At 60.4% G+C, this 112,088-nt stretch overlaps 22 protein-coding genes across 22 annotated transcripts in view; all 22 read left to right on the plus strand.

Moving 5' to 3' along the window:
* Positions 1-3,713: 3,713 nt before the first annotated feature.
* LSCM1_06578 (uncharacterized protein) lies at positions 3,714-4,394 on the plus strand (the record flags this gene model as incomplete). Its single annotated transcript, XM_067323994.1, has 1 exon — positions 3,714-4,394. The coding sequence occupies one exon, from the start codon at positions 3,714-3,716 to the stop codon at positions 4,392-4,394; it is 681 nt and encodes a 226-aa protein (XP_067180535.1).
* A 1,771-nt stretch (positions 4,395-6,165) lies between these two features.
* On the plus strand, positions 6,166-7,347 carry LSCM1_06579 (uncharacterized protein; the record flags this gene model as incomplete). The annotated part of the gene is made up of 1 exon (XM_067323995.1): positions 6,166-7,347. One exon carries the CDS (start codon positions 6,166-6,168, stop codon positions 7,345-7,347), a length of 1,182 nt encoding a protein of 393 aa, XP_067180536.1.
* A 1,095-nt stretch (positions 7,348-8,442) lies between these two features.
* LSCM1_06580 (uncharacterized protein) lies at positions 8,443-10,113 on the plus strand (the record flags this gene model as incomplete). The annotated part of the gene is made up of 1 exon (XM_067323996.1): positions 8,443-10,113. The coding sequence occupies one exon, from the start codon at positions 8,443-8,445 to the stop codon at positions 10,111-10,113; it is 1,671 nt and encodes a 556-aa protein (XP_067180537.1).
* Positions 10,114-13,108: 2,995 nt separating this feature from the next.
* LSCM1_06581 (uncharacterized protein) lies at positions 13,109-15,007 on the plus strand (the record flags this gene model as incomplete). The annotated part of the gene is made up of 1 exon (XM_067323997.1): positions 13,109-15,007. One exon carries the CDS (start codon positions 13,109-13,111, stop codon positions 15,005-15,007), a length of 1,899 nt encoding a protein of 632 aa, XP_067180538.1.
* Positions 15,008-17,208: 2,201 nt separating this feature from the next.
* On the plus strand, positions 17,209-21,429 carry LSCM1_06582 (uncharacterized protein; the record flags this gene model as incomplete). The annotated part of the gene is made up of 1 exon (XM_067323998.1): positions 17,209-21,429. One exon carries the CDS (start codon positions 17,209-17,211, stop codon positions 21,427-21,429), a length of 4,221 nt encoding a protein of 1,406 aa, XP_067180539.1.
* An 897-nt stretch (positions 21,430-22,326) lies between these two features.
* On the plus strand, positions 22,327-23,649 carry LSCM1_06583 (uncharacterized protein; the record flags this gene model as incomplete). The annotated part of the gene is made up of 1 exon (XM_067323999.1): positions 22,327-23,649. One exon carries the CDS (start codon positions 22,327-22,329, stop codon positions 23,647-23,649), a length of 1,323 nt encoding a protein of 440 aa, XP_067180540.1.
* Positions 23,650-25,664: 2,015 nt separating this feature from the next.
* On the plus strand, positions 25,665-26,279 carry LSCM1_06584 (uncharacterized protein; the record flags this gene model as incomplete). Its single annotated transcript, XM_067324000.1, has 1 exon — positions 25,665-26,279. The coding sequence occupies one exon, from the start codon at positions 25,665-25,667 to the stop codon at positions 26,277-26,279; it is 615 nt and encodes a 204-aa protein (XP_067180541.1).
* Positions 26,280-32,411: 6,132 nt separating this feature from the next.
* On the plus strand, positions 32,412-33,185 carry LSCM1_06586 (uncharacterized protein; the record flags this gene model as incomplete). Its single annotated transcript, XM_067324001.1, has 1 exon — positions 32,412-33,185. One exon carries the CDS (start codon positions 32,412-32,414, stop codon positions 33,183-33,185), a length of 774 nt encoding a protein of 257 aa, XP_067180542.1.
* Positions 33,186-34,494: 1,309 nt separating this feature from the next.
* LSCM1_06587 (uncharacterized protein) lies at positions 34,495-34,938 on the plus strand (the record flags this gene model as incomplete). The annotated part of the gene is made up of 1 exon (XM_067324002.1): positions 34,495-34,938. One exon carries the CDS (start codon positions 34,495-34,497, stop codon positions 34,936-34,938), a length of 444 nt encoding a protein of 147 aa, XP_067180543.1.
* A 687-nt stretch (positions 34,939-35,625) lies between these two features.
* Positions 35,626-38,544, plus strand: LSCM1_06588 (uncharacterized protein; the record flags this gene model as incomplete). Its single annotated transcript, XM_067324003.1, has 1 exon — positions 35,626-38,544. One exon carries the CDS (start codon positions 35,626-35,628, stop codon positions 38,542-38,544), a length of 2,919 nt encoding a protein of 972 aa, XP_067180544.1.
* Positions 38,545-40,405: 1,861 nt separating this feature from the next.
* LSCM1_06589 (uncharacterized protein) lies at positions 40,406-41,788 on the plus strand (the record flags this gene model as incomplete). The annotated part of the gene is made up of 1 exon (XM_067324004.1): positions 40,406-41,788. The coding sequence occupies one exon, from the start codon at positions 40,406-40,408 to the stop codon at positions 41,786-41,788; it is 1,383 nt and encodes a 460-aa protein (XP_067180545.1).
* Positions 41,789-48,377: 6,589 nt separating this feature from the next.
* Positions 48,378-52,613, plus strand: LSCM1_06590 (uncharacterized protein; the record flags this gene model as incomplete). The annotated part of the gene is made up of 1 exon (XM_067324005.1): positions 48,378-52,613. The coding sequence occupies one exon, from the start codon at positions 48,378-48,380 to the stop codon at positions 52,611-52,613; it is 4,236 nt and encodes a 1,411-aa protein (XP_067180546.1).
* Positions 52,614-55,216: 2,603 nt separating this feature from the next.
* On the plus strand, positions 55,217-56,656 carry LSCM1_06591 (uncharacterized protein; the record flags this gene model as incomplete). The annotated part of the gene is made up of 1 exon (XM_067324006.1): positions 55,217-56,656. The coding sequence occupies one exon, from the start codon at positions 55,217-55,219 to the stop codon at positions 56,654-56,656; it is 1,440 nt and encodes a 479-aa protein (XP_067180547.1).
* Positions 56,657-60,260: 3,604 nt separating this feature from the next.
* On the plus strand, positions 60,261-65,696 carry LSCM1_06592 (uncharacterized protein; the record flags this gene model as incomplete). Its single annotated transcript, XM_067324007.1, has 1 exon — positions 60,261-65,696. One exon carries the CDS (start codon positions 60,261-60,263, stop codon positions 65,694-65,696), a length of 5,436 nt encoding a protein of 1,811 aa, XP_067180548.1.
* A 1,636-nt stretch (positions 65,697-67,332) lies between these two features.
* On the plus strand, positions 67,333-71,793 carry LSCM1_06593 (uncharacterized protein; the record flags this gene model as incomplete). Its single annotated transcript, XM_067324008.1, has 1 exon — positions 67,333-71,793. The coding sequence occupies one exon, from the start codon at positions 67,333-67,335 to the stop codon at positions 71,791-71,793; it is 4,461 nt and encodes a 1,486-aa protein (XP_067180549.1).
* Positions 71,794-79,653: 7,860 nt separating this feature from the next.
* On the plus strand, positions 79,654-80,634 carry LSCM1_06594 (uncharacterized protein; the record flags this gene model as incomplete). Its single annotated transcript, XM_067324009.1, has 1 exon — positions 79,654-80,634. The coding sequence occupies one exon, from the start codon at positions 79,654-79,656 to the stop codon at positions 80,632-80,634; it is 981 nt and encodes a 326-aa protein (XP_067180550.1).
* A 3,806-nt stretch (positions 80,635-84,440) lies between these two features.
* LSCM1_06596 (uncharacterized protein) lies at positions 84,441-87,497 on the plus strand (the record flags this gene model as incomplete). The annotated part of the gene is made up of 1 exon (XM_067324010.1): positions 84,441-87,497. One exon carries the CDS (start codon positions 84,441-84,443, stop codon positions 87,495-87,497), a length of 3,057 nt encoding a protein of 1,018 aa, XP_067180551.1.
* Positions 87,498-89,031: 1,534 nt separating this feature from the next.
* On the plus strand, positions 89,032-89,604 carry LSCM1_06597 (uncharacterized protein; the record flags this gene model as incomplete). Its single annotated transcript, XM_067324011.1, has 1 exon — positions 89,032-89,604. The coding sequence occupies one exon, from the start codon at positions 89,032-89,034 to the stop codon at positions 89,602-89,604; it is 573 nt and encodes a 190-aa protein (XP_067180552.1).
* Positions 89,605-91,560: 1,956 nt separating this feature from the next.
* Positions 91,561-96,132, plus strand: LSCM1_06598 (uncharacterized protein; the record flags this gene model as incomplete). The annotated part of the gene is made up of 1 exon (XM_067324012.1): positions 91,561-96,132. One exon carries the CDS (start codon positions 91,561-91,563, stop codon positions 96,130-96,132), a length of 4,572 nt encoding a protein of 1,523 aa, XP_067180553.1.
* Positions 96,133-96,951: 819 nt separating this feature from the next.
* LSCM1_06599 (uncharacterized protein) lies at positions 96,952-98,724 on the plus strand (the record flags this gene model as incomplete). Its single annotated transcript, XM_067324013.1, has 1 exon — positions 96,952-98,724. The coding sequence occupies one exon, from the start codon at positions 96,952-96,954 to the stop codon at positions 98,722-98,724; it is 1,773 nt and encodes a 590-aa protein (XP_067180554.1).
* Positions 98,725-102,007: 3,283 nt separating this feature from the next.
* Positions 102,008-103,351, plus strand: LSCM1_06600 (uncharacterized protein; the record flags this gene model as incomplete). Its single annotated transcript, XM_067324014.1, has 1 exon — positions 102,008-103,351. One exon carries the CDS (start codon positions 102,008-102,010, stop codon positions 103,349-103,351), a length of 1,344 nt encoding a protein of 447 aa, XP_067180555.1.
* An 8,129-nt stretch (positions 103,352-111,480) lies between these two features.
* The window catches only part of LSCM1_06602 (uncharacterized protein), a gene marked incomplete at both ends in the record, with an annotated part of 1,554 nt that continues 946 nt past the window's right edge, over positions 111,481-112,088 (plus strand). Inside the window, one exon of the mRNA XM_067324015.1 lies at positions 111,481-112,088. This exon is cut by the window's right edge and continues 946 nt beyond it. Coding sequence (XP_067180556.1) covers positions 111,481-112,088 — 608 coding nt within the window.

The raw sequence follows: 112,088 nt of genomic DNA on the forward strand, positions 1-112,088 counted from the left end.
GGCAGGGCAGCAACGATCGGAAAACAGAAAGGAACGACGCTATCGCTGACTGCACCGCCGAAAGATGATACGGAGCGTCGTCCGTCTCTGTGTTTCTGCGTGCGCTCATCTGTGCGTCTCTCTTTTTTGAATACCCCTCTTCCCCTCTTCTTCCACCACCCGCAGTGGATGTTTTTTTTCTAAATCTTCACACAACAGCACTTCATCCCTTAAGCTCCACTTTTTTTTTCAAACTCTATCCCTTCTGATTTTTGTCGCCTTTTTTTGTTTTCCTCTCTCCTCCTCCCCCTCTCGTGCATGCAAGTTTACCAGTAAGTGTGTGTGTGTGTGCGTGTAAGTGTCTAAATGTGATTCTATTGCCATGCAAACACATCATCATCGGCTTCAGCGTCGTCACCCCTTTTTTCTCTTCTCGTCACCCGTGCTATTACGCCACACCGCTGCTGCTGCTGCTCTCACCTTTGCCTCCCCCTCCCCCCACTTGAGTGTCTCCTTTCTCGATTTCGTTTGCGTTGCTTCACTGCGATGCTCAGTGCTCTGCTCAACGGGAGGATTTCCCTTTTGATGTCCTCTCATCGCTTCTCCTCTGCGCACTGCTCACCTTTCCTCTCACCTCTCACCTCTTCGACCCCCCTTTTTTCTTTGCCTCAAATACTTTACGAATCGCTTCAGTGTCGTCTCTATGCGCCTGACACTGTGCTTCCCTCTCCTTACACACATATATCCACCTCATACATACACACACGCACGTCCTTCTCAATAACTGTTTAAGTACGCTCTTATTTATTGCACTTCCAGCGTGCGCAGGACGTGTCTGTATGGGCGACGTGACATGTCTTCGCTGATTCGATGAGTGGGAACGTGGAGGGGGGAAGGTGAAAGAAGGGGCGACAGACAGACAGGGGGAGAGGACACTTTCTTCTTTTTTTCTTTTCTTTTGGCAACGGATGTACTCTGTGGCTCTGATTTCGTCCTCTCTCAACGCATCAAAATAAAATGCCGATGGGCTTTTTTTTCGTTGGATTCTCCCCCTCTCTCTCCCTCTTTTTTTTTGTATTCACCCGTGTAGGGAGGAGGAGGAGAGGAGGAGGGGTGGCGACGGCGGCGGAGGCTGCCGTTGTGTTCCGCATCTTCGTGCTCGTATACGGGGTGCTTGCCCCACCCCCCACCCCCACCCCTTCGTGGAAAGGAGCTCTTCGTTTCCCTTCTCGCTATACGATTACCCTTTTTTAAAAAAGTTGTGGTCCACTTTGCTGGCAGCCCCCCTCCCCCGACAAACTCATGCCGCTCAGGAGAGACGGAGGTGTGTGTGTGTGCGAGAGAGGGTGCAGTGGAGAGGGGGGCGGAGGCATATCAACAGCGCCTACTGCTGGTCGTGTTTTCTCATGAAGAAGAGAAGGAGTCCGGGTGACATGGAGGCCAAGTAGGATTCATTAGCGCGTGCGGAGCTCCTTGGGTGTTACCCATGCGCATCCGCAAGCCCGCGCGACGTTTTTGACTGGGCATGCGGCACGTATGCGCTCTATCGTACCGGAGATCTGCTTTAAGAACACCAAAGCTCACTCCTGCACTTTACTGCTCCCCGCCACCACGTACCCCCAACATGTCACGCCCGTCCTCTCCTCGCCACTGTGTGCATCCCCAGTATTTTTTTTTCTCGCTTACGGTAACGACTTTTGGCCGCTCATCTGCATATTCTTCCTCGCTCCCTTCCCTTTTAATGTTTTTTTTTCTTGTTTCTCAGCTGGTATTGTTGTACTACGTCATGTCCCCCTCCCGCACACCTCTTTTTTATGCCACGAGCGTTGGTCGGGGCCGTATGCGTGCAAACACGCGGACAGTATGCGCCTACACGTTAGGAGGAGGAGGAGGAGGGGCACATGCCTTTCTGCGTATGCGCATGCAGCTGCCCGAACCGGCGCTGATGCCATCAAGACGCCGAGCGGGAGCCGGTGGACTCTTTTCGGCGCACTGTTCGTCTTGTTTTGTCTCTTGTAATGGCGGTGCTTGGTGCTGTGCTGTGCTGATCGCGGACATCGGCGCCGCCGCAGCAGTGGTGCGGACGAGGGGGAAAGGGGATTTCGGTCGCTGAGCAGCTTGGTCGCGGCGCTCGTGTAGTGAAGCAGAAATAGGGGTGATGGAGCTCTCGCCTCCCGCCCCTTCCCCAGAACGTCCTAGACAAGACGCCAAGTGCCCAGAGAGGCTCAACCAACCATCGCGCTATCACTGATTCTGGACCACCGCCGCTTCCCCCTTCGCTCTCCTCTTAGTAGGCGCACACCAGAGGCTCAGAGAGAGGGTGACGGAGGGCACCGCATCACTGGCGTCTCGCTGCGCTACGGTGCGTCTTTCGGTGTAGGTATAAATATATAAATATATATATATATATATATGCCTGCGTATGTGTGAATGAGGAGGGGGCCTTCCCATGTGGCGACCTACGCGAACGGACAAAAAGAAGTGGTCAGAATAATCCACACACAGTTGGCGTCCCTCCCCCTTGCCAACGACTTTGATGAAGCGTGCGTGCTAACCGGCTTGGCCTTTGTAGTTAGTCGAGCGGCCAGAGATGGCGGTGCGCGGGGTCCTGCAACTTTAGCGAGAGCGAGCGCACGCCTCGGGCGCCGCGACGCTTGACTCTTCCCCTGAAGCCGAGACTCGACGCCCTCTCTACCCCATCGAATGAACACTTCTTTTTGTTGTTGTCGTTGCTCGACCACCCCAATTTCCCTCTCTCCCCTCCCTCTCCCCCCTCCCCCCTCTCCCAAAACCACCGATCAAAATGGTACGCCCACGTCTTACATATACATATATATATATATATATATATATCCTTTGCTGACATCGATGGGCTCGCTGCTACGTCTGTTTGCCTCCACCTGAGCTGATTACGCAGTCTCAGCCTGACCCCTCCAAACATTCACACGCGCAACTTCGTGGGCGGAGGCGTTCGCGGCGTTGCACGCACGTGTTCGGCTGGCGCTGCACAAGAGCGAAACCAATCGAGAGTGCCTATCGGCGGCATTGCCTCCCCACTTCCCCCCTCCTCTCTTCGAGGAGCCCGCTCCTTTCAGGAAACGTAACCGCCGTTCTTGGTGGTGGCCTTTCTCAGCGGAGAAGACAAGAGCAACAAGAGCTGCGGCTAGAGGCCCATTCAGGCGTGCGTGTGCCTTCTTGTTCTGAGCAGAGCTGACTCGCCTCTCACGCGTCTTGTCGTTTGTTTTTTCCTTCCTCCCCCCTCCCTCTCTCCCTGTCCCGTTTCCTGTGCGGTCTGCGTCGCTTCTTAAACAGCAGCCTCACGGCTATTCTCTCTCTCTGTCTGTCTGTCTTCTTACACAAGACATCTGAGAGGTGAGCGCCTGCCCCCTTTTTGCGGGTACTGGCGGACACGCTTTCAAAACATTTTTCGCCTCGGACCCCCTTTTTCCGGTGTATTCCTCCACCCTGCCATCTACTCCCCCCCCCCCCAACCCAACCAAATTCTTTCTTCTGCCGCCGTCTCCCTCCACCTCCCTTTCTCTCTCTGCCTCCGTGTGTGCCCGCGCCCCTTCTCACGTGCACGACCGACAAGTCGTCCAAATAAGAGGCACGCGTTCTCCCCTGTACCTTCCCCCCTTTCAGCGCTTCGATCGCAGCGGTTTTCTTTTTCTTCTGAGCTTTCGTATTCTTCGTTTCGTTTTCGTCCATCTTCCCTTCCCTCTCTTCCTCGCACCATGTCGAACGCCCAGAGCGACTCCGAGGTGACGTACTTCACGGCCATCGCCAACCGCGACGTCGAGGCGGTGAAGGCGCTGATTGCGCAGAACCGCAACGTGAACGAGGTGTCTCAAGACCCGGCGCTGTACCACCGCACACCCCTGCACATATGCGTGTGGGACAACTTCGTGGAGGGGGCGAAGCTGCTACTGGATGCTGGTGCGGATGTGAACGCTCTTGACGACTTGCACGACTCCCCGTACTTACTTTCCGGCGCTGAGGGGCGGCAGGAGATAATGGAGCAAATCTACAAAAACGCGGAGCGAACAGTGCGGTACGGGAGTCAGACAGGCCGCCGCATGAAGACTAGCGTGCCTGACCTTTCCATCGTGAACCGCTTTGGTGGCTCGGCCCTCATCCCTGCCTGCGAACGCGGCCACGTGGAGATGGTGCGCCTGCTTGTGCAGAAGGGCGTGGATGTGAACCACTACAACTTCTACAACTGGACTGGCCTACTGGAGGTTATCGAGCTCGGCGGCGATGATCGCGAGCACGTCGAGATTGTGAAGATCCTCATCGATAATGGAGTGGATGTGAACCAGGCGGACGGCAACGGCAAAACACCGCTCTATCTCGCGCGCAAGCGCAATCTTAAGCGAATCGCGGCTCTATTGGAGGCTGCCGGCGCTCATGAGTGAGGCGTGGGAGGGCACGGCAAGGATGCCTTCAGACGAATAGGATAGGGCACCAAAATTATCAGCTGCAGGATGCACACATGCCCCAACATATGAGCTCGTAGAGAAACAAACTGAAGCGCACACGGGCATTATGGCCGCAGAGCGTCTTGATGCGGGGCAGTGTCAGCTTCTTTCCATCGTTTGTGGCCGTTGTGTCCGTGCTGCCGCCTTTGTATGGAAGATGAGGCACTATCGGCCCCTCGTCACTGCTGTGCACGCCTGCGGGCATGGCTGTGTATCTTTTAGCTGTTCCTTCGCCTCTTCGTCTCTGCTCCGTCTACTGCGCCACTTACGTCTCTTCCGCTTCCCCCTTTTTTCTGATTGTTCGCAACGCTCTCCGCTGACGGTGTGTGCAGGGGGGGATGACGTACCCCTGCGTGCGCGTGGTCTGAGGGGCCGAGTATCTCGCCTGCCTCCTGCCAGTGCGGCGCCGCCTCTGGTGGGTGAGGGGCTGAGGCACCGACGGCGCCGAGGAGGTCGGAGCGGCGCACCAGTGCTGATGGCGGCGGTGGGGCCCTGGGTGGCGCCGCGCCGGTGCGGCCTGCGACGCCGAGCGCGCCTGCGCTGCCCGCGTGGTGTGTGGGATGCCAGCGCGACTCTGCCGCCACGGACGCGGCCCTCGCTCTGCCTACTGGTGTGTGAGCACCCTGAGCGATGGCGAGGGGTGAGCGCGCCTGGCGGCGCTCGACTCTGTGGGTGACCTGCGGAGAGGGGGCGGTGGTGGGCGGAGCTGAGGGCAGAGGCCGTCCTTCCGACGAGCGTGTCTGCGGTGCTGCTGTGGTGTGGCCTGCGTGTGTGTGAGGGCCGCCGCCTTTGCTTGCGGCAGCGCATGGATGTGCGTGGGTGCGCTGCCATTGACTGATTCGACGTTCTTTTGGATCATGCTGAACTGCGGCTTGCTGCGCTGTGCGTTCCCTTTCTTGCGGACGACCATTCTCTCTCCCCTTTTTCACTTCAGTGTTAGTGCGCGTGCAACTGGACGACGGCTCGCTTCGGCCCTTCGGTGTGCGCATCCCCCTCTTTCCTCCCTTTCTCGCTCCCTTTGCCTCCCTCCTGGCCCCTTCGTCGTCGTCTTCTGTGGTACGGAGGCGGCAGCGTGATGAACGGAAGGGGCGCTAGGAAAGCAAGCCAGAAGACCGTGCCGAGAGCGAGTGCAGGATGCGGGAGAGGGATGGGGTGGGGTGGGGGGTGGCACGCTGGCGCTCTCTCGTGGCGGCAAAGGACCTCTGCAAGGCAGGATAGTGAAAGATGTATGCGCATGCGTGTGGCTGCGGGACAAGAGTGAAGAGGCGGGATGCTGCGCCACCCTCCCTCCCCCGCTCGCTTCTGCGTCCTCAGCGTCAAGGCCGGGGTGTTCGGTGCCTAATGAGCTCGCGCATGCATTCCAACGCGCTTTCGCAGCGTCTACTTCCACGCACGCACGCCACAGGCGGCTATACGATGGGTTGGGTGCTGCCTGCACACTGGAGGCGATCACCATAGCGGCGAAAACAGAGGCGCTGCTTAGTAGGCATCTGCGCATGTTTCCTTCCTCATCTGTCCCCGACGCCTCTTCTTCGTGTTTGCCCTCCCCTCTTTACTTTCTCTCCCTCTCCCCATTCACCAATCGCCAGAATTTTATCTAAACCGCTTCTCACTGCGTGTTTCCTGCGAAGGGGGCCGCGGCGAGCACCACACCTGCACGACCTCGCAAGCGAGCGAAAAAGACGAGAGAGAGCCGCTCGGTGGCGTCATGGATCCGACGCTGACGGAGCTGCTGAACTCCAGTCTGGAGTGGATCTTCGTCGGCGGCAAGGGTGGCGTCGGCAAAACAACGACGTCATGCGCATTGGCGACCCTATTCGCCACGACACCGATCCGTGATGCAGCCGCCACAGGAGACACACGACCGCGACGGGTACTCTTAATCTCCACAGATCCCGCGCACAACCTCAGTGACGCCTTCAACCAGCGTTTTGGCCCCCAGCCGACGCCGGTGAAGGGGCTGGAAGACTCCTTGGCGGCCATGGAGGTGGATCCGAAGAACTTCACCCACGGAGCGCTTATGAACTCGCTGATGGGGCCGAAGAGTGGCGACAGCGCTTCGTCCTTGTCCAAGGAAGCCGAGGCGGACACTGCCGAGAACACCGCCAGCTTCGCCCGCATCGGGGCAATTCTCAAGGAGGCGGCGCGCACCATGCCCGGCATCGATGAAATCTCTGTGTTTGCAGAGATTCTGCAATACGTTCGCACGCTGTCGTACGATCTGCTCATCTTCGACACCGCGCCGACGGGTCACACGCTGCGCCTGCTGGCACTGCCGCAGACGCTAAACAGCACCTTCGACAGGCTGATGAGTCTGGAGGGCTTGGCGCCAATAATAGAGGCGGCCTCGCACCTTTTCAGCTCCAACATCGACGCTGCCGGTGGTGCCTCTGGCGACTCCGCGGGCTGCGGCGGACAGGCGACAGCGGCCTCGTCGCGGAGCAGCAGCTGCATCACCGCAGACGAAGTCCGCACCAAGGCCCTTCACTGGCGGCAGGTGATGGAGGAGGTACAGACCCGCTTCAATGACCCGAACCGAACTGGCTTCGTGTGCGTTTGCATTGCCGAGTTTCTGAGCGTTTACGAAACGGAGAGGCTTGTGCAAGAGCTGATGAAGTACAACATCGGCTGCGACAGTATCGTGGTGAACCAGCTCGTCCTGAAGCCATCCTCAGAGCCGCCGTGCCGCATGTGCGCTGCTCGCCAGAAGATTCAGGCGAAGTACCTGGAGCAGATTGATCTTCTCTACGACGACTTCCATGTCGTGAAGATGCCGCTTCTCAGTGACGAGGTGCGCGGCGTGTCAGCGCTAAAGACATTCGCGCGCTTCTTGAAAGAACCGTACGATCCGGACGTACATGGCTACATTGATGTGCAGGGGCCATGCTAATTGTCGATGGCGCATCGAGACCGGCTCCAGAGGAGGAGGCCTGGGAGTGGCGCCGGAGCGAGGGTGCTGTGGCAGTGCACTGGTGACAAGACCTTGTGCGCGCGCGAGCGCTCGCATCGGGGGTGGGGTGGGGAAGAGGAGAGAGAGAGAAAGCGCTTGTGTGAGGCGGGTGCTCGCACCCTTCCGACCGCACTCACGCTAAACTTCGCTCTTCCCCTCCCCTGACCTGTCTGCTCTTTTTCATCAAGGTGGGCACAACGGAGCTCTGTCGGGGAAGAGTGGGACGACGTTGGACGGTGCGAAAGAGAGAGAGGGTGGCAGACAGAGCGCCTCATTCGTCCCTCACACTCTTCTGACTGAAAGCCCTCTCCTCCCCTCCCTCTGCCGCCGCATTTTTTGAGCACGCCGATGGCGCAGCGAAAGAAAAAAGGAAAGGACTTCGCACTTACACACACACATACAAACCTACACACTTACACAGTGATGCTCAAGTTTGCGTGCGTGTCTATGTGTTGCTTCTGCGTGATACATAAATAGCGATACATAAGTGCGGGTACCGGTGGTACCCGCTGGCCCTCCCCGTAGCGCGTGGCTGCGGTGACCTCCCCCTCCCCTCTCTTCCCTCTTTTACTATTCGGATGCGTCTGTGCTGTTTCTGTTGTTGGCGGATAGAATGCGGCACACTGCCAACACCTCCCCCCCCACTGCCTCTCGCGCGCTTAAGTCATCAATTGTAGCGGTGGGCCGAGCCCACTGCTTGCTTGGCGGCTGCTACGACATCCCTTACGTGCGCACATGGCTCTCTCTTTCTTCCTCACTCGTCTGCTGCCGGTCCGCTCTTTCGTTGTGTCATGTCACCATCGCTTCTCCCTCCACTTCCTCTCGTAACGCACAACCATTGCGTAGACCAGCCTCCCCCTTTTTTTTCCACACCTGTGTGTGGGTGCACACACGCACATGCAAGGAAGGCACGTTCGCATCTCCTCGGTCGCTCAGATTTCCCCTTGTCCCCGTCCGACCTCGCGGAGACGCACATACACGCGTACAGGCACATCTGCTGTTTCTTTTCCAACTGCTTCGTGCTCCTGAGGCGGCATGCACGGGTGCCACGAATCCGCTGCACGACTGACGCCGCGCATGGGCAGCCGCCCATTTGAGGGCACCTCGCTGGTCTCCTCCACTTCCCCTCCCGCGAGCACGACGCCAGGGACTAGCTGTAAGCGCGCTGCAAGCCTCCGTGGAGTACCGCTGCAGCAGCGACGAGAAGAGCAGCTGCGCCATGCGCTAGCGCACACAAGCCCGTCCCATGCGGAGGTCGCCGCTGTCGCCAGCGCTGCTTACGTGCGAGCGTTGATGGAGCTCATTGAGGCGCATGAGGCAGGCGTACGGCAGGTGACGGCGAGCATCGACGATCTGCGTCTTCAGCGGGAGGCTCGCTATACGGAATTCAAGCAGGAGGTGCAGCAGCGTGAGGTGGAGCTGCAAAACCTCCGTAACGAGCGCTCCGACCTCACGCTGCAGGTGCAGGAGGAGCGTGAGCGGTCGACGCGGCTGCTGCACGAAAACACCGTACTCTACGCGCACCAGGCCGAGCAGCGAGAGCAACTCGGGAGGCTCGTGGAGCTGTGCCGCGCCCGCGGCCAGCGACTGCGCGCGCTTAGCAAACAAAATTACAAGGCCGCTGGGGGCAACCTGCACCGGCCTCGACCGATGGACGTGGGCGCCGGTGTGCCAGGAGGGGCCTCGTGCGAGGGCGCGAGAGCCGCAGACGCTGAGGAAGAGGATAGCACCCAAGAGCTCAGCAGGGCGGGGCCCTACTTCAAAGGCAGTGGGGTCTCCGCAAATGCAGCTGCCAGTTCGACTTGGCCTGCGCTCGAATCTCCACCGGCATCTATGAGCATACACAAGGCTGTGGGCACTGCCAACTCGGCCGGGCGGTCAGCATCGACGCCGTCGCCGGCTGCGCTGGGCGGTCTCGCCGACGATGCCGAGGTGGCGGCGCTTTTGAACGTGCCGTATAAAGTGCAGGTGCCCAGCGCCCCGCTCGGCTCATCGCTGCATACCATAACGGCAAGCACAGGAACCACCGCGCAGCTGCTCGCCCTCAACGAGGAGGTGAACATGCTTCGCCAGCAACTGGAGGAGCAGCGCATCACGTACGAGCAGGAGCGTGGCGCGAGGTCACGGGAGAACGACGAGCTTCACCGCAAGCATCTCGAGCAAGAGGCCAAATGCCGCGCCACGATCGAGCAGCTCGAGCTACTGCACGAGGAGAGCCTGCGCGACTTGGTGCAGTATCGCCACAGCTCCGAAAAGCAGCTCCGGGATGCCCGCGGGGAAGTAGATTGGCTGCGTGCAGCACTTCAGGAGGCGCTCGATCTCGCAGAGAAGGAGCGTCGACGGCAGCACAACGACGTGTACGCAACGGAGCAGCGCATGTCGCACCAGTACTACCCAAAGCTGCAGTCGTTGCACGCAGAGTTGGAGGAGTGCCGCCGCGGCGCCTTCGCCCAGGCGCACGAGAGTGCCAAAGCTATCGCGCAGAAAGACGAGCTCATCGAGGAGCTTCAGCGGAAACTCAAAGCCGAGGCGAAGCAGCGGAAGCGCATTGAGGAGCGGTACAGGCTAGAGATGAAGGGCGTACACAGCGAGCTGGACCTCATGCGGCAGTCGCTGCGACAGATGGAGCGGCGGGTGTACTACCGTGACGTGCGCGATCAAGCCTCTGAGGAGGCACAGCACGAGCTTGAGGGGCACTATGACTAGAGACGCCCATGGAGCGGCCTCTGAATCGCGAGCGGTTTCTCACCTCGCTGCTGTTCTTCCGTTCCGCAACGGTAAACGTATAGGCGGGGAAGGGGGCCCGTTGATGCGATGCTGCATTCGTCGTCCTTCTCCATATCGTCCCCTGCCTCTCTTTTTTTGTGTTTGCTGTGCCCGTTGCCCTTTTTGGTACGCGCGCGTAGACTTTAGATGCCATGCCGAGGAGAGAGGGGGGAAAGAGCCCCTCCCCCCTCTCTCCCCCTCCTCGGATGTGAAGAGGAAGAGAAAGGGGGTGGGGAGGTGAGAGAGGGGAGGGGGCAACAGATAGTGTGACCACAATGTACGTACGGGGGCACCCCTCCCCCCCTTCCCTCCCCGCTGCCATGCCCTACTGCCATCGGAGTGTTCCTCCCCTTCTACCGCTGATCCTCCATTTCCTCTTCTCATCTCCGCGTGCATCCTTTTGCGATGCGTCGGCGCTCCTTCGCCGTTGCCTTCCCTCCACTTTCTTCTTGGGTGACGAGGGCTGGGGCGGTGGTGATGGTGGTGGGAGTGTGGGCACGATGCGGCAAGACCACGACAAAGCCCCCGTATACAGCCCAGGTACCACGGGCAGTGCCGCGAAAGAGGATGGGCTGCCGCTGCTGATGACGGTGATCGCCTCTCACTTCATCGCCGCATGTTTCTTCTGTATACGTGACGCTCATAAAACACCCTCCTCATCGCTTTCCCCCTCCCCCCTCCCTCTCTCTCTTGGTGCACCCCACGATGGATGCCACCCCCCTCTTTTCTTCCTTTCGGGCACACATACACACACGTACACACACACACATACACATGACACCGTTCCTCTTCAGCAGGTGAACGAGAGGAGAAGCGAACAGCAGGAGGGAAAACACAAAAACAAAAGAGCGATTCTGAGAGTACGAGACGGCCCCCTCTTCAACCCCCGACAACACACACACACACACAAAAAGAAACGTCTGCCTCCCGCGCAGACACTTCCCCCTCCCCCTCCCCCTCTCTCTCTGTCTCCCTCTGCCTGAGTGCCTGTGGCTTCTTTTTTCACAGAGCTTCGGCTGTTTTTTCTTCTTCCTCTCTCGTCCGCTACTCTGCCGGCTATTCCGTTCTCGCCTGTTTTGGGTGCGGGGCCTTGTGCTCTTTTCAGAGCCGCTCGTAACCCCTCTCCTCTCCCCTCCTCTTCCCCCCTTTTTCGTCCTTTGTCCCTCTTTGGTGTTATATAAATATATATACATATATATTTATATATCATTATCCATCTGTACACCGCTGAGCGTCCCCTCCCCTCCCCTCCCAGCCTCTCTCCCTCTCTCACCGCTCTCTTCGCATCGTTGCGTATATATATCTATTCGCGCTGGGCTTGGGGAAAGGGGAAGGGAGGGAGGGGAGAGAGCGCTACGCGACGGTGCGAGGCAGAGGGAGCGGGGGCCGAAGGCTACTGGGAAAGGGTACGCACACAGAGACACATACACATATATACACGCCTACGCATACGCACACAGGGAGGATACCGCGCACGGAAGCGAAAAAAAGCGAAGGGTGCTTTCACTTTTTTGTGTGGTTCCTTTCCTCCTTTTTTCTCCGCTGCTCTGCGAGAAGGTGCGCGCGGTGTCACGCAGGCGCAGACGCACACACACGCATTGCTGCTCACTTAACCGAACCCAGAGATACGCACACGCGCACGAGAGGGAGACAGCCTCGTAACCGCGCGGAAAAGGGGGGGAGTGGGCGTAGGAGGGGGGAGGCATCACATGGTGTTGGCAAGCAGAGCTTTACGCGCTGCTCGTGCCCTCGCTCTCTCCACTCGCCTGCTCTCCGCTCCCTCTTTTCTCCGTCGACGGAGCTGACAATCGAGCGCCCGCCGCTGGCCTGCCGGCAGCCTATCCGCTCGCACACTCGAAAACTTCTTTTTTTTCCTGTGCTCGCCCGTTAGACCTTGTATTTTTCTGTAAAATTCGCTACCGCTTTTCCTGCCGCTTCGCTCACCTCCTATTGCCTGCCCCGTCCCTCGCACACTCTTTACCGATCCCTCCCTCTTCCATCTGCCCGTCCGGTCGGGCTTCGTGATTCAGGGCGCGCATTACGGAGTCCTTCGTCATCTTGGGACTTCGCCCGACCACAAATTATCTCTTTCTCTCTCACACATACACACTTACACAGACAATTTTTTTCTTGTCTTTTCCTCTCGTGTCGCAGCCTTGCTGGCTGTATGGTGTGCTTCCCGGTTGGTTCGTGTTGGCCATCTTAGCAACGCTGTCTACGGGCCTCTTGGTTTTACTGCGACCTCATTTCCCTTTTCTCTCAAAGAGGCGAGAAGGCTGCGTTGCGTCTCACCATCCTGTGAAATACACCTCGATCGCTTTTTTTAAATATTAGAGCTGCCGCCGCGCTCCCCTCCTCTTCCTTCTCTCTTGTCTCGCCGACCACCGCCCTTGACCGCACACAACGCAGCCGCGCTCGAGGGGAGGGCGAATCACATCCCCCCTGCCACAAAGCCAGGGATTAAAAAAAAATCTCGCTCGACCGCCTCTTGAAGGCTGCTATCGAATCGGGCTCTCTCTCTCTTTCTGGAGAGGGCCGTCCACGCTCGTGGAGCTTTACAGAAGTTGTTCCCCCCTTTTTTCCCCACGTTCAGTTACTTTGACCCCTTCGAGGAGGCGCCGCTGCAGCTTTTGTTGGTGGTTCAGCAGAGCCCACCAGACGCACCGACTCTGCGTACTTCTGTGTACCTGTCTGTGTCTGTGTCTGTGTGTGTGTGTCTGTGTGTGTGTGTCTGTGTGTCTGTGTGATTTAGATACGCGCTCGCCTCGCCTCCCCGACCCTCCCCCTCCCCCCAAATCCGTCGGTGCAGCAGAAAAGAAGGGCCAAGAGAAGGCGCGACGAGGCGCCTCCCATCTACAGCGATTCCGGCGCAGAGGGAGAGGGAGAGAGAGGAAGGGTGCGGGTGGGTAGGCGCTCTTTCCTTCACATCGACGCCATGCCGCCGAAGCGATGCCCGAACCGCCTCCTGGTGCTTTGCGCCTCCATTAATGACGTCACTGCGTGGCCTTTTTGGAAGTTCTTGCAGATGAAGAAGATTCGTGGCGTGACGGACATGGCGCTGCTGGCCTTCAACAGCGACGGTGGCAGCTTCGAGGCCCGCATCGACGGCGACAGGTACCAGCTGAAGAACTACGCCAAGGTCCGCGGCTATCAGCATGAGATGTTCGAGGGCTTTGTGCACCGCTGGCACGATCCTGGCCGAAGCTACTTCGTGTATGGCGGGCATGGGATGGGCGACTACGTGGAGCTTGAACAGAATCGTGTCTCGCTGCAAGTGCACGAGCTCGCCGGCATCTTTGGCAGGCGTGTTTTTGAAGCGGTTCTCTTTGACGCCTGCTTCATGGCCAACCTCGACTGCGCTTATCATCTGCGCCACAACACGCGGTACATCGGCGCCTGCGAGGGGTACATGTGGGAGCCCGACACAGCCCTTGATTACCACGTCTTCAACACCCACAACGCGAGCGCCATGAGCCGCTTCAAAGACCCGCTGCACATTCTTCGTGTTATCCAGGCGGATTACTGCAGCAAGGCCGCGCGCGGTGACTTCACCATTATGGACACCACGCACGTCGCGGAGCTCCGGCAATTCGTGCAGGATCATGTCATGCAGCGTGTGTATGACCGAGCGACTTTCTACAGCTTGCCACAGCGGGAGCGACTGCAACATATTGCCGAGGCGGCGATGCAGTCGTCCGTCTCAGAGTTTGGTAACCCCGGCGGTGATAGCGACACGATGAGCGATTTAGGCGGTGGCGTAGGTCGACCGCGCACTCCCCCGTCGACACCGGAGGTGCTCGCGCTTTCGGCTGCTGGCCGGCCTACACGGCGGCAGCGACTGCTGCAGGCGATCCAGTTCGAGCACTCACTGTACCCATCCGAGGTGGAGGATAAGCAGCTACTCGACCTCAAGTCGTATCTCACTGATATGCTGCGGGAGGAGCAGCTGAAGAAGGCATGGGAGGCAGCTGCGCTGGGGCCGCAGCGCCGCATTGCGGCCGGTCGCCGTCGTGTGCGGAGTGATGCGCTGCAGCAGGGGGGCTCCTTGGGGAGCCCCTCCTCTACCTCCGCCTCGTCCTCCTTCGCAGTCTGGAAGGCGCCGCCGTCGCGGGCTTTGTTCGTTGATCGACACGGACGGCTGCCCGGTGCCGTCTCAACGGGTTATGCGCCGCCCGCCACTGGTATCCCAGCCGCAAAAAGCGATACGCAGGAGGCGACGGTGTCGCCACCGTCTCTCCCCGTCTCCTACAAGGGTAGCGCGCTGGAGGGGCTAGACCTTTTTCACCAAGTCATCGTGAGCAGCACTCCGCCCAAGGCGGCTTATGTCTACGCATCCCAGCTCGGTGGACTCTCCTTCACGGTGCACGAGTACAGCGCCATGTCGCGGCCAGCGGAGCCGTGGGTAGTTGGCTCCAAGAAGCTTCTGAAGCGTCGGGCGCGGCAGTTTCTCAAGAGCGGCGAGCTGTCAGAGGTGCTGATGGAGACCCCCAAGGCAAGCGTTAGCCTCTTGACGCCGGCCAGCAAGGGAACCGCAACGGCGGCGGCGCTGACCGCTTCTGCCGGAACGGCTCCCACCGCAACTTCCGCCGCCGCCACATCGCCGTCGTCTGGCAGACGGCGGCCGCTCTCCACGGATCGGCGTTCGAGTCTCTCGCTGAGCAGTCATCGCGCCGATAGCACAAGTGCCCTCTCTCTCAGCTCGTCTGTAGCGCTCTCCACTCCCTTGCCCGACCTGCATCACAGCAGCGCGACAGCAATCGTGCACGACTCGCCTCCGCAGGTCACCTCCTATACCCCATCACCCAACTCAGAGGAGCGCACGAGTGCCTGCTGATGGGTTCGAGCGAGAGCGCATGATCACCAGGAGCGCCACCGGCAAAGGATACCCCTGACGACGGCGACCACCCTTCAGGGCGTGGTTTCTGAGGGAAGGCGCTCCGAGCACTCGCTGCAGGGAAGCCACGGAGCTGATCTCTCTCTGGCAGATGCCGAACTGCTGGTGGTGGGTGCCACAGTGTCAGGCTATCACGACGCATCGGGGGAGGGCGAGGGCAACGCAGCTTTGCTGATGCCACCGGTCAGGTCCTGGGCGACGTAGCTCCTGAGCGACCAGCGGCCATGCGCATCTCTGTACCACTCCTATGCCCGGCAAGGCGCCAGCGTGACTCGGCGGCATATCACCAGGCCCTCGCTGCCTACTGCTGTGTGGAGGACCTGCGGAGCCCGGGTGGATGGGGAGGAGGGAGGGGGGTAGGCGGGACAGAGTTTTAAGGCAGAGGCGGCGGTGCTTTCAATGACGGTAACGACAGCACTACCGTAAAGCGTGCTGACGGTTCCTTGGCGCCAACGCGATGTGGCCTCCCACAGGTGAGGGTAGTGTGTGATGCGTGTATGTGTGTGTATCTGTGTGTGTAATGTCTCTTCCCAAGACCTCGCGCGTCTGCCGCGCATCATCGCTTGTGGGACCTCTTTTTTTTCTTGTTGTCTGTAAAGTCGTTTTCTTGTCCTCTTCACTGTACCGCAGAGCCATCATTGCAGGGCACGCACGCGCAGTTGGTGCCTGTGTACTTGTACGATCCCTTCTCTCCGTCTCTGCATTTCTCCTTCGTCACCCAGATCGGGTCGAATCAGCTCCTCCTCCCACTCCCCCTCTACCTCATTCTTCTGAGACGATGTAACGATGGGAGCTGGCCAGCGGACTTGTGGCTTGACCGCAGCGTGGCGGTTCGCGCCGAGCGGCCACGAAGCGTGCGATTGGAAGCTTCCGTTTTTCCCCCTCACACCCACTTCCGTCCCACACGGTGTAACCGCATGAAGGATGGAGGCTTTACAATTTCGTTTTGTGTCCTCCCCACGCACTATCGTCATCTCGGGCTTCCGATCGCTGCGTTGCGCGCACGCTCGCTTCCGCGCACAGGTGGCGCATGCGCGCGTCTTCGCCGCAGCCAGTAGAGATGGGGTTGACGGGGATACAGCGGCGGCGCGCTACCGCGCCACCGGTGACCGCTGTCGTATCCGCCGCTGCTGCCGCCGCCGCGGACACCATAGGATGGGATGAGGCACAGCAGGAACGGAGTGACTCCGCCAAAGGTGGCGTGCAAGGGAGAGTTTTACAGAGAAAACAATAGCAGCAACAGCCGTCCGTGCGCTGAAGGAATGCGGAGGCACACGGATACACAAAGCGAGAGACACATACACACACACACGCTTAACAAGCCTTTGCGGCAAGGAGGCGGGTGCGACTGATGTGCCGCTGCTCCTGAACGCGTCGATGTGCGTGCAAGTGTGTATGTACCGGATGAACAGTTGTGTACTCGCTCACATATCACCAAGGGGCGTGCGCTCGCTCACCTTGCTCGGCTCACTGTCACTGTGGCGTGTGCCTGTCATCTTTTACTCTGTGCTCTGCGTCCCTTCTTGTGTTATCGCTGCTCTCGTCTTTTTCTCCTCTGTCGCCATGATGGTGAATGCTGTCGGCATCTTCGGCGACGCACGTGCGCGTCTGCGACTGACCGCCATGTGTCTGGGCGTGTTTACCGACCGCGACGTCTGCATCATTCGACCACCATCGGGGGGGGGTGGCGCTACTGCCCTTCAGCACCGCACACTCGACAAGAGGCAAGCGAAAAGTAAAGCGAAGCTACAACAGGCGTTACTCAGCCCAACAGAAGCAGAGGAGAGTGAGCGTTGCCTATGACTTGAGGGGGGAGAGAGGACGTAGAAGAGGACTGCGCACCGCGCCATAGCACCTTCGCTCTTCCTCGTTCAAGGTAGCGCAGATACGCACGCCAGCGGACATCAAACACTGCGCCACTGCTGTCTCCGTCGCTCTCTGTCTGAGCGTTTAAAGGCACATTTTGGCTTTGCATCAGGCCCACCGCTGCTGCTGCTGCTCTCTTCTTTCCAAAGGGAATACCCTCGACCCTGCCACACACAAACACACACACACACACAACTTCTGTACACGTTCCACCATCATCGTTGCGTCCACGAACGCCCCCTGACCTCTCCAAGGGTCTCCTCCTCGGCTTGGATATGCGCAGCGGTGCAAAAGTCAATGTTGCGGTCGCCGCGATGCGGCTGGAGCCGCTCCTGTTTGCAGGCTACGAGCGTCTCGACAGCGCCGGTGGCTTTGTGCGTCTCAGCACCCCGCAGGGTGGATGGGTCCATTTGCAGCCGTCGCATCCCTCCTTCCAACTCGCGCCGCCGCAGCCTACCGATTTACCCCCACCCCCTCCTCGCGAGCCCCTCGGCGGTGAGCTCAGTCAGAGCACTTCAGCACCTACGGCCGATCCGGCCGAGGCTAAGCGGGCCCTGGCGGATGCTGCCGCGCCGCACACGTCGACAGCCGCTTCTGCGATGCTGCCGCCGCCCCCCGATGGGTTCGAGGTAGAATTCCTGTCATCGTCGTCCGCGGAGTCTTCGGTGGCGCCGTCTCATGCGACCTCACGAGGGGCGTCCCCGCCGCCGGAGGCTACTGCCCCCGAAGACGGAGGCGTGGGCGACGCGCCAGCGAACACTTCCAGCGCTGGAGACGGCCAGCCCTCTGTGCTGAACAAAAGCGCAGATGCGCTAGAACGCGGGACTTCAGAGAAAAAACCGACACTACACATGCTTGTGCACGGCGCGGAATTGGTGGCCTCTGCGGCATCGCTGGTAGAGCTCGACGAGGCGCTGGCGCAGTGCGCCCTGGTCCTATTCGGCGGCAAGCTCCCTTACTCTACACTGCCGCTGCCGGGGCAGGCGGAGGCGCATCCGCAGTGGCCGGAGGCGGCCAACTACCACCGAGCAGTCTTGCTGGGGTTCGACGATGCTGGACTCGTGTACTTGGACGCGCAGGCATTCGCACAGCGCTTGTCACCTCCGCAAGAGTGGCGGTTGTGCCCCCTCCCGCTGCTGGTGTGCGGGGTGGCGGAACTGGCCCACTATTATCGCGTCGCAGAGTCTGCGGACACGGCAAGCGAGCGCAGCACGGCCACCGATACCTCGGACTCTGTACCGCGCTACCCGGTGCTGCCGAGGCCCGCAAGAACTGCTACTGCTGGGGGCAGCGAAGGGCTTGAGAACACACGGCCGAGCCAAAATGGCTGTGCTCGCTCATGCTTAGCCCCGCCTCTTCAGCCGACCCCGGTGCTTGGCGAGGCGTTCCCGTTAACCACATCGACCACAGCGCCGCCTGCCCCGCCTGCAGCGTCGCTCGCGTACTTGAGTCCGCCACTGCGCTGGAGCCTGCCGGCATGCGGTCGCACGCCGATGCTAGACCTGCGGCAGTTGTTCCAAGTGCAGCCGGACTGCGTGTATGGGCTAGCGCGGCCGCCCGAAGAGGTAATCTTTCTCGGCGTCGCCTTTGGGGTACCGTGGATTCGGCCGGTCACATTAGCCTCTACCGCTGCCTCCGGTACGACCCCATCGCCGGTGGCGACGCATTGCGGTGCAACACTTCATGCGGTCGCCCCCTCCGCGTCATCGTCAGCATCGCAGCCGCCGGCGGGGTATCGTTGGAAGGACGTGCGCGCGTGGGCGGAGCCGCTCGTCGGGTGCCACGATGCATTCGACATCCGAGGCCGCCACGGTCTCACGGGCCCGACTGCTGCTGCGGCGGAGGTGCCCTCCACCGCCGTTGTTGCTGCCAAAGGATCTGCATCGCGCTCTGTGCCGCCAAAAGAGGCAGTGCGGGAGCCATCGCCGCCCAGCGAGGCGACGGGTACGAAGGGCCAGAGGGCTGCCGCACTGACACCCTCGCCGAAGAAGCGCATTGCAGCTGCGCCACTATTTGTCAAAGAGGGCCACAGCGTCTTCGTGCCTGGCCGCTTCGGCGTGATGCTCGAGTGTAGCACGAACCCGGCACTGATGGCGGCACATTTCGGGGTCTTGCACGGCGACCGGGTTGTGGCGCGCGCCCTGTCGCCTCATGGCGCCGCTGCTCAGCTCTCTGGCACACCGAATCGAGACGCGACAATGGCCCTGTCACTACCGCCTGGACCCATGATGGTCATGGGGCTGCACGGCCGTAACGTGCTCGTGCTACTGGGAGATGGCGAAGGGCAGGTGGCCGTGCAGATCCACATTACACATGGCATCTCGGAGGTAGCGGAAACGTTTCGTAAAGTGTCGGGGACGCCGCTGCCGCCGCCTGCACTGCCGCTACAGCCGCTCAGCACGCCGGCGTCACCACCAGACTCGACAACGGTCTCTGGGGCCGCTGCAACCTCTCACAGGGTGGCCGAAGGCGGAAATTTCCTGGAGCGGCAGCCGCTGCCAGATACCGAGGAGGGGGAGGGCCATGCCGATACCATGCTTAGTGCATCGACGTGCGTTTCTGCAGAGTTGGCTGACGCCGCTGTCACCCCTGCAGCAGCGTCAACGCCCTCTCAAGCGCAGTCAGGCATGAGTGCGGCGGCGGGCACGCAGGGGGGGGAGGTAGTGAGTGAAGATGCTGGAGTCGCTGCACCGATGGCTGATGGGGATCGGTGTGAAGTACCATTGCCGGCGAAGACGGCAGCGTTAGCTGACCTGACGCAGGCCGCTTCAGCTGCTGCTCCTTTCTCTTCAACTGGCTTTGTAAGGGCTTTGGAAGTGACCCCCAAGTTCGTCAATTCTACACCGCACACAGGACGATGGTCGTCGACGACGCCGTCCTCGGCATCTGCCACTTCCTCCGACTCTGAGACTCCGGGGCGATTTCGGCAGCAGCAGCGAACTCAGTGCAAGCAGACGGCAGAGGAGAGTGGAAACCATTCAGGCCTTTCCATGGCGAAAGTCCGCGCATCGACCACTCCCATGCAAGACGCGGTGGCGGAGGCGGCTGCGGCGTTGCCGGCTTCAGCGGCACAGCTGCTGCAGTCTGCGGATGAAGTGACGATCGTGCCTGCCGCCACACCCACGGAGGACGATGCGCCGTCGCTACTGGAGATGCGGGCGATCGGCCATGCCACAGTTTCCCCAAGTCGCGAGGTGCTCGTGGAAGCGGAGGTTGTTGAATTCGCTGCCAAAGCCGCGAGCACCAACCCACCGAGAGCGAGACAGATGGGCTTTCATGCCCACGACGTGGCCCCTCTCGGCGCTCGGTCGCACGAGTTTCCGCTGCTGCAGCTGCCTGAGAGGCATCTCAGCGCGCTTGAAGATCTAACGGGGCAGCACCCTCCGCCCGGCAGCAGTTTATCCGCTCCGCCTCTCTCTACCATCCGCACGCCTAGTGTGCGCCGGACCCCGTCATCATCGATGCCGCCATCATCGCATTGGCAGCACGCAGGCGAGGCGCCGGAGGCGACGCAGGGCGTGGAGGCGCGTGCTCGTGATGTTGCTGGTGACAGTTTCCGTCTTGGGGCAGGTAGGGCGGGCGAATACCAAGAGCAGGCACAGCATGTGAGAGGCGTACCTGCCGACGGTGGTGGCGCATTAGGTGCCGCCCTCGACACTCCGTCTCTGTCGGTACCACCGCAACAGCAGCTGTGGGCCAACCAAGCACCTCCTTCTTCCCACGCTGTCATGGAATCTAGTGAGGACGGGGCAGCGCCGACAGCAAGCGAACACCTGCCCCAGTCGCCAGAAGCGACGACGCCGCGCTCGTATCACGCCGAAGAAGTCCCTGCGTGCTGTGCGGCGCCGCCTGCTCCATCGACGGCAACCCCCGCAATAACCTTCGCACCTTCCTACTCGCCGCTGCCAGCGAGATTTGCAGAGTATGGGGCACCAGCTCGAGTCGGGACTGAAGAGGGGGTGTCCTCCTCCACCTTAGCCTCCGCACCGTGCGCGGCGGCTGTTGGGCTGCAGCACTGCTCCACAGCGACAGCATCTAAAACGGCGAACACCGTCGTCTCGACGCCGTTCACCAACTTCCTGAAGGCGTACGCGATCCGCGTGCTCGATACGCATGGTGAAGTGGGCGGCAGCGAGAGCGGGCAGCTGCGCAACGGCACAGCGACGAGCATGCGCGGGTATGCGGCGAAGACGGGGGAGCCTTTACAGGGAGGAGAGGAACTCGCTTGGGTCCTCGGCTTTTACCGTGAAAAGCCGCTGGCACGCATCATGGAAGCGACAGCGGCTCAGCGGCGCTGCTGTGCCGCATGGAAGGCGGCCGTCACATTCAACACGGCCTCTGCCGCATCACCGTCCGCGAACGACATGCTGGTGCGCAAGCTGAAGGCATCTGCGTCTACGACCGTCTTTGAGGAGCTGCGCGTCGAGGAGCTTGTGTCGCTGCTGTCTATTCTGCAGAATCCGCCCTCGGTGAGAGAGGGGCGCACACCGGGATGACGGGGTGCGTATGCATGACGACAGCGTACCCCCTCCCCCCCTTCCCCTCTGCCCCCTCTCTCTGAGCACCCTTTCTTCCACTGAACGGGAGGTATTGTGCCTGCTCGCCGCTGCACAGACGCTGCCCGAGATGCGGTGCATCCGCGCTGCCGGCGCTTTCCCTTTTCTTTTCCCCCTTCTCTGCCCCCCTCTCCCCTTTTCCGTTGCTGTGGACCCTTTCCGGGGGCTTCTCGTGCCGGACACATGCGTGGCGCGGACTTGTCCAGCAAGCAGGGGATGAGCGCACACGTGAGAACTGTGCGAGCGCACGAGCAGCCGTTCAACGCACAGGTCAACGAGAAATAAATAAGGGCGCGCCAGCCGACTGCATGCGCCCGCATTGGCTATGCCGCGCTCCCTCTCTTAATGGCTGCGTACGTGATCCTCTTCACAGAGCGGGAAAAAAGGGAAGTGCGCGTTGTGTGGCGTGTGTGTGTGGGTGTGGGTGGGGGAGGAGGAGGCGGTGCGACAGAGAGTGATACGGCGCACTCGATGCCATATGCCCCTTTTCCTCCCCTCTATGTCTTCAATGTTTTCCCTCCCATGCTCGGCGCAACGCTGCAGCAGGGCCACCGGGCCCTGCTGCGTGCCGCCGCCTCTTACTTCCTCTCTTTTCGACAGGCCTATGGATGCGATATTATTCGCGCCAGTGAACGATGCTCTCTGTACGCATTAGCTACAGAACTGTGCTCTACTTCACCTCAAACCTCTTCTGCTTTCACCTTGCAGGCTCAACACTTATACTCCGCATACGCGACTGCTGCCCCTAACTTCTGTGCAACACCGCCACGCAGCTTCACCGGCATCACCATAGCGCCATTAGCTGCCGTTGCGAGAGGAGAGCTGCACCGGCGCACGATGAACACGCCTGTCGACGATGCGGTCAGTGTGGCACGCTCGTTACCCCCGCACGGGCCAGCCAACATGATGTCCATCTACATGACACGCTACGACTACGACTACAACCGCGACCCGGGCATGAAAGGCAGTGGGAGCGGCTTCGCGCGGGGCGTAAGTGGTGACGTGCGAAACCGGCCCGTCTTCGCCTACGGCGTCGACGCAGGCGGCCGTGATGACCGCACGATCTATCAAGTAGACTACACAGTCAAGGACCGCTCGGCCAAGAATATGGCTCGGCTGGCCGCCACAGTGACAGGCGCAGCTGCCACTGCAGCTACTGTAAAGAATGGCTACGCAGGGAAAGGCACGGCCTACCAGCGCGACTGGTACCTTCCGGGGATCTCCGCTCACATTGTCTTCGCGGACGGCAGACATCCGCACACAGTGTACCAGGATGACTATCAGGCGCCGCGGCCCGGTGCCGGTGGCCCCAGGAACGCCGCAGTGTGCTACGCAGGAGCCGCCGCCACGGCCTACAATGCAGATCTGCTGAAGCCCAATGGGGTGATCGAGGACGACGGCGCCGACCTTGCGCCGAAGATTACGTCAAAGGAATCGCTGTGGCCACGGAGGCACAAAAGCCCCAACGCGACGTGGACGCCGATCTTCGAGAACACCGCTGACCACCGCCGCACGTGGAACGATTGCGTGCCTGGTGATGGTGTGGTGGGCACATACAGTTGCACCTCGTGGGATTACGGCGACACAAGCAAGGCTCACCCCTCGCAGTTGCCGCTGAGCCTCGCACGCAGCATCGAAGCCCACGGCCTGGACGTCAACGCGAACCCCAACAAGGCGGCGCTGCTGCGCCGGCTCGCCGGGCCGAACGCCGCCTTGAGGTCCCTGCGCGGCTCAGCGAGTGGTACTCCACTAGACACAGGCGACCGCACGAACCCGCAGTTCTTGTCGAGGAGGGAGCAGAAGCGTTGTGCGGTTAGCTGGCGCCTTGAAAAGGAGCACTGCGTCACGATGTCCATTTACAAGAGCGACTTCATTGATCAGGGGCTGCTGTCAGAGCTACCGGGCAACCCAGGAGGACCGGCGGACGTGCGCGACACCCACAGCAGCCCCTTGGCTACTGCGGGGGAGATGATCGCCGGCCAGCTGACGAACACGACACGCGAGTTGGGGTTGCTGCGCAACGCGCACGGCACCCTCAAGGCCGGCGAGGCGCATCCCTCTTCGCGGGTACGCACCGGCGTACTCTCGGCGATGCGCGCGATGGAGAAGGCGGCCTCGATCGACAAGGCCGACCCGCACCGCCACAAGCTTCGGACGTAGTTGCAGTCGCGCTTACTTGAGTCATCTTACCCTTCTTGTTCCGCACCGCTGCCACCGACCTCGTGCCCTGCCGTGGCGCTGCGTACGTGAGCGTACATGTGTGTACGCGCGCGAGTAGGCAATACGACTTCAGCGACTGCTGTCCATGTAAAGTCGTTGGCCGTCTTGTCACGGTGGCGTGCGCATGGGCATGTGTGTGCCTGCGACGTCCCGGCCGCTTCACCGCTGTCTCTATTCTTGTTGCGAGCCCCCGCCTCATCCCTCGCGCCCTCTCTGTTCATGGGTCTCCGCCGTCTCCTCCTGGTCGTTTTCGCCCCTTTGTTGGTGTACGTTGGCCCTTCTCTCTCACCCGCTTTCATGTACACTAACATGCGAGAGAAGGCTCACACACGTACCCGTTCACGAGAAAAGAGGTCATGGGCACACCACGCGGAGGAGAGCACGCTCAGCCCGATACGGGGGTGGGGCCGTCACGCGCATCCCCTGCGGCAGCGCACGAGCTCCTCCCTTTTTTTTTTAATGTCGCTTCCCTCTTGTACAGTTTTGCTTTAGATGTCTCTGCGTTGTATACGCTCTTCACTGGCCTTCTTCCTCATTTCCTTTCCCTCAATGGAGCCCACCTTTCGCCTCTCTTGACATCACTGCTGTGCGCGCCTCAAGGTGCCTAAGCATGTGCGCGGTGACAGCCTCTGTCGTTCCGCGACGTGCGGCACCACAATGCCGCTTGGAGCTCTTGTCTTCTTCCTTCACCCGCCCCCCTTTGCCGGAAGCCGCAGGACAATCAGCGGGAAGGTGCGGCCCTCCCTTCTGTACCCCCCTGGATCGCCTTCTTTTTTTTCTCTCTTGAAGTGTTCAAGCAGTTCGGGCACGGCGCATGCGAGGGCGCGGTGGAGAGGAGAAGGGAGGCAGAGTTGGAGGGGGCAGCGTGCGCTGGCCGATCAGCAAAGGCTGCGTGCACGTGCTGAAGAGCGAGGAAATGTGAGGAAGGGAGGGAGACGTACACGCGCAGGCTCACCACATATGCGCTCGCCACACGCCCTCCGATTTCTTTTTAGTGGGAGCGTTAGCTGCTGCCTGTGTCCATCGCTGCGAGCAGCGCCCCAATACATATATATATACTTCGCTTCATCCGCTGTTCTTGGTACTACCGAGGGAAAGCAGCGACATCCTATGCGCGAAAAAAAAGGTGGTCAAATTTCGGGGGACGCCAAGAAGCCGGCGTGCTCACGGTACGGTGCAGCCAATAGAGCTTGCGAATAGCGCTGCAGGAGGATACTTAACCCAAGGCTTCGTTTTTCCTGTCTTCGCGCTGGTGGAAGGGAGCGCTCGTGCCTTCCGTGTTGTGCGCATGAATGCTGACGCCTCGTCAGATTTCGCTCCCTCTTGTTGCACGCCGCGCTTTTACTGATTCGCTGATGTGGAGCGCGCGAATAGCTTTCCTGCGTGAACTTCACCCTCATCTCTTCCCCTCTTTCTGCCGCAGCGCCACCTGTCGCCATCTCTCGCTTCCGTTCATGAGGCCATCTGCGCCGCAGACTTTCGTCTCTGCATCCGTTCCCTTCGTCGCGTTTTGCTCTCTCTCTCTCCGTGGCCCCTTCCCCTTACTGTTCTCACCCCCCGCGTGCGGTCTTCTTTCTTTCGTTTTTCTTTTTTTCTCTCCCTTCTTCGGGCACGGCCGTGTAAAGCGGCGCCTACCATTCCCCCCCGGCTTAGGCCGGTCTGCTCCCTCCCTCTCCCTCTCCCGATTTTATTGATCGGCGCACGGCTCCTGTTTTTTTTTTTTGGCGCCCTTTTCTCCCACTCGAAGACGACCGTGTCCTCTCCCTCTACCCCTCGGCTGCCTTTCATCCACGAAGGAGGGAGTGAGGGAAGGGAAGGACGAAGAAAAAAGAAGCAGCAGACACACATTGAGTGAGTCGGGGCGCCGTCGCGGTACGTTGCTTACCCTTTCTCGCACCCGTCTCTTCCGTTTGTGCCTTTCACTCCGCCTTCCCCCTCCCCGGACGTGTGTCGCGATGACCGCCGCTGATCAACTCCGTCACGCGGCTCAGCTGATCGAGCTGGCACGGGGCGAAGAGACCGAGGACGGCAACCCGCTTACGGCGGTACGCCATTACACAACGGCCATGGAGATAATTGCCTCAGAGGCGTCGAGGCACGCAGCGACCATATCGAACAGCGAAGCCCGCCGCTTCTTTCTATTTCAAATCCGATCGAAGCTGGAGATGTACTACGAACGCGCCGAGCTGCTTCTACAAGTCGCCAACGGATCAGGACTGCTCGACAAGCCCAGCCCGAGCAGCGGCGACGCCTCGGCGTTCCAAACGGGCTACCCACCCGCGCTCTTCGCGGCAACAATGGCGAACGAGAGGGACAGCAGCAGCAAGAATGGAGCTGCCATGCTGGGCGCAGGTGGTGACGGTAGTGTGCTTGGCATACCGCTTCAGCCTCAACAGACGAATCCTCCCGCACCCCTCGCTTCAACGCAGTTCGGCTATGCCGACACCAGGGAGCCGCCGATAAGCTGCTATCTGAAAAATGATGACGGCACTGTGGCGCCGCCGTCGGAGACGCCGGAGCTGGACCTCGACGAGCTCTTGAAGAACCTTGGCGCACCACCAGAGCCCTAGAGACTTCGTACGTTGAGGAGGAGGAGGGGGATGATGGGAGAGGCGGGCGTATGTGTGCGTGTGTGTCCTTGTGTGTGCAGGAGGATGTGCGACAATCCTTCTCGAAGCGGTTTTGTTTGGCTGACTTCTCCTCTCTTTTTCATCTTTGGAGCTTTGGGGGGGGTCTTGTGGGCCTGCGAGGAGAGCGCGCGTACACATACAGAGACGGAGAAGTGTTGATGTATGTATGGAAGGATGTGCTTGTGTAGGTGTGTGTGTGCGTGTGTCCCGGAATAGGGAAGCATTCCTCCGCACCTTTGCCTCTTCTCTCACCTTTCGTATGCCTTAGTCGATAGCTCCCTTCGCTTCTCGCGCTCCCACGCTGTCAGGCTCACTATGGGGAGGGCCTCTCTCTCTCTCGGTATCACCAGTGCTCGCATCCGCCCGCGCACTCGCCCCTCCTCTGCTTGCACGCATCTCCGGGTGTTTCTGTCCTTCGAGCGAGTTCACGTATTGCCCCGCCCCAACCCCACTGAATGCTGCGGAGCCGTAAGAGACGTCGCTCTCTGTGTGCTCCTTTTTTTTTACCACCGATGACCGCAGGGCAGCCCTGATCGGCTTGGACGGATCGCGGCTGAGGAGGCGTGCATGACGTTGCCGGCGTGTACACATCAGGGGGTAGGCCCTGAAAGGCGGAATGATCGAGCCCGATAGGTAGCGGGGTGCACATTCGCTGCCACATCCAGCTAGGAAACACCGACGCCGAGGACTCTTCAGCGTACCGCTCATCTCAACGCGTCGTCTGTTGGAGGTAGCGTCATGCTTGCCATGCACGCGGCCAAGGGAGAGCGGCATGTGTGGGTAGCACTCCCGCGTGTCTGCGCAGCGCACTCCCGCTGTGTAGGCTAGATGTGGCGCTCTCTTCTTACGAAGAACGTGCCCGTGCGAGGGACGGCGTCACAGCCGTCTTCCTTACCCCATCCTTCACCGGGGGACTTGCCACTTGCCTTCGTCCCACTGCCTTCCTCGTAGGGGGCCGTGAGCATACGTAGGGACGCGCATAAGGGGGGAAGGGGAAGGGGAGGGAAGGCGCTCGCGGTGCGCTCTGTGCCCCCCCCTCCCCCTCCCCCGCCCTCGCCAGAACTGACGCGGCAAACGAACAGAAAAGAGCCGTGTCTTCCTACTCGCATCCTTCTCATACCCCCCCTCTCCCTCTATCTCCCTCTTCGCACGTCCACAGTTTTTCATCTTCCGCCGCCTGCAACCATGGCCACCATTGGCATGTTCAACGTCGAGGGCGATAACGTCGACCTCTACATCCCGCGCAAGTGCCATGCGACCAACACGCTGATTGAGGCGCACGACCACGCTGCCGTGCAGATCTCGATCGCGAACGTTGGCTCGAACGGCGTGATCAACGGCACGACGACGACACTGTGCATTGCTGGCTACCTGCGCTCGCAGGGCGAGTCAGACCACGCGATCAACCACATCGCGATCGACCGCGGCATCGTGCGCATCAAGACCGGCAAGCCGAAGCGTGTGTCCAAGTCGAAGTCGAAGAAGCCCGCCGCGAAGGGTGCCGCCGCTGGCGCTGCTGCGCAGAAGGGCCAGAAGGCTCAGAAGGGCGCCCGGCCACCGGCGCAGAAGGGTGCGCGGCCACCGGCGCAGAGGGGTGCCCGGCCACCGGCGCAGAAGGGTGCCGCGCCGGCTCGCAAGAACCGCGCCTAGGTTACCTGCACAGGAAGAGGTGCACCATAGCTGTGATGCAGACAAATCAGTCGCGCGTAGGCAGCAGTGTGCGCCCTTTCAGTGGTTACCGGTCGCGTGGCGTGGGGCTGCCGCTGGAGGAGAGGCTAAGGAGACGCTCGGGGACGCTGCGCGAAGGAATGGAGACGTGGAGGTGCGGGCATGTGCCGTGAGACCCCATTCCTTACATTTTTTTCCGCGTTCCCTCGAATCGCTTTCTCCCTGCGTCTTCTTTTCCCTCACTCACTCCTCCCTCCCCCCGCATCACCTGCCTGGCGGCGCTGTGCATGAGACGTCGCCTCTGCTCGCGTCTCTCTCTCCACACAGCCTCCTTGTGCTCTTTCGCGCCTCGGCTCGACCTCCTCGTCTGGTGGAGCAGCCGCGAACGCTGCAGAGGATTGGTACGGGTGGGGGACGGCGACAAGGCTGAGGAAGCAGAAAACATTTTCGTCTTATTTTTCTTTGACCACCTTTCTTTCTCTTTCCCTCTTGCTCTCCCTTGCGGCTCACGCAATCACGGGCTCGCTGTCTTCTGCACTCTTTGCATCTCGCTCTTTCTCCCGCTCCTTTGATGCGTCAACGGTGGAGGGATCGTGGGTGACGGGTGGGGTGGTTTCGGAGGGGGGGACGGGGGCAGTAGAGTCGTGGAGGAAGAGCCAGCGAAGCAAGCGGCTTGCGTGTGCATGTGTGTGTCTGAAAACTGGAGGAGCAAAAAGCGGGAGATGGACTCATTTCTTTGACAAGCGCAGCAACACAGCGATCGGACACAGCTCGAAACCGTTAGGCAGGGCGCGCATAGGGAGGGGGTGGGTGGGAAGGCTGCAGGTTTGACACTGACGGCGTAGCCGACACTCGCCGATTCTCCAGCGTGGACGCGAAAGCACGGGAGCTACCAAGGGCTGCAATGTTGTGCAGCGGCGTATTTACGTGCACGTGACGCTGCAGCTCCGGCACTTCCCCCCTCCCCCAACAACGCACGCGCACATGACTCCACACAGGCTCACCTTGCACAAGGGCCAATCGCAGAGGAATCCTGCACCTACTCGACCTCATTTTCTTTGCCGCTTCTTTTTTTTTGCTCAACTCTCTCTGAACACTGACTTGCGACAACAACAAAATATGCACGACGCTCATCGCTGTCATTTCACTAATGATCGCATGTGCGCCCCTCCACAGTGTGCTTACACCACCACCTCTGCTCAGCTCTCCGCCCACCTCTCAGCGTTACTATCCGCCGCCTGCAACCATGGCCACCATTGGCATGTTCAACGTCGAGGGCGATAACGTCGACCTCTACATCCCGCGCAAGTGCCATGCGACCAACACGCTGATTGAGGCGCACGACCACGCTGCCGTGCAGATCTCGATCGCGAACGTTGGCTCGAACGGCGTGATCAACGGCACGACGACGACACTGTGCATTGCTGGCTACCTGCGCTCGCAGGGCGAGTCAGACCACGCGATCAACCACATCGCGATCGACCGCGGCATCGTGCGCATCAAGACCGGCAAGCCGAAGCGTGTGTCCAAGTCGAAGTCGAAGAAGCCCGCCGCGAAGGGTGCCGCCGCTGGCGCTGCTGCGCAGAAGGGCCAGAAGGCTCAGAAGGGCGCCCGGCCACCGGCGCAGAAGGGTGCGCGGCCACCGGCGCAGAGGGGTGCCCGGCCACCGGCGCAGAAGGGTGCCGCGCCGGCTCGCAAGAACCGCGCTTGAGGAGAGGTTGGGTGATGGAACGAAAGGGGTGAGGGGCGAGAGCCGAAGAGCGCAACTGTCGTGCACAGTCGCGAGTCTCTTTGGCCATTTCCTTTCTTCTCTGTCACACACACGCTCCCTTCGTCGTGCGGTTTCGTCTCCGTTCCCCTCCTCTCCTTCCTATGCTGGGGCGCCTTCAGCGTTTTTTTTTCACTGGTCGCGCCGTCTTCAGGGAAGGGTAGGGTGGCTGGGGGAAGAGAGGCGGCCCTTGGAAGCCACCTGGTCACCTGCTGCACTCATGAACCTCTCGATCGACTCGGCCGTCTGCTGTACGCAAGCTCCTCGCTCCGCTGCAGCCTTCTGCACCCCTTCTTCCTCACTGAGTCCTGCTCAGCGCAACAAAGATGCCACTTCAGCTACCGCATACACGCACGTGCACACCGAAGTGTGTTTGAGAAGCTCATCCGTGCTCTTGCTCATTTTTCTTTGCGTGCGCATGCGTGGCGGGGAAGAAGGCGGCTGCTAAGCTGCCTGCGGGCTCAGCAGGAGGAGGGCGTGTACGGGACCCTCCAGGTCACGGCAGTGATGTCTGAGAGGAGACAATGAGGCGCCGCACTGTTAATGGTTCCTCCCGCATCTCTTTGCCTTTATCCGCTGCACCTCTCTCTCCCCCTTTCTCTGCATATATTTTCCCCCCCTTCGCTCTTGCAATGCCGCGCAACGTCTCGTCGGTGCCGTCTGCTGCTTTGGACCTACCGCTGTTTTCGCTCGGCCTGGTTGGAGGGTGAGTCTCAGCAGTGGCGCTCTGACAGCGCCGGCGGCGGGGGCGCACGTAAGAAGAGGGGGTGGGGGGAGAGGTGCGAGTGGCTGGCAATGACAGGATAGTTCTGGCGTTCGTAAGCGTCGACCTCGTCTGGAGCGCTTCTGCATCTTCTCCGGCTCGAAGGGAAGCGACGAAGATGAGCTACGAGGCCGGGGAGGCTTGGGAGGAGGGGGAGTGGCGACAGCGACGGCAATGACCAGTGGAGGAGGGAAAAGAGGGCGTGCATGCTTCCCGGCCTGCTCGCACAGGAGGGCAACGGGGAATATCGGCCGCTGCTACCTCCCCTCCCCTTCCCCTCCCCCTGCGCCTTTTTCTTGCTGGGGATTTCATCCCCAAGGCCTACGCAAAGCTCCCTTACAGCTCATTTTCATTTCAGCTTCTTGGATAAAGTATGGAGCTCGCCTCACAGCGGCAAACCAGCAGCGTCGATTGGCCCTCCTCTCTCTGTGCGATGCCAGTTGTCAACTGCTCATCGCTTTGTGCACCATCGCTTCTGCAAAGGAAAAAAATTTTTTTTTCGCGTCCATACTCGTCATCCGCTCCTACCCCTTAACCCCCCTCCCCTCCCCCTCTTCTCAGGTGCGTATGTACGCTCTTCCCTCCACCTCGCCTCTTCTGATCCACTACCAGGCTACGCAAAGAGCGGCATGGGGGGCTCAGCGCGAAAAAAAGAAGTGGGAGGCTGCTATCCCCCATCAGGGGGATGATAAGTCGCATCCGACAGTACGTCGGGGGAGGCGGAGGGGGTGCAGGTGTCACGTGGAGCTGGTTCGCTCGCTTGGCAGCTGAGGCGGGCGAACGAATAGTAACGAGGCGGCGCAGGCGGCAGAAGGGATGTGTGACGACGCATGACGAGGCCGGAGGAAGAGCGGCTCTGCTAGATAGGGGGGGGGTAAGCACACACATACACATACGCACAAGCACTGGTGCATGCATCTATGCATGCGTGCACCTCGTTTGCGCATGTGGTGCGTTTTCATTTTCTCTTTGCTCCTTTCACGTTCGGTGGTTGAAAAAGGGGCGGAAGTGTGGAGAGGCGGGAGGAGGCGAGGGAGGTGCTGGTGGTGGGGGCGCTGCAGGTGCGACCTACGAAGATGGAAGCATCTCTGCTCCCCCGCCACTCTCTCTCTTTCTCTCTCTGCTGCGGCCGCTGCCGCTCTGCCTTCATTCCCCAATCGACAACGAACGGCTCATTTTAGTGTAATCACAACGGAAGACAGCAACAGCCCCCCTCCCTCCCCCCACACACACTTACACACACTTCCTCTCGTAGGTGGATGTGTGTGTGTGTATGCCTTTGGCGCTACACAGGGGTCAACGATGGATGGCCCTGCGTGGCTTTGGCTCCAAGAGGGGGAGAGGGTATGCCGGCTAGCGGTGCTGAGGAAGAAGAAAAAAGGGAAGCAGGATGCACGTAGAAACTGCTCTTGTAGTCGTCTGGGAGCATCACCGGACTGCCTCTCTGCCCCCTCCCCCCCTCCGCCTCTCACGGAGCTTCTGTTCCGGTAGGCCGCATGCAAACTCCCCTCCGCCCCCTCCTCCCTCGCACTGCTGCTGCATCGTCTCGCTGAGCTGCCCAGTCGAGCTGCTTCCCTGAGGTCCTTCATTGCCTTTCCTAACGATACTTGTGCGCGCCCCTTTCATCTTCACTTGTGACGGTGCCTGCTTTCCTCAGCACCACCGCCCTCCCCTGTTGTCCTACAGGGCCGGCTCGGAGGGGGAGGAAGGGGCGCTCAATTAGCAGGTAAGCCTCGATGGGAAGGAGAGGGAGGGAGGACATCTCTTGCCTCCCCCCTGTTGACACACACATACACACGCACACGCGTGGAACACATTTTTTCTTCGTTTGAAAGACATAAGCAGCCGTGCTTCAGGTGTGAGAGCCGTCGCCATGTCCGGCGCCAATGCGTGGGGGCGCATGTACACTCCGGCGAAGCAGTCACAGTTCACGCTTGACATGTTTGAGGAATGGAAGGCTAAGCAGGTGAATGAAATCTCAGAGCGCGGCGCCGACCGCGATCCGGCGGTGGAGGAGGAACACAACCGCCGCATGCTGCGGCAGAACCTGAACGCCTACGTGTGCTACAGGGAACTGGATCAATATGGAGCATGCCTCGAGGACAAGAAGCTGATCTGCCGTCGTGAAGACGGCAACGGGGCGAGGGGCCGCGGCACCGTGACCTCCAGCATTGGCTCATCCTTTGAGATCAACACGCAGAACAAGGTCAACGAGAAGCTCTGTCGGGCGACGCACAACGCGTACGTCTCGTGTATGAGCTCGCGGGAGAATCAAGAGCAGGTGCTGCACTCAGCAAGTCTTGAGCCGCATTGCTCAGAGCGCCGAGCCACATTGTTCCAGTGCCTACGCGAGAACCAGGCGTTAGAAGCGCAGACGAACACGCCGCAGTGCACGGAGAGCTACCGAAGTCTTCTCCGCTGTGGGCTGAATCATCTGTGGAACCACTACTGGCGCGAGATGACCAAATTCAGCGACATGGACGAGTTCCATCTCTACGAGCTCTCACGCGACGACAACAAGAGGCAGGCTTATCTGCGCGCCCTCACCACGTCAGAGGCGGAGCAGCGGTCACATCTGCAGGAGGAGCGCGATGCGGCCCTCGGCTATTATCTGGACCCGAATGACGCTGAGAACAGTCGCTTGTGAAAGCAACAGGGTGCTCGAGCGACCGAGCGCGGAGTTGGAGCTCGCGCGTGTGAAAAAGCTGCTGTGCGCTTGCCTGAGACATACCGCTTCTTACACATTCTTCTCTCTTTTTTTTTTGCAGTTGTCTCTCACCTTCTTTTGTCTGCCTTTGCATGTCGCCATTCACGCCGCGGCACCTTTTGGCGAAGAGGGCGCCTTCGCTGCGCATGCACGTGCGTGTGTGTGTGTGTAATCGCGCTTTGAGGGGCCCAACCTTACCCAAGCTCGACTATTCCCTGTGCGTGCATCTTTGTCCCCGCGCATGTTGGCTCACGGGGCATTCTTCTATGCCATTGGGTATCAGCACCTGCAAAGAATACCGTTTGTGCCTCCCCCTCCCTGGCCTTTCCCACGCGCACCTGTCTACTAACACACACACACAGCACCCGAGAGGGTTCCCTCTCTCGCTGACTTGTGAGTGTAACGCGCAGACCCATGCGTATTCGCGCACCTATACGAATGCGCACATACGCTGAAGCCAAGACGAAATAGAGAGAGTGGTGATGGCACGCGCGCACCAACGCATGCAACTCCTCGCAACCACCAATTTGTTTGTCATGCCCCTCTCCCCCATCTGCATGTACGCCCTCACCGCCTGACGCAGGCACTCGCCGAGCGCATCTTTCTTTGTTTGCGTTCGCTGTTTAGCGAATAGCGGTGAATTTTGTGACGGTGGTGAGGTGAGGTGAGGGGGGAGACCGATCGCGTAACGCGAAAAGAATTGGAATGTTCCTTAAAAGGCCGCACCAAAGGCTATCCTCCACTCTGTGCGCTCTGCGGGAGCGCACGCAGTCTGCTTCCTCACTCTTCACCGCCGCAAGGCCGGCGCTCTTCTCCCATGTCCATCCCGCTCACGGCCCTCCATGCCGACCACACCCGCACATGGCGCTGCGTCTGGAGACGGAGTGCCTATCGACGACTTCGGCAGCGGAGCGCGCCAACCAGGCGCTGAAAGGAAACAGTCCACTAAGCCTCTGGAGGCACACACCAGATGCTCATGTGCGTTTGAGTGCGAGGCCCCCCTCCCACTCCAGTGGCTGGGGTGGCACCCTCAACGGAATTCGCGCCCCCTCCTGTGTGTGTGTGGGAGGAAGGGTGTGCAGGCCGTGCCTCTCGCACCCCCTCTTCCGATCTCCTTACTTGCCTCCTGCCGCCTTCTCGCTCCCACATTCCGCTGACAAACATCCGCAAAGACATTTCTGAGCTTCACCATCTTTCCCCTCGGTTTTTTTTCTTCTCTCAGTTGCCTTCATTTCCAACCGCTTTGGTCATGCCAGACTCGCCAACGGCGCAAACATTTGTGCTTTGGAACGGTGAGTGGCCGTACGTGAAGCGCGGCGTATCGGAGGTGCGCGCCGTTGTGGCAGGTGCCATTAGCTCTGCCAGCGCTCTTGTGGACGTCCCCGCGTGCTTGGCGCGAGCGCGCAAGTACGCGGCCGCGGCCGACGACTTCGTCTCGGTTCAGTCGGCGAAGGCGAGCTCTACATTAGAGTCACATCAGTGGATAGTGCCGGCGACCGGGATCGCACTGGCGAGCGTCTATGTTGTCGTGCGAAGCGCGCCTTGGGGTGGCGTGAAGATGATGCGCAACGGCCTGATTACGGCATCAGCGCTGACGGCGTTTATGTACCCGCGTGAAATTGTTCATCGCATAGACAGCGCCATGCCGTTACAGGCTCCAGCGTCGTGTAGCGAGCACGAAAATCAGAGGTAGCGCTAGAGCCCGCCGCTAATCTGTAGGGATGCTCAGGTGTGGTTGTGCCTGAAAGGGGCGCCGTGTGTCTGTTTGGGCCGCGAGCACCTTAGCGATTGCATGCAGGCAAAAGAACTGAGCAGTCAAGAGGAAAGTGGGGGCGCGCGGCGTCGACCTGTGCGGACGGCGTCTCGTACGGAACCACCAGACCGTAATGCGTGCCGCAGCTTGAGGCCCGGATAGAATCGAGTGCGAGGCGGGTAGGGTGTGAATGCAGGTGCGCGTGTGGATGTGCCGAGGAGACGCGGAGTTCTTTTTTTTTAGCTTGCCACCGCGCTGCGACGAGGAACACGAGGCTGAAGGCGCTGCCTCCAGCATCTTCCTTGTGTTGGCCGCACCATTGGCCGGCTGCCGAACATGCGCACACAAGCAAGCCACCGTGCGGGCGACATGGGAAAGGCCGCGTCTCGATGCCCCTCCCACCTCAAGCCACCAGCTCCATTCTTTCTCCTCCCCCCTCTTCCTCCGTGCACCTCTCGACGTGGCAAGACTGAGGTTGACAACAAACACGAGGTGCGAGAGGCACAGATTCCATTCACTCTACGCGTGCACACTCGACTTTGGCTGACGCCGAAGATCGTTTGCCTGCTGCACACACACACACACACACGCCCAAAGTGCTGCTTTTTGAAACCCATCCAGCCTCTCATGACCGCCACGGCGTCGTCGTTGGACTCGGCGATGCGCAAAGCCGCTGCGCAGGTGGGGAAGCGGCGCATCTTTCTGAAGTCTTTCTTCGCCGACTTCGACCACCTGCGCAGCGGCCGCATTACAGCCGCGCAGTTTTCTCGCGTCCTCACGAACAACAACGTGCACCTCTCTCCAGACGAGATGCGTGCGCTCGCGCGCCGCTTCGCGCCCGCCGCGCCGGCGGGGACTGCGGCAGCCGCCTCCAGCGCTACTGCGGACGCGCTCGGCAGCGATAACGATGAGGTGCTCTACGAAGACTTCCTCGCTGCTCTCGAGGCGGGAGCCGGCAGTAGCGCTTCGGTTCGCCGCTCCGTTCCAAGCACGACCCTCACACCCGCCGAGGAGAGCCGTCTGCAGCCCTTCAAGAAGATGCTTCAGCACGCCGTAAAGGCACACGGCACCTCTCTAACGGCGCCACTCCGTGACCTGGACCCGCTGCGCACTGGCCGTGTCACTGCGGATCAGTTCCGCCGGTGCCTGCCCTTTGCTTCCTCCCTGACGGCGGAGGCGATGGACCTGTTCGCGAAGCAGTACAGCGACGGCCAAGGGGGCGTGTACTACATGGCTTGGTGCCGCGCCATGGACCCGTCACTCAACGAGCCGGCAGACAATGAGGACGCCCTCGGCGCAGCCGCGCGGAGTCGGCTGTGCGCCACTGACAAGGAGCAGTCGCGTCAGTCGATGGCAGGCGGCGCCGTCTCGTCGCTTGTGTGCCCCGACTCCTTCACAAACCCAAGGCTCTCCGCAGAGGAGCTGATCTTCGTGTTCCGCCAGCAGTGCGCTCTGTACCGGCTCCGGTACGAGGACGCCTTCGCCGACTACGACAAGATGAAGACGGGCAAGGTGACGGTGGCGCAGTTCGAGTCAGTGCTGGGCCGTATGCCTCTTGTCCATTTTGCGCTACGGCGGGAGAACGTCGACACCCTCGCACGTGCTTACATGAGCAGCGGCGACGGCGTGCGTGGGCACAGCACGCCGGGCTTGCCCGTAGTGGAGTACCGCGCGTTCCTCCGCGACATTCACCCGTCGCAGGCGCTCGAGACGACGGCAGATGGCCGCACCGCTCCGACCAATTTTTTTGCCTCTACCCACGCCGCCGACACCTACTTGACGAGCCCGGACGACCAACAGAAAGCTGAGGCGCTTCTCTCGCACCTGCGCGCGCTCGTGCAGTCCAACCGAATTTGCCTCAGCCCCGTTCTCCGAGATTTCGATCGGGTGCGAAAAGGCATCTACGAGCATCGCACCTGCACCCGCACCCGCTTCGCTCGCGGCCTCGCAACACAGAACATCATGCTCCCGCCCGAGCAGCTTCAGCTGCTGATCCGAAAGTACACCGTGCCGAGCCCTGACGGGTCACCGAGCAGCGAGGTGAACTACTACCTGTTCGTTCAGGATGTCGATCCGTCGCAGGCGAGTGGCTGCAGCGGCAGTAACGACGCGTGCGACACCACTGACCTAGGCACGCCCTCTCACACCAGTACTGCGTCCACCACAGCGGTACAGGTCGCGCCTGCAACCTCGATGACAAAGGAGCGGGTTCTGGCACGCGTGGCGCTGCAGGTGGTGGCACGTCGCCTGCATGTGAGCGCGTTCTTCGCTGATGTGGATCCTCTTCACAGTGGCGCCATCTCGATGAGCCGTCTCGGTATTGCGCTGGTGCAGGCAGGCCTTCAGTTGCTGCCGGAAGAGCTGACGGTGCTGCAGAACGCCTTTGAGTCGAAGCGCTTCCGCGACAGAGTGGATACGCAGCGGCTCGTGACTGAAATCGAGGCGGCCGTTGCAGCACTGCGCGCCAGCCGCGCCGCGGAGAAGGTCGGTGGCGAGGCCACGCCCCAGGACGAGGAGCGTTCGGCGCGGGTGGCAGCTCTGGTGAGCCGTCTGCGCCACAACGTCCGCGTGCACAACGCGCTACTGATGCCCTTCTTCGCGGACTTTGATCGTCATCACCGAGGCTTCATCACACCAACTCAGTTCGCGCAGGCCTGCGCGCGACATAGGTTGCCTTTGACCCAACCGGAGGTCGACACGCTGGCGTCGTGGTATAGTGCCAGCGACGCGGTGACGCCTGGGACGGATGGCGTGCGCTACCTCGCCTTTGTGCGAGACATTGGCTGCGAGGAGGAGTCGGTGCAGTACGCGTTGGCGCAGACGGCCAGCATCTCAAGCGGCCCAGTTAGCACGGGCTTGTCGGCGTCCGCCCGCACCGCTATTGAGGCAGCGGCTGACGTGGATGAGGTACTTACCCGCATCTGCGTCTTTCTGCAGGAGCGGCGGCCGCCCCTGAGCGAGTTCTTCCCCGACGGCGATGAGCTTCGCCACCACCACGTAACGCCCTCACGGTTTCGCCACTGCATAACCATGCTGGGGATCACTGACATGACGGAGGCGCAGCTTACAGCGCTGGAGGCCGCCTTTGCATCAGCCAAGTGCCCCGGTGATATCGATTACCTAGCCTTTGTGTATACAGTACGAGCCATGCTGGCGGACGGCGCAGGTGCGGCCGCCGTATCGCTGCGGCGACTGCAGGGACCTGCATTTCCTGTCTTCGACCACACTCCTGTGACGGGCGGCGACGCCGCCACCACGCACACGACTGCTGCGCAGGGCTTTGTGGCCGACACACTGCGGCACATCCGGCGCACCCTAAAGGCACGCCGCACGGCCACCATCGCTGCATTTCGCGAATATGACCGTGCTCGAAAAGGCTACGTTACCGAGGGTCAGTTCTTCGCCTGCTTGCAGGCGCTCGGCGTACCGCTCAAGCCGGACGAGGCGGCAGCACTTTTGCAGCTCTACGCGTCTGGCAATGGCCAGGTGCGCTACATCCCCTTCACACACGAGGTGGACGATGCGTCGCTCATTTCTGTGAGCTAACTCGCTTTCAGGCGACGGAAAGAACACATGTATCATGTACACAACCAAGGCACGTACACACACACACACGCACACCATCCACTAGTAGCGAAAACGTTTCTATTAGCCACCTCCGCTCAGAATGCTTTGAACACGGCGCCATATTGAGATGGAGAGAGAGGGAACGCGCCACCGGTGGGAATGGTAGCAACGCATCGCAGTCTGCTGCAGTCCATTCTAAGCGCATGCGCCGGCAGACCACAGAAACGCGAACAACCCCCGACCAAAGCCACGGAAGCGAAAACAGTGACGGGGAGGAGGAGGCGATACAGTCGTGTGCGGATGCTGGCATGCGCTAGTTTGTTGTGGCTTTGCGTTGCCGAGGGGCCTGTAGTGCGTGCGTGACAGCGCAAGGTCGTCGCGAGCCCTCTTCCTCCCCCTTTTTTTGTTCGTCCGCTCCTCTCTATCGATGTGTGGTGCTCTATGTATTGAAGATGCTGAATTTCGTTTAGCTTTCTTTAGGGTTGCTTCTTCACGATTCCGTTCGATATTGGTTTTCGCTCTTAGTTGCCGCCTCCTCCCCTGCCGAGTTGATGGGCTGGCGAAAGCGAAGGTGGGAGACACCTACCTTTTGGTTACCCTCTCCCTCCTCTGTTTTCTCTTCGATTGGCGTCCTGCGTGTGCACCAGCCACGCCCTCTCGCTCAATACACCGCGCACAAGACCCTGAGGGCGTTTGGCATGGGTATGGACGTAGCTGCTCGTGCGCCTGCGGATGTGAGATGAAGACGAAAACAGAAGGCACAGTGATCGGGGGAACTGATTTTGTGGCGCGTCTTCTCCCCCATCACCGCCCGACAAGATGGCTCGCACTGCGGCATAGTGGTGGTGGGACGGGAGAAAGACCTTCTTCATCTTTCCTCGATCCCCTTCCCTCTCCTTGACGTGTCCCCTGAGACATTGCATTCGTGCAAGGGTGGTTGTGATGCCGCCCCCATCAGCCCATGCTCTCTCACTCGCCGATCTCGAGAAAACGTCCAGACACACCATACACATACACACACGCACATGTATATATGTGTGTGTGTATGTGTATGGTGTGTGCCTCCCTCCCTTCGACAAGCCACTCCTTCACTTTTCTTCTTCTCCGCCTTCGCCTCTGCGCACACACACACACATATGCCAAACGAAAATTGCTCTCTTTTCTACGCTTTAGTTGAGAAGTGACTTTTTTTTTAGCCTTTAGTTGTCCTCTCTCCCGCCTCCCCTCCCCTCTCGTCTCCCTGCGCATACCTGACCTATCGTGTGGTTCGCTGTGTGGATCTGCCTCCCTAAGTCTTAAGCAGACACACACACACACACACAAACGCACGCGCGCTAAAACGGAAAGAATAAACGAAGAAGAAAGCATTAAAACAGCTCCCTTCACGCTCCATCTGCGCCCATCCCTGCCATTTGTTACGACGCCGTTCTCCTCCTCTCTCCTCCCACTGTCTGTGTTTGTGTCTGTCTCCCTCTCACTATCCTAGGGGCTGCTCGTCGGCTGTGGAATCGTGCTCACTGTTCTCTGCCTGTTAGTGTGCTGCGTGCAAGTGCCTGTTCTTCGCTGCCTCGTCTTGCGCGTCTTTAAATCAGTCGTAAACAGCCCCTAAACTCGTACAGGAAACAAAGCGAAGACACACACACACACACAAAATACATAGACAACCCTATCACACACACACACCCACACTTACAAGGGCCCTCAACAAAATTCATCGCCGTCCTGGGTAACGTGCTCGCCCCCTCCCTCCCTCCCTCTCTCCGCCACGCACTCGCGCCCCTCGCATACCTCACCATCATCTGTTCCCTGCGAAGGCGAAAGGAGAGGTACCAACAACAAAATGCCACCAAAAACTGCTGCAATGGTGGTGCGTAACGGCGTGTCAAAGCAGCACCTGAAGAACGGTGATCGCCACCCTCCGGCCAAGGAGGAGGCGCCGGTGAGCACTGGGCCCCAGGTGAAGTCGCAGATCGCGAACTCGGCCCCAGCGCCGGCCGGCAAGTCGTTCCTGGATGCCCTGCGCTCTGGCAAGAAGATGGCGGTCCCGCCTGTGGCTGCGCGTGTGACAGTTCCATCTTCCACCCCCGCCGAGGAGCCTCAGGCTGCTGCTACTGCTGCTGCTGCGCCGGTCGCCGCCGAGACACCCGCTAAGGAGTCTTCGGCGCCTGAGCCGGCCAAGGAGGAGCGCGTTCTCACTCCAGAGCCCACTCCGGTGGAGGAGCCCTCGACGGAAGAGAGTGCACCCGCGCCTGCTGCGCCCGTAGAGGTGGCCACGGAGGTGGCTGCCGTCCCCGCCACTGAGGAGCCGGCGCCGGTCATGCAGGTGGCAGGCACGAACTTCAACTGGGCCGACGACGACATACAGTTTCAGATCCGCCAGCCGCAGTACGCCGCGGAGTACCCGGCGTCTGTGATGGAGAACATGGCTCGCAACGTCACCTTCAAAGTGCCCGCAGACCAGGCCACCATGACGTCCGCCATCGAGTCTCTTGCCCGCGAACGCCAGGCCTTCGAGCAGATGAAGCGCAACCACGAGGATGCCATGAAGAGCCGCGAGGTAGAGCTGAACGCCCAGGAGGCAAGTCTGCAAGCCCGCGAGCGCCAGCTGCACGCCAACACGGAGACGCTAGCCGCCGAGCGCCAGCAGCTCATTCTCCAGCAGTCGCAGTTTCGTGCCCAGCAGGCGCAGGCTCAGGCGCAGGCGCAGGTCCAGAGCCCGCCGCGCCCCTCGCAGACGCAGTCCCCGGCGGCCCCGGCGACCCCGAGCCCCGCGCAGCCGGCGCCGGCACCGCCGCTTCCGCACCAGATGCCGCCTCAGCATCAGCAGCCTCCACACCGTAGTGGCAATATGTACATGGGAAGCGGGTATGGAGCTCAGGAATGGCAGCCTGACCAGCGGGCATGGGGCAACGAGGGCGCAATGGGTGCCCCTGGCTTCGACATGTACCAGAGTGCTTACCCCGGCTCCTACGCCCAGCGCAGCTATCACATGGCTGGCGGGCACCGCGGCCAGATGCGCAGCGGCAACCTGCAGCAGCAACAGCAGTTCGCCAATAGCCGCATGCAACCGATGATGCCACCGCCGCAGCAGTACAGCCGCTCGATGGCTCCGCTCAGTGCGGCCCGCCAGCAGCAGATGGACATGAACTTTGCCGGCCGCTCTCAGCACAGCTACAACCCGGCTCCCAACACCGGCTACCCACAGCGTAGCACTCAGTGGTAGATTCCTGGTTACCGCATGAGACGGAAGGCTCGAAGCGAGCACAATGAGGCCGCCACTGGCATCTTGTGGGCTTGCGCGCAGGTGCCGATAAACTCCCTCCCTCCCCCTCCTGCTCACCACGGCTACACTCCGGCGGAGAGCGTCAACAGCAACGTGTGTGTGTGTGCCCTTTCACTTCTCCTCTCACACGAGCAAGGTGAAGGAAGCGGCCTCGACATTTTCGCGCTCAGGATGCCCGTGGCTGCTGTACTCATGAACAGACGATGCCCGCACATCCGCGCGCGTGCAGGTATGCTGACGCTTCTGCACTCGCTCTTCCGTCGTTCAAGTTGCCTTTCCCCTTCCATCCCTCACTACCAGCGAGGCGGCCACGTGGGAGTGGCAGAGCGGCGAGAATCCGAAAACAAACGAGAGGAGCGAAAGGAAGAGGGGCAACTGAGGCTCGGTCTGCCGAGGTGATGGCGGTCACGTGGGAGCGGCTACGCGCACCACAAGCGCTGAGGCATCGCCCGCCCCCCTCTCCTCTTCTTCCTCTCTTTTCTTCTTGGATTGCTGCTTACCATTGAGGAGGGGGGGGGCGAAGGTGCGTGCGCGTCTGAAATGGGCGCGCGGGGTGCGAGACAGCTTCTGAGGTGGAGGACACACACCTCTTCCTCCACCTCCGTGGGTTTTCGAGTACGAGCAGAACGATAAATCTTTCCCTCTGCCTCCGCCCCCCTCGCCCCGCGCTGAGATGATCGCCGGGATGACGATAGATGCCTGCCGCGGTGATGTCTGGGGAAGGCCCATGTGCTGCGAGAAGTGGCAGCGAGCACACACACATACAACAACAAAACCTAAAAAAGGCGGAACAGCAGCACGAAAGCTGTGTAAAGGTAAATACATTTAGGAGTATATATGTACACACACATATATATTTATTTATATTTATGCGTGTGTGTGTGCTCATGTCGGCGGAACGGTCGGCCCCCTTCGCGCTCCCCCTTTCCACTCCTTCACTCACTCACACTGGAAAGGGGAGGGAGAAAAAAAAAGACGAGAAGAGACACGAAGGGCAAAGGGCGCGCCGACTGGATGTGAACAGACCGAGAGGCGGACAAAGAGAGAGAGAGGAAAAGGCGCGGGAGGGGGGCGGTAAAGGGGACACAGAAGACTCCGCATACAGCGCGTACGCACTTCTTTGTGTGTTTTCTTTTGCTTCCTTTTGTATGCGTTCTTTTTTTTTCTTTCTCCCTTGAAAAAAAAAGGGAAGGGGCTGCGAGAAGCTAATAGCGCGCAAGGGAAGTCTCTGCCTGCCTCTCTCTCTCTCTGCGTTTGTGAAGGGGAATGTGTGGTGCGAGGATGACGCATCGAATTTTCCGCTTCGCCCCCTTTTCTCTTCCTCGTGAAGCATCACCTCCGTGATTAGCACGCGCAGAAGTGGCCAGCGGCGGGCGTCAGCGAGAGGAAAGCAACAAGCAACAAAAGAGAAGATGAATGGAGAAAGCAGTGGAAGGCTAGCGGCGCACCACCTCATTGGTGTAGCTTCGATCCCCGAGTCTTCTTTCTCAGCTTCTCGCCCCCCCCCTCCCAAGCCTTCGCTCTTACCCCCCTCCCTCCGTAACGGCGCGCGATGCGTTCATGAGCGCATGTGCCCGTTTCCTTCTCTTACCCCTTTTGCAGACTGAACCCCCCTTCACGCATACGTTTGGGTAGGTCGATGCAGCCGGACAAGACGAGAGTGGCGGGGTGGGAAAGGCGCGGGGGGTGAGGAGGCGCAGCTGCAAAGGATTTGGGCCGGAGGAGGGGGAGGGGATCATGCGAGGAGCGCAGAAGCAGCGAGGCACAGCAAAGCGGTAGAGGAACCTTAGGAGTGAGCGACGATTCGAGTAGTGCAGCGTGCGCGCCAGGGAAGAGGAGGAGGAGGAGGAGGGGGGGTGCATACACGGCGGATCATAGAAAGAGGGAGGCGAAATAAGCGTTAGACGCCACCGTACTCAGTTTTTTCCTCCCCCCACCCCCACCCTCCCTCTCCCCTCCGTGAATGTCACGTTAATTTTACATTCATTACACCGCACTTCTCTCCCGCTTCCCTCTTTTCTTTTCTTTTTTTGTCGACGAACCATCAACGATGGGATGACATGAGATGTGCCGAACGGAATAGAAGTGGTCGACTCTATCCTTTGCCGAACTTGCTTTCTCTCGGTGAATGCTCGCGCACCCTTCGCGTTCACGTTGTTGTGCAACTGACGTATTCCTTTATTTCTTTCTTTCTTCTTTGTGCTCTTCTCGGTGCCTTTGGGTCTGCGGGACTGCTTGACGAGTTCCTCGGCGCACGCGCGCACGCTGAGGGGAGACGGTTGCTTCTCGGTCAGGGTGGGATAGCCAGAGGGGGTGCTGACGTTGCGCGCATACATGGGGAAGAACCCCCCTCCCCCCACCGACTGAGCAGAGGAGAGGGGATGCAGTCGGAGGAGTTGGGAGAAGTCGAGCACTGCCGGCCTTTCGGTATCTCTTTCGCCCCCCCCCCCCCCAAAACGTTTTTCTTCCTGCATCGCTCGCATTCGTCTCGTGAGGCACCGCCCATGCCGTCCGTCTCACGCTCTCCCCCCTCCCTCACTCCCTCTCCCCCCGTCTCGACGATTCCGCCCATTTCCCTTTGGCGCCCCTTCCCTCTCACGCTGTAAGGCAGGAGAACGAGTCACGCAGTGATACACGCGTACTAGCGCACATACACACTGTTGTTGGAGCATTGTGGCGGCCTCACCTCACCTGACGCCGCCCTTACGTGACCTCGCGTCTTCCGGCTGTCTGGGCACCTTTTCGAAATCTCGCGCCCTTGCTGTTCGCACCACCCCGCCTTTGCTTTCGTTTTGTCTGCTTTCGCTGTGCCACCCCGTCGCCGCCCCTTTTTTATGCATGCCCGATTTCACTCCTTCTCTACCCCATTATCGATCTTTTTCCCAATCCTCCTCTTCGCCCCGTAGGTCTGCCCGTGTGCGTCTTCTGCCGATCTCTTCCATTGCCTCCCTCCCCTCCCCCCTCTCCTCCTCCTCCTCTGTGGCGCTTCACGACTCTGCTGCTGATGATGTGTGTGCGTGTCGGTGTGTGTCTTCGACTCTCTCTCTTTCTCTCTCTCCATGCAGGTATATCCAAACGTGTCCCCCCTTCGCGCGCGCGCACACACAAAGACGAAATTTCCCTCTTTTCTCTTTTTGTTTACCCTTTTTTTTCTCCTTTCCTTCCTCCCTCTCTGTCAGTGATTCCGTGTCGCTGGTGATTCTGCCGGTACTACGCGCTGTGGTGTGCCTTGTTGTCTTTTTTTTTTCATATTTGCTTTGCTCTTGTGGCCGTGAACTCCATACACACACATATGCATATATACATATATTCATATGTGTGTATGTGTGTGCATAAGTGTCTGTTTACCTTTTATGATTGGATTTGCTTCTCTTGTTGAGTGGCCCCTCTTTTGGCGTCTGTGTTGGTTTGCTATGGTGTGTTAGTGCGTCTGTCTGCCTAAACTGTTTCTAAGTAAACGAATGAAATGCGACGACAAAACAGTTCCTCTCCCCCCTCCCCCCACGGTCAGCACCACCTGCGCCAGCGACCTCGACTTAGAAGCAAAAGCAGCGCGGCCCAAGGAAAGCGCTCATGAGCACAGCGGCACTTCCTGGAGTGCAGCCTTAGCTGTTGCTGCATGCGATCGCCTTCCTCTTCGCCTTTCGCACATCTTTTCCCCTGATAGTCCCTGCGCGGTGCGGGCCACGTTTGTGTGTGTGTACGTGTGTGGAAGGGGGAGAGAGAAGAGGGGGGCGATTGGGAGTCGACAAACCGCCAGTGCGACCGACTTCACCGCTTACGCAACGTGTGGGCTGCGCCGCATGAGGGAGGGGGGAGGAGGAGGAGGAAAGGGGCAGCGGGGGCGTGGATTCGGACGCAGGAATGAGGTGCGAGCGGATTCGACGGGGAAGAGAAGGGGGACATCAGTGTGGCGGTGATGGTGAGAAGGCCACATGGGATTGGGCGGGCATCTCGGCATGCAGACACGCTTGCGCAGTAAGTAGGTGAGCGGCTCGCCACTCTCCCCGCAGTTCTCCACCGAGGGCATTTGTCCTCGTTCTTCTCTCTCTATGCCGTCTCCCCTCCACGTTTTCAGAAGCCTGTGCATCCCTGACTCCTCGCCGCCCGTTGCCCTCCCTCTGCCCCCCTCCTCCTCCTAGGGGCACTGCATCCATTTTTTTTTAGGGGGCCCATGGGGGACGCCATCAGCGGTGCTTGTGCGCACACGCAGCTCTCGCGGCGGTGTGCAGACCTCGCCGCAGAGGACGCTCCTGCATCGCTCCTGCGAAGAAGAAAGGGCGGGGCATTGGGAAGCGTTGGCCAGCATGGGACCAATGCTGGGCTACCTGCCTCTCAGTCTCTCGTCATAGCTCGTGCGCACTCAGTCCTCGTCTCTCTCTCTCTCTCTTTCCCTCTCTCGCTTGCTGACCTCGCCTTCACTCTTACCCGCCTACACACATACACACATATTTCGTTGCAATGCACAACACTTCGTAACAACGTGATGGACACAATAGAAGGAAAGGAACGCAAGAAAAAAAACGTATCAAACGACGGACTCGCCGCCATTCGGGTTGGCTTTACGGAGCCGCTATTCCGCTGCTCTGTTCCCTTACCTTTTGCCGTTTCCCCTCCCCCCACTCCCCCCTCCCTCTCTCTCTCGTTCACGAATTTACTCGCCAAACATCAACGAAGAAGAGCGCGTGCACACTTACACAAACGCGCGCGTGTGTCTTTCTGCATCTTTTGGTCGTGCTACTTCTCCCCACCTTTCATTTCCTCTTTATCCCATCTGTTGTAGTGGTTGCTGTCGAGCCTCTCTATTGGTGTGTCTGCCGCCGTTTTCGGGCGCGTGTGGTGTCGACTGTGGTGCCTCCCCTTTTTTGTATGTTGGCGTGTGCAGTGAGTTCATTCGTTTTCTTTTTCTTCTTCACGTAAGTAACGGAAAATCTTTTTTTTCTCCACGCGCTTTCGCACCGTTTTTCTTTTCGTTCCCTTTTAGGTTTGCCGTCTGCCACGAAACAAAAACAGAGACGAGCAGCCAAACCGACGCACACACAAAAGAGAGAGAACGGAAGCGTTTTTTTTTTGTTTTTGCCCTTTCCATATTTCCCTCGTCTCTCCTCCTCCTCCCCCTCTCCTCCACCCCTTTGTGTGCGAGTGAGTGAGTGAGTGTGTGTGTGTGTTCAGGCCCGAGTGGGAGGGGGTACCAGATTCGAATCAACGACCCTCTTCCTCCCTCCCTCTCTCCGTACACCCTCTCCCACCCACCACCACGACCGCTTCCCCCCTTCTCTCTCCTCCCCTTCTCACACCACACGCCACACTCTCCGTCTCCTTTCCCTTTCACTCACTATCAAAACGCGGTTGCATGCGCCACCCGTGTCGCACACCCACTGAGTGTGTCCCTCCTTCTCGCTTTACTTCGCTCCGCTGATTTGGCTCACTTTTTTTTATTATTATTTTCGTTTCCACATTTCGGTCAGCCTTTCCCCTTTTTTGTACTTCGTCTCTGCGCGTGTCCTCTCCGTTTCGGGTGCCGCGATACACTTTCGCTTCCTTTTTTTTCTGTTTGGCCCATCTGCAATTGCTTTTTCGTTGGTCGGAAGGGTGCGACACACATTGGTGTGGATCCGTGCGTGGACCTGTGCGCTTTTATCTGTACCCCCTGTGCTCCGCTCCCTCTCCTCTCACCCGCAACGTTGTTCTCAGGTGGATCACGGCGGCGAACACCAACGGCCAAAGGGACGGACACAAGAGAGGCGGGACATATATATATATATAATCATTCCCAAGCCCCCGACTGCCTGACATCTTCTCTGTTCACGCACACACAGGCCACTCGTTCCAAAGAGGAAAAGGGACACGTCCGCACCAGCACGCGTAAGAGGGCAGAGGCACATATACGCGCTCAGCTACGCACATACCCGGTGCACAATCCACACGCAAAGAGCTGGCACCTCATCCCCTCCTCCCCTCGGTGCGCAGCTCATTGCATCTCGCTCTCCCCTTTTGTGAGTGCTTTCGGTAATAGGGTTTCTGCGTCGTTGCCACGGCACACCTTTCTTTGTGTAGCCGCTTTCCTCGTGTTCGGGTCCCCTTTTTTTGCTGATCGTTTTTCTTCGTCGGAAGAAGGGGGCCGTCGACTCAACCTCATCGCACCTTCGCTTCCGCCTGCTCGATTGATTGCTGTTTTTTTTTCTTCTCGAGGCCAGTATCTTTCCTTCTGTCGACGTCTGCTACTGAGACTCGTGTCGTAACAGAGTAGTAGCGTTCACCCCACTGTGGTGAGCAGAGGGCAGCATAGAACGCAGGATTGAAGTTGAGAACACGGCAGCGACTGCAAGGGTGTGTGTGTGTGGTGGTCGAACGGCCGGTACGAATCAATACCTTCGTGACGGCGTCTTGCGGCGCATGTGTGCGTGTGCCCATCGCTGAGATTGAAATCGATACTCGCTGCCTTTTTTCCCCATTGTACGCTTGCTTTACGCCCGTCTTCTCCACCGTCAGCTCTCCCCTTTGCCCTTTGGCATTGCCCGGAGGAGCCATGCCGAGCAAGCAGCAATCGCAGTGCAAGACGCTCAACGGCACTAGCGGCAGCGCTGGCAAGTCACCGTCTTCATTAGCCAAGGTCTCGGTAACCGCCACGGCTTCGCCTGCGCCTGCACCGTCGACACCATCGCCACCGCTACCCTTCAGCTCGATACCGCGCGCCACCTCGGGGGACCGACTCATTGGCGTTGAAGTCAGCTCGAGCATTCCGGCACTGATGAGCGAGCTCGGTGAGCTGCTACAGCAGACGCCTGGCAGTGGTGGTGGCAGCAGCAACAGCGGCGGCGTAGCGGGAGGGCTGTGGCGCGGCCAGAATGGCGGTCTTCTCTTTGAGCATCTCGAGGCCGCAGAAGCGTCGCCGAGCGAGACCTCCTCAGCGTCGCTTTTTGGCGGCATCGATTCGAACCGTCGCGTTGAGCAGATCTCGCCCGGCGCGCTCGAGCGTCTCTCACAGGTGTTTAACTTGCAGCAGCGCCAGCCCTGCTTTGCGCCTTCGGCCGGCGGCACGGGAGCGGTAGCGGGTGCTGGCACCGCATCGAGGTGCAGCTCCAGCGGCGGTGGCGCGGCTCCTGCGACGGTCGAGGTGCTTGACGACGAGGATGGCGACGCGGACTCCGGGAGCGGCAGCAGCACAGCAGCCGATGAAGTCTTTCGGGCCGTGTACCGCGACGGCGGAGGTGATGGAGACGCGTCCTCTGCAGCCAGTCGGCGACACAATTTGGATGAGATGTTGGAAATGGTGCAGCGCAGCATCGGCAACTACGCTCGTGGTGGCAGCGGCGGGGCGGGGGACAAAGGAACGGGCGGCAGTGGTGACATTAGCTTCGACCCGTCTGCGTACTCAGACCCCCTCACCCAACTGGAGCTGTTCCGAGCCATGATGGTGGCCACGAGCAAGGGCCGAGGCAACAGCGGCGGCTCGGTGGCCGCGGCGCAGGAGGTCAAGGCCGGCGATGCCGAGTCCCGTCTTCGATCTGTCTCTGCTGGTGGCACCGCTGCGCGCGCCGGCGCCAACATGGATAGCGGCCTGCCAAGCCACTTTCGCAACTTCCTCGATGTCCTGAGCCCACAGCTGATCAGCCAGCTGATGCTTCAGCAGCGAGCAGCCAAGGCCGCTGGTGCCGGTGCAGGCAAAGCGGGGGAGGCGTCGGCAGCGGCGGCCGTCGCTGTGGCGCGTGAGGTGGACATGGCAACCAGCGGTGTGGCGAACCTATCAGACTTGCAGCAGCGCGTCGAACAAGTTCGCGGGCTCAGCAGCAGCACCCTCGAGGCGCTGGCAGAAGGCGAGGTGTCAGAAAACACGTCTCGTAGCCTGCGCGATCTTCTGCTTGGTGACCCGGCAGGCGCGGATGCGTCTGGGGCGGCTTCGCCGGAGCTAGAACTCAGCAGTGCCAAAGTGGGATACTGCTTAACCGAGGCCGCCGCCGTGGCCGTGTCGATGCTCTGGAGCTACCTCGGGAATCAGCAAAAAGAGGCGCCGCTGCTTCTCGGCTACACGCGCGAGGAGGCGCAGAGCCAATTCAACCTTCTCCTTTTTCGCCTGCGTCAGGAGCTGTTTTCGCAGCCGGCTGCGAGCTTGGAGGAGGTGAGCCGCTGCTTCGGCGGCTGCGTGCAGGCCGATGTCGAGGACATCTACCGCGCTATCAACGGCGTGGGCGTACTTCTCTTCTTCGCCTGCAAACCGCTTCCGTTGCTCGAGAAGACGTGCGGCGAGCTCCGCATCTCCCTCTCAGACTCGGCCAACACCGACTGCAACATCATGCCGGAGCTGATTGCCGAGAAGCTGGCCGCGTTCTTGTACCCGATGAAGGAGGGAAAGCTTTCGTTTTCGCACCTCAGCTTTATCCCTCGCCTGCAGGTGCACGAGCACGCGCCGGGCAACTACACGTGCACAATCGACAACGCCAGTAATATGGGGCGGATGTTGCGCGAGCGGCTGCTCAGCAACCGTTTCAGCTGCAACAAGATCAAGTGGCGTGCCGCACTCGTGAGCGACAAGGGCGAGCTGCGGTTTCAGGTGTGGCACCGCCACACGACGCCGCTATCGCTTCACATTCTCGTTCGCACGTCAGAGCCGAAAAAGAAGAAGAAGGGTGGCGGTGGCAACGCAGGTGCAAACGGCGCGGCTGGGGAGGAGAAGGATGCAGCTGCGACGGGCGCCACCGACGATGTGCGCGCCAGCTCCGCCCTCTTCGTGGAGCAGCAGGTGACAGCCGCACCGGGTGAGATGGTGGGCTTCACGCAAGACTTCATTGAACTGACCGTTGCGCTTAGCTCGCCAACAACTTTGCAACACGGCTACCGCACGTACAATAAGGCTGACGACCGACTCGTGTTCCAGTTCTCGCTGCAGCTGAGCAGCGTGGACGGGGCACCGCTGGATGGCATCGCTGCATCAAACGTGAACAGTAAAGCACCTTCGAAGCAGACGAACGAGGACCCGGAGCCTAGCGTGAGCGGCTCGACCGAGGGCAAGACAGACGGTGGCGAGTCAAAGGACGACCCGGACGCGGAGCTGTACGCGGCGCTGCGTCGTGTCAGTGACAGCGAGGCAGCCGCCCGTGCCGGGATCGAGGAAACGGCGAAGTGGGACTACCGCCACCTGCAGAACGACGAGTGCCGCGAGGCACACAGTGCGCGCCAGCGGGCAGAGGACCGAGAGCGTAAGGCGCTGCTGGCGAAGGTGGGGCCGACGCCTGAGTTGGTGAAAGAGGTGGAAAAGCTCAGCCAGTCCGTGCACGCTGCGCAGCAGCACATCGCGAAGCTCAATAGGGAGAAGAACAAAGACGAGAGGGAGGGTGAGAAAACGGCGGAGAAGCTGGCGCAGCACCAGGCTGAGCTATCGTCGCTGCTGAGCAAGTTGGAATCGGGCGAGGAGGAGCTGTCGAGGCTGGAGGCAGAGACGAAGGCGGCCGAGGCTCGTATTGTCGAGAAGCGCGCGCGGCAGGCTCGGAAGGAGGCCAAGAAGGCGGAGCAGAGCCAATGGACGGCACTGAAGCGCGTGCTGGAGCCGACGTCCTCGACGACGCACCACGACACCCTCGCTATCAACGACTTTGGCAGTTTTTTGCAGTCGACACCGATTGCGGCGACCGCTGCGCCGTTGCAGCAACAGCAGCAATCAGCGGTGCTGTCTGCTGGCCCGTCGTCATCGTTGTTTGGCTCAAGCGCTGGGGGCGTTCCTGGCATGCCAACGCTCGCAGGCGGCTCCCGTTGCCTTGGCGCGTTCGGCACGGATCCCTTTTCTGCACGTGCGCCGATGAGTGGGTCGCCGAGCAGCGGTATGGCGAGCGCGACGCCGGTCTTTTCCACACAGCCAAAGATGACCTTGGGAAGCAGCAGCAGTCTCGGGAGCGCCAACGGCAGCACCAGCCCTGGAGCCACCGTCGGGGCCATTGGCAGCGGACACACGCACATGAACGGCATGAGTGGCAATGCACATGGCGCCACGCCGTCACTTCAGGGGAATGTGCCACCCATGCTGCCGCCTTCGCCTGGGGTGGTGAACAACGCGCCTGCTGCGGTGGGGAGTCGAAGCAGCCCTGCCTCTGCCATCAGCGTCCCGATTGGGAGCCCCGGGATGCCATTGCCGTGTGGCAACGGCGTCTCCGGGGGCATTGCGGTGGGCAATAGCGGCAGCGGCGGCGGGCTCTCCTTCGGACTTGCCCCATCCCTCTTCAGCACCAACCCGGTTAGCCATGCCCCCCACAGCGCGGGGGGAGGCGGCGCCAGCCCAAACCACAGCGTCCCCATCAATATGTACACGTCTCTGGATGCCAATGCCCAGCCCTTCAGCCCGTCGCCTCCGCCGACCGCGCCGGCAGCGGCGGCAAGTGTTGGTCGCACGACCCCGTCAGCGTCGTGCAATGGTGCAGGCAACACCAGCGGCAGTCACAGCAACAGCAACACCGGTGGTATCGGCTTCGCCTTCACCGTAACAGCTGGCGCGCATCCTGGGCTGGCGGGGGCGCCGTCCTCTTCGATGTATCAAAGTGACCCGCCCGGCTTCTCCAGCGGCAGTGCGCACGACCTATCGGGCCACTCGCCATCGCCTTTCTCAACAACACCGATGTCCACCCCGGCTGCGAACGGCATCTATGGAATGGGTGTCGGGCGCCACGGTAGCCCGAACGACATTCCACCGCAGCCGCATTCGGCACTCCTACCTCCACGGCCGCACACCCCCAACGAGATCTTGAGCTTTTCGACGAGCCTTCAATGGCGCACCTGAGGAGTAGGGAGGAGAGGTTTGGGGGGAGGGAGACGCACGGGATGGTCACGGGTGTGTAGAAGTGGAGCGCGCACGGTTCTGCAACTGGCATCTTCTTCTTTTCCGTTTACTTGCTTTGGTGCCTCTCTCTCTCGCTACACTCGGATGCCGGAGTGAAGGGGCGGAAGAAGAGAGGGAGGAGGGGAAGGGGCGACGCGTTTCAGCTGGTGCAGGTGCCGAATGGCAGGAGATGAAGGGCGCTTTCTCTTCCTTTTTTTTTTGCACGCGTGCTAGTGTGTCTGTGTGTGTGTGTGGGGAGGTGGGTAGCATGGCAACAGGTGCGTTTGGCGGGGAGAAGTGACGACGAAAAATAGGGGCAGGGAAAAGAAGCAGTGACGTATCACGAGGGGGCTTCTGCCGCTGCCATAATAGAGTCGGATGTGCGCGCGGTCGGCCACAGCCACACGATTTGCCAGGGGCAGATGACGTCCAGCGCCTTATTGGCGTGACTTGCTTCGCTGGCCTGTCTTGGTGCAGCGTTCCTCTTCACCCTCTCACCCAACCTCTATACACGTTGTGGTGGGGCGAGAGAGAGTGACACAGGGGGAGAGGGAGGGCAGGCGCATCTCTGTCTACCAGCCTCTGTGCGTTTGTGTGTCTTGTCACGGCGCCCTCCTCCCTCCCCGACACCCTTTGCTCAAGCTTCATTCGGGACGACCGTTTCTCGTTGACGCTCTCTGACACGCAGCCCTCCGTTGCCCCCTTCCCCCCTTCCCCTCCTTTCCCTCTCCGTTCCGTTTGCTGTTGGTGCTTTTTTTGGTCGCCTTTCGTGTGCGCACTGGTGCCTGTACTTTGCTGCGTTGCATTATGCCATCGCTGCATCTTGTCAACACACTCCTCTCTCTTCCCTTCCCCGTCCCTCGCTCCAGTCGCTCGGTGGGCTGGCCACCTGCTTCTCTCACGCCCCCCCCATCCCTTCCCTTCCCTTCCCTTCTTTTTTTAGCTTTGCTGACTTCTTCCGCCCCTCCCCCTCCCCCACTCCCAATGTGTTTGTGTGTGTGTTTTCGTTTTTCCTGCGTGTACGTGCGCCTTTGCTCTCTGTCTCTGTCTCTGTCTCTGTGGGTGTGGGCGATTCACCTTCATCTTCTTCATCTTCCCCTTCTCCTTTTCTCCTCCGTGTGGTTGCTGTACTCACGGCTTCTCTCTTTCTCTCGCGCTTCCCTTTTCTTTTCCATTGGTGTGCCGATGTGTGCGTGTGTGTTGCCCTTTTTGTTGTTGTTCGTTGGCTCTCCCCGTTTGTTGCTGGCTAGCGGACTCCCTCATCAGCCGTGTGGCATCGGCCTCCCTCTCCTCGTAGCTCAGCGGCCTATGGATGTGTGCTCAGACGCACATTTGCCCCCTCCCCTCCCCTCCCCCCCACACACACGCACACACGTACACTTACACCCGAGTTCATGCACAACTACCACTGTTGTATCATCGGCTAGATGAGCACACCCGCGTACACGCCTGACTCAAGGCGCGGCTGGGCATGGCTGCGCACACAGATAACCTCAAGTAGACAGGAGTGGATGATGCGAAAACTCAGCGTCCACTCCTGCCCATCTATCCGTCTGCCTCTCCCTCTCCCTCTCCCTCTCCCTGCCTTTGTGTATGTGTGTGTGTGCGCGCGTGCATGTGCGTGTCAGCCGCCTCTCTTTTCCCTTTCCATTGTTAATATGAATGGCTAACGTGAAGCAATACACACAATATATCTCTCGGTCTAGCCAAGGCAACTGGGCGCACGCGCCTCCCTCCCTCGTGAGCGCTCTAGATGGGGTGCAAGTGCTTCTCTTCTTCGCCTCCCCCTCGCTCACTCTTTCACGCCGGCCGAGAAAGAGGGAGCGCGCGAGGCTGAATGAGAGAGCTGAGTGAAGCGCGGCGTGCCTGTGCGTGTGTTGTGCTCGGGTGCCGAGGGTTTCGCCGGTCAACATCAGCCCATCACTGCCTCCGCCTGCCTTCACACGCGTGGCGTGCGAGCTCTGCGATGTCGCTGCCGTTTCGACCATCAGCCCGAGCTTCTCATAGACCCGCTTCCACCAATCGCCTGCAGTGCCCCCCCCTTCCCCTTCCGCCTCCCTTCACTCCGCCATCGCGCGCATTCTCTGCGTAATGGCTGCTGGTGGCCACGGCTCTCCGAACACCGGAGGGAGACAGGCCGCCATCTCTCCCTTCCTCTCTCTCTTAGAGCGGGTGTGCATTGATCAGCATCGCCGCTCCCCTCTCCCATCCGCATTCCCCTTTCCTCGAGTGCGCGCCAGCCTCGTAGCTGCTGCAGGCAGACACACGCAAGTCTAGTGTTGCGCTACTGCGCAGGGGGGCTCCCATCTGCATCATCCTTCCTATGAAGGCGCTCACCAATAAACGTGTCTCACCGAGCAAGCGTTCTGGCCACCTCCTTGTCATCAGGGTGGTGGTGGTGTCTCTCTCTCTCTGTTAGAGGGCGGAGATAGAGGGAAGGAGGAGACGGGGCGGCCCGCGACTCAGCCCTCCGATTGCCGCTTCGCCTTTCCCCTTCAAGCGGCGCGATCTCTTTTTCCGTCTGTGTCTTTCCTTTTATTTTCTTGTTTTCATGCTCGCTTGTCATGCTGTACGCGACAGCCTTCACGTGCATTCACGTGGCTGTACACGTGATGCTGTACGCCTTTCCGCGTTGGCTGTGGATCGCATGTGTGCGGGAGCCGCTTCGGGTGCTCTCGGCCCTGCTCGGCGCCAGCCTTTTCACACAGGACCCAAGCGAAGAGCGGCGCGTGCACATTTTCGGCCCAGCCGGTAGTGGCGCAGTGTCGCCGCGAGCGCGCGTGAGGGAGCGCTTTGGGGTCACCGAGGCGCAGCTGTCGAACCCCATCGCGCGCCACGGCGTAGTATCGAAATCGCTCGACGATGCATCGCCGGCGTGCCTGCGGTACAACGGACCGTTGTACAATGGCCACGTGCACACTATCCTCGGTGCGCTTCGGCCACCCCTCGACCTTCGCGCGCCGGAGCGCGAAGTGGTGCCGTCGTACGATGGCAACCCTATTTGCCTTGACTGGTGGCTACCGGCAAACGCGGAGACGGCTGCCGCGACGGCAAGCGTCGGCTCTGCGACCGTGTGCGTGCGCGCGCTCGTCGTCATTTTGCCGGGGCTCACAGGGAGCTCTCGAGAGTCTTATGTACGCCGCATGGCGCGACAGCTCATGGGGGCAAACATGGCCGTCTGTGTGCTGAACGCGCGTGGTGTGGCAGACACTCCGCTGGAGAAGCCGCAAATCTTCAGCGCGCTCTTCACGAAGGACCTTCGTTATTTGATGCAAACCTACTTGACACGTGACCGGATGCAGGAGCGCTTCCGGTGCCGCAGACCACCGCTGAAGAGCGAGCATGATGATGCAGACGCCCTGCCGATCATCGGTGTCGCCTTCTCGCTGGGTGGGTTGATCGTGACGAACTATGTGAGTGAGCAGGGGGAGGCGGAGGCGCCAAGCGGCTTCGATGCTGTCTACTCCATCACCTCTCCACACAACGTGCGCGATGGGGCGGCGGCGTTGCGCATGCCGCTGACGCAGTTCCTCTACGGCTCGACTCTGCTTAAGGGGCTTCGGGATTACTACAAGCGACATGAGAAAGTGCTACAGGACCTGCCCGGCGTCGACAAGAAGATCTTTGCAGGCGGCGCCTCGATGCTGGTGAAGCGGTTGCGCACTGTGCAGGACTTCGACGAATACATCACGGGACCGCACTTTGGCTTCCCCGGTGCTAAGGCGTACTACGCCGCCGCCAGCAACTTCCGCCGACTCCACCACTCCCACACGCCACAGGTCTGTGTGGTAGCCGCCAACGACCCTGTCTGTGGCACCCCACAACCGGCGCCGCTTTGGCTGCACCTCATTGACCGGCACCCTGGCGGGCTCATCTACGTGGAGATGCCGGCCGGCGGTCATCTTGGCTTCCTTGGATGCCCGTGGAGCGAGTGGACGCAGGCGCCGAACGAGATGGAGCGCTTTGTCTTGCGCTCACTCCTTCACTTCATCGAGTCGCCCTGATGCGCTGGATGTAGGGGCGGGGGGAGGGGGAGTACTGAGTGCTGAATAACGTGTGTGCGGGATTGATCCCCAGCGGAGGCGTTGGTCGGCTGCCGCATCGGTGGCGCGCTGGCCCGATCATGGTGTGTGTGTGTGTGTGGAGGGGCGCCGGAAACTACGCCTCTTCCGCCTCCTCTGAGATGCGCGAAACGGTCGTTGGGGCAGAGAGACGAGGGTGGCAGCTCGTGCCGGCGTGGCGGGGGAGATGGTGGAAAGGTGGGGGAGGCTGATGCTGTGCGAGGTGATGGTTGGCTGATCCTGGCGATCCGGTGTGACACGGTAGACCGCCTTGGACTGGACTCGCCCCGCGCCGTTCGCGTCACATAGCCGCAAGCGTCTCTTCTGTGGAGGTCATTTGTCCTTCTTTCTGCCGCCTTTCCCCCGACCATCCAGCCTCTTCGAATGGGCATCCACAACCACCTCTCGCAGGCCTCTCTGCCTCGGCTAACGGCACGCGTTCCTACAAGAGCCTCTCCGGACGCGCATGGGAACTCTTCGCGGCTTCCCTTTTCCGTTCTGTGAGACTATGATGGTCTGTGTCACACGCACGCGCACGAATGCCGGCGACCAACACTGCGCCCCCTCCCCCCCTCGTGTTCGCCTGAGGTGCTCTTCGGCACCGCGGCCTTCGAGGGCGCTTGGGGCCGGAGAGGAGTCCGCGCTGAGTCTTCCTCTTTCGTCGGAGCGTCGGTGGCCCCCTGATGGATAGTGAGTGGGGGAGGTGTGTGCGTGTGGGGGGGATGAAGCGCCCGAAAAAAAGGGGGCGCGTTAAAAAAAAAGAAACGGACGAGAGAGGGAGGGAAGGGAAAAAAACGGTATGCGCGCCATACGCGCCTCTTGAGGCGGAGAAGGAAAGGGGTGGCGAGGCTGGGACTGCATCGAGGCGCAGTCATTGTACGGAGGCGGAAGCGCATCCGCACAAGACTCACAAGGTGGGGCAGCCGAGCACTCACTGAATTTACTTCTGTCTACGTGGATGTCTCGTGGATGCGCCGTTATAATATGGGTTGCTCTGCACGGCATATGCAATGGCATCTATCACGTCTTGTTCGCTTCCAGTGATGACGTTTTCTTCGCCTCATCTCTTTTCTCTCTCTTCGCCGTGTCTGCCGGCATGCGCGGTGACTCGCTTGGAATTCCGGCGCCTCCTCCTGCGAGTGAGACGCAGCCTTTGGCGCACCATGCCGCGTCTTCTGTTAACCCCCCTGCTCTCTCTCTGTGTGTAGGGGCGCGTGTGCCGCACTTGACCGCAGAGAGACATACACACGCTTCCTGTCCCTGCGCGCGTTAGCAGCGCCTCCCCCCCCAATACCACTTCCCCAGCTGACTCGCCGCCGCATCTCGCAGTTTCGACGAAGCTACGAAGCGCTGCTTTACGGCTCATGAGCGCTTTCGCTCATGAGTGTCATACACGCGGCAGACATTGGTGGCGCGAATCGGTCGCTTACTGGAGCATAGACTGGCGGTGCGTGGAGAGCAGAGGCCTCTGTTGGGTGCAGCCGCGAGCACGCTAGCCTTGCAGGCAAGCCAGCAAGGGCAACCGCCGCGGTAGCGTCGCCGGAGTTCGCGCAGCAGGCCTGCGACGGCCTTGAGCCCATTTACGTGAGCGAGGCGCCCAAGGAGGACGATACGACTCGGCAAAGCACTGCACACTGGCAATCATGAGCTGCACATGCCTTCTGCCACCTCGCGCGATACGAGGCACTGATTCCAGCCGTCCCACTCCCTGTGCCCGCACCGCGTAGCACATGCTTTCCTGCCCAAGCTCCTACTGGTAGACCGAAGACGTGTGCCGCTTGCTGCGAGCACATGCAGCGGGCACCCTTCCACGTGTGTGCGGTCATCGCGCGAGGAGCCGGCGACGTGACGCCGGCTCCTACACACTTTCCCTTCAGGGGCGCCGACGCGCGAGGCGCGCACTTGCCGTGCAGCCGTCGCTCACTAAAGTGCTTAGCAGCCACTTTGGCCACCAACTGCCGATGGCTAGTGTTTGGCCTAAGCTTTAGCGTCACCGCTCCGTCCAGCAGCCATCTCGGGGAAGAGGGCGCCGCTGGCGCCGACCCCCTCCGCGACGCCCTCCTGATTATGTGCTGCTCTCTCGCTCATCTTGTACAGAGGCCGGGGCACATGAATCGCAGCTACGCGCAGCGCTTCATCTTCACGTCGAACAGATGCAAGGGCAGTCGCGCCTGCATCACACGGCATCATCCGCCCCAGTGCATACCAAAACCGCCACTGCAGCTGGATATATGCGCGAGGCAGCACACCCTTCCCCCCACTGCGCCACGCACGAAGACCAGCGTAGCATCGCCAAACATGCTCTCTCTCTCTCACGCAGCGCATCATGACCGCTCGCATCTGTTGGCCATCATATGACTGCCGTACACATCAGCGCCGTCTCACTGGCGCGCCTGCATGACGGCTCGAGCGATGATGACGGAAAGGGCAGTCCTTACGCCGAGAGCACCGCTGCGACGATCGCTCTCCCTCCCCTCCCCTCCCCGGGCTGCCATGATGGTTAACGGCATTATGCGCATTTCCATTCGTGCCGCCGTTCATCTCTCCCGCATGTGCTGCACATCCGCTCCGTCCCTCCCCTTCCACATCGAGCGCAGAGCAGCAACAAAAAATTAAAAAAACGAAATGCCTATGCAGCGAAGAAGAGTAGCGGAGATACACACACACACACACATACGCACACGCTTCATCGGTTGCCTGTCTGCCTGTGCAAGGTGTGCGGTAGTGGACGCCGTCCACCACAGGCTCGCCCTCCTCTCTGTACTGTAGCGTATGCGTCAACGCATCCTTTGCGTCCCCTCACGGCTGTGTCGCACGCAGCGTTGCTCGCGCGTCTGACGATCTCACGTGCTGGGAGATGCGCAGAAAGGCGCTCATTCTCTGGAGCAGATATCCTGTGCACACCAAGGGGGCCCGCAGAACTGCCTCCCTGCTCCTCCCCTCTCTCTCGCTTTCTGCATCCATTACGACTTCAGCTTCCGCACGTGCTCTCGTGCCACAGAGGGCAGCACCACTGCACACAAATCACGTACGCCGCCGCATACGCCGACGAGCGGGGCGGTGGGAGACAGTCCCTTGCTGGGCTTGACGTAAGGGAGGGCACACAGTGAGACAGACAGGGAGCACGTCAGCTTCCTCCCCCTTCCCCCCTATTCAGAGGGCCACACTTGCGCAGGTGCATATTTCCGCGCTTCGGCTCACCGCCTTTTCTATTGCATAGATCTTTCCTCGTGCAAAGAACGGGGATACCCGGGGCACAGCCCCAACATCCCTTTTCTCTCTCTCGCCGCCGCCGCCGCACCCAACACGCCCGGAGGAGGAGACGAAGAGAAGCCGTCACAGCGTGTTGGCTGCTCTCTCTTCTACGTCTCCCCCCTCTGCTCTCGCACTTTGGTCATCACATAGAGCCTGCTCCTCCCCCGCGCTGCGTAGCGCCGTATTTACAGCGAGGATCCGTCGCCTCCTCGCCCGAGGCGCAGCCACTACTTCGTATCGCAGCACGTGCGGTGCAGAGCGGTGTGCCTCCATCTCGATCTCGAGAGCCGCCATGCCCGCCCCATCCCGCTCGCGCGCCTCAAAGGGCACCACTGCTGTAGCTAAGGGTAGTGAAGGAGCGCGCGTGTCGTCACTTCCACCCTCTAATTCGCTCCCCACATTCTCTGCCGAAGAGCTGCGAGCCACCTCAGACAGTCGCTTGCTCTCCTATCTCATGAGCGCGTGCGACGCTGTGCGCGCGCTCTCCTTGGCGGCAGCGTCACGAACAGGCAATCCTTTCTCAGCCGCCTATATCGAAGAGCTGCTGACCCCTCGGCTGCTCCGTAGCCCGATTCCTGACGTCTCACAACTCGTGGGCTGCCTCGTATGCGACGCTGTGCGCCTACATTGCGAGCAGCACTGGCAGTGGTGCCACAGCGGCAACAGCGAACTTGCCTACCTCGGTTCTAGGAGCAGCGGGAGCGTTGCCAACACACAGGACGAGGACGCTTTCGACGTGGCCGAGAGTGTGGGAGTGGAATCGCTGCCGTTTCCGGTGGGGCGCTGTGCGGACGTCCTGCACTGCGTCTGCGCATGTTTTGCCGGGCTGCAACCGAACCCTTCGAACACGTCGCCGTCGTCGACGGTACATCGGCGCCAGTCTCTACAGCGCGTGGCATATCTGATCGAGCGTGCGGCCAAGGCACGCATCTTTCGCCACCTCCTCCCTCACTGCACGCTGGCATCGGAAGAGACTCAGCAGGCGCTGCTGTACGTATTTCAGGCTGTCCGTTGCGCATCCTCCGAGGCAGCCGCCCAGCCGGGAAGCGTTGCCCACGGCGGCAGCAGCGGCACTGAGGCGAGCACGGCTACGTGCGGCGAGATGGCACAGGTGCTTCAAGACATTCTTTGCTCCACAAGCGTTGTAACACCAGCGCAGCTCGCGCCCATCTTGCAGGAACTCGTCGCTGCATCCTCCACGTTACAGCTGCTGTCGCCGTCGGCGTCATCGTTGTCCTCCCTCTCCGCTACTGTTCTTGGCCCGAGACAGAGTCGCCATCTGCCAGCGCAGTGTGGCCCCGGTGGCGCTCTCATCGCGGCCCACCTGCTACTGGAGCAGATGGACGTGCTGCAACCGGCTATCGCGGCCTGGGCGGTGGGGGAGTTTGAGGAGGGCCTTGCCGAGGTGCTCGCATCCGACACACTTCAGTCGGAGGACGAGGACCTGCAAGGCGAGGAAAGGCGCGGCGGCAGCGACACGGACGAGGAAGAGCCGCACCAGCAGCGGCTGCAGCAGCTTCGTGGTACGAGAGTGAAAGCACCACGGGAGGTGCCCCCAACTCGCAAGCGCCGAGGCTTGCAGGCGATGGCGTACGTGATGGAGGTGCTCGTCGCGCTGATAGAGCTGCACGTAGAGCTGGCAGATCAGCTGATCCCCGCTCTCGCGCCGTATCTCGAGCACTCCTGCCCTGAAGTGCGCCTGCTGCTGCTGCGCGGCCTCAGCGCGGCCTTCGCTGCCAATGAAGCGGCAGTGCAGACATACAGGGCGACGTTCATGGGCCCTCTGCTGAACCGCTTTCATGATGCGAAGCCCAACATACGCATGGATGCCGCGCGACTCTCCGCAATGTTGGTTCAGCGCTATGGCGTCTATGCAAGGCCTGGCAGCGACCATGACAGCGGTCACCCGAGCAGCTTAACCGCCAACCCCTCGCGTGCGCAGTCGCTACTGCAGGAGCTCTGGCAAGCGCTGCAGCCATGCTGGGAGCGACTGCTCACCGACCCTCACGTCCTTGTGCGCAAGCAGGCAGTTGCCTCAGTAACCGAAGCAGCGCTGTCGACTCCACTGCTCCTTCAGCCTGCACCCCATCGAGGCAGCATCGACATCGGTGATCTTTGCGAAGGACAGCGGGCGGCGCTCTCTTCCACGTGCAGCACCTCTGATTTCCTTTCGCGCACGCTGGGCCTGCGCGCTCTTGACAAGAACCGCCGCGTCCGCTGCGCCGCGGTGGACGGGCTGACACGGCTGTACCGCGAGCACCGCCTCCCGTGGATACCGAACGCGGTCCTGGACTCCGTGCGCGTTGACGCCGCTTGGTCATTTCCGTCAACAGGAACAGCAGTGCTGACAGCAGAGGCGGTGGTGGAGAGCCTGTTGACTGCTCCGATCTCCTGCTTGCTGCCGAACTCGTCTCCGAGCGCCGCTGGGGCCACGCAGGCCACCCTGACGCGATGGCTCGCGCCGACATCGCGAGTCGCGCTTCTCCAACCCAACACAGATGCCCTGCCTCATTCGGAGAGAAGCGCTGCTGTGGGGGAGCCGCTGCCAAAGCAGCGCCCCCTGAGCCTGGGCAAGTTCGATGAGGGCGATGCGTTGCTCGGCTTTGGCGCGTCAGCGAGCTCGGCGAAGGGCGTTGTTGGGAGTAGTGCGCTGGCAGCAAGACACCTCCCCGGCGCGGCGGATCCCGCGGTGTTGGCGTACGTGGACGCCCTTGTGCAGCTCTGCCAGCACGTTGACGCTGCCCATTTCGCACAGCTTCTTCGGCTCTCTCAGAAGAAACCGCAGCTGCGCCTTGCCATCAGGCGACTGCTCGAGCTCCACGCCGCGATGAGGGAGAGCGGCGGCGATGTTCGGTCGGCAGAGGGTCAGCAGCGCATCCACTCCATACATCGACTCCTCACTTTCCTACAGGAGACGACAGGGGCGCGCAAGGGAGAGTGGGAGGCGCTTTTCCGCGCCAAGGAGGACACGGTGCGGCGAGCGCTGCTGCGCGCATGCGACGCAACTTATACAGACTGGGTGGAGGTGCGTGAAATGCTTCTGCACTCGCTCCAAGGTCGTGTCGGTGCCGACGAGTTCGCGTTCGTGAAGCAGACACTGGTGCCTCAGATGGCCTTCGCCGTGCAACCTGCTCACATAGCGGGTCTAGTGCAGCGACTGCGCATCAGCATCTACACCAGCGCCCGCGACGAAGTTGTGGTGGATGGGGCCAGCGCTGCCGGCGTGTTGCGAGCGCTGCTGCTTCTCACCGCCGCATCACCGTCATTTGGCGCCCTGTGCACCGAAGGGCTTGCAGATGCACTCCAAGCCGCCGCGAAGCAATCCGTCGGACCTCCGCCAAGCTGGTGCACGCTGCTGCTGCAAGTGCTTCAGCAATGGGCCTCGGCTGCTGCCGCAGTGGCGAGCGCACGTGCAACTCCCACCGCGGGTGCGGCATCTGCTCTGCAGGACTCGCTGATCGGCACCCTTCGTGCCATGGCGCTCGCTTCGTTGCCCGTGCAGCAGTCCATACCCTCTTCTCTCGCCTCCTCCGCGGCGGCGCCGGGCAACGACAGCTGCGGTAGTGGAGACGCCCTCGCGGCGCTGAAGCAGCTGGCGAAGCAAGCGACGCGCACTCTCGTCGCACTGCTGCGCGCTCCTGGCTACAACACCGGAGCAGAGGCTGCGTTGCTGTCTCTCGCATCGACCCTGGCGGAGCGCCTTGCTGGCGGGCGAGCGCTTACCAATGACGTCAAGACGGTCGCTTGGCTTGCGAGCGTCCGAGCCCTTGCCCGCTGCGGTAGTGGCAGCAGCAGCGACGACTGCACCTCACGCGCAGCGGCGGCGCTACTGCTACAGCCCTCGACAGCGTCCTCCAAAGTGGCAACCAGCGCCGCCACAGCCGAAATAGCCCTTCCTGCGCTGCTGCTGTCCCTCTCCTCGCTGCTTATTGCCGCAGTTGAGGACGCGTGCAGCAAGGCGGGGCGGGCAAAACTCAAGATGCACCCCTCAGCGTCTGCGGCGGCGGAGGACAGTGCCGATACTGCACGACAGTCGGGGTACGGTGCTCTCTCCTCGTCGCCTTTGAACACCACGATGTCAGTCGCTGCAGCTATCGTCGATGGTTCGGCTAAGGCTATCGTGGCCCTGGCGCTGAGCTGCCCGAAATCGTCCGACGCCGGCGGCCGCCGCTCCCATGCCGTCACATGCGCCGTGGACGCGCTCCTGCAAGGATACAAGGCCTCTATGTCAACGGCGACAGGGCGATGCGGACCCATCGGCATTGGCAGCTGCCAGTGCCGTGCCGCTTTGGAGAAGCAGCTTGTGAAGCTGTTGCTGACCCCGACGCCGGACATCGGCAGGGAGCTGGCTGTCTCGGTCGTTCTCTCTGTGGAAGAGAACATGCATGTGCGCCGTGCGGCGCAGGCGAAGCTGGCAGGCCATCTCCTTCACCGCACGTGCGACATGCGGGTGGCTGCCTTGCTGCTGCTGACCGCGATCAGCGAGGACTCGAAGAGCTCCTATCACCGACTTCGTGGCCTGGTAGAGAGGGTCGGGGATCACCTGCGGGCAAAGCAGGCGAGCCAAGGTGCCTCGCTTTCATCGCCGTCAGCGTTCTACTGCTACTGGGAGTATACCATTCCTTTCATTGTCCTCTTCCTCGCACACCACCCGTATTACGCGAGCGAGGGGGCAGAGAATCATTTCGTTAGCTTCCAGCGCGTGTGGCATCTCCTCATCGCCGAGCTTCTCCGTCACGGAACGCAGTGCGCCGGTTTTGTGGTGGAGCTGCTGAGCAAGATTAAGCAAGCAGACGATGCGCTGGCCCCGGCGAGCGACGCGTGCCGCGTCATGTGCGACCTTGCGAGTCGCGTGCTACTGGAGTGCCTTGGCCAGCGTCAGAGTCGGGCCGAGGACCTGCGGCGATACCCGGGTGCAGTGTTCTTGCCATCCTTCTTTGTGCGCACGTCGCGCGCCAATCCACAGAGACTGTTGGAGACGGTTTACCTCAGTGACGGCGTTCGCGTGGCCACCAATGCGCCATTTCGGGTGCCCACTGCTTGCGGTAGCGCCCCTGGAGCGGGCAATGACAGCCGAGGCAGTAGCCGCCAGGCCACTCCGCGTGCCTCGTCGACCGCCCGCACTGGCGGCACGCTCGATACCAGAGAGGTGTACCGCATCCCCAGCGCTGCTGCAACATACGGAGTGGCGACTGATGATGCTGCTGCGCCGCTGCCTGTGAACCGAAAGCGCGCACGCTCTCCGTCACCGGAGGCCAGCGCAGCTGTTTCCCTTTCGCCGTCGGCCAGGTTGTCATGCGAGGATAAAGTCGCTGAGGTGCCGGAGAGCCGCGTGCCGGAACGAGTTGGAACCGAGTCCGCCGTGGAGGAGAGCTTCAGCACCCCGGACCCACTGAGCAACTCCGCGAGCGGTTCGCCTGAGCGGAATGCAAAAAGTGCCGCGCTGCAGCGTCTGGCCATCGATGAGGCACTCGATGACCTCTTTCGTGGGCTCAGCAAGACGGACATTGCGCAACTGCGCTGGAAGGTCGTCCGCAGCCGCATCGAGGAAGCGCTCCGTGCACTGAGCTGTCGTTGCCTTCAACAAAAAACTATTGCCACAAATGAGGGTACTGTCTCTGATCAGATGATGAACAGAGGCGCCCCGTTGCTCGAGCCTAACATGGAGGAGCTGCTGCAGTACGCCAAGGATCAGTTACGGGTGCGGTATGACCGTGCCCCGGCTTAAGCACCCGCGGGTACCAGCTCCGCGCAAGCTTTTTGGAGTGCCCACAGCGCACCCCTCGCATAGACATACAGAGAAACAGATTACGCGATATACGGAGAGAGAGAGGAAGAAGAAGGGGGGGGCGTGCGCGTGTGTGTTTCATGCGCGCATCTCTCAACGAGCTTGAGTGTACCGCAAGTAATCCTTCCCTCTCGTCTCTGTGTACCTACTGTCGCCTTGTGATGGCTTTCCTATGGTGTGGGCGCCCGCCCATCGTAGTGGCCAGCTGGAAGGGCGAGTGCTCCTCAGCGCTTGCCCAGCGGCAACCCGCAGCGCTACGCTGCCGTCGTTGACCTGTGCCTCTATGCATGCGGTGCTGCCCGTGAACTTGTTTTTCTGCACCCCTCCACTTCATCGGCTTCCACACCGACCCTGCACACAAGTCTGTCGCCGGGTCCCCGGTGAGCGCTACACGTACGTGGTTGAGGGGAGGGAGGCATATGAGGGCAGCCAACGATGTGCTGTCGGCAGACAGGGAGGGTGGCGAGGTAGTTCAGAGAAGGGGGGCGCCATTCGGGGAAAGCCCTCCTCGTCGTCCTCCGTTTCGCTTCGCTTCTCAACTGCACTGTTGGCTGGATGCCATGTGCTCATCGGCGCTTCCATTCGGGACCAAGCGCAGGCTTGGAACGTTCGGGGAAGCGATAAAAAGGGAGGGGTCAGGTGAGTGCGACACTTCACGCGGGAGGTCGAAGGAAGCCCATGCGTGGCCTGCCACCTTCTCTCGACAGGCAGTGTCTTGACCGTTGCCTCCTGATGAGCACGTGCTAGTGCGACGGAGGAGAATACATGTGCTGGATCGAGTGACGGAGGGAGGCGAGACGGGGCTTGCCGAGCACTCACACGGACGACCTTATCATGGGCGTTTTCCACAGCATCGTGGCTCACTACGGCTCTGCCGTGGCGAAGCGAAAAACAAAAACGGAATGTGTCTTCTTCTTCTTATGCGCACATGGCACATATTGGCATTCCGCGGTGACTCGACAACGCCCCTCCCTCCCCTTAACACCCGTTCGCGGCTGCGGTGCTCTGCAGAGGCAAAGGAAAAGAGAGGACCTCAAGAGCGAAGGCGACGAAGGCGCACGCCCTCCCCCTCCATTTCTTTTGAGACAGTCTCACTCCGGAGCAGAGAGAAAAACAAAAAGAAAGAATAGGTGGCCCTACACGCGCGCTGGGAGTGCCGCCGTCAGCTATACGGGGGACTGCCTGCTTCCGTTTTGCTATTCGTGAGACCTCCTCTCTCCGTTGGTGGTGGCCGCTGCTGCCAACTGTGGCTGCCGTCAACGCAAAGAGAGAGAGAGGGAGAGACAAACGTAGAAGTGGAGGCACGCATCGTTCATCTCAGGCCCACCCCCCTCCCCCACACGTATTTGCGTATCTAAGTGTGTGTGTATGTGGGCGTGACGTTGGCGGTTTGCATTGCGCACTTGAATGGCGCTGCTGTCCCCCCCCTCCGTGACACACGCATGACAATCTCTCGCACTCGCCTGCGCACGCCATAATTCATCCATCGATCCGTCGCGCACTTATCTTCTCCCTCTTTTCTCTCGTCGGAATTCGCCTCGCCAGATTCGTGTGCGTCTCACCCTGAGCAGACACCATGAGTGGGTCGCCATCAGTTTCCTCGCCGTTGGCGCTAACAACCGCCGATGAGGTCTCGATTAATGAAGGTGTTGGCGTCGTGGTGCGGGTCCGTCCCCTTTCCACGAAGGAGCGGGCGGATGCCAGGGTGCACAACTGCATTCACTGCATGCAGGACTGCATTGTCATCGATGGCGGCGCTCATGCGCGGTCATCGATGCATGCGAATGCGGCAGTGCCAGCCTCGCAGCCGACGCGCGCTACAACTCGCCCGTACCAGTTTTCAGTGGATCAGGTTTTCAACACGCACGCCTCGCAGATCGAAGTGTACGAGCAGTCGTGCAAGCGCATCGTAGAAGGCGTCTTCCACGGCGTCAACGGCTCCATCCTCGCGTACGGCGCGACCGGCTCTGGCAAGACACACACCATGTTTGGCAGCACGATGAGCGCTGCAGGTATTGTGTACCAGGCCGTCCAGGACATTTTTGCTGAGAAGGAACGGCTGGAGGAAGAGGAGGGGAAGCGGGTGCGCATCAAGTGCAGCTTCCTCGAAGTCTACAACGAGGATGTGTTTGACCTGCTCGCCAAGCCTATCGGGGAAGGCAGCAGTAGCGCGAAACCCCTGGTGAATGGCGGCAGCGGAGTGTCGGCCCGAGAGGCAAAGCGAGTCCCTCTTCAGGTGCGCGAAGCGTCCGGCATGACGACGTCCACACCTGCCGGCGTTGACGCCGATGAAAATGACAGCAGCAACGGCGGGTTGCACATTCACGGGCTTACACATATCTTCCCCGAGACGCTGGAGGACTTCGCCCGAAGCATCGAGCACGGCCACGCACAGCGATTTGTGGCGGTGACCGGGGCTAACTCGCAATCGAGCCGCTCGCACGCCATCATCACTGTTGAGGTAGAGGTGCGCAACGATAACACTTGCGTCAGCGTTAGTGGCCGCGGCTGTGCTTCTGCGACGGCTGATGAGGCCGATGCGGCAGAGGCGACTGCGGAATGCTCGCCATCAAAGAGAGTGGCGAAGAGGAAAAAGAAATCGGTAGCGCCGACTGTTACCATCGCAAAGATTCAGTTCGCGGATTTGGCGGGCTCTGAGCGAGCCGCCTCTACAAGCAATGTCGGCCTGCGTCTTCGCGAGGGCGGCAACATCAACCGCTCCCTGCTAGCGCTCGGTGCGGTAGTGCAGAGCCTGGCACAGCAGAAGGTGCGGCGACGACAGACAGGCGGCAAGGGTGGTGGCAAGATCTTCATACCTTACCGAGGGTCCAAGCTGACGCGGCTGCTGCGCGACAGCATTGGGGGCAACTGCCGCACGCTGATGCTGTTTTGCCTGAGCCCAAGCACAAAACACACCGAGGAGACGGTGAACACGATGAAGTTTGCGATGAATGCGAGGGAGATTCAGGTGGAGGCGCACCGCAACGAGTTCGCGGTGAACTCTAGCCAGCTTGCCAAGACACAGGAGGCGCTTATCGAAGAGCTGCGAGAGGAGCTTGCTCGCATGCAGTCTGCTCTCGCCGTCTACACGGGTGGTACCGGCGACAATGGCATGTACAACGGCTGTAGCGAAGCGAGCGTGTCTCAGCGTGCCGGCGCAGCGCTCGGTGGCGAGAGCGATGCGAAGGGTAGCGAGAGCCCCTCACCGGCGCAGCTCACCCGACAGGCGTCATCGCCAACGACGTCGAGCAGCCCTACTGCTCTCCTCAGCACTCGTGATCGAGGCCGCAGCAGCCCGGCACCTACACCAGCAGCGCCAGGCGTGCCCCCGTCTGGTAGTAAGAGCGCGCAGCAGAGCACTGCCACACCATCGGCCGCAGCGGTGGGCAGGACAGCGTCGCCGTCGTCCGTGAACGCATCCCGCTCCTCCGTCTCGTTCAGTGTCGCCGACACGTCTCGCGGCGGCAGCGTGCCGCGTTCGTCCCTCAACTGCCGCACCGCTCGGCCGTCCGTCTTTGCCGAAAACACTCCGCTTTTTTCTGAGTTGGAGGCAAAGCTGAAAAACTTCTCTGCTCATAAGGAAAGCCTCTACCACGAGGTGCGCGAGGCGCAGGAGCGGCAGCGCGATAGGGAGACGCAGCTGCGCGAGCAACAGTGGCGGCTGGCCACCTTCCTCGTCAGCGACATCTCTGGTAGCCGCGCGCGCGGCGAGGTAGACGGCAACTGCACCACCGCCGTGGGCGTCGCCGGCCTGCGCAAGATGATCGCCGCTATCGAGGCTGAGAAGGCCCAGCAAGCAGACCAGCTGGCAGCGCTGACAGAGCAGCTCGACGACGCGGATCGGCAGTTCGCCGCCACGCGGCAGGACCTGTTACGTGAACGTCAGGGCACGTCACTTGAGCTGCTGCTAGACAACACACGCCTGCGCCAAGGGTGCACGGAGGCTGAGTGCCTGGCGGCGCACTACCACCAAGAGTGCCGCTCGCTGCTCAACCGTCAGGCCGAATACGCTGAAGCACTCAGCAAATGTGTGGAGGCCATTCAGCGCCTTCGCCCGTACTTCACGCAGCTAGCGTCGCTCATGCCCGCCGGGCACGGCAGCAGCAGTGGCAACGCCGTCGCAGCTGCCGTCGAGGCGGCGAATGTCGCTCTCCTGTACGCGCTGCTTCCCACCGCGTCCACCGCGCAAATGGCGGCGGTGTTTGAGTCCGCGCTGCGCTCGGCCGTGAAATCGCCGCTGCCTGCTCCGGCTCTGGCACCAGCCTGTGCCCTTTCACCCTCGCCTCCGCAGACGCTCTCCTTTGTCCACCCACCGCTGGCGCCAAGCCCGACGAAGCGATCTGGTCGTAGCTGCAGCCGCAGCCCACTGCGCGGCGGCGGGCCTGCTGGCATCCGTAGCTCCAACCACCTCGCGGAGCACTTTCGTGACCTCATGGCCACCGCCGAGCTGATGCACCTCACTAGCAGCAGCGAGAGGGAGGCAAGCGAGAACACGGAGGTGGTTCGCACACGCCATGGCCATCTGATCTTGCCGACCGCGGAGAACAGCGTCGGCCCAGAGCAGCCTCTTTCCACGCAGCTGGCGGGTAGGATCAATGAGGCTAGTGGTCGCGCTCCGTCATTCAGCAGCAATGGGACCTCCCACGCGTACGGGCGCACGGTTAGCCTAACAGGCTTGACGCAAAGCACCACGACGGTGCCAGCGGGAGGTCGGAAGGGTCGCGCAGGCCAGTTAACTGAGAAGAGGTCGTCGAGTGGCTTGACCAGCGGGCACATGGCTCGCACCGCCAACGGAGACGCAGGGGCAACAGCCAAACGGAAATGGAGTGGTGGCGCAACAAACGTGCACGCACTCCAACGGTCTGTTTCTGCCCCGCTCCCATTCAGTCGCATGGCGCCGCGCACCACCGGCACGGCAGCTGGACCACCACGTCGGCCCAAGCCAGCTGGAAGCTCACGCTCCGCCGCTGCGCCACTAGCACGACGCAATGCCGGTGGACAGAGAGCTACCGGGAATCGGGCACTAAAGAAGATGCCCGTCAGCAGTTTCGGTTATGGGCAGAGTGACGCAGCTTCTCCCTCCGCCTTTGCTCGCAGCAGCACCGATTCGCCGCTGCAGTCAAGCGCACTAGCGACGGACTCGGCAGGGTACAGCCTTAGAGGACGGTTGCGTCATCGCAGCGTCGTGAGTTCGTCATCGCCTGCGCTTCCGCGGGCGTCTTCGGAGGCGACAGCGAACAGTGGCAGCAGCAGGAGCATGCCAAGCAGCAGTGGTGCCGCTAAGAAGCAGGGTCGCAGCCGGACCACGGGCAACAAGTTCACCACTGTCAACGTGACATCAGCTGGCACCTCCGTGGGCCATGGCCAACCACGCGCAGGACCGTGCCGGGAAAAGAAGCGCAGTGGCGGTGGTGCCGCGGCATACCTGCTTGCTCGCGCACGCACGTCATCGTCAAATCTTCACCGCGGCAATTCGAAGGTAGGCAAACTTGACAGACCCCAGGCGACATCCACTCCTGCTAGCTCCTCTCTCATGGCTGGCGCTGCTGGTTCACCGCTGCAGAGGCAGCCGGATGGTAGCGGCGCCGCTTCAATGAGCCTCAATGGCACAGGGACCCTGTCTCGCATCTCGTCTTCCAGCAGCAATAGCAGCAGCCTCAACGTGAGCTGCGTGTCCGAGCAGGTCCGCTTCAGCGGTGCGCTAGATAGCCAAGCTGCCACCGCTGAAACTGGTGCGGGCGACGCACAAAAAGTCACTAATGGTGAGCGCAACAGCCATGAAAGCACCCCACAGCTGACAGTGGCGCGCCTGTTGGAGTGCGCGGCGGCTGCGACGCCCGCATTACCGCAATACAACGACAGCTGCTCTCCAAAGACGCACAATAGTGATTATGCGAACAAAGAGAACAGCCAACACCTGATGCAGTTGCGCACGCGCACTGGGTTCACAGATGACCTCATGGTGAGTCTCAGCACGTCTCTCTCGGATGCGTTGTCGCCGAACAGTCGGGGACAGATATCTTCGACCTACTACTAGTCGCGCCCAATGGCCATGCAACACGGGCATGATTGTTGAGCGTTGCACAGTTCGCTGCCACAAGTGCCCGCTGTCCCACCAGTGCGTCTCTTCCCCTCTCCTCTCATGTGCCGCTGTTCCTTGGCTGCCATTGAGCACCCAACACCGTCGATGACTCGCCCTTCCGTATCGCCGAGAGCCGCCCTCTTCTCTCCTCCGTCGCGCTCTCTCCCTCTCGCATGTGTGCTTGCGTGTGTGAGCGTTCGTTTCCGTCTCAGGGGCGCTGCACAAAAATTTTTATCCATGCTACACGCGTGCGCGCCTGTTTGTTTTCTGCCCTTCCTCTCCTCGTTTCTACGAGACCAACGCCCACAGCCACCACTTCTCTTCCTGTATTTCTTGGCGATCTCTTGGAGGCGCTTGCTGTCTGTCTCCGCTTGTGTCTGCCACCTTTACCCGCTTGTGTGTTGGCGCCTGCGAACACCTCTCTTTCGTCTCGTCCCCTCTCTTTCTCGCGGCCGTCGATTTCGTCTGCGTCACTTCTGCGTCGAAGACTGGGGCCAAGGCGCCCTATATATATATATATGAATATATATATATATATCTGTGTGTGTGTGTGATGGCAGCATGTGCCCAACGGCCGAGGGGAGACGGCGAAAGAGGTGAAGAGTTACGTGGAGTGGGGTAGGACGGGTGTCTGGTCGACCAACACTGCGCTCTTCTTTTTCGGCTCCCCCCCTTTCTTCTGCTTGCTCGTCTTGCGTCTCTTCTACAAGACAGGCAGAAGGCGGGAGAGAGGGAGACAGAGGGCGGGCGGCGCAGAAAAGAGGTCGCATCAAAGACAGGAGAGAGGCGGGCAGTGGGCTGCGTGGAGTCCCCCCTCTCGCTTCATGGAAGGAGTTGGCGGTATTGAAACGTTATATATATATACATCGTGACTGCGCGCACACCATTTCTTTTTTCCCCTCTCTCTGTGTCTCCATCTTTTCTTCGCTCGTTCGATTCGATCGTGGCGCCTTCTTCGCGTCGTATGCACGGCCATGCCTGTCCCCTTTCATTAGTGGTTGTTCCTCTCCTCCTCCTCCCCCTTTTCCCCCTCCTCCCTTTTTTCTCTTTCTCTCCTCGCCCATCCGCCTTGCGCTGCTTTCCATGTACACTATGTGAAGAGGAGCAGTACGCCGCGCGATGGGGAAAGAGAGAGGAGGGGTGAGAGCAGAGAAAGGCGAAGTGGGTCGGAGGGGGAGAGGGGGGAGGAGAAGAGACAGGTAGATGAGAATGCCGCGTAAACGGGTGCCGTTAGGGATCGCGCATGCAGTCGGCCTGCGCCCTCCTTCTTTTTTTTGTTTCTGGGCTGCTGCGCGGTCCCCTCCTCCCGTTGTCGTACTGACGTTTATGCGAATAGGTGTTTCTCATTGCCTCTGGCGCGTGCGGTGTCCTTTCGTACCTCCCACATTCCCCACCGCAGCGCATGGGAAATCGCTGCCACCGACACCCTTACAGGTGCAGTGCGCGCTGTTTTTTTTTTTCAACCTCTTCCTTGTGTTGGTCCCTGAGCACTTTTCCCCTTCCTCTCCTCTTTTTTTATCTGTATCTGTATTGCTCTCCCCTCCACCTTTTTATTTTATTTTGCTCCCTCCTCCCTCCCTTCCCCCTTTTTTCCTGTCTGAAGACCCCTGCGTCACGCATGCCCGGGCAACTTTCCTCGTTGTGGTGCTGTTGTTGCTGCCGTTTGCTGTTTACTGTGGCTCCCTTTTCTTTGTGATGCCACCCAGCGACGTGCACGCATACACCTCCCCGCGCTGTAAGCGGTGAGCGCCGCAGCCAAAAGTGGACGCTGCACATACATAAAGAACAAGAGAAGACTGCGTTACCTGTCAGGCACACATCACCTCATGTACAGTTTTTCCTGTGTTATATAGACTCCGAAACGATGAAGGCACGTGAAGTGGCAGACAACAGTGAAAGGGCAGAAGGGGAGAGGAGCGCTCATAATGAGGGGTGACCGAGAGAGGGGGGAGGAGCGTGATGAATGACGAAGGAATCACGCACTGGTATGCCGCAGGAGCCAGCGCGCTAGCCGACACTCTTCTTCCCTCTCTCTGCCTTCAGCACCACCGCCCGCCCCGTTTTCGCGTCCCGCCCTCTAACCCCTCTCTTCTGCTGTAGCCCAGTAGCGATTCTTCGGGATACGTGCGGATGCCCACGTAAAGTCCGGACTCGAAACGTTTTTCGTCCGACATATTTTTTCCCCCATTGCCTTTACCCTCTCCATCCTCTGTCTACCGGCAGAGCACACCACAGGTGTATCCGCGTATGCGTGTGCTAAGAGTGGTGTATGGGTGCGCTTAGGCGTTCTCTTTTAGCCATTTCTGTGGCAGTGGTGGAGATGCTGAGCACTCTCCTTGGTTTTAAAGCAGTGCCGGTTTTTGTGCGCGACGTCTGCGTATCTTCTGATGCACGGCAAGTGAGCGCGGGTGACCGTATGCTGCCGAAGCATCGCCACGAGCCGCGTCGCTACGGCATGGAAAGAGGAGACTGTCGGCCCCCCCTCCCTCCACACACACACACCGAATGCCGCACAGGCCTGTTGATGCCGCGCCGTGCCCCCCCCCTGCGACGTTGGCACAGCAGCCTGTGATAGCCGCTGAAACGGGCCATCTCGCAGCGGCTGCCCCTGCCATCTGGAAGAGAAGCCCCACCGCAGCCGCCCCGGACTTGCTCCTCACCACGGAGGTCCAGCGCCGGACAGGCACCAAGGTAGGGGCAGTGCTTGTGAGCGCCGCTCGCGCGTTCGACTCTGCGGGACACAGTACTATCGTGCTGAGGCCGCGGAGGCTTTACGCAGATCCTCAACGTACTCGCCGTTGCATAAATTTCGTGGACGATCGCTGCGCCTAAGGTCCCTTCGTCAAGGAGGAGTCGTGTCGTTTGCCGGCAGAGCTCTACAGGGGCCAGTCCACGGCCCTCTCATCGTCATGATTGCGCTTGGGCTCGCAGCGTGTGGCCCGCAAGAGGGCACCCCGACATCACCACGTCCTCTCTGCTGATGGCCTTCCGCATCTGACATCCTCCGCAGAGAGGGAGTGGGGGAGGGCAGACGCGCCACAGTGCAGCGCACGCCCAGGAGGGCATATCACCGAAAGTCGGTGCCTCATGGAGCCATATGCGCCATACAGAGTGCAGACCGACGCCTTCGGTGAGCGACACAGCCAACAGCGAAACCTCTGCGTTGCACGCAGGGACGCGGCCAAGCGCCGCTTACCAGCGCTGCATGGGGCTTCCCTCGTTGGGTGCCCGTGGCTGCCCTCTCCCCCGCCCACAATGGCCGCCTCCACGGCGACAGGCTGCGACCCCCTGTGCGCAGGCGCTGATCTCTGCACAGGCCCCTGCGCCCGCCGACTCGCGGCAGCGCTGTGCCTGTCGCGGCGCATGCGGCGGTCCCCGTGCCTTATCGGACGTGGCGGCGGGGCGCAGGCGCGGGAGGGGCGCATGGGCAGGCTGCAGGGTCTGAGAGGGTCGTGGCTTGGGGCTGGCCGGCCTCCCCCCTCGCCCGCCCCCCTCTCCGGCGTGCGCCTGGACCGCTGCCGAGCAGGGCACACAGGCCCGTGTGGCGCAGCGCGTGTGCGAGGGGGTGGGTGCGGTGAAGGACAGGGCGAGCCCGGTGGACGCGTGGGCCTGCAGGACCGGTATTTCGCCGCGTTGCCGCAGAGGTGGGCAAGCTGCTGGCTGTATGCGCTCGCTACCGCGCTTATGCTTGCAGGGACGCATCCAGAAGAAGTTTGGCGCACCTGGGGTGCTGTCATCTCCGTCTTTCTCTTTCAACGGACCCACGCTCGCTTTTTTTTCCGCTCTGCCATTGCCGTCATCACCGGCATCTGCCTTTCCGTCGACCGCGCCCAAGTCTTGTCGAGCTGAGCGCCTGTGTGGGCCACTGTGGGGACATATATATATATATAGAAAGAGGTGTGCGTGTGTGAGTGTCTTTGTGACGGTACTCCCCCTCCCCCCGTTTCACACCCCTTCCCCTTCTCCGCCCCTGGCCACCCTCTTCTTCGGACGATGTACATGCCTGCTTCTCCTCTTGCGGCTGCGAAAACCGTTGTTGTTGTCGACTGGCTTGATGACCACTCATGCTGACATGGGAGTGAGTGATGGCGTATGTGTGTGCCGTTTGTGCCGATGGGCTTTTTCGGTTTGTTTTCCGCCCGTTCGCTTCTCGTCGGTGCGCGTGACCGACTTCTGTGTCCGTCTCCTCCCCTCCCCTCTTTCTGGAATGTCTCTCGCACGCTTCTCTTCACCGCAGACCGTCACAAGGAAAAGCGCAAAGCGTCACACGTCAGGGACACGACGGTTTCTGAAACGGCTCGTGCGATGGCGGCTGCCACTGCTGTGGCTTTCTCCACGGCGCCTTCCCGGGTGGTGAGCACACCGTGAGTTTGCCGACGCTCCCCGCCCCCCTCCTCTTGCCGTCCAACCGTCTCATCCACGTTATCGCTACCATGCGGGGGGGTGGCGGGAGGGGAGCAGAAGCTGTGCTACCGTGCACGGAGCATTGAGCTGCGCTGGGACCGCGAAGAAAGGAAGTCTGGCCGCAGAGACGGTCTCGGGGCTGCCACCGCAGGCGCCCTTTTTGTGACTTTGCTGCATGGTCGCTCTCTTTTCCACCGCCTGTTGTACACGCGAACATATCCGAACGCGTATGCGCCTGTGCCCCTCCTCCTCCTCCTCCCCGGTAGGCAAAATGTGCTCTGCGTTCCGCCCCTCCCGCCTTCGCTCGCTTCCCCTAAACGCAGTGACACACACACACACACACAAACGGAAGCTGTAAGAGGCGAATCGACCGTGATGGCAAAGGTGGTGCACTCGCTGCGGGCCGCTGCCAACCCTCGACCCGCATCAGCCCGCTATCGCCGGCAGCGCGGCCAGCAGTGGGACACTCAGGAAGCAACGCGGTCACATCGAGGGCGATTACCGCTCCCCCTTTGCGACCGCCACCAAAAGAAGCGAGTCGGCTTCACGGTGGCCCGAGCCGAGAGCCTCAGTCGCTCCAAGAGACGCTCAAGCTGATTCATGGTCAGGTAACCAGTGTACTCCGCGCGCAGTTTCCTGCCGGTTTCTCTGTCTCTCTAGGGCAGGCGGTGTTCGTCCTGCGGCTTTGCACAACCTTTGCTGGCGCATGACTATGAGCTCATCGGGCTTCGCCGCTGCCAACAGTACGGTTGAGCTGGCCTGCTGACTGCATCGTCGACCCCATTGCCCGCTGCACTGTTAGACCCGAGGGCGCAGTCTTTATGCGACCCATCCACGCATCAGCCTTGATATACACGCCAGGTCAACCGGCGTAGGAAGGGTGGCCAGCCAACGCCGCTGCTACCATTCGCCTCTACCCCTTCGCGCAACTCTCAGCTGATTGGCCGTCCTGCCAGCGGTGCGGAGTGCACGGATAAGGTCCCGCGCAGATGCGCGTGTCGTTCGACCTGACGCCATCGCACCGGGAACGTGCCTCAAGGCCGTGTACTGGTCTATCGGAAGAGCGTTTGTCTGCGAATGACCGGGACCACGTTCAGAGGCCGCGAAGTTGCGCGCACGCTGCTGCGGTGCAAACCTTCCGCAGAGACCGCCCCCGCGCATTCTTGGAGCTGCAAGGGCGCCTGCCTCCGGCGTTGTGTCGCGTGCGCGTCGGCTTTGCGAGAGGAGTGCGTGCAGAAACGCGCTCGTCTCGTTTGCCTGCCGCGTCCATCTCCGTCTCGGCCACTCCTCTATTGCCACCGAACTCGGGGTAGCGGCCGCCCGCTTCCCCATACTCCTCTGCGGGCACGCGCCCTCCTGGTGCCGTTTCCTGTTCCCATGGTCCTGCTCGCGAGAGAGCATCAGTGCCATGGGGCTCGTTGTCTGCTCGTCTCGGTAACGTGACGCCGCAGAGGGCGCGCCCGCGTGAAAACGCCGTCTCCGTGCGGCGAATGCCGAGGATCCTGTACGCAGTCAGGGTCCTGTCGCGTCCATCAGCTGCGCCGCTGCCGACCATCGAGAGAACGACGACGGGGAGTCGCATGGTGCACGAGCCTGGCCGATGTGCGGGCTGATCCTGAGAAATGGGGCGGGGCGACTGCTCAGCGAGGGCCAGGCCACGGCGTCCTTCACCAAACGGGACCCTGCGTGGCAGTCCTTCGCTGCCCGGTCAAAAAAGCGGTCTCTCTTATGGCCCTGGTGAGCATGGCGTTGAGGCGCTGAAGCTAGGGCCCCAGCTGGGCCGTGACGATGCCGCGGTCTGCTGCGCATTCGTTCGCTGAGCCTTTGATGCCGGCCGGGCAGTGAGCCAGCGAGGGTTCTACACCTGTGCTACTGTGAGATATTGCCGACCGAGTCGGGAGGAAGCGATGCAGAAGAACGCCCACGGATCCTCCTCTGTGCGCGGCAGTCTTTGGCGGAGCCCTCTCGGGTGGTACACGCCTTGCTCTCGCAAAGCTGCGACAAGCCGTCCCCGTTCAGCATCACTCTGCTCTCCTGGAAGCAGACGCAGGCAGGGGGAGGGCTCCGCGAGGCTGCTGAGAAGAACTTGGAGGCAGGCGTTATGCGTGGGGGCCCTCGAGACGATGGATGCACTCCTCGGGCACCTGCAACTCCTCATTCTTAGCAGTGCACCCGTCGGCGTCACCCGGTATCAGGATCCCCACGCGCGTAGGTCACCCGCCTTCGCCCCCATCTTCAAAAACCTATGGGGCTGTGAGCGGTAGCGAGTGCACCCGTTGCGTAGCACCACGAGCGTGAGGCTGCGCGAGGCTTGGCCGTAGGGTTAGAAGCCTGTGGCTGGCCGGTCTCGGCCGGCCAGCCCCTCGGCGCTCAACAGAAATGCGGGGGCCCTCTGTCTCCCCGCTCTCTGCACGATGAGGGCCACGGTCGCGTGCTGAATTTTCCTCTCCGCCACAGACATTCTAAAGCAGAAAGGGAAGAGGGGGATGAACGAAAGGCACCGAGGCCTCGCGCGAGCTGCAGGAATGACGGCGGTTTGGCCACGCCCCCGCTCGCGCGCAGGCAACGGTGCACTTCACCTGTTGGTTTGTGATGGAGGGGGGAGGGCAGAGAAGAGGGGGAGAGAAGAAGGGGAGAGAAGGGGAGAGAGTACGCGCGAAGTCACCTTTGGCAGCCACTGCCCAACTCATGCCATTCACGGTGGCTCCTGCGTTTGGCTACCGTGTGTGTGAGCTGCAGTTGCTCATCATCTTGTGGCCATCGTCGGAGGGGCACCCACCAGCATTCCTCTGCTCACCTCTCTGCGGACGAGTCTTTCGCTGCCGCCTCGGTGTGTGATGAGCGAGACAGATTGCGCCACTTTTACGGACTCCTGTGCGTGCGTGCGTGTGTGTGTGTGATGGGGGAAGAGTCCAGTTTTGGGAGGGGGCAGACGTACCGACGCCCATGCCTTCTCCATGCCCTCTCATCTTCTAGAGGTACATTAGCACACATACACGCACACTTTACATTTTACATACAACTGCTTAAAGATTTGCCCGCCTCATATTTGTACTCCCGATCTCCCTCCCCCCTCCCCTCGAGCGTCGCGCATACGTATTTCTCGACATGCTCACGATCGCCACTATACACGCATGCGCGCGACTCGTATCCTCCCTCTCCTGCATCCCTCTTCGCACCACACCTCTCGCCCCTTCCCCTCCTCTTCACCCACGCTGTGTCGTGCTGCGTCTTCATCCATGAATAAAACATCCCCCCTCCCCCCTCGTGACTTCTCCCACACAGGCACATAGTTTTCTGTGACACACATACATATATATATATATATACTCACTGCTAGCATCTTTGTGTACCTCGGTAGTATTAATCTGCTCTTGTGTGTGTGCGTGTGCCCTTCCCCCTCGAACAACGATGGGCAAGGAGAAGAAGGCAGCGGCGACGTTGGATAGCACCGTCAGCAGCAAGAAGAGCCCGTCCTCACCGGAGGTGGTCGAGTATGTGGCACCGTTTGCGTTTTCGGGCGAGGCGCGTGAGGTGTGTGGCCGCATCTACCGCCTGCCCACGAAAGCCGACTTCTTAACTTTTCGCCAATACGCCGATTCGATGGACGGCTTCGTCTTGCGCTACAGCCACCCCAATGAGGTAATGGTGTGGGAGAAGAAACTGCCACACGAGCCCATGCACGTCATCAAGGTGTTTGGCGTCTTTGCGAAGACGACGGGCAACCCCAGCGGGGGCGCGACACCGAAGGAGCTTTACGATCTCTTGCAGGACGCTATTTTTCGAGAGAGGTGGGACGAGTATCGCCAGGAGGCGTTTCGCGTCGTGAGCCTGAGCGCGAATACAGACATTGGCTACTACGCCGCCAGGAGCCCGATGCCGCTGGTGGCGAACCGCGATTTTGTGAACCAGCGCATGTGGCATGAGGCGGGTCGGGGCGAGTACGTCATCTTCAATACGTCCGTTCCGCACGCGATGGTTCCACCGTCGTATCAGAAGGACAAGCACCGCAGCAAACATGGGCAGTACATCCGTGCCACCTCGAAGCTGACGGGATATCTCATCCGCCCGTGGTATAACCCGGTGAGCGGCGAGGCCGACGGCGCCAGTCTCACGTACATCACGCAGACCGATCCGTGTGGTTGGATCCCGTCGAGTCTGACGAACTTTATTTCCACGAAGTTTGCCCCCAACACCATGAGGAACGTGGCACAGGCACTCCCCAAGTTCCGTGAATGGTTGACGGGCCAGCTGGCGGCGGGGACGTACACAAAGGACTGGGATCAGCTGCCGGAGTGGTGGGTCGAGGATGGCAGCGATGAGGTCGTCACGAACGAGACGATCGAGTTTGCCATTCAAAGGTGGAAGGAGGAGTCTGGAAGGAAGAGGTAGCGGGAGACGCTGGGAGGATCGGCAGCTGCACACAGATGTGTGTGTTTGTGTGTGTGTGCGTCTGGGCGTATGCCGCTAGTAAAGCGCGCGTGCCACGCGCCGGGTGGGGGGGCCTGCGTGCACGCCTCAGTACATCGTTGCATACACACACACACACACGCACGCACGCGCGCCTCCTCCTCTTAGGCGGTGTGTCCGACTCTCCTCATTTTCCGCTTACTTTTGGTGATCTGTACAGGAAGCCTTTGCATTCTCCTCTCCTCGCGGTATCACCGAGGCCGCCTCCAGCCTCCCACCCCCTGAGGTCTCTGCTTTCCCGCGCCTGTTGCTTTCGCGGAGAGGATGGCGGGCACCATATACCCTCCTTAGGGATCTTCCCCTCACCCTTTCGCTTGCCTCGGCTTCATCTGCCCTCTTGTAGGGGAACTGTGCAGCTCTGCTGGCACGCTGGCTATGCTTCGCCATCCCCTTTTTCCTATATTCGCACCGTCTCTTGCCTTCTCTCTACTCCGCGACTGCGGCCATCTCCGATACGAGCGCTACAATTTGCCCCCCCCCCTCCTCCCAGAGCGGCGCGAAGAGGTGACTGCGTGTGTGCGTGAGCGCGCTTTGCACAGACACCGGTCCGTGAGAAGGCGATTCTTTTCTCAAAGAAATAGCTCTCCTCAGCTCAAGGCTTCCTCCCTTCCTCCCTCCCGAGTCGTACACGCCTTCTTGCCTGACCATCTGTCTCGTCGAGAAACACCAGAGGCAGCAAGACTCGCGTAATAGTTTTCACCGCCACCACAGTCTGGGTGGTCTGCGTGTGTGTGTGTGTTTCTTTGGATGCCCGTAACGTGACGGCCCCATGTTCACCACGCAGGACTCTCAGGATATGGTTGTCCTGAAGACGACGGCTTTTCTTCACGCGACAAGGCGAATGCGTCACGCACTGCCTGCATCCGTAGCGGCCGCAGCCTCGCCGCCTCGCTCACCTTCGCGAGCCGCACCGTACCACGATAGTAAGGAAGCGATGAGGGGCGCACTCAATGGTGGTAGCGGTCGCGCGCCCTTCATGGGAACAACTACATGCTCAGTGCCGTGCTTCACGTTCAAGCTGCCTATACGATCAGCGACTGGGCCAGATGCTGGCGTGGGTGGTGACGGTGGTATTGCTACACACTCCCTGGCCGCGCGCGCACTCCTTCGAGAGGCGCTACAGAAGCACGAAGACGCGCTTCGCGCCTGGGCAGATGAACCTGTGCAACACATCGCTCCCGGCACGCTGGAGGCGATAACCTTACGCTCGGATCCAACGACGCTGCTGTCATCCGCGGCACAGCCTGGACGAGGGCCAATGCAACACCAGCAGCCACACTATACCAAAGCGGTTTGCCTGCGTCGTCAGACCTCTGCAGACGGCCCACCTGCCACTGTGTCAGCGTTGGCACAGCCGTACTGCAGAGTTCTCGCTCAGGGATCGATGGCTGGGATCGGTGTCTCACCTAAGGTGATGCCGAAGCGGTCGGCAGCGGAGACGACAACTTCGAGAACGGTAATCGTCGCACAGCGGGATGAGAAGCTTGGCGAGGCTTCCAAGACATCTTTGGAACCTTCGAGAGGAAATGGGAACGTAACTTCCACGTTTGTGTCATCAATCGCACCGCAGCCGCAGCACAGCCCTGAAAGATCTGTCCCTCTCTCGCAGGGCTCCGCTCTGCCGTCAGGGGCTGCCAACGCCCCTCGCCCCAGAGCGCCGCTGTTGCCCTACCAGCTTCCGCTGCGTATGCGGCTTGCATCAGCAGCAATTAGTACCGCCTCACCACCGACTGTCACCAGCCGACGTGCATTCCTCGACGAGCAGGCCCAAAGATACACGCAGTGGCGTAACCGCCAAGCTTCTGTGCTACACGAGCTGGCCCCAGACATGTGGGGTCGCGCCTTGCCACACTACGCAGCATTAGATAGGCAGCCGCGCGTCATGGACAGTGGCTTGCGCACCCACACTTCCCATGTGCGTCACTCACGGTATGACGATGGCGTTGTGTTTGTGTAGCCGAAGCTCATCCGTGCTTTCGTCGTTACCAGTCTCTCTCGATTACCGGTGCGACACTCCTATCCGCCTCGCCAGCGACACACTTGCCGACTGCTTTGGCCTACCTGGTCGACGGGATGACTTTGCTCAGTAGCAGCCCTTGCATGCCCGCCCGCACCCCCCCCCAACACTCGCACACAGACAAGTGTCATCCTGTGCTGCACACCACTGCGTGTGTGTGTGTGTCTGAAGAGGAGAGGGATGGAGGGGGAGGGAGCAGAGGCGGGCTGTTTTTTTTCCCCTGCCGCCTCTGTTCCTGTACGTTTCTCAGCCTGACGCCATTTTGTTTGCTCGCTTGCGGCCGCTGTACCGCCGTGCTTTCCCATTCACTTGGGCCCTTGTATATGCCATTGTACGCATATGTGCGTGCTTCTTCGCTTGATGGAGCGGGAGCGGGACATGCCGCTGCTTATTTACTTGTGTGCCTCTCTTGCACCTCTCGCCGCTGTCATCATCTTTCTCCCCTTCCACTATATCTCTGTGAAACGGTCTTTGTGCGCGGTGTGGTGACCTTCGCTGTGCCCCCCCTCCTCCCCCCTCGCACAGCCCACAAGCGAGGAAAGAAAGGGGCGCTCGAAGATGACGTGAAGCGCATTGCGGCTTCATCGTATTGCTCTCTTCTCTTTCTGAAGGCCGATAGCCCCCGACGTTGCGCTACACCACAAAGGACGCGCGGCGTCTCAGGGGTGCAATATCCCGCGCTCTCTGTCTCTCCCTCTGAGAAAAAGCGGAGCCGTCCCTCCCCTACTCACTTTGCCAATACCGAACGACTTCTCGTGGGGACGCATAGCCTCGGGCGCACACGACGCAGGGAGGTGAGGGCGGTGTACTGCGACGGATGCCATCGTTGAGGTTTTGGATGGCGCTGCTTCTGAGCCACCAGCGACAGCGAGCGGGCTCGCGGCCGTCTCTGAGGCCGCCGGGGTGCCGATGCGGCTCGAACGCATCTTGCTCGGCCCCCCCACTGCCCGCACTGGTGTGGCCGGTGCCTGAGCCGCACACCTCGAGAGGGGTGCAGCGAGTGACGAAGGCCTCCGCCGGGGGCGGCTGTGGGGCGGGTGCGTGTGGAGCGTTTGAGGCGAGCGGCTGAGCTCAGATGGATGAGCCGGCGCCGTTGCTGCAGCGCGCGTGTACCGCTGCTGCGCACGACGCGATATGGGCCTGTGACAGGCCCTTAGTGTGTCTGTGTGTGTGCCTCTGTTGATGGTAAAAGAGGTGTGCTGCAAGGACCGCTTTGCAGTCATGCTGGAACAGGTGCTCGCCATCGTGTTGTCCTCCCTACGCCTTCGTTCCACTGTCGGCTTAGTGCATTCTTGATGGAGCGCCGCTCGTGCACCTGAGACATCGACACGCACGCGGAGGACGGCCTCGTCGTCGTCCCGTCACACATCCATGCTGTGCCCGCCTTCATGATGCGACCCGCGCTGCTGCCCCTCCCTCCCTCTCTCTCCCTTTCCTCGAGACTCTCCCACCTCTGATGAAATTATCGGCATCGAGTGCCGCCTCCACACATACATAAAGATAGAAGCCTGTGCTCATACAAGAGCACCTCGTGACGCGTACCGCACTCTTCTGCGCACATACACACACACACACACACACACAGAGACAGAGAGGGAACGCCTTGGCGGCTCAGCTGTTTTCTGTTGCTCCCGTTTCGGCGTGCACCGTTTTCTCCCCCTCTGATTCACAGTGCGAACGAAAAGGGGCGCGCACTGGAGCCACGGCGGTAATGACTCCGCTTCCCCAGCAACCAGCGGTGCCCCCTGGGGCGTCCCCGTACATTACCCCCGACTCAAAGGAGAAGGGCGATGCGGGCATCTACGCGGCGTTTGACGCCATGAAGCTGTCGCGAGCTCTGCATGGTGTCACAAGCAGTCGACTGGATCACCAGGAGATGCAGCAGGAAGCAGCAGCTCGCGGGTCGGCGCCTATTCCCGGTAGCGACAGTGCTGCCGCCCACAGCGACGCAGTTCGGTTTGGGATGGAGCCGGCGAATTACCGTCAAGGCACCTTGACGAAGGTGCAGGCCATGTACAACGCAGTGATCGTGGAGGCTGCGAGGGCGGTCAGCGGCGACGTGGAAGCTGAGGCGGTGGGGCGCGGTGTCGGTGGTTCTGCGCTGACTGCAACCGCTGTGGGTTTGCCAAACGACGTGGCGTCGCTGCGCAGCGCGCTTCCGCTTGTGCACGAGGTTAAGCCGCACGATCCCCTCGACTTCGACGCATTGCAGCGCCTTTTCGCCCTCATGGAAGAGGCTGTGGGTGCTGCGGAAGCGGCTAGCGGGGCCCTAGGCGGCGGTGTGACGGCACTGCTGCTAGGAAACGGCGTGGTGGACCCGGCGCGACAGCCGCCGCCGTCGACTGCAGCGTGGGAGGCCAAGTACCGTGAGGTTTACGACCGCTACCCTCTCCCAGTGGCCTCCACTGCGGCTTCACAGAGCTCCGAAGACGAAGATGACGCTGAGTCGCAGGCGGACACGCAGAACAACGTGGAGCTGCAGGAGCGCTGCGCGGCGCTCGGCATCGTCTATGAAACCCACGCCAACGCTGTTCGCGACGTGGCTTTCTACGAGCTGCGTGTGCTCCCCTTGCTGTGTGCCTACCTCAGCCGCATCAACGAGCGCACCGCCGGCGGGCGTGATCCCGCGACAGTGGCAGCGGTGGCGTGCTCGTGGGTAAAAGTGCTCGATCTCTCCTACAACTATCTTGGTGCGCCGGGGGTGCTGAGGACTCCTGACGGGGCCACGGCCCAAGGCGATAGGACGCCAGTGCGCCAGCTGGCCCCGCTGCGGTCCCTCGCGGCCATGATCGATGCGAATGAGTCCCTGCGGTACCTCAACCTGCGCGCCAACGCGTTGGGCCCACGCGGCGTGGGCATCATCGCGAAGGCAATGACGAAAAACATTGGCCTCTGTGGTATTGACCTTTCGGCAAACGCACTGAACGTCACAGCAGACGCAGAAGAGGTCGAGGACCCGCTTTACGAGCCGGAGGACCCGGTCTTTGGGGAGATGTACGAGGGCCTCGAGGCGCTGTCAGAGATGCTCAAGAAAAATAAATTTCTGCGCGTGCTGCGGCTGGCTGAAAACGGCCTGCACGCCGGCGAGGATCTGATGGCACCCCCGCCCCCAGAAGACGACGCTGAGGGCGACGAGGAGGTGGCGGAGGCAGGTAGCGGCGCGGCAACTACGGAAGGAGGACCAGCATCCCTCCCGGGGCTGTCCTTCGCGGCTGCGCAGGAGCGGTGGCAGGGCATCCCGCTATGGTCACTCCTCAGCCCACTCTACCGATATCAGCGCCTTCGTGCCCTTGACCTCTCTAAGAACTTCCTGGGCAACGACGGGGTACATATGCTGGCAGTGGCGCTGTCCCACAATACGTCTGTGGAAGTGTTAGACTTGACGGATAACGCTATTGGGTATGCGGGTCTTGGCTACCTCGCTCGGTATGTTCTGCGCAAGAGCGTGGCGGCTGGAGCCACCTCAACCACAGCGGTGCAGCAGAGCGCGCTCCACACACTGATCCTTCGACAGAACCCACTCGCGCGCGTCGGCGGCGCGGCAGACGTCGCTGCCGGCGTGGACGTGAGTCGCCGACGTCTCACGAAGCGCCAGCAGAAGAGCGCCCTCGCGGCCATGAGAAGCTTTGCGGCCGCGATGGAGGGGCCGCGTGGCTTGCGCCGCCTTGTCCTGGCGAGCACCTACCTCGGGCCCGCTTTCAGCAGTATTCTGCTGCAGTCCCTCGCCCGCGCTGAGGATCTGGAGGAGCTGGACTTTGCCTACAACGACGCCTGCGGCGACTATCCCTCCAACTTCGACGGGACTGCTGCCCAGGAGCTCGCCACGTTGCTGTACCAGCTGCAGCGGCACAGCCCACCGCGCCTGCGGCGCGTGTGCTTTGACGGTAACAACTTGACCGCCGCAGGTGTGGCGGCGCTATTTCCCTCTGACGCACATGCGGCCTTCCCGCAGTCGCTGTGTGAGCTCACGCTGAGCCGAAACAGTCTCGGTGACGATCTCAGGTCGCTCGGCCAGCTGCTGGCTGCGGGGGCCACTGCGATCACCCACCTCGACATCTCGTACAACAACATCTCTACCGTCGAGTCGCTCCTGCCTGGCCTCGCCACGGCGGCGGCGCTGAGGGAGCTGAACCTCAGCCACAACTATCTAGGTGTTCAGGAAGGGCTGCTGCGTGGCATTACGCCAACTCAGCAAGAGGGGGAGGTCGCTCAGTTCTTCCAGTGCCTCGCGCAGCTGCCGAGCCTCGAGGTGCTCGACATAAGCCACAACGACTGGCGGGCCGCACACATCGAACAGCTCAGCGCTTTCTTCTCGAAAACCGAGTTGGCAACGGCCCTCCGCAAACTCGACGTGCGCAACACGCCGCGCGTCCCGACGACGCAACTTATGACGCTGCTGCAGTACGTGGCAAGCCGGCCGATGATGGAGGTGTTCATGACTACTGTTATGCCAGCGAATAGCGAGGGGAAGAGCACCGCAGCTGCAGATGCGAGTAGCACTGCCGACCCATGGACCTTCGACGCAGTGCTGCAGGTAATTCACGGTGTCGTCGCCAACAGCGGCTCGCTTCTGGAGGTGAACTGTGGCCTTCTGCACAGGGATGCCGGTGTGGCTAGCGACAGCGATGGCGTGTCGGCTTGCGCTGTGGCGCTCGATGAAGCCCGCGAGCGGCTCCTCCTGAATGCCCTCATGAGGGCATCGATGCCATCGACGCAGAAAGGGAACGGGGCAGATGGCTCAGGGCCTGGAGGGGCTGGAGTGGAGTGAAGTGCGCACACGGCGTGGCGTCTGCGCACATGTCAGCGTCACCCACGGCCGTCCCCAAATAGGCTCCCTGATTGTTCTCCTTGCCACAAGGATTTCTTTACACGTTCGCAGCACGCTGCACTCCCCCCTTTCCGGCGTTGGCGAGGGAGTCTTCGTGTCTGCACGCAGCAGTCGGCATCAGCTCTGCTCTGTTCGGTTAGGCACCTTTAACAGATGTCGGGAAGGGAGAGGATTTTAGGATGTACACAGCAGAGAGGGAGAGAGGTGTGGGCGTCCCTGAAGCACATTCGCGGAAGATTACAAAGAGGAAAACTACGAGACGAGCGAAGAGGCATGCCTATTGCGCTGAGGGGTGGCGGAGGAGTTTGTGTGTGTGTGTGGGGGAAGCACACCCACGCACGCAGACGAGAAGAGAACGCGCCACAGGTGATCCCTCTCCATCCCTCCCCCCTGGTGGCATGGCACTCTCTTCGTGGATATCTGCGGGGTAGACGCGGCATCCGATTCGGCCCGTTTCTTTCAAAAAAAAATGGCTCTCCTCTCTCCCCCTTTTGAGAATTATGAGCTTCGTGACGCCGTTTACGTACCATAGACGCAGTAAGACACCGGCTAACCTCTCTCCTCTCACTTCCCTCTTCCCCTTTCTCCATGACACACCCACACAGACATCTGTATGTATATACGCGTGCCTGTTCGTCTATCTGTGTGTGTGTGTGTCAGCCCGTCTTTATTTTTGCGCTTGTCGTCGTCGCACCCTTCTTTCCTCTCCGCCCTTTTACGTATGATGTACACGTGCGACTCCCACAATGAAGGATACGATTGGGTATCTGCAAGGCGACAGACGAAAAAAAATGCGCCTCCCCCCTCTCCCCCCTCCCCTTCTGTCTCTCCCTTCCCCCCAGAGAAGGGCGTGGCAACAGCGGCCGCGCCGACGTCCCCTGTGACGGAAACGGGAGGCTAAAGGCGAGGGGGACTCTTTAGACGAAGGAGCCGCATGTGACCACAAGAGGTCGGCGGACTGCCCACGCAGGGATGGTGGTGGTGGGCTGGTGGCTTGGACAGCAAGAAAAAGAGTTTTGAGACGAGAAAAGGGAAAAGGGAGGCGCGTGCGCAGTGTGCGGCGTGGCGCACACGTGTGTCACCATTAGCGTCCCCATCCCTTCCCTCCTGTAGGCCTCTCGGTGTTTAGCTGTGTTTAGTGTGTGTGTGTGCATGTGTTGCAAGACGGCTTGCACCCTTGTGACTCTCGTTTGGCCGAACAGGCGTGCTCGACGCTCACGCTGATATTGTTTCCTCTTAACCTTCTCTACTCTTCTCTCTCCGTTGTGCTTTCCCCCCTTTTTCGCTCGCGCTCTTCCCTTCACAGCTGCAAAATTCGAAGCTCACGATCGCATCTACACTCGCTCCGCTTCGCAGCCCGCCACCCTCCCTCTCCCTCGCGCGCGCTTCGTCTCTCAAGCCCGCCTCTAAGCCCTTTCCCATCCCCTTCCCCCTGTCACCCCCTTCCATACCGCCTTAGTGTCCTGCGCGCCTCATGAGGATCGAGCAGTGCTCTTTGTGCAGTGCGCCTATATACCCTGGGCATGGGCAGATGTTTGTGCGCAATGACTGCAAGATCTTTCGGTTCTGCTCTAGCAAGTGCCGCAAAAACTTCGGCATGAAGCGCAATCCAATGAAGCTGAAGTGGACCAAGACGTTCCGCAAGGCCAACGGCAAGGAGCTGGCGGTCGATAGCACGATGGACTTTGAGCAGCGCCGCAACGTTCCTGTCAAGTATAATCGCGAACTGCTCGGTGACACGCTGAAGGTAATGAAGCGCGTTGAGAAGATCAAACAGCGGCGTCAGGAGGACTTGTGGGCGAGGCGGATGGAGCGGGCCCGCCTTCAGGAGAAGCAGGAGGCCGCCTCGGCGCTCAAGCACAACATCGACTGGATCGAAGATATCGAGATCAAGCACAAGGCGCGGGACGACCTGGTGGCCATTCAGCAGGAGCGCGAGGACAAGCGAGCCAAGCGCCGCGAGGCCAACAAGAAGCGCCACCAGAAGCAGCGTCAGGCAGAAAAGGCTACAGGCACGACCGCCTTCCGCTCTGCCAAGAAGATTTAGCCCTCCGACTCCTCCCTATCCGCTACCGTCGTCAGCAGCGGGGCGGGAGAGTCGAGGGGAGCATCACGAGAAGGCGACATGGCCTATCTCGGAGATCGTCTCTGCCTCCGCATAGCATATCTTTAGCTGCTTCGTTTCGCGCGTTCTCCTCCGAATACCCCCTCGTATCGCACCCCTTCTCGTGTTCGTGCGTGCTCCGCCTCTCTTCCGCTTTCCCAATTCACCCTTACGCGCTCGAGCGATGGCCACGGCATGGGCATCGCCACTCTGCCCTTCTCTTCCTCAAGTGCGCTAACGCAAGAAGGAAAAGGGCAGATTAGCGGTGTGAACGAGGTAAGAAAAAAAAGGATGGGGGATGATGGAGGATGGGGGGCGGTGGTGGTGATGTGGAGCACGAGGCACGCGCCGTAATCATAATCTCCCTAAGAGCTGCAAAGGCGACGGATCTCAGAGCGGCGTCCGCACAGAGACGCGTCCGCTCCCTCCGCCCCCCCTCCCCTCCCCTCCGCTTCCTTCGCGGGCCCGCGGCTGACGAGGTATGAGACGTGGTATCCCTCGTTTTCTTCATCTCTGGGGAGAGAGCGGAGGTGGACCTCTTCAACCGCTGGGGCCGAGTAGCTTGGTTTTGTTTTACCCGTCCTGAAGCGCACCGTGTTCTTCCCCCTGCCCGCCCCACTCGTGGCCGCCACCCCACCCCTTCCAGCTCTCACCTGTTCCTCACTTCGGGTGGCCTCTTTTTGTATCTATCCGGCGAGCTGGCTGTCCCTTGGCCAGTGCGTGTGTGTGTGTGCGTGTGTGCGAGTGAATGCCTGCACTGCGGCTGTCCGTGCCGTCAGAGACCGGCAATTTTGTGTGTGTGTTATGTCTCACTCGTTCCTTGCGTTTTCTTCTCTCTTCTTTGTGATGTGACGCGATTAAGACACCGAACACGGACTCTCTTCATCAGGACATGGGCAAAAAGCAGCGCGAGCGCCGAGCGGGACGTACGAGGGCTGGGGAGAGAGAGTCGACCGCTGCATGAGCACAGCAGACAGGCGCGTAGACGGTGTCGGTGACTTGGACGCGTGGAGGGATGGTGGGATGAGTGGCAACGATGCGGAGTAAGCGCACGTGGGCATTCTTCTCTTCTCACTGCGGTCATGATCCTCAGCTGACGCTCACCGCCTCGGCTGACACGGCGCGGGCTGGCCCTCCCTGGTGGTGCCCCCGCTCCTCTCGATGCCGATGCCACCCGCCCTCACATCCTGCCGATTTCTTGCGTCGTTACCCCGCCTCTTCCCTCGCTCCACAAATATGCATGCCGCTGCGTGCACGCCTCTTTCGCTCTCTTCACCGGCTCTCCCAACCTGCCGCTTCGCCACCCTCACTGCCCTCGTCAGGTCCGCCACTTCTCTCCATTCTTCCGCCTCTGCGACTCGCCTCTGAATCCTTTGGCGCACTCCCCCTTCCCTCCCCCCGCTGCTCTGCTTCTCTCAGGCGGAGGTGTCTCTCTATCTGTGAGTGTGTGTCTGCACCGGTGCGCACACTGACAAGCACGCCCACTCACGCATATATATATATATATATATATCGGCCCTGCTTTTATTCTTCGGCTCCATTCCTCTAACTCACGCCTCCATAGAACGTAACAGTGCCGCACACCACCTTAATATATAAGCGAGAGAGCGACTGGGAACAAGGGGGAGGGAGTGGTGAAACATACATCGAGGCACGCCTGTGGCTCATCTCAGCATTACTGGGTTTCAGCTGTTGACCCCTCAACGCAACTAACGCTCACGGTCATAGAAGGCAAGGGCACTACGGTGGGCGGTGAGCTCCATTGGCACCCATACGCATCCTCCCCGTGAAGACAACAGGACTGTGAGCGTCAATAGGGGCCAGCCAGGTTAGTGTGCAACGCCGCAGAGGCGATTGCTCCAAGTCGGAAGAAATAGGTGCAACAGAACATCGAAACACATGGTGCTCACACGGTCGCAGGCCAAGCGCGGTCGCAGCAGCGACGATGAGGAGGGAGACGGCAGCAGCGTGGTCGGCTCTGTGTCGTCGGATGCGAGCACCTCAGGCGGCGAGGGAGCTCATCGCGGGTCAGCAGCAAAGTCTTCTTCGCCTGCTGGGCCAGCGGCCGCCAAGAGCGACGGCCCAGCGTGCGGGCAGCGTGGAGCATCGCTGCTCACGTCGCCACAAGGAGAGCGGCTTGGCCGCGGATGCCGAGTTCCGCACACGACTGTCTCTCTCGACGAGGAGTACCTAGTAGCCTCGCTGCGCCGCTCGAAAACGCTGCAGCGCTTTCCGGCGTACCATGACAATGACGAGGACGATGGCGTCTCCATCCGCTCCCGGTACCCACAACGGGAGGCGGCCAAGAGGGCTCTGCAGAATCTCCGCAGCACACTTGCCCACCCCAACGGAGCTGCCAGGCTTGGCAGCAGTGGCGCGGCCGACGAGGAGGATGGCGACAGCAACAGCATGGGCGCCTTCAACTTTCGCCATCACCCGGAACTGCAGGAGGAGATTAGGAAGGCACGCGAAAGGCATCGGCGGCGACGCCGCAGCCGCAGCAGTGATAGCGATGATGACGAGGATGAGACCACCACTTCGTCCTCCTGCGAGGAATCGGCCGAGGGGGGTGCCCCTGTCCGGCGAGTCACACGCGGGCGACCTCGCCTCTCCAAGAACTCGTTAGGCACCGCTGCAGCACCGGCGCCCAACTCTCACGCAGCAACGGCAACACGTCGTGTCCGCGCTGCGGACGCCGAAATCGTGTCGATCAACTCGTCCATCAGCGACGCCTCCATGCGGGAAGAGAGTGTCGAGCGGATGGCACAGCAGGACCAGCGCGCCGACCCCTCCTCGTCCTCCAGCGAAAGCGGTGAGGGTGGCCGCAATGGCGAGTTCATGACGGATGCGCAGCGGCGCCACGCTCTTCGCCAAGCCCACGAGAGCGTCGCCGAGAATATCAACATCAATCACTACATGGTTGACGCCATTGGCGTGAAGGACTCGAAGAGGGTCCGCCGTCGCCAGCTTGACCGACGCTACCGCTGGCTGTTGCACCAGGAAGAGGATGCGCGGGCACGGGCCGACGGCTACGGCGGCAGCGCCGGCGCAGCGGAGAGCGGGAGCGGCAGTGCGGCGACAGCCGCGAGCGGCGCGTTAGGGGATATCTCGCCCCTGCAGATCGATGACGGCATCACCTTCGACAGCGTTGGCGGCCTGCCTGAGCACATCGTCACGCTGCGCGAGATGGTGCTGCTTCCACTGCTCTACCCCGACTTGTTCGAGCGCCTCGACCTTAGGGCACCGCGCGGCATTCTTTTTGTCGGCCCACCCGGCACGGGAAAGACGCTGATGGCGCGCGCACTTGCCAATGAGGGGTCACTGTTCGCGCGCGGCACCAACGGGGGCGGGGCGTCATCGTCGCCGCCGCCGCCGCACCAGCAACCGGGCATCACGTTCTTTGTTCGGAAGGGTGCGGATATACTCTCCAAGTGGGTCGGTGAAAGCGAGCGCCAGCTGAAGCTGCTCTTCGAGGAGGCAAGGCGGCTGCAGCCGAGCATCATCTTCTTCGACGAGGTGGACGGCCTCGCACCGGCGCGGCACGCCAAGGTGGAGCAGACACAGGCTGCCCTCGTCTCTACATTGCTTGCGCTCCTGGACGGGCTGGAGGATCGGGGTCAGGTGATCGTGATCGGGGCGACGAATCGGCCAGACACGCTGGACCCCGCCCTGCGCCGCCCTGGCAGGTTTGATCGGGAGCTTGTATTTCCACTTCCAGATGCAGCGGCGCGGAGGCATATCTTGACCATCCAGCTGGCGAAGAAAGTAATGCCGGTGAGTGCGGAGCAGCGCGCGGCCCTGCTGGAAGATTTGGTTGAGATGACTGAGGGCTACACGGGCGCCGACCTGGCTGCGCTGTGCACCGAAGCCAGTCTCCATCGCCTCCGTTCAGCAATGCCGCAGCTCTACCTCAGCAGCCAGCGCTTGCTAATACCGCGGGACGTGGAGCAGGCACAACTGCAGGTGCGCACCGAAGACTTTTACGCTGCAGCCCAGTTGATGCAGCCGTCGTTGCGCCGCCCTCGCAGTCGGGGTCTCAGTGGAATGGCAGAGACCTTTCTGGATCCGTACATTGAGGTGCTGCTGCGCGGTACGCGCGACGCGACGCTTGCGGCACTGGCGCCATCGTGGTCGCTGATCGACAAGGCTCTGCGGGCCGGGTCGCGCGACTGCCGAGACATGGCTACGGCTGTTCGCTCGCTCTGCTCGGCTCCGATTCCGCAGCCACCTCGACCCTGCTTGCTCGTACTCCGCGAGGCCACTGAGGCGTTGTCGTCATGGCGAGCAGCCGCCGCCGCGTCTGTTGATCGGTCAGGAGAGCAGTATCGGCAGCAGCGCGCGTTACGGCTGCATCACCTGACGGTAAGTCTGCTTAAGGGACTACCCCGCCTGCCGCAACTCACCGTTCATCTTCCGCAGCTGTCCTGGGATGATACGACATCTAAGGCGACACTGCCCGTCTCGGCAACAGTGGCGGACGACTACCTGGGCGACGCGCCCGGCACTCGTCACGCTGGCGTTAGCTTCATGCACATGGGCCACGTGATGGACTCGGTGCGCCAGTGCAGCCCCTGCATCGTGCACCTGAGCGGGGCGGAAGAGTGGCTGAGGGGTTGTAACGCGGAGCAAGGGACGAACGCCTCTGACTTGTCCTCAGACGACGATGGAGTGGTGCACGGGGGCGCCGAGGCGGCATCGCACATGGACTCCGTACAACCAGGCATATCCACCACCTCTCTAGATGCCAAGGCGGATGCCGATGGTGCCGAGGGCAGGTCGCCTGTGCGCCAGCAGCTATCGCGCAGACGGCAACAGCTCGTACAGACGTTCTGCTACTACTTGAGCACTGTGGCCGACACAGACGTCATCTTTGTGCTCCCCTGTTCGACGGCTGCGACGTGCGAGCTGCTCACCGGGCCAGACAAACCTGCCTCCGTCACTTTCCAACTGGGGGCGGCGGCCGCAGCGTCTTCTCGGCAAGAGCCGGACTTCTTGTCTCCGTCTTCACCCCTACTGGAAGCAGACCCGCCAAGCGCGGTTCATCTCCGGCGCATCTCGACGCGGCAGCATCTTCTGCATCCGCAGTTCTCTGTGGTGGTCGCATCCGTCTCCGTCACACCACTGCCGGCGGACCTGCGCCGATTCGTAGAGTATATCTATCGCATTGTCGCCATGACGCTTCAGCTGCATCACCGCACCGCTCTAGTGAATGCACCGAGAGTGCCCACGAGGGAGCCTGAGGAGACGGGGGCGACCGTAGGGCGCGCTGGTGCACTGGTGGTCGATAAGGCACCGCCGCCGTCACCATTCTCTGCCGCGAATCTGCGCGCTCGCCGGCGTGCCGATCGCGCCCAACGGTGTGAGCTGTGGCGCAAAGTTGAGTACCGCCGCCTGCAGCTGCGTCATGTGCTGATGAAGTGGGTGAGTCAGTACATCAACTCTGGCAAGTTCAAACTTTTGGCGAACGCTGACCTCGACCTCGCCCCTGATGACCCGCAGCTTAAGTCGTGGCAGCAGCACACGCGTCACCATCGCATCGGTCTGCAAGATATCCTTGAGAAGATCGAGGACGAGGCGTATGTGTGCCTCTCACAGTACCACGACGACATTGACCAGTTGGTGCGCAACGTGCGCTCCTTCTTCCGGACGCGGGCGGCGCAGGATCAGCGCTACCGCCTCAAGGCCCTCGACTTGAAGGAGACGTGCCTACTGAACATGTACAAGATGAATCGCACGGTTATCCGCTTCTGTGAGGAGACACGGGACGTTCAAGAGCCCTCGTCCGATGAGGAGGCGGACCACGTAGGGGAGGAGCTGCGCGCCGGGCCCGATGGGCCCCGGTGCGATCCGACAGCGCTTGTGTGCAAGGACGCGGACCCTGCCCTCATCGCAGAGCACTCTCGCCGGGCCATGCACTTCTCATTGCGTCTCTTGGCGCCGGAGCGGCGGAAGCCACGGCGTTACTACGGAGAGCGGCGCCGTCGCCGAAGGCCAAGGAAGGCCTCGAAGGCTGAAGTGAGGAAGGAGGAGAGCGACCACGGTGGTGACGACGAGGGCAGTGACGAAGCGGGTGGGCGAGCCTCGAGCAAAGTCTCAGCGGCCGAGGGACACGCAGCAGTAAAGGGCGACATCGTGGCCGGCGGGGTGGGCACAGCTACACCTGATGTGGCAACCGGCGCGGCAGCTGCCCCGATGGCCGTAACATCAGCACAGGACTGGGCATGCGGGCTTCTTTCCTCTTTTTCCTACACGCGCCTTCACCAAGTCTTCAAGTCGATGATGCGTGGGCTGGAGTTGGAGGTGCGCAGTGCAGCGTCTATGGCGGTGCCGACCGCGCCGGCGGGCGAAGCTTTCAAGCCGAACGGCGTTTCAGGTGTCACACCAGTGGCAATGGAGGGTAGGGAGCGGGCATCCGATGCGTATGTCGAGAAGGTCTTCAGAATGCTCGTCCTAGCAGCAGTCGGTGAGTGAGCCCTTCCGGCGTGAACGGGCTTGAGGAGGAGATGGGGCGGGCAATACCTGCCGCCATTCACGCACCCCCTCTCCTGAGGCACATGTGGCTCTCTGCGCAGTTTCCTCCAGCTGTGTGCGTTTGTGCGCCGCGCAGGAAGACGATGACCGACACGGACACCCACCACAGTTCTGGCTTGCGTAGCCGTCGGATACGCACTCGTGTGCCCTCCCTGTATCATGGCAGATGAAGTGGGGTTGTCGCACTACCGCTTGGGGGCGGCGGTGGTGGAGGCATGCCTCATGCTACGCACCACACATGGCGGCGAGTAAATCACAGCGTACATGCATGCACCCACCCACCCACATATATACATATATACATATGTATAAGGGGGGAAGTGATGGTGTACAGTTTCATCCCGCAGCCGCCTCGACAGGCGCACACGTGTGCACGCGGAAAGGAATGCAGCATGATTGATGCAGAGTTTGCCGTGCAGCTCTTCTTGTCTCGGCGCATGCATGGACGTCGTGCGAATACGTATGCATATATATATATATGTGTGTGTGCTTGCGTGTGTGTGTGCGCCGGTGAGCTGGACCTGATGCATAAGAGGTGAATGCGAGTCATGTGACGGTCCTTCCCCCTTTTTCCACTCAGCATCGAACCTCTCTCTCTCTCGCCCTCTTTTTCCGTGGCCATCCCTTTTCTGCGCAATTCACGACTCGCTGTCCTCGTGAAAAGGCTGATGAGTATCCTGTATACATCGTCACATACACGCGTACAAATATCGAACGGGCCTGTCGAGCGGAAGAGTAGCGCAGCTGTGCCTCCTTGCGATGCCCTCCTCTCTCGCACAGGAAATCGCGCAGCTGCACGAGCTATTCAAACTTGGGGCTCTCACAGAAGAGGAGTTCAATGATGCCAAGCAGGCCATCATTCGCAGCTTCAAGGCCGCTAACGCTGGCGCGTCAGCATCGGCCCCGGCATCGAGCGGTGTATGGGTCACTGAGTCGCCAGCGCTCTCGCCGCCCTCACCTGCGGAGCAGCGGTCGGACTCCAGAGCGCCTCCTTCTGACTCAGCAGTGGACGCGGGCGGACAGCCCGCGCCTCCCTCTCTGGACCCGTCTCCGTTCGCGGCCACGGAAGCAGCAGCACATGTACGCAACCTTGAAGAATGGAAGGAGCTCTGGGACACCGCTCCGATTCGCTCTTTCGCGGTCACGGACGCAGCGCCCCTTGACCCCATCGACACGCGCGTGCGGGCCCTGCGGTGCCTGTTGCGCCTTGTGCGCAATGTGCAGTTGTACCCACTGGAGCCCAAGTACGGGCGAGTTCGCGAATCGAACCGGATCATCGCGCAAGAGCTCATGTGCGTAGCGGAGCCGAGCAGGGCGGTTCTCAGCTTTGCTGGGTTTGTGCGGGAGTGCGATGAGCCAGCTGCATCCCCAGCCGCTTCGTCGGCGGGTGCGGAAGCGTATTGCTGGGTGCTGCGTGGGAATCGTACGGCGGCGGCTACGGCACGTAAAGCTGCAGCCGCTGCCCTTATCGTCGATGAGCTGCTCGCGTACTTTGGTGAGCAGCAATCTCGGCAGTATCGCGTGCAGCAGCTGTGGAACTCAGTTGCGCTGGAGGTGCGACTGGAGCGTGCCAGTCGCGGCGCCGACTCGGGAAGGCTCCCGCTGGATGTGCCGAGCGACCCTGAGGAGGCTCACAGCAGCGAGGGGGAGAGCGCGAAGGTCGCGAGTGTACGCGGCGCGGCTCCGCGGCCCGCTGAGAGCGACGCACCGCCGCCGCCTTCTCCACAAGCACTTCTAACTCACCTCGTCGAGTGCTACACCGTGGACGAGGCTGGTGATGGTCTCTACTCGTCCATGAAGCACCTACACACCCTGCAGCGACTGTACAGTGAGGCGGCCGCCGCGAGCATCAGTGATGGCGCACAGCCGTCGTCGTCTCACTCGCTTTTACGCACGGCAGACGTCTACAGCGCGGTGGTGCGGCAGCGCGGCGCCGTTGAGCTACTCGTCTACGGCTGCGGTGCTCGTTTGCACCCTCCGCCACTTGCGGTTCAACGCGTACTTGCAGAAGCTGCACCACCGCTGCTGGCAGCGTCCCCCACGCCGTGCTGCGACGCAGGTAACGACTACACAGTTCAGCTCATCCCCTGTGACACGCCTGACGTCTCCCAGTTCGCGGCCCGCTGCTTGCGGCTGCTGCGGAGACTGCAGCGCGAGGTGGAGCGGGTGCAACAGGAGCGGGCCCGCGCTGCCCGACAGGCAGCAGAGGCCTCCATGCAACAGGAGCTGAAGCGGGAGCGGCAAAGGCGGCAGCTCGAGCAGAATAGCAGACGGGAAGACATCCCTGTGGACGAGCAGACGCGGCACCAGCGGCAACGTCGTCGCACACATCGGAGGCAGCTCGGCGCCCACCGAAGCGCGGGCACTACCTCCTCCTCTTCTTCCTCTTCCACGGATTCGTGCGGCGATAGGGTGAAGCGCATGGGACAGCGCATGGGACAGCGCATCCCACTGTCGGCGGCGTTGGCGATACTGATGGGGAAGAGAAGCCCTCCGTCTAGGCAACCGTCACCGGCAGCGTCGTCATCGTGACGGCGCGCTGCCAAAGAAGCGACGACGATGGCTACAGCTAAAGAGGCATTTCTGCACAGCCGCGCGGGAAGCGTCGGCAGGGGGGGGCACATAAGCACGGTGTGCGAAGGAAACGCGACGAGAAGCCGCCCTGTTGGCAATAACATCGAAATCACGACGGTGTGCTACGCGCTGCCTCTTGGCACGTCGCTCGTTTCGTGCACGGCTCATGCCGCATGCTGCTTCCCTTGTCTTCTTCCACCCCTAAAACATCTGCTCAGTTGCCCTTTAATGTGCAGGCATCCCCTATGCTCGCACTCATTGCGCTAAGCACAAAGAAAGACAGAGCAAAAAAGATTACCTTTCTGCTTGGAAGACGTGTCAGACAGCGTTCACTATGACGCGTGTGTGCGCGCGGGAAGTGCTGCAGCGAGTGCTTCGCCCACTGCCTCCTCTCTGTCGTGTCACGTGCCGCGGGTTATCGCTGCCCAGCTAATGCTTCCGACCGGGTGTGCTTATGCGCTTCACAGGCTGGACAATATCAAGCGCCACTCTCACTTGACACCGTTGCGTGGCTTAACTTCGCCACCTGCCGCGCGTTACGACTCTGCCCCATCTTTGATTTCAATTTCCTGCACAAATTCGTCATCAGAGCCCCTCACCTCCCTCTCCTCCCTTCCGCGGAGCGAAGCCGCAGACAACAGAGATACCGGTCGCGAAGCGGCTAGAGGGAGGGGAGGGAGGCCCCACACATCCAAAAAAGAGAGGCACACTCGGGGGGGGGGCATCTGCATGGCAGAAAGGGTTAGGAGTCGTGAGGTGCTGACCGCAAGCACACACACACCGTGCCTCCATTCTCGTGCTGCTTTTCCGTTACGCAGACGCTGCACTCGCGCGTCAGACCATCCGTAAGCACCGCACGCACATGCGTACGAAGCGAAGGGGACTTGCCGACGCTGCAGGCTGCTGAGTTGGCCGTTGCCGCGGCTTAGACCATTCTCTCTGCTACACGGGACCACATCCTGGGGTGGTGCCTTCTCCAGTAGCGTGTGTGTGTGTGTGTGCGTTCAGTGGTGCTCGACCTGTATGTCTCTATGTGGCAGCGAAGGAGCAGACTAAAGCCTCGAGGAGACGGAGAGGTAACGCGACCACGCCCTGTGCTCACAGCCGCTAACGGAGAGGTAGTACCAGCTGACGAGCAACGACAGTATACGGTGTTTCCTTTAGCTGCCACACTGGGGCATCACCCTGGCCATCCGTGCGGTGGTGGGGACGGGAAAAGGGGCGGGTAGCAGGCCGGCGCCATGAGCATCGCAGCCCTGAGCTTCGCGCGTCGAGTTGCTGTCCGAATGCCCCCGCGGGGCCGCGCCATGAAGCTGAGGCTTTTTTTCCCAGCGACTGCAGCCGCTCTCGCCCTGCTTGACCACCTCTACTTGCTTCTCTCGCTCTCTGCTGTCGTCCACTCCTGTCTTTCCTAAGCGCCCCCCAGCTTTTATTTGAAGTGGGTAGATGCGAGCGCGCGCGTTTGTGGGAGGAGGAGAAGGGGGGGGGGGGCGGGAGGGGCGGAACTCCTTCCTCGCCACTCATTTCATTTCACAGCGGCTCCCTGAGAGGACGCTGCCGCTTTGTCGGTGAGTTCTGCGGTGGCGATCGGCGGCTGAAAATGAACGTTTCGTGTCTCCCGTGGCGTTGCTCATCGCACGAGGTAGGCAGATAGCGTTCAGAGATGGCATCGAGGGCGACGCCCTCTCTGTTCTGGTAGGGTGTGGCTCGGGGGGCGTGTGTGATGCCGGCGGTTGCGCGGGTGTGTCGCCCGCCCCTGGGCCCAGCCCTGTGGGCGGGGGGGGCGTTGGGGCGGGGGCCGCCTTGCGCCGCGGAAAAGCGCCCCCCCTCTGCCCAACCGGCAGGGAAAGGTAGGGGGGCCCCGGGAAAAGGATGCGACCGGTGAGGATCGAACTCACGACCTTGGGATTATGAGACCCACGCGCTGCCGACTGCGCTACGCTCGCTTGTACAAAATCAACGGTTTTACTAAATGGCAAACATGTTGTATCATGAGCTCTTATCAGTGTTTTAACTTGCAAGTCCGTGTGGCTCAATGGAAGAGCATCTGACTACGGATCAGAGGGTTGCAGGTTCGAATCCTGTCACGGATGACTTTTCCTCTTGGGGAAAATACCTTTTGGTGCTGGGGGCTTGGCTTTCGTGCGTGGCTCGGCCGCGCTTTTGTGACCGCGTCATTTCCCGCCCCATTGGTGACAGTGGGCGCTCAAAGGCTCAGTACTGAGGGCTGTGAGTGCTCCGCAACCCGGAGTGCCATACCTTTTTCTCGTTTTCTCCCTCTTTCATGTCCTCGGGAGGGGGTCTTTTTTTCGTGTGTCGGGGTGGGGCTAGCTTGGAATCACCTCCGCACACCCCGCCCTAGCCGAAGGCAAGAATTCCACCAGTGCTACCATGAGCCCCCCTCCCAACACCGCGGTGGCCTCGCGGATCTGCCTCGGAAATATAGTTACTTCCCCCTACCTCATTATGCTCTCTTCTATGATATCTTCTAAAGTGGCTCTATTGCATTTCACGGGGGCAAAAAATTCTCTCTCCTCTTCAAATAAGAAGCGCTACGTAAAGTAGCCTCAGATGGCCTGCCCCCCTCCTATCAATTTTTTTTTTTTGGCAGGCTTGGGGCTGTTGAGCTGAGTTGGTTCCCACAGCGGCAGTATGATGGGGTTGATACCCGGGATCTGACCTAACCTGGCGAAGCCAAGGCAACCGCTTTGCTCGACTATCTGGCGTCGCAGTCGTCACCGAAAATAGCGGCATGTGCAATCCAATGATCCGCATTTGTTGGACTATACAAGTTGCCGCCGGACCAGGAGTAGCTTTCTCACTTTTCTTTTGCGCTTCCGCCTTCATTGACTATCATCATGCAGCAGCCACAGCGAAAAAAAAACGCATTGACGTCGGCATTGTGCTCCATCCTCAGTGAGCTGAGTACCGTGCAAGAGAAAGCTCTTTGAGTCCTTCCTCATCGGAAGCCAGCCTTTCCCCAAAGGGCACCAGGAATATCGACTGATGAGAACACGCTAAGTCGCACACAATCTGCTGCGCCACTAGCGTCACAATTTCCTCTTTAATGCCTTTCCGATGGCTCGTCGCACCACACCTTCGTCCCTCTTCTGCTGAACAACTACCACGCTCTTATCCCTACGGTGAGGTGCTTTGCGGCTCTTGCGACGGCGGCGCGGTTTTCCAGTTTCAGCCTGCATTTCTTTCAGGTGACACCTCTACATTTTTTTCCTCGCTGCGAATGTCTTCATTCTTGCAACGCCTGAAAAGCGGTGCAACAGTAGTCGACAACAATGCGGCACCCGACAGTGCTGGTGTAGTTGTGCGCCGCCTAGAGAAGAAGCTCTTATCACAGCCCGTAGAGCAGTTGGGCATCACCTTCGGGAGCGATGCAGAGGTGACGAGAGTCGCACCGCGCTCACCCGCTGCCGACGCCAATATTCCGGTTGGCTTTATGGTCTTTGACGTGAATGGAGAGTTTGTAGAAAGTGAGCAGCAGTTCAACGAGGCCGCGCGCAAAAGTATTAATCTCATAATAAAGCTACAGAATACTTCGGGGATGTCCGAACTTATTGCACGAGTGTTGGAGGATGATGATCGGCGCTCCAGTGGTTTGATTTCAACCTCCGCTCTCGATTTTGATGAGCTGCTGCGCACTACACCGCGCTTCAATTTCCTTTCTGGTGACCACCCGCTTTTTCGTCGCTACAACAAGCGACTTTCCCAGCAGCGGCAAGCAGCGGCGCTGATTGCACAAAGAACTGCGGAGGCAGAGCTTCAGAGGCAGCTAGAAATCAAGGAGCGTCTTAGAAAAGCATTGGAAGAAGAGGCTGCTCAGCAAAGGAAAAAAGAGCAGGAGGCTGAGCTCCTGCGGATGAGAGCGGCCCAGGAGCCGACACGATTTCTCCCAGACGAACCGTTCCTGAAAATTATCAAGGACGAAAGCGCGTTTGGTGAAGTGGAACGGGAACCCAAGAAGCCGGAACCCGCCACCGAGCCACCGATAGAGAACAAAGCAGAGGCTAGCTTACCAGATGCTACTGGGATCACTACAACCAGCATATCATCAGCGCCAGTAGACAACGTGGCTCCGACGCTCTCAACGGAAGAGCTTCTGGTACTTGTCGGCGTCCCTACTGAGACCGTGGAAGCTGCGGCGCCTGACTTGGAGGATCTTGCGGAGGCTATTGCGCTGCCGCCTCCAGAAAATACCGGCACGTATATTGCTCTTCCGGCGGAGGAATACACTCTCTGCTCAGGTGAGCGAGTAGTAAGTGTTATAAAGAAGAGATCGGGTCCCATACCAGCGCCACCTCCTGGGAAGCCGCCTGTGATCAATAAAGCCGCTGCTAGCCGTCTTAATCCATCAATCGGAAAAGAAAGGCGAATAAAAAAAACGGCGCGCAGCTGCACAACTACTGATGAGGCGCCATACAAAAACCGGCAGCGCTCGCGGTCGCCCTTCTCGCGGCGGAGGAGCGAAAGGGAACGCTCACCAAAGGAGCATTCGCGACGCTATCGACGAGATGACCCGCCTTCACACCGGCATCACAAAAGCTCGCGCGATTCCAAACACCGACGCTAGTACTTTCGTCGTGGTCTTTTTGTAACCTGCCGTGGAAAGGTCTGCTGATATGTCAAAGTGTGTCCTGCGCGAGGGAGCAACCTTTCTCCCATCGCTTTTCTTTTCGGTAGCCAATGCCTGGGGTTGCTTGGTATCTATTTTACGGGTATTTTGTTGCGGTGGTCTTGTGTAACGTTTCTGATCTACAGAGGAAGTGTTACTGTATCTATCTATCTATATATATATATGTATGTATAAAAATATATAAACAGATATGCAAATATCTATTTATCTATATATACATCTACATATATGTAATTATGTATTTGTCTTCTCGGCATCTCTTGGTAGGATATGAGAAGGGAATTACTGCGCTCTGGGCACCGGTGGTGCACTAGTCACGGTTCTTGATGAAGTTGTGTCGCTCGCGGGTTAGATATTATCTTTGGATTTGAATCTGTTTCAGAAAAAAGTCTTCCGTTGGAAGTGCATTATCCCCCCTTTTAACACGATTAAACAAATAACGAGTCGATGTAGCGTTTGACGCGTTATCTTTCCTGCAGAAATGCCTTCTCTTCCTGAGACGAACTAGCCATGGATATGGGCCTCTACGAGAATCACCAATAGTCTAAAAAAGAAAGCGAATGTACTTTCGTATCGAGAGCCCTTGGTCGTGATGTTGTTACTGATAGCGCCAGGTTATGGATGGAGCTCTTGCTTGGGCCCATAACGACTCCCAGTGCCTCCTGCTGTAGCTACGTTCTCCTTCAGCATTGACAGTATCATCTGAGCGCACACCGCTATCTGCCATGCTCTCAAAGGCATGCATGCATAGTGCGCGTTATGTTGCGCCGAAGTCTCCTCTCGTCGATGAAATAGCTTCTGCTGTCTCACAAAATATTTTGGAAAACTTTTTGGTCTCTACGAGTGCAGATACAATAATGATCGAAGCAGTGGTACAGGACGAAGAAAAAGCATCAAACGTATCCTTTGGGACACCTCAACCACTATCATTAAGACCTTATTTTTTCCTCTTTATGAGCAAGCGTGCACACAGAAAAAAATCAATCTTCCGATTTACCCACACGGGCTACTTTGATCACTAGGCCTGCGCATTTTTTGCATCATCTTTTTTTAATGTTTTCTCTTCAGTAGTTTTCTCTTCTTTTCATGATCTGAGAAAGGTGCCTTGAACGTTATGTCATAGTTTTCTTCATTAGACCTTTGTTCCCCTTTGTTGCAGTAGCGCTTAGTCGTGAAATGACGCATCAAGATGAGAAATTACATCAACGATACTCCAAAATGAATGCAGTCAGCCTTGATAGCCCCGACCTCTATGAGGAGCAGCGGTCGAAAATGCAATCGATTGCTCTGAGCTACCTGCGACAAAAGGCAATCGAATGTATCGACAATCGGCGCGCTCCGCCTCAGCTGTATATAAACCGCACTTGTCCGCAAACCACTGGGGCTGTTCCCCTAGAAAGTAATGTTACCCGTTTCGTGCCGAATGGGTCCATGCCGGCACGAAGAAGCGAATTGGCCGCCCGAATCATAGCACAGAGGAATTACCTCGCGCATTGTAGTGAGCCCCTCAAATGCAGCGGAGCTGTTTCCCTACAACCACTTCCTCAGCCTTCCCCACACGATTCGTCGCACTCCAGGGGCACAGCTTCCGTGCCTTTCGACGATGAACGCTTTGATGAGGTCGATGTGGTTTTTATCAACGGCGAGCTGCAAGTGGTAAGCAGAATGCACCCGACCCAGCGTCTTTTCTACGGATTAGACTCTCCTACAGCTGCCATTCAAAATGCAGCAGCAACCGCTGCTTCGAACTGTTTCGGCAAATCGAATGCTGGATACTTATCAGAAGCAGCCCAGAAAGTCTCGCATGGATCCCGGCAGCAAGTTGTAATGGCTGTTTTTGGCGGAGAACGCAAGAAATCAAGTCCTGGGCGCGGTAGAACACCCAAAGAAGAGTACAGTCGGGCTAATGCTTCTCCTGACAGATATCGTGACTATCTTTCTCCATCTGGACATCGCTATCGCGTTTTCCGCCTTCATAAGCGGGGGCTCCCACCCATTGAAGATATCCAGAGCACCGAAAGCTTTCCACTTCATCGGAAGGGGGCGAAAGAACTCGGAGAGACAAAAGTAGCCGGAAATCGAAAGTCTGTTGAAAGTCACCGTGAGAACATCGACAGACACTCCCCGAGAGACGACCGAATAGCAGCACATCACCGCGACAATGGGCGGAGAGCGGCAAAGGAAGGCAAGTCACTGCTTGCAGGGCATAATGGGCACTCAACAAAGCCACACAAATCTCAAACTACTGCAGAAAAAGCGCGCAGTACACGCGACGGACGTCGTCGGGCGAATGGCACCTCGCATCATAGCAGAGAGGCCACACAACAAACGTGCAGACGATGCCGACATAGTTTGAGCCCGACGTCTCCGGCAAAGAACGGCCCATCTGAGTTGTCTGCGTCGCAGCTGACTTCGCCCTCAACGACTTTGCTTGACGATATTGTGGGCTCACGCGTGGGTGACCATGATCGTAGTGGTGCCTTGGGAATCAGCGAACACCGCAGGGGTTGCCATGCCCATGAAGATGTGTCGCACAGGCAGAAGGCAGAGCACCGGCTTCCGCCGGTTACGCGGGCCTGTGGGCACCATTCAGTGCCCGCTTCACCTCCGTACCGCCACAGTCACGCGGGTGGCGAGCATAGGCGCAGGCGTCAACGCCACAATGGCGAGTGGCACGGCACGAAAGGACGAGCACGACGAAGTCAGGTACAGTCTGGCTGGAGTGAGCTCTTGTCACCGCTTTCAGATTCTTCTGTCCACCTGTGGGCCTCTGCCTCCAGCAGCATCGGAGGAGCGAGTAATGTATCGGACTGTGTGGTGATGGATGAGCTCCAGCGGATTCCACCGGAGAAGCACCGACAACCGAGGAGCACTGCACGGCGTGTGCGCACGCGAAGTATGTCGGCGCTCGCTTCGGCAGACGATGACGAGGATGATGAGTCTTTCGAACGCAAAAGAGGTTATCGCTGCGACATATGCTCGGTGTGTGCTGACAAGGACTCTAGCTCGTCTCTTTCCTCCTCGTTGGTGTCGCTGTCATCTTCGGAGCTAGGCTCACCTTTAAGGCGGAGAACGGAGGTGCTGAGGCCACGAGGCCGTGACGGTCGCCGGCGTCGTTGTCGAAGCACTTACTCGCCTCCATCTGCGCCGAGCAAAGGGACAAGGCTGCTCGAGAAGAGCACTGCAACAGCTCATCGTCAGAGGCGCAGTGGGGGCAAGAGGCGGAGCACGAGGAGGCCCTCCTCGCCGCTCTCGCTGATCTCGTCAAGCGGCGATTCTGTTGTGGACGGAAGCTGCTGCGATTTCTCGGCACGCTTCCGTGGTGGCCACGCAACTAAGAGCGGGCCTGGGTCACCTACTCGCCCGCCCATCGTTCGAGCCGTTGATCCGACGCACACGTTGGGGATGGTGCCGTCTTTGCTGGAGGAGGTGCTGCCAATTACGCGCTATTCCACATCCGCGGTGACACCGCTGGCACAGAAACCGCAGGCAACACAGAAGTCTGGGCCGAACAACAGCTGCACGAGCCCAACCTTGCCACCGCCGCGCACGCAACTGGACACGGTGAGGCAAGGAGTAGACCAGCCCCACGATGCGGTGGACGCGACACGGCGCGCGTACCAGCAGATGCCCACGTCACCATTACAGGTGGCTCGTTTTCGGGACCTGAAGACACCGTCTGAGGTGTCGTCTGGCCCCGTTTGCGCATCGCTCCAGCAGCAGTCGCACAAGGCTGGAAGGCTGACGCCATTACCCGCAGCGGATCCACTTGAGTTAAACTACATCACGGAACATGTACTGCGGGTCATTCAAGAGCGTTTAATCGGCAGAGACAGCGCGCGCGACACTGAGCGCGTCTGCTCGCGGTGCAATAGGGGCACCGAGGGAGACTCTGCAATAGCGTTGCGTGAGGCCAAGGTAGCAGGGGATGAGCGTGCTATTCAGACGGCGGCAGAGGAGGCGGTGAAGCGAGCGGCCGATCAATCGCGGCTGCGTGATCTTCTTCGAGAGGCCCAGCAAGAGTCACTTTACGTGCAGGCAGAGAATCTTTCCCTGAGCAGTCTAACAGACTCGCTCCGGTTCGCGCTTGCACAGGTGAATGGCCTTATGGAACGCGGCGACGGCGCCTCAGATCACACGCTCTTGAGAGACCTAGTCCGCACGACCACAGCCATGCAAGGCAACACGTCAACCACGGCTGGAGTGTCAAGATCGAACACCCTCGTCTATGGTGCTGCTGTGGCCGATACAATGAAGGTGCCGCGTGCAGACGCTAATCCTGCTAGTGGAGGCGGCGTCGCAGATATGGCTGCAGCTGCCAAGGTCGATCATGAAGCGCTTCTTCCCGTTTCAGCCGTGAACGCAGCAACGCTGGAGCGGCTGATTGCAGTGTTGCGCCGGCGACGTCAGAAGCGCGAAGTTCTGCTGCACCTCCAGCGGCAGAGGGCAGAGGAGGCGAAGGAAAAACGGGTGAGTGAGGCGGCACTCTTAGAGATCGATGAGCTTCTCGCCAGCGAGCGCCGGGCTCGCGCCAGCGTGCAGAGGGCTGAGGAAAAAGCGCGGGACGAGGCACTTGTTATCGGTGTGGCGGCTTGGAACGAGGCCATCGACAGAATGAAGGTCTCCCAACGCAGGGCCCGCATGTCGTTATGCGACGAAGAACTTGAGAAGCGTACGTACATCATCGCTGCTGAGGAAGAGGCAGCAGCTAGCTTCTGGGATGTTGCCGCGGGTCTCTGGCAGGCCGCCTCGGAGGAGGCAGAGGCGGAGGAAGAGAGCCGGCAGCGGCAGGAGAGGGAGGCGGCGGCGGCCCCAACGTGGAACGAGGACCGGAACGCTGAGGCAGAAAGGCTCTCGTCAGAGGTGCGGCGTATGGAGGCGGAAGCGGAGACCATTAAGGTTCGCAAGGAGTGCGGTGGGGGGAGCCGATGCGGCACCGAGAGCGCCACGCAGTCCACCACTGGCGAGGAGCAGATTGTGATGTCTCACCTCATTCCCGGTCAGCTGCTTAGCATCACGGGAGCCAAGTCTATCGAAGACGGCGGCAAGATTCGCCTCTTAGGCGATCCGCACGTCGAAACCGTTGAGGCGCATGCGCGGGAACGCCGCCGCGCGGATCGCCTGCGCCAGCAGAAGCTCTTCTGTGCTCTCCCATCGCGCCCTGGCACAAACAAAGCGAACGACACAGGTTACAGGCGTCTTAGCCGTCAGCCTTCGACATTGCACATGGGCACGATCAGCGGCGCCGGCGACGAGCCGAAGTCGCATAATCGAGCCTCGTCGCGCCACTTGCCGGCCTCGTCGTCGTACCAGTTTTCATCGGACGAGAGTGGTGCACTCGGCGAGCGGTCACGCAGCCCAAGTCGGCTGCCTAGCCGCTCGAACTTCGTATGTGACAGCGATCTCGACTTGCGCATCTACGGCCGCCATGTCGCAGGTGCGCCCCGCATGCACATCCGTACATCCCCGACTTCCGCGCGAAGCATTCGCACGAAAGGCGGCACTGAATTCATTTCCACACCGCATAACCAAGATGCTGGCAGACGGATGCTTGTGACAGGCAGCACGAGCGCCTCGCTGCCCCGGCACTAGAGAGGTCAACAGCCCAACCGAAAAAAAAAGAGAGAGGGAAGCGTGGGGTGGGATTAGGGGACGCGTACCGCGGAGCAGCCGAGGCACCTCTCTCTTCCCTTTTTGTACCTCCATACCTTTCTTTCCCCCTTTTTTCGCTCAATGCCTCGGCAAAGGAGTCTGCCTGCTTCCTTTCCTTAAATCATGTTATCTCACCCGATGTATTGTAGCACGGAGAAAAAGACTCATGTGGCCCGTTTGGAACCTTTTTTCATCTGCTTGATTTTTCCCTCCCTAATGGCGGTGGGGTGGGCGGGGCGGGGCAGCTGTGCGCCGTATCGGGGCCCAGTACTCCGCTCGGTAGGGACGCCGAACGACTTCTCGTGGGGACGCATAGCCTCGGGCGCACACGACGCAGGGAGGTGAGGGCGGTGTACTGCGACGGATGCCATCGTTGAGGTTTTGGATGGCGCTGCTTCTGAGCCACCAGCGACAGCGAGCGGGCTCGCGGCCGTCTCTGAGGCCGCCGGGGTGCCGATGCGGCTCGAACGCATCTTGCTCGGCCCCCCCACTGCCCGCACTGGTGTGGCCGGTGCCTGAGCCGCACACCTCGAGAGGGGTGCAGCGAGTGACGAAGGCCTCCGCCGGGGGCGGCTGTGGGGCGGGTGCGTGTGGAGCGTTTGAGGCGAGCGGCTGAGCTCAGATGGATGAGCCGGCGCCGTTGCTGCAGCGCGCGTGTACCGCTGCTGCGCACGACGCGATATGGGCCTGTGACAGGCCCTTAGTGTGTCTGTGTGTGTGCGTGCGTTGAGTTGGTGCTCGCCGCGTGTGCTTGTACGCGGCCGGTAAACGGCTCCACGAGGGAGAGGGTCCAAAAAGAAGAGGTGGAGCAGTGGCTCTCTTCGAGTGTTTGCTCTGAGCTGTGCACCATGGCAATCACTACCACCGCTAATCGGCGTTGACAGTCGTTCGTCTTGCGTGTTTTTTTGTGTGGCTTTTCGAATATGATCGGAGGTCGAACATGGCCAGGAGGGGGGAGGAGGAGGCGTGGATATTCAGCGTCTCGCTGTGCTTTTCTGGCACACGGTTAATTCACGCGTCGCGCTGCGCCGTACCCCTTGCGTTTCCTATGCACTCCTAGGCGGTGAATGTGCGGCCTACTCGAGCCGATTAGGTTGCTCCATGGTTGGCGAGAGGAAGGGCCAATGATGTTAGTGATGGAGTCAACGCGAAAAAAGCGGAGGAGGAGGATGGCAGGCCACACAGCGGCACACTTACAAAAAATGACAAGTGGACGTTGCTGCCGTGTACATTAGTTTAAAGTTTACTGTGGGACAGATGAAACAGGGAGGAAAGGAAACGCCGGGGAGAAAGGATATGTGCTGTTCACTTTCTCTGCTTTACGCCGAGAAAAGTGAACCTCATTTCCCCTCACCCCTCACCATATACCCGGTAGTGCATTCACCCGCAGGCAAGACCGAGCGGAATCGCACTGGTCTCTCTTCGTTTCTCTTGGCCGCGCCGTGTCCTGCGCGCTTGTCCGCTAGAGACGCTCCCTACTCGAGGTTGCTTTACGTGACTGCCGTCGTGCCCCGAACTTGAACCCCCCTTTTTTTTTGAGTATGGGGGCTGAATTTGTGTGCGTCGTAACTCTGCTGCTGCGCTTCATAGCACGGCGCAGGGTTTTTGTCGTCCTTGCCACGTCGCGCATCGGTTGGTTGCTCGTGCCCATCACCTCACCCACTTTTTCTCCTCCTCCCCCCTTTTCCCTGCGTTTGCACCTCATTTTTTTTTCCTTTGTGCGGCCACGCCTTACGCTCCCCCTCCCCGCACCACCTTGTGCCGCTTCACGAACACCGACCCGCCCACTTGCACACAATCGCTTATGGATGTATTGAGTGAGGTAAGGCACCGCTGCCGTGCTCTGTACACACGCGCGGGGGCTCATGCTGAAGAAGTCAAAGACCTCTTTTTCTTTGAATTCCTGCTGGGGCTCTTTTCTGTGCACACCTCTCCTCACCGCAGGGGCAGCCTTTCCCCTTGTCATCAACATACACGACCCAAAGGACGTGCACACACGCACGCACGCAGGGAGGCATCGAGCACGTGATCCTTCAAGAGCAGTGACCACGCACACAGAGCGACACACTCCCCTTCCGTCTCGAGGAGGGTGAACTGGCTCCTGAAATTCGTCGAGGAGGCAAGTTGGCAAGGGTAGGGGAAGAGGCCAAGGATAGCGAATGGGGAGGAAAGCTCGTGATACAGCCCCCCTCCCCCTTGTCCTCCATCTTCGTATCTCCTACTCCCTACCCCTCCCCTCCATGGCCACTGATTCGTTTGCATTGCGTGCCCCAAGCCGACATCTGAGCTCTTGTACCCCTTGTCTGCCTTTTTTTTTACCCCGTCTCTCTGCCTCCCTCCAACTAAAGCCAAATTCATTTTGATTTTTACCGCCTTCTTTTTCAACGCGCGCTCGCTCTTTGCGTTTAGGCATCATGCGCGGCTGTGGCTTTGGACGTTACGGGTACGAGAAGCCGCAGCCGGGGCTTCAGTTTCACTCGTACGAGGATGCTATCTACCCGCCCCGCGCCTACCGTTATCACATCCAGCAAGCCGTGCCCTCGCCCGCGACCCCCCGATCGGCTGGAAGCGGCAGCAGCGGCGGTGGCGCTGGTGCGAGCTCCGCTTACAACGCAGAGGTGCAGGTGGAAACCACTATCGTCCTCCCGACCATCGATGCGGATGCCACGTGTGGCCCCTTCATCAAGGCGGCAAACGCCGGTGGCAGCTCGGCCATGTCAGCAGCGTCTTCATCGCTTAGCTATGTAAGGGGCTCAGCGTCTTCAGTGACGTCAAACAGCACAGAGGGCCGATTCGGCACAGGGGCCGGCGCCAGCACAGACGCTGAGCGGCGCCCACCGCCTCGACTGCGGTATTTTCTCGAATGCTTTGTTCCCGATGAGGGCGCCTCTGATGCGCAGTCCTTGTGTGAAGTGTGGCGGCACATGGAGCCGCTCAACCCTTTTCACTACCGCGAGTTGTGGTGCGGCGTCGACGGTACCGCGGCTGCCTCACCAATGGCCCCCGGGGCGGTATGGGTGAG

The sequence above is a fragment of the Leishmania martiniquensis genome, chromosome 11, assembly GCF_017916325.1.
Source record: "Leishmania martiniquensis isolate LSCM1 chromosome 11, whole genome shotgun sequence".
Classification (NCBI taxonomy): domain Eukaryota; phylum Euglenozoa; class Kinetoplastea; order Trypanosomatida; family Trypanosomatidae; genus Leishmania; species Leishmania martiniquensis.